Source organism: Heteronotia binoei, chromosome 15 (assembly GCF_032191835.1).
Source record: "Heteronotia binoei isolate CCM8104 ecotype False Entrance Well chromosome 15, APGP_CSIRO_Hbin_v1, whole genome shotgun sequence".
Lineage (NCBI taxonomy): Eukaryota > Metazoa > Chordata > Lepidosauria > Squamata > Gekkonidae > Heteronotia > Heteronotia binoei.
The window spans coordinates 64,572,356-64,701,580 of record NC_083237.1 but is presented as its reverse complement, the minus strand read 5'-3'; the positions used below and the strand labels follow the sequence as shown (position 1 = coordinate 64,701,580).

Sequence of the window (129,225 nt, the reverse complement as noted above, 5' to 3'; positions counted from 1 at the left end):
ACAGTTGATAAGCAATAAATGGGAGCTATTCACGGGAGGTGCCTCCTTTCCCTCCATCATCAAAGTTGCGGCATTCCTACATTTGCTACTCAAAGGTGGGAAAAGAAAAAGGGAGGTGAGAAAGTAGAGGGGGTTCTTAGCTTTGATATGCAGCTATGGGAAAAGAAGAGTTAAAGGGGTGGGACCTCAGCGAGGTAGAGTCTGACTGTCAAAGCAGCCATTTTCTCGATGGGAACTGATCGCTGTCATTTGGAAATCAGTTGTAATTCCAGGAAATCTTCAGGAACCATCATAGGGTTGCCAGCCTCCAGGTGGGACCTGGGGATCCCCTGGAGTTACAGCCCATCTTCCAACTACAGAGATATAGGCCCAAACTCCACCCTCCCTGGGCTCCATCCCCAAATCTCCAGGAATTTTCCAGTCTGGTGTTGGCAACCATACCCTTGGCACATGTTGCTGCATCCAAGGAAGTGGAGGAAACCCCCAGTGATCTCACTGCGTGGGCATGGCGGTGGGGTTCATGGACCCAGGCCAATGGGAGGGGCATCACAGTGTCCACAAGGGCATCTGCCAGGGCCGTAGCCAGGATTTCGTGTTTGGTGGGGCCCACAGAAGGACTTGTTGTTTGGGGAGGGGCCACCCAGTTTGGCAGCCCAGGGCTCATGGAACTGTAAGCTGACTTGAATTCCACAAGCTAATCCCCCTTCATGCCTGGGCAGTCACAGCAGCTCCGCTCCCCCCACCCCTTTCTTATGTGTCCCTCTCTCAGAAAGACAGAGACCTCTTGACTCTCCTCCCTTCCTTTTGCTCTGCAAGGTGTGTTAGGAAAGGGGAGAGAAGAAAGCGAAAAGGCCTGCAGCAAAGCTACTCCTTGTTCATAGTGGCAGTGAGCAAAGGGAACAGATTGGGGGGGGCACTCCAATGGAGGGGCCATAGCGTTGGAAGGGGGAGTGGAAAGGATGGGCCTGGCCCAGGCTTCCCAACACCCCCGCCCTGGCGGGGGACCCCCAAATTTGCAGCCTCCTCCCCTGCTCTCCAAAAATCAGGAAGTGGGGGGGGGGGGAAACGGCACCAATTTTGGTGCCACTCTCTCAAACAGAGACACTCTTTCCCCGCCTGCCTCCCTTGCAGGCTTCAGGCTCCTCCCTTCCTCCGGGTCACAAAGACCCGCCCACCGCCGGCCTGCTATTTGCTCCCTTCGCGAGGTGCACACTGGGACTCGTAGTCCTTGCGTCCTCTCCGGCTGCCGGGTGGTGTCTCCTCGAAGACTACATTTCCCGGCGTGTCCCGCGCGGCTCCTTCTGCGGCTGGGCAGCTGTGTGTGGCGGCCGAATGGCAGTGCGGGGCCGGCAGAGGCGATGCCGATGAGGGGAGCCAGGCCGTAGCCGGAGAGCGGAGGCGAGGCGATGCAGCCGCCGGTATGTTCAGGCGGTCGCGCAGCTGGGGCGGCAGGCACGGCAGCACCACCCGCAACGTCCGCTCCCTCGACAACCTCAAGTGAGTCTCCCGGGCGGGGGAGGCAGGAGGAAGGGGGCTCTAACACGGGTTCGGGACGGGGGCACGTGGCCTTGATCTTGGCTCCACCCCTAATGTCTCCTGGCCCCACCCCCAAAGTCTCCCGGCTCCGCCCCCAAAGTCCCCAGATATTTCTCGAATTGGACTTGGTAACCCTAGCCTGCTCCCCCCCCGGGCCCCACTGTAGCTACAGGCCGGGCGTCTGCTACAGTATTCCAAACATCCCAGTATGCTCAGATCTGTTTGTAGCTCAGGTGCCTCCTTAGCAATTGTTCTCCAGGTGTTCTCTCACTTTGGCTTCATTATCACCTCTGCTGGGGCGGGGAGGCAGGTGAAGATACCTGCCAGTGAAAAAGCTCACACCTTTAGATGCTCCAGATGCATTGTAGCATACCTTGCTGTTAGCAGTGAAAATACATCCCTGCTGAGATGTAAGTCCAGTGAGGAAACAGGGTAAATATAGACCCTCCTGGAAAGGCAGAGAGGAAACGGCTCACGTGAGCAAATGAAGTGTGTACCGGGGGAGGGGGGGGGTAAAGAACAGTAACAGTTAATTGCGTTTTAATTCTTGTTTGCGGTGAGCGTAGCTTTCAAAATCAATCAGCTGGACGGATTTATTTATGATGCAAATATCTTGCTTTTATCCTGTTAGAGAACTCACTGTGGTCAGATCTGGGAGAGCCGGGTTCATATGTCCACCCTGGTGTGGAAGCTCACTGGGCCAACCTTGCAGGGCTGTTGTGAGGATAAACTGAAGAAGGGAGGGACCAGGTACACCATCCAGAGCTTGAAGGAGGAGTGGGATAAAACGGGACTGGGTAGATTAACAGGTGTCGCTTCGAGGAAGGCAAAGACTCCTGTGTCTGATCTGCCTTAAATCCATTGCTTTGCCTTAGTCCATGGTTTGTTACTCCACATTCCCCCTCCATTGCCGGAGGCTACCTCTGGCTACCGACATTCTGCTCAGGTTGTCAGCATCCCGTGGGCATCGTTCTGTCCCCGACTGGAGACAGAATGCTGGGCTGGATGGTGGACCCCAGGTCGAATCCATCATAAGACCTCTGCATGTTATTGCCCTTGTACATAGGCAGGTGGGAGAGAAGGCAGCATGGTTTGGCCTGATCTCATCAGATCTTGGTAGCTAAGCAGGGTCAAGTCTTGGAAGGGAGACCACCAAGGAAGGCTCTGCAGAAGGAAGGCGGTGGCAAACCGCTTCTGCTTCTCACTTGCCTTGGACCACCAGAAGCACCTATCCTGGTTATCATGGGATCTGCACGCACAAGTCAGAGTTCAATCTTGCTTTGCTCTGTAGATTGTGAGGAATGCCACGACGTAAGTAAAGCAAAGTTGTCCCATTTGAATTTGCAAAGGAGCTGAAGCTTTGCAAAGAGCTCCAGTGGGGCTTCTAGAGCTTGCTAACCAACTGGTGTCAGCTGAGCTCAGGAAGAAGGGCCCCTTTCCCAGAGGGTACGACTGCCAAGCTGAACTGGGTCTGGCTCTGTTCTTGAAAAGCAGACATTCATTTCTACAGTCATTAACTTCTTACGTTCATTAATTTAGTAATAGAAGTGAACCACCAGAACTGTTAAGGGGATGTGCTGTTAATAGCCCTTCGCCCTTCTATGAGATCAGGGTATCAATAAGATGCAAGGAAATGCATAATTTTTAGAGCACCGGATCGCAACTGAACGGGACCGGATCTACATGCTTTTTGAGATAAACAATTTTTATTAGTAACATATGGTAGCAAAACTATATCTACAACTTATAGAAACTTAAAGAAAAAGAAAAAAAATTTCTACCCCATATCTTACTTTTCCCCCACCCCTCCCCCCATTACTTGACCCCCGTCAGTGTTATTTACTTAAAGGAAACAAATATTAAAGGTACCCTTAACTGTTAAAAAACCAAAAGTTATATTCTTATTTTAAAAACTTAATCATTATCAAAGATTGTCCAATGTCCTTTTATTTTCCACTCTTTTTCGACGTATCTTCTGAACTTCTTCCACTCCAACTTAAAGCGTTCCAAATCATAGTCTCTTAGTTTTCTTGTTAGTTTGTCCATTTCACTCCATGACATAACTTTTATAATCCAGTCCCATTTCTCTGGTATTTTTTCTTGCTTCCACAGCTGCACATACAATGTCCTAGCAGCTGAGAGCAAGTACCTGATTAAAGTTCTATCTTCTTTTGGAAGATCTACATGCTTTTTGAAGGGGGGGGAATTAAAAAACGACGCCCCCTTTTGGGCCATTCTGTCTTATGATCCCATAGACTACGATGGGCTTCATGTCCAATTTGGCGCCCCCCCCCCCCGTCGGCGCCCAGGGCAAGCACCCCCCCTCTGCCCCCCCCCCCCTAGATCCAGCCCTGCAACTGAATGAAGAAGGGGATTTACCAGTACTGCATATTGGAACCTAAGGAGAGCCCTGCTGGATCATAGAATGGAACGGCCAGGGGTGGCCAACGGTAGCTCTCTGGATGTTTTTTTGCCTACAACTCTCATCGGCCCCAGCCATTGGCCATGTTGGCTGGGGCTGATGGGAGTTGTAGGCAAAAAACATCTGGAGAGCTACTGCTGGCCACCCCTGGTCTAGTCCAACCCCTTGAACAATGCAGGGAATTCACAGACACCTTCCCCACACACACCCTCCCAGTGACACCCTGCCCCCCATTTCATGGCCCAAAGGTGGCCAGAAACCTCCAGGATCCTTGGCCAAAAAGGCCCAGAGAAAATTGCTTCCTGACCCCAAAGTGGCGAACAGCACCTCCCTGGGCATGTAAGAAGGGGCCACGAGAACTAAGTGCTGATGCAGCTCTTCCTGCTCTCCCTCTCATGACCGGCCCAATTCGCAGGATCTTCGTTGCTGTCAGATGGCCATCTAGCCTATGTGGAAAAACATCCAAGGAAGGAGAGCCCACCACCTCCCAAGGAGGAAGCCTCTTCCAATGAGGAACCACTCCAAACTCACAAACCCCTCCCCCTAAATTCACAGGATCCTCATTGCTGTCAGATGGCCATCTAGCCTCTGTTGAAAGACCTCCAAGGAAGGAGAGCCCACCACCTTCCAAGCCTGTTCCACTGAGGAACCACTCTAAACTCACAAACGCCTCCCCCTAAATTCACAGGATCCTCATTGCTGTCAGATGGCCATCTAGCCTCTCTTGAAAGACGTCCAAGGAAGGAGAGCCCACCACCTCCCAAGGAGGAAGCCTGTTCCACTGAGGAACCGCTCAGGATGGGCAGCCCCATTAGTCTGTATGTGGCAATAGAAAAGAGCCTGAGCCCAAGAGCGCCATAAGGTCTAACACAATTTGTGGCAGGGGAGGAGATTTTGTGAGTCATAGAACCATAGAGTTGGAAGGGACCTCCAGGGTCATCTAGTCCAACCCCCTGCACAATGCAGGAAACCCACAAACACCTCCCCCTAAATTCACAGGATCCATATTGTTGTCAGATGGCCATCCAGCCTCTGTTTAAAAACCTCCAAGGAAGGAGAGCCCACCACCTCCCCAGGAGGAAGCCTGTTTCGCTGAGGAACCGCTCTAATGGTCACGAATCCTAGAGTTGAAAGGGACCTCCAGGGTCATCTAGTCCAACCCCCTGCACAATGCAGGAAACTCACAAACACCTCCCCCTAAATTCACAGGATCCTCATTGCTGTCAGATGGCCATCTAGCCTCTGCTGAAAAACCTCCAAGGAAGGAGAGCCCACCACCTCCCAAGGAGGAAGCCTGTTCCACTGAGGAACCGCTCAGGATGGGCAGCCCCATTAGTCTGTATGTGGCAATAGAAAAGAGCCTGAGCCCAGGAGCGCCATAAGGTCTAACACAATTTGTGGCAGGGGAGGAGATTTTGTGAGTCATAGAACCATAGAGTTGGAAGGGACCTCCAGGGTCATCTAGTCCAACCCCCTGCACAATGCAGGAAACCCACAAACACCTCCCCCTAAATTCACAGGATCCATATTGTTGTCAGATGGCCATCCAGCCTCTGTTTAAAAACCTCCAAGGAAGAAGAGCCCACCACCTCCCCAGGAGGAAGCCTGTTTCGCTGAGGAACCGCTCTAATGGTCACGAATCCTAGAGTTGAAAGGGACCTCCAGGGTCATCTAGTCCAACCCCCTGCACAATGCGGGAAACTCACAAACACCTCCCCCTAAATTCATAGGATCTTCATTGCTGTCAGATGGGCATCTAGCCTCTGTTTCAAAACCTCCAAGGAAGGAGAGCCCACCACCTCCCGAGGAAGCCTCTTCCACTGAGGAATCGCTCTAATGGTCAGGAAGTTCTTCCTAACGTTTTAGCCAAAATTTATTTTGATTTAATTGCAACCTGTTGGTTCTGGTTCTCATTTCGAAGGGTAATTCTCCCCACTGGCCAGCTGATCTGTCGTGGAGAGGTGGGGCTTGGCAGTGGGGACCCCATCAGGGGGAGTGTGGCATCCTCAGGGGTGCTTTCACTCAACTTCACATGACTCAGTTTCGAAAATACGTGCAAGAATACATCTAGTAATAACACGTAATATATATTACGTAATATATATATATATATATATATATATATATATATATATATATATATATATATATATATATATATATATATATATATATATAAAGGTAAAGGTGACGTCACATCACAACGTTTTCACGGCAAACTTTTTATAGGGTGGTTTGCCATTGCCTTCCCCAGTCCTCTACACTTCCCCCCAGCAAGCTGGGGACTCATTTGACTGACCTTGGAAGGATGGAAGGCTGAGTCAACCTTGGGCCGGCTACCTGAACATATGAACATATGAAGCTGCCTTATACTGAATCAGGCCCTCGGTCCATCAAAGTCAGTATTGTCTTCTCAGACTGGCAGCGGCTCTCCAGGGTCTCAAGCTGAGGCTTTTCACACCTATTTGCCTGGACCCTTTTTTGGAGATGCCAGGGATTGAACCTGGGACCTTCTGCTTCCCAAGCAGATGCTCTACCACTGAGCCACCATCACTCCCCTTAGACATATGAACATATGAAGCTGCCTTATACTGAATCAGGCCCTCGGTCCATCAAAGTCAGTATTGTCTTCTCAGACTGGCAGCGGCTCTCCAGGGTCTCAAGCTGAGGTTTTTCACACCTATTTGCCTGCACCCTTTTTTGGAGATGCCAGGGATTGAACCTGCGACCTTCTGCTTACCAAGCAGATGCTCTACCACTGAGCCACTGTCCCTCCCCCTGAACTCAGCTTGAATTGCAGCGCTGCAGCTTTACCACTCTGTGCCACGGGGCTGTCTCTCTCTCTCTCTCCCCCCCCCCTCTCTCTGTGTGTGTATATACACACATACACAGATAACACACAAGAATATATAAGGAAATCCACAACCCAAATCTTCCAACATTATTATTGGCACAATAGACTCACCACTCAGAGTAGATCATATATGCTAATGAAACTTCAGTTCATAATACATCTGGCATCAGCTCTTCCGTGGTCATGGACTGAATTTTATCTCTTCTAAAACATGCAAAAATGCAATAGTGATGCTCAGAGGAATGTTTAAATGAATACACAGCCAAACTAATGCACAGATAACCTAAAATATCTAACAGCTTAATACACTTGCAGCTCGAAGGAAATGTTATGGAAATGTTATACAACATGCATAGTCAATTCTCGTATACAAATGTGTTGAATATCTGGCCACCTAGTACACTCACCACTCAGAGGAGGGACGCTACATCACTCTAAGGGTGTATAGGTGTTATCTTCTTGAATGGGATGCCTCTCTTTGTCTTACCCCCGGGAGCTGCCCTCTCACCCCTCCTCTCTCTCTCCTTTGTCCTCTCACACAGCTCCCATGGCCTTCCATGGAGACACAAGTCTCCGGGTCTCTCCTGTAAAGACAATGCACTCATATCCCTACACACATGATACTGGACAAGCTGGCCATTCGGGATAGGGGAAGTATTCTTTAGATTAGGCTTTTCGGAGAGCCAGTTTGGTGTAGTGGTTAAGTGCATGGACTCTTCTCTGGGAAAACCCACTCCTCCACTTGCACCTGCTGGAATGGCCTTGGGTCAGCCATAGCTTTTGTAAGAATTTCCTTGAAAGGGCAGCTGCTGTAAGAGCTCTGTCAGCCCCACCTACCTCACAGGATGTCTGTTCGTGGGGGGGGGGGGGAGGTAAAGGAGATTGTGACCATTCTGAGATTCAGAGTATAGGAAAGGAAAGGTTCCCTGTGCAAGCACCAGTCGTTTCCGACGCTGCTTTCACGTTTTCACGGCAGACATTTTACAGGGTGGTTTGCCATTGCCTTCCCCAGGTTTTTACACTTCCCCCCAGCAAGCTTTGACCGACCTCGGAAGAATAGAAGGCTGAGTCAACCTTGGGACGGCTACCTAATAATAATAATAATAATAATAATAAATTTTATTTATATCCCGCCCTCCCCACCTCGGCAGGCTCAGGGCGGCTAACAACATTTTATAAAAACAATAGTACAACAGTAGATAAAAGCCTTTAGATTTAACAATATAAAACATTAAACTTAATAACATTAAAACCTATCCAATAAGTACAGTTATTCAGCGGTATAGATCTTCAACCCGCATTGGCGGATCCTTAATTACCGATCTTCTTAGCAGTCCAAGTATGCAAGTTTAAAAAGGGCGGTCTTGCAGGCCCTGCGGAACTGATCAAGGTTCCGCAGGGCCCGCACCTCCTCAGGGAGTCGGTTCCATAGGGTAGGGACCGCGATTGAAAATGCCCGTGCTCTAGTATTCTGATATTTAATCTCCTTTGGCCCAGGGATGGTCGTTAGATTTTTCCCGACTGACCTCAGTGCTCTCTGGGGTTTATATGGGGAAAGACAGTCCCTCAGGTAGGCAGGTCCTCGGCCATATAAGGCTGAATCCAGCTTCCGCCAGAATCGAACTCAGGTCGTGAGCAGAGAGTTCAGACCACAGTACTGCAGTACTGCTGCTTTACCACTCTGCGCCATGGGGCCGTGTGTATGGAGCGTATAGAGCAGGATATAAATCCAATATCATCGACTTTTTCTCTCTTCCTTCGACTGGAACCTGAACGTGAACTGGATCTACCTGAATAAATGTATGTATACCTTTTTGTGCAAGATACTTCTTGAGAGATATATTTACTGCCTCAGGATCCTGCTTCTATGACTGAGCAAAACTCTGCTTTATTAATAGGGTTGCCAATCCCCAGGTGGGGGCAGGGGATCCCCCGATTTGGGCCCCCCCCCGCCGCTTCAGGGTCGTCAGAAAGCAGGGGGAGGGGAGGGAAATGTCTGCTGGGAGATTTATTCCCATAGAAAATCATGGAGAATTGATCCGCAGGTATCCGGGGCTCTGGGGGGGGTGCTGTTTTTTGGGGGTAGAGGCACCAAATTTTCAGTACAGCATCTAGTGCCTCTCTCCAAAATACCCCCCAAGTTTCAAAAAGATTGGACCAGGGGGTCCAATTCTATGAGCCCCCAAAGAAGGTGCCCCTATCCTTCATGATTTCCGATGGAAGGAAGGCATTGAAAAGGTGTGCCGTCCCTTTAAATGTGAGGGCCAGAACTCCCCTTTGGAGTTCAATGATGCTTGTCACAGCCTTGATCTTGGCTCCACCCCTAATGTCTCCTGGCTCCACCCCTGAAGTCTCCTGGCTCCACCCCCAAAGTCCCCAGATATTTCTTGAACTGGACTTGGCAACCCTATTTATTAAGCAACGATCCCAATAATGTGGCCGCAGTACAATGGCAAGGGTTGGTCAAGACCAGGGGCTAGCTGCTCTCTCAAATCCCAGCTGGACATGAGAACCACGGTGCTCCAGACAGCCTTTCAGGGGAGGGCAAAGGACAGTGCCAAATCGCTGTGGTGAGTCTCCTGTTTCTCCGCTGTTCTGCTCCGAAGCTGAGATGCCCTCCAGCGGGGCAGCTCTTGTGCAGGGCTGGCGTTAGCTGCCCTTTGCTCCCCCCTTCCGCTCCCCAATTGGCCTCTGGTCCTCCTTGTGCCCGGAGAACTGCATGGCTGCAGGAAGGACCTGTCAGGTCTGGTTAGGCATCAACGAGCCAGGGGAACAGAAGGGAATCAGGCAGGCGGATGGGTTTCCAGAGCTGCTGGTAAATGGCCCTGACAGGGCAAGGGAAGGGGGAGAGTGAGAAAGTGGAAGGGAGGGACAGGCAGAGGCTTCTTTCTCCTCTTGACAATGTGCAGCCCGGAGTGACAGAGAAGGGGGGAAGCAGAGGCGGCTGGGAGGATGCCAGGCCAAATCAAGGCCTGTCTTCCTGTCCCTTGGCGGTTATTCCTGGTCCCCGACTCATGCCAAACTAGGCAGAGTGTCTGAACCTCGTGCTTCCTACCTCCCCCAGCCTTTACTGCGCAAGGGGACGGGGAAAGTGTCGGGGAAGGAAGAGGAGGGCTGCCCGAGACCAACTGTTCTTTTTCTTTTTCTTAACAGATTTTATTTTTCAAAAGGTCGAGGAGGGAAGGGGAAAAAAAGGGGGGGAAAGAGAGAATTTTTAAAGTTTCTAGATGATTTGCATAGCTCACTTGGATTCTCATCATCCAACTCTACAGATATATAACGAAGATAATTGCAATAAAATAAGTACAGCGAGGTGTCTATGAGTAACACGCGCCACTATAGTCACCCTGCGTGTCGTTCCCATGGTGCAGAGCGGTAAAGCTGCAGTAACGCAGTCCAAGCTCTCTGCTCACGACCTGAGTTCGATCCTGGTGGAAGCTGGGTTCAGGTAGCTGGCTCAAGGTTGTCTCAACCTTCCGTCTTTCCAAGGTCGGTAAAATGAGTACCCAGCTTGCTGGGGGGGAAGTGTAGATGACTGGGGAAGGCGATGGCAAACGACCCCGTAAGAAGTCTGCCATGGAAACGTGAAAGCAACGTCACCCCAGAGTCGGAAATGAATGGTGCTTGCACAGGGGACCGCCTTTAGCTTTATAGTCATTCTGCGTGTCCATTCATTTATGGTGCAAGATTAGCATGTTGTTCAAGTTGGGATACCCATATTTATTTGAAACCAACTATAGAACGGTGACCAAATGTCTTTATTTCTCTGGGTATCCCTTCCACTCAGTACAGTTGAAAGAACATCCATTTCTGCTACTTCAAAATTTTTTTTCAAGTAATTCTTCTTTGGAGGGTATTTTGGTTGTTAAAACAATTTTATTGGTAACTTGTGGTAATAAATCTATATCTTACATCTTTAAAAACTTCTTTTATCTACCCCATATATTACTTTCTACCCACCCCTCCCCCTGTTACTTGACCCCCGCCGGTGTTATTTACTTAAAAAGCAAATATTTAAAGGTACCCTTAACTATTAAAACAAAAGTTTATATTCTTCTTCTTTTTAAAACTTAATCATTATCAAAAATTGTCCAATGTCCTTTTATTTTCCACTCTTTTTCTACATATCTTCTAAACTTTTTCCACTCCGTCTTAAAAACTTCTAAATCATAGTCTCTTAATATTCTTGTTAGTTTGTCCATTTCACTCCATGTCATAACTTTTATAATCCAATCCCATTTCTCTGGTATTTTTTCTTGCTTCCATAACTGCGCATACAATGTCCTTCTTTGGAGGGTATTTTAACATCCTTCCATAACTTCACCATAGCAATTCTCGCTGCTGTTATCACATGTATAATTAAATACTTAGTATTTTTATCAACATCATCTGGCATTATATTTAACGGTTCAGGATTAAATGGTATTGTCCCAGATAACATCTTCTGTAAGCATTCCTGTCTCATCTGCCAATATTTCTTTACAGACTCACACATCCTCCAAGCATGCATGATCATATGTTCCAATATGTTTTTTTACATTTCCAGCATTTGTTAGACATATTTGGATACATCTTAGCAAGCTTTTCAACTGTTCTAACTCCGCTCCACACAAGCACATGTGAAGTAGCAGGATGCTCTTCCACATGCAATTCTAATCTAGTCTAGACCCTGACCAGAGCCGGATTAACAATTAGGCCAAGTAGGCATTGGCCTATGGGCCCCCACACCTTTAGGGGCCCCAGGCCAACTCCCCCCCCCCAGTTTTCCCCCTGCTTGCAGCCCTCCCAGCCTGCACACGCAGCCAGCAAATGAGCCACTCTTTGCCTGACTTGCCTGGTGCGGCTGCTGCTGGCTTCATCACCAAGTTTGCCTCTCTCTGCCTCTCCCCCCGCAGCTTTGTCGAAGGGGCTTTTGAGAAGGTGCCTGCAGGCTGCAGTGGGGGCCATGGGCAGCGGGGTGGGTGCTCAAACTCTGAGATAATTTGCAAGGGGCCCCCCCAAGATTTTGACTGCCTAGGGACCTCCAAAGGGTTTAATCTGGCACTGCCCTGACTTGGGTTAGGACTGCCCAGTCCATCCTGGGATGGTACAGAAACAGCGGAACAGCTTCCTGGGGAGGGACGGTGGCTCAGCGATAGAGCATCTGCTTGGGAAGCAGAAGGTCCCAGGTTCAGTCCCCGGTATCTCCACTAAAAAAGGGTCCAGGCAAATAGGTGTGAAAAACCTCAGCTTGAGACCCTGGAGAGCCACTGCTGGTCAGGGGAGGGACGGTGGCTCAGTGATAGAGCATCTGCTTGGTAAGCAGAAGGTCCCAGGTTCAATCCCCGGCATCTCCGACTAAAAAGGGTCCAGGCAAGTAGGCATGAAAAACCTCAGCTTGAGACCCTGGAGAGCCACTGCTGGTCAGGGGAGGGACAGTGGCTCAGAGAAAGAGCATCTGCTTGGTAAGCAGAAGGTCCCAGGTTTAATCCCCGGCATCTCTAACTAAATAGGGTCCAGGCAAGTAGGCGTGAAAAACCTCAGCTTGAGACCCTGGAGAGCCGCTGCCGCTCAGGGGAGGGACGGTGGCTCAGTGATAGAGCATCTGCTTGGTAAGAAGAAGGTCCCAGGTTCAATCCCTGGCATCTCCAACTAAAAAGGGTCCAGGCAAGTAGGTGTGAAAAACCTCAGCTTGAGACCCTGGAGAGCCACTGCCGGTCAGGGGAGGGACGGTGGCTCAGTGATAGAGCATCTGCTTGGTAAGCAGAAGGTCCCAGGTTCAATCCCCGGCATCTCCAACTAAAAAGGGTCCAGGCAAAGTAGGTGTGAAAAACCTCAGCTTGAGACCCTGGAGAGCCACTGCCAGTCAGGGGAGGGATGGTGGCTCAGTGATACCGCATCTGCTTGGCAAGCAGAAGGTCCCAGGTTCAATCCCCGGCATCTCCAACTAAAAAGTGTCCAGGCAAGTAGGCGTGAAAAACCTCCGCTTGAGACCCTGGAGAGCCGCTGCCAGTCTGAGAAGACAAGACTGACTTTGATGGACCCAGGCGCTGATTCAGTAGAAGGCAGCTTCATATGTTCCTACCCCTATCTGATGAAGGGAGCTTTGAGTCTTAGAAGCCTGGACCTTGGGAAATGCCCTGGAGAGCCAGTGTGGTGCAGTGGTTAAGAGTGTTGGGCTAGGACCTGGGAGACCCAGGTTCAAATCCCCCTTGGCGCCATGGACACTCACTGGGTGACCTTGGACCTGTCACAGACTCTCAGCCTATTCCACCTCACAGGGTAGTTGTGAGGATAAAATGGAGGACAGGTGAGGATGCCAGCCACCTTGGGGAAAAGGTGGGGTATAAATGAATCAATCAATAAAATCTTGTTTGTCTGTAAGGTGCTGGTGGAGTGGAATCGAACTGATCTAGCAGCTCAGCGATTGCCTTGTGCAGAATGCCTCTCCGCCTGCCAAAGGAGAGTGTCAGCTGCACGTAGAGCAAAAACCATGTCAAGTGCACATATAAACAGAGCTGCCTGATGCCAGACATCCCAGGGACTGACAGCCTCCAGGGTTTTGTCCCAGAGCCAGCATCTGCCTCCGCAAAAGAGTGAAGCCAACATCTGTCGTTACTAAGCTGCCGCCGCCAAGCGCTGCACACATCCAGAGCTCAGGTGAGCAGCCTCTGGCCTTTGGTAAACGGCGCCGAAAAGTGAGCTGAAAACCGGGCCTCACTTCTTTGAAATCCAGAGAGAAGCTTGTGCCAGTTCCTTGGGGCTCCCCTTTTCTGCAGCTTCCCTGGTGTATGCGCTGTGGCAACGGTGCTAAAGAAAACTCCCTTTCAGCAAGAGGCGTTGCGGTCAAAGACTTGGAGCCAAAGATTTGGTTGACTGTTTCACCAAGCAGATATGTGAGATTCACCCTCCTTCTGCTCTTTGGTTCCCAGCTGCTTGCACCTCTCCTGTGAACTTGTCTTTTCCCTCAGAGAGGATTGTGAGGCACTCCAAAGGGATCTGTTAAGGCTGGGCGAGTGGGCGTCAACGTGGCAGATGAGGTTCAATGTGGCCAAGTGAAAAGTAATGCACATTGGGGCCAAGAATCCCAGCTACAAATACAAGTTGATGGGGTGTGAACTGGCAGAGACTGACCAAGAGAGAGATCTTGGGGTCGTGGTAGATAACTCACTGAAAATGTCGAGACAGTGTGCGTCTCAATAAAAAAGGCCAACGCTGTGCTTGGGATTATTAGGAAGGGAACTGAAAACAAATCAGCCAGTATCATAATGCCCCTGTATAAATCGATGGTGCGACCTCATTTGGAGTCCTGTGTACAGTTCTGGTCACCGCACCTCAAAAAAGACAGTATAGCATTGGAAAAAGTGCAGAAAGGGACAACTAGAATGATTAAAAGGTTGGAACACCTTCCCTATGAAGAAAGGTTAAGATGCTTGTGGCTCTTTAGCTTGGAGAAATGTCGAGTGCAGGGTGACATGATAGAGGTTTACAAGATTATGCATGGGCTAGAGAAGGTAGAGAAATAAGTACTTTTCTCCCTTTCTCACAATATGAGAACTCATGGACACTCAATGAAATTGCTGAGCAGTCAAGTTAGAATGCATTAAAGGAAGTCCTTCTTTACTCAAAGGGTGATTAACACATGGATTTCACTGCCACAGGAGGTGGTGGTGGCTGCCAGCATAGCCAGCTTCGAAAGAGGATTGAATAAACATCTGGATCACAGCTCCATCAGTGGCTATTAGCCACAATGTATTGTTGGAACTCTCTGTCTGGGGCAGTGATGCTCTGTATTCTTGGTGTTTGGGGGGGAGGGCACAGTGGGAGGGCTTCTAATGTCCTGGCCCCACTGGTTGACCTCCTGATGGCGCCTGGTTTTTTGGCCACTGTGTGACACAGAGTGTTGGACTGGATGGGCCATTGGCCTGATTCAGCATGGCTTCTTTTATGTTCTTGTGTGACACAGAGTGTTGGACTGGATGGGCCATTGGCCTGATCCAACATGGCTTCTCTTCTGTTCTTGTGTGACACAGAGTGTTGGACTGGATGGGCCATTGGCCTGATTCAGCATGGCTTCTTTTATGTTCTTATGGCCTGTCGTCTTCTTGAGACCTCAAAATTTGACCCAAAAGATTCAGGTTTTCAGCCATCTTCTCAGGGAAAGGAAAGGATGAAAATTCCAGGGGAAGAAAGAATCAAAATGAGCTCTTTTCTGTGTTGCTGGACAGCTTACGCTGTTCACACTCTGTTACACTCCAGCCATCTTTCTCCTGTCCTGTCCCTGAAATGGCAACCAAGGAACCATCTGCGCCATCCCTCTTTTGCTGGCAGCCCTGAGGGCTCCCAGCAGCTGTGAAGGAGCGAAAGAACAAAAGGCTGAGAGCCCTGCCACTTCCCTCTGTCGGAGGCCATAAAGAACTGCGTAATGTGGAAGCCAGGGCCAGGTTCCCACCAAGAACGATGTGCTAGGGTTGCCAAGTCCAATTCAAGAAATATCTGGGGACTTTGGGGGCGGAGCCAGGAGCAAGGGTGTGACAAGCATAATTAAACTCGAAGGGAGTTCTGGCCATCACATTTAAAGGGACAGCACACCTTTTAGAATGCCTTCCTTCCATAGAAAATAATGAAAGATAGGGGCACCTTTTGGGGCTCATAGAATTGGACCCCCTGGTCCAATCCTTTTGAAACTTGGGAGGTATTTTGGGGAGAGGCACTAGATGCTATACGGAAAATTTGGCACCTCTACCTCAAAAAACAGCCTTCCTAGAGCCCCTGACACCCGCGGATCAATTCCCCATCATTCCCTATGGGAATCGTTCCTGGAGGTGCATAATGGCTGTGGGGGTGGAGATTCCCCCGCCGGCCAGCTGGCTGGGGGAGGGGGGAAGCCTGTAAAACCAGGGGATCCCCCGCTGGGACCTGGGGATTGGGAAGCCTACGATGTGCCCATCTCTCCAGATTAGCCAGGTTCACCCCAAGCGAGGTACGCCCACCCCTCCAGATTAAGGGTGCCAACCACCAGAGGGGGACTGGAGAGCTCCTTGAATTACAGCTGTTGTCCAGGCTACAGAGATCAGTTCCCCCGGAGAAAGTGGCAGCTTTGGAGGTCCCTCCCCTCCCTAAACCCTGCCCCCACAAAATTCCCAAGGATTTCCCAACCTGGAGTCGGCAACCGTACTCCTGGGCCTGAGCCATTGCCAGCCAGGTCTCGGCCAAGCCTATGTGGCAACGCTGTGAAGGCTTGGTTGGGGAGTGGGTAGTGGTGGGGTGGGCCCAAGAGCAGGTGCCAGGAGGGCTGCAAAGTCCAACTCAAGAAATATCTGGGGACTTTGGGGATGGAGCCAGGAGACTTTGGGGATGGAACCAAGAGCAAAGATGTGACAAGCCTCATTGAACTCCAAAGGGAGTTCTGGCCAACATCACATCGAAAAAGACCGCACAGCTTTTAAAAAAGGGGTCCCCAATTCCGGTCCATGGACCAGTAGTGGTCCATGGCCTGTTAGCAACTGGGACGTGGAGCGAGGCAGAGGTGTTGCCCCGCCCCTTTCAGGACCTGGGCAGACAAAAGAGGCAGAAAGGCCTCGCTCCGAAGCACCACCTCTTTCATCCACCTGAGTCCCTGGCGGGCGGAAGGGGCAGTGTGGCAGCGACTTTCACCTACCCCTCATTTAAAGATCCTCACAGGGGGGGGCAGGGGTGTGTGGTCAGGGGGGCAGCCAGGGCTGGCAAAAACCACAGCACCCCCCTCCCCCGCACACACATTGGTCGATGGAAAAATGGTCTCCCATGAAACCAGTCCCTGGTGCCAAAAAGGTTGGGGACCACTGTTTTAAATGACTTCCCTCCATTGGAAATAATGGGTAGCGCACCTTCTTTTGGAGCCCATAGAATTGGACCCCCTGGTCCAATTTTCTTGAAACTTACCGGGTATTTTAAGGAGAGACATCGGATACTATGCTGCAAATTTGGTGCATCCACCTCAAAAAACAGCCCCCCCCCCAGACACCTGCAGAGCAATTCTCCATTATACCCTATGGGAATCAGTCTCCATAGCATAATATGGAGTACCCAACAGACGTTTCCTCCCCCACCTCTTTCTGATGACCCTGAAGTGCAGGGAGGGCCTTCAAACCGGGGATCCCCTGCCCCCACCTAGGGATTAGCAATGGTAGGTGCCGGTTACCTCCTGTGCTGCTGGTGGCAAGAATATTGCCAGCTCTTGAAAACCACCGATCTTGCCAGGGACGGAATGCCCTGGGGGTAGAGAAACCCTGTGCTCAGGGGAAGGAATAAGGAATAAAGGATCACCTACCAAAATTTATCTTTTCCTCTAATGGCCACAGTGATGCCATAGACTTACAAGTTACACCAAATAATACATCTGTGTTATGGCAAATGCTAATCCCTTAATCATATGCTGCAAAAGATGTGAGTAAGCTTGCCTAAGGTGTTTGCCCCTTTAGCTCTTGCTTGACGTTCTTGTCCGAAAGGATTTGTTGCAAGAGCGAAAAAGACCGTTTCCAAGAGCAAGGATTTCTGCGGCACCTTCAAGACAACCAAATCTCTGTTGGCATAGACCCACAGAGCAGTCCTCCCTTTTCCAGATGAGATCAGAGAGGGAAAAATAATGTAGCAGTGGAGGACGTAACACTGAATGCGGAAGGTCCCCATGTTCAGACACTGGCATGTCATAGAATCACAGAGTTGGAAGGGACCTCTGGGGTCACTGAGTCCAACCCCCGCACAATGCCAGAAATTCACAAATACCTCCACCAGACACCCCCAGTGACACCCAATCCATGCTCAGAAGATGGCCAAAAACCTCCAGGATCCCTAGCCAAACTGGAGAAATATTGCTTCTTGACCCCAAAGTGGTGAACAGCATTTCGCTGGAAGTGTAAGAGCGCAGTGTTTTAGTGCCGCCCTGTCACTTTACATAAGAACATAAGAGAAGCCATGTTGGATCAGGCCAATGGCCCATCCAGTCCAACACTCTGTGTCACATAAGAACATAAGAGAAGCCATGTTGGATCAGGCCAACGGCCCATCCAGTCCAACACTCTGTGTCACAGAAGAACATAGAGAAGCCATGTTGGATCAGGCCAATGGCCCATCCAGTCCAACACTCTGTGTCACATAAGAACATAAGAGAAGCCATGTTGGATCAGGCCAACGGCCCCTCCAGTCCAACACTCTGTGTCACAGAAGAACATAAGAGAAGCCATGGGGATCAGGCCAATGGCCCATCCAGTCGAACACTCTGTGTCACAGAAGAACATAGAGAAGCCATGTTGGATCAGGCCAATGGCCCATCCAGTCCAACACTCTGTGTCACATAAGAACATAAGAGAAGCCATGTTGGATCAGGCCAATGGCCCATCCAGTCCAACACTCTGTGTCACAGAAGAACATAAGAGAAGCCATGTTGGATCAGGCCAATGGCCCATCCAGTCCAACACTCTGTGTCACAGAAGAACATAGAGAAGCCATGTTGGATCAGGCCAATGGCCCATCCAGTCCAACACTCTGTGTCACATAAGAACATAAGAGAAGCCATGTTGGATCAGGCCAATGGCCCATCCAGTCCAACACTCTGTATCACACAGTGGCCAATAATTTCTACAGGAAAAGGCCCTGGGTGGAAGTCAGTTGGCATGGACACTAGCAGGTACCTCCCCTAAGAAACGACACATCTTGTATTTTCAGTTTTACTTCAGAATCATAAAGGGGCGGAAAGCTTTCTGGTGCGCCGCCAGTTTAAGCCTCTGCCTTTTAACGAGAGGAAAACGCAGCACGTGCTCAGAGCGGAAGGTGGGGTCAGGGGATGATTCTCATGGAGTCTGGGCTCAAATCCCCACCTGTTCTCTTTGCCCCTAGCTGCTGGGTGGTTAATCTCATGTTGTAGTTGTGAATGCCTGAGTGTTGCTGGCAAGTTACGGAGGCTTGTCAAATTGGCAGCGCCCGGCTGCGATGAAATTCTCCTGAGAGAGGCACAAAGCTTATTCTCCCCTCTTCTCACACTTGCCTGCTTCTGTCAGCAGTGGCTTTGCCTTGGATGGCGCAAGGGTTAGTTTGTGAAGGGAGTGGGCACTGGAATGAGTGCATCCGACACCCTTTCTTTGGCACAAAACTCAGAATATTGACTGTGCCACAGCCAGTGACTTCCGGGATCTATTCCTGGCAAGGCCAATCAGTTTGTTTCTTTCTTCGTTCAAAGATAAACACAGCGCCTTGTTGAGGAGATGAGCTGCCTTCCAACTGCTTGCCAAGGTGGGACCTCACTCTTTGGTCCTGGAGTAGCCATCTGATTTGGTCTTGGAGTTGCCATTTGATTTGCCATTCCCTATTATCGTAGTGCACTGGGTTCATCACCAAATGAAGAAAAAGGCAGGATCCTCCATGCCCAAGCAACTCGCCATCTGAGGGCGAATATAGCAGCTACCAATTCTTTGCTTCTTTGTGCTTTTAGAGTAGTAGAACCTTAGAGCTGGAAGGGGCCATAGAGGCCATCTAGTCCAACCCCCTGCTCAGTGCAGCACCAGCCTCTAGATCAGGGGTATGTCAAGACAGAGAGCTCCCGGGTATAGAGAGGCAAATGAATATAGAACACCCCGTTTTTACTAATGCATGTACCAAAACAATTTTTATACTAAACGATATTCAGTAGTATTCCAGATTTTTATTGACAAAAAATTGTATAATGTTCTTTGTTTGTAGAGCTACACAAGGTCCAAGGAATTCCAAAATAGATATGACTTGCTTCCCAAAACAGATGTGGCTGCAAACGGACTGCTGCTTCCGTCCTCTTTTCGGAATAGCCTTCTTCAGACAGCTCACCAAAGGGGTAAATTGTTTCCATTGGCTGCGCTCTGTGTTTCCAGTGGATCTGGCTGACGCTTCTATTTGCTCTAGGGGTGTCAAACTCATTTGTTATGAAGGCCAGATCTGACATAAATGAGACCTTGCTGGCCTGGGCCGGGCCATGTGTGTACCTATTTATTTAAGATTAGGTAGCAGAGATATAAGCTTTTTAAAGGACACAAACATGACTAAAGATTTTTTTTTTTTTAAAAACTTAAAATAAAACATGCTTAAAACATTTGCACTTGTTGGTTTTAAAGGTGCTTTCTTGGTAATTCTCTCATGGGATCCAGGGAACTGGGCAAAGGGAGCTCTGGCTCTTTCTCTCCCTCTCCAGGGGACCAGGAGAGGGAGGAGCCTCAGCCAATGGAGAAAATGAGGTTTTGCTTTGTTGCTCCTGTGCGATTGAGCAAGGCTTGCAAAGCTGAGGTGCAGAAGGAAGCGAGAGAGAGGGAGAAGGAAGCAGACAAGAGTCAGTTGCTCAGGGGCCTGATAGGAGCCCTCCGGGGGCCTAATTTGGCCCCCGGGCCGCATGTTTGGAACCCCTGCTCTAGAGCATCCCAGACAAGTGTTCGTCCAACTGCTGCTTAAAGACCGCCAATGAGGGGGAGCTCACCACCTCCCTACGGAGCTGATTCCACTGCTGAAGTACTCTTACTGTAAAAAAAAAAATCTTAATGAAGTGTGTTGCCTGCACAAAGACATGTTTCCCTCTCTCACATCTAAGGCCCTAACAAGCTCTGGGGCAGCTCTGGCTGGAGGCAAGCCAGGAATTAATCACCATGTTTTATTTTATTTGTTTAATCACATTCTACAGCAGATCTAATTTTTACTGCACTACTTAAGGTTGTCGCTCCAACTCTTGATAATACAGTCCCACTTTGAGAATGCACTTATCCTTATTTGTTCTTCTCCCCGCTCAGTGTTTCAATCAATTCAGTTTAAAAAAAAACACTGGCGTTCGTTTCTGAAGTGTTGGTGTCCTTTGCAGAAGTACAGAGAGCGCCTCCTGTCTCCAAGCCCAGTTCAGAGGAGGGGGAACAAACGTACCATTTCCAAGTGGTCTTGGCGGCTGCGGAGTTCTGTGTCCCTCCCACACCTCAAAGCCTGAATGTTTTACAGAAGGGCCAGACAGTGAGACTTTCCTGTCTGCGCTGCTTTTAAGCATCTAGATGGAAGCAGCCGTGGGAGAATTTAGTGGCATCTCTTGCCTTGAAGTCAAGACTTGATCACACAGACACACACACAAATTCCCACATTCTTATGAAACGACAGGATGGGAAATATACAAACTTAAAAATATATATATAAATGATAAACAGATTGCCAGCTGATTATTTTTATCCAATGGTGAAGGAAGACCAGTTGCTTTACCTAGAGCATCCGCATGATTCTAAAGGGGGAAGATTCTCTCTCCTCCTTGGTCAGAACTCCTGTGCCTTGAACAACTGCCCAGCAGGCAGCACTGTGGCAGATGCAGAGTTTCCTCACATAAAAATATTGCTAAACTTCTGTTTGCTGCTTCTTGAAAAGCACCTCTGATTTGTGCAGCGGATCCAGTTCTCCATCCGTGTGCCTTGTGTCTCCGTCCAGTAGCGAGGTGGGCCATGACTCGGTACCCAGAATTCTCTGCTCTTGTCCTCCTTTGCCCCCAAGTGTCCAATCACAGCTGGCCGGGTCCCCTTTTGGGAAGAATGTCTGGCAGCTGCACGCAACCTCTGGCAGATGGCAAAAGGCAGCTTGTCTGGTCAGCTTAAAATTGCTGCTGTCGGATGAATTACTGTCCCTTCTCCCGGTCATGTCAGACCCTCCGCTTCATTTGCATTTCTTCTCCCCAAAAATACTTTTTTGCAGATTTGCAGAGGTGTAGTTGGTAGAGCAGATGGATATATTTTCTCTCTAGGAAAATATACACAAGACCTGTAGTACAGAATTTGTATGAAATACATCACACAAACAAACAAAAAAACTCACGCAGAAGACCTCTCCCATCAACCAACCCTTGACCTCCAAAACTCCAGACCTTCTGTGCTCTATTCCCCCCACCCCACCTCCCTTTATTGGCCTTCCTACCTGAAAATGTTCACAGATTCACTTGAGGGATGGTTATGAGCGTTCCTGGGCACAAGTTTAGCCAACAAGGGAAATGAATATCCAGATTCTCATATACATTTCTATTGTGTTCATTATGAGTTTCCTTGGAGCCTGATAGCTGATGCAGACAATCAAAGTTGAGCTGTCTGCAATTAACTGCATTTTTAACGGAATTTTAAAAAAATTGCACAAAGTTTTAAAAGTTGCCAAAGTGGGGGGGGGGGGAGGTGGTCCAAAGCTGTCCCCCCCAGGTTTCTTGCGCCTCTATTTGATAAGCAAAAATTCGACTGAGAAATCATTTCCTACCTCTGCACTCCCTAGTGCAGAACTAGGGTTGCCAAGTCCAATTTAAGAAATATCTGGGGACTTTGGGGGTGGAGCCAGGAGACTTTGGGGGTGGAGCCAGGAGACATTAGGGGTGGAGCCAAGATCAAGGTTGTGACAAGCATAAATGAACTCCAAAGGGAGTTCTGGCCATCACACTTAAATGACGGCCCACCTTTTCAATGCCTTCCTTCCATAGGAAATAATGAAGGATAGGGGCACCTACTTTTGGGGCTCATAGAATTGGACCCCCTGGTCCAACCTTTTTGAAACTTGGAGGGTATTTTGGGGAGAGGCACTAGATGCTATACTGAAAATTTGGTGCCTCTACCCCAAAAGACAGCCCCCCCAGAACCCTAGATACCCATGGATCAATTCTCCATGATTTTCTATGGGAATAAATCTCCATAGGGAATAATAAGAGTTCCCAGCAGACATTTCCCTCCCCTCCCCACGCTTTCTGACGACCCTGAAGCGGGAGGAGGGCCTCCAAACCGGGGGATCCCCTGCCCCCACCTGGGAATTGGCAACCCTAACTGTTCCCACTGTATGGAGGGCCCCACCCAAATCTGTCTCCTTTGCTCACTGCCACTCTGAACAAGTAGCATCATTGCTGCTGGTCTTTTTGCTTTTCTCTCCCCTTCCCTAACACAGCATGAAGAGCAAGGGTGGGGTGGGGGAGTCACAAGGTCTCTCTTTGAGAGAGGGGCACATAAGAAGGGGGTGGGGGGAGCAGAGCTGCTGTGACTGTCCAGGCAAAGGGCGGTTAGCTTGTGGAACTCAGGGCAGCTTACAATGCTAAGAGCGCAGGGCCACTAAACCAGGTGGCTCCTCGCACCCCCCCCCCCAACAACAAATACTGCGGTGGGCCCACCAAACGTGAAATCCTGGCTACGGCCCTGCGCAGGACCAGGCCTCATTTTGGGCAGGAGCAAAGCTTCAGAACCTCCAAATATTATTGTGCTCGCTTTTTCTTACCCCCACCCCAACTATTAGCTCCTGGGCTCCATTGTTCAACCCACCCTGTGAGAATTCTGCTGAACGCTAAGATTTTGCAAACTTTCTAATATTTCCCCCCACCAAAAAAGGGGAAATAACCAAAACATATAAAGCAGACATCGTGGCTGCATAGGAGAAAGTAATTTTAAAACTGCATACTCAACATAGAGGGGTAATTTGCAGTTATCCTGTCTAGATCAAGGTTGTCAAACATGCAGTTTGGGGGCCGAATCAGGTCCCCAGAGGGCTCCTATCAGGCCCCTGAGCAACTGCCTGTCATCTGCTTCCTTCTCCCTCTCTCTTGCTTCCTTCTGCATCACAGCTTGCTTTGCCAGGCTTCCTCAATCACACAGGAGCTACAGAGCAAAACCTCTATTTCTCTCCATTGGCCGAGGCTCCTCCCTTGGGGAGGAAGGGGGGAGGAATAGCTTGTTTTGCCCGGCTCTCTCAATTGCACAGTAGAGCTGCTGAGCCAAGCCTTTCTTCCTTCTATTGGCTGAGGCTCCTTTCCCCCTGCCCAGTCCCCCGGGGAAGGAAAGAAAGAGCCAGAGCTTCTTTTGCCCAGTTCTCTGGATCCCATGGGAGAAATACAAAGAAAGCACCTTTAAGACCAATGAGTGCTAATGTTTTAAGCATTTTTTAAGTTTTTAAAAAACATTTGTGTTTTTTTGTGTTCTTTATAAAATTTATATCTTTGCTACCTAATCTTAAATAGTGTCTCGGCCTGACATGGCTTGGCCCAACCCAACATGGCCTGGCCCAACAAGGTCTCATCTATGTCAGATCCAGACCTTAAAACAAATGAGTTTGACAACCCTGGTTTAGATCATCAGTAGTAAATACAAAAAAAAATTGCTTGTCCATCATATTCCTAAGATAGGAAATAAACCACCTAATGGAAACACGGAAATCAGACTAGTAATGAAAATAACCACTGTGTAAACTGTACTAATAAACCTTCAAAACTCTGTATGCAACCAACAATGTATATAATCAGGGCTTTTTTTTGTAGCAGGAATTCCTTTGCGTATTAGACCACACACCCCTGATGTAGCCAGTCCTCCTTGGAGGACTGGCTACATAAGAGGGGCATGGCCTAATAGGCAGAGGAGTTCCTGCTACCAAAAAAGCCCTGTATATAATTATTTCTTTACATTTTTGTCATTATCAGTGATAATGATCATACTTATACCCCAAACCAACAGGTCTCAAACCTGCCTATGCGGGAAAAAAATCAGTCTCAATGAAGCCAAGACAGCCTCTACGATGTCATAATGCTCCATGTTGCTTAGGAAATCAGACAATTTCTATAAAAAGCCAGTATTTCTGGCCTATCCTCAGAGGCACCCTCCCCTCCGTGGCCTGCTGGACTGATTTCAGTCCTCTCCCATCCCCCTCTTGTTAGGAGAGGTTACCTGCCAAAGGTAGAAGATGGCAAAATGTGTAACATTCCCTTTCAGGATCCAGGTGCACCCTCATATTTGAAAGAGGCCACCTGACAAAGGTAAGTCAGGTAAGTAGATTTCTCTTCCAGCAGAACTATCCTCCCGTTTACGGGACGATTCTCCCAGATACAGGAGCCATTCATTATGAACCCTCAGAGAGAGCGACTGAAGACAGAAGATGCCACGGGCTTCTCTCTCGAAGCAACCTTGCCGAAGACACCCTCAGGATCCTGAAGACAATGGCTGTTCATGACAAGCTCCTTGTCCTCACTGCAGTGCCCACCTGCAGAAGGTAAGTCAGGTAGGTAACTTTCTCTTCCAGCAAAACTATCCTCCCGTTTACGGGACAATTCTCCCAGATACAGGAGCCATTCATTATGAACACTCTGAGAGAGCGGCTGAAGACAGAAGATGCCACGGGCTTCTCTCTCGAAGCAACCTTGCCGAAGACACCCTCAGGATCCCGAAGACAATGGTTGATCATGACAAGTTCCTTGTCCTCACTGCAGTGCCCACCTGCAGAAGGTAAGTCGGGTAACTTTCTCTTCCAGCAAAACTATCCTCTCGTTTCCGGGATGATTCTCCCAGATACGGGAGCCATTCATTATGAACCCTCAGAGAGAGCGGCTGAAGACAGAAGATGCCACGGGCTTCTCTCTCGAAGCAACCTTGCCGAAGACACCCTCAGGATCCCGAAGACAATGGCTGATCAAAGTTCCTTGTCCTCACTGCAGTGCCCACCTGCAGAAGGTAAGTCAGGTAACTTTCTCTTGCAGCAAAACTATCCTCCCGTTTACGGGACGATTCTCCCAGATACAGGAGCCATTCATTATGGACCCTCTGAGAGAGCGGCTGAAGACAGAAGATGCCACGGGCTTCTCTCTCGAAGCAACCTTGCCGAAGACACCCTCAGGATCCCGAAGACAATGGCTGTTCATGACAAGCTCCTTGTCCTCACTGCAGTGCCCACCTGCAGAAGGTAAGTCAGGTAACTTTCTCTTCCAGCAAAACTATCCTCCCGTTTACGGGACGATTCTCCCAGATACAGGAGCCATTCATTATGAACCCTCTGAGAGAGCGGCTGAAGACAGAAGATGCCACGGGCTTCTCTCTCGAAGCAACCTTGCCGAAGACACCCTCAGGATCCCGAAGACAATGGCTGTTCATGACAAGCTCCTTGTCCTCACTGCAGTGCCCACCTGCAGAAGGTAAGTCAGGTAGGTAACTTTCTCTTCCAGCAAAACTATCCTTCCGTTTACGGGACGATTCTCCCAGATACAGGAGCCATTCATTATGAACCCTCAGAGAGAGCGACTGAAGACAGAAGATGCCACGGGCTTCTCTCTCGAAGCAACCTTGCCGAAGACACCCTCAGGATCCCGAAGACAATGGCTGTTCATGACAAGCTCCTTGCCCTCACTGCAGTGCCCACCTGCAGAAGGTAAGTCAGGTAGGTAACTTTCTCTTCCAGCAAAACTATCCTCCCGTTTACGGGACGATTCTCCCAGATACAGGAGCCATTCATTATGAACACTCTGAGAGAGCAGCTGAAGACAGAAGATGCCACGGGCTTCTCTCTCGAAGCAACCTTGCCGAAGACACCCTCAGGATCCCGAAGACAATGGCTGATCATGACAAGTTCCTTGTCCTCACTGCAGTGCCCACCTGCAGAAGGTAAGTCAGGTAACTTTCTCTTCCAGCAAAACTATCCTCCCGTTTACGGGACGATTCTCCCAGATACGGGAGCCATTCATTATGAACTTTCAGAGAGAGCGGCTGAAGACAGAAGATGCCACGGGCTTCTCTCTCGAAGCAACCTTGCCAAAGACACCCTCAGGATCCCGAAGACAATTGCTGATCAAAGTTCCTTGTCCTCACTGCAGTGCCCACCTGCAGAAGGTAAGTCAGGTAACTTTCTCTTGCAGCAAAACTATCCTCCCGTTTACGGGACGATTCTCCCAGATACAGGAGCCATTCATTATGAACCCTCTGAGAGAGCGGCTGAAGACAGAAGATGCCATGGGCTTCTCTCTCGAAGCAACCTTGCCGAAGACACCCTCAGGATCCCGAAGACAATGGCTGTTCATGACAAGCTCCTTGTCCTCACTGCAGTGCCCACCTGCAGAAGGTAAGTCAGGTAGGTAACTTTCTCTTCCAGCAAAACTATCCTTCCGTTTACGGGACGATTCTCCCAGATACAGGAGCCATTCATTATGAACCCTCAGAGAGAGCGACTGAAGACAGAAGATGCCACGGGCTTCTCTCTCGAAGCAACCTTGCCGAAGACACCCTCAGGATCCCGAAGACAATGGCTGTTCATGACAAGCTCCTTGTCCTCACTGCAGTGCCCACCTGCAGAAGGTAAGTCAGGTAGGTAACTTTCTCTTCCAGCAAAACTATCCTCCCGTTTACGGGACGATTCTCCCAGATACGGGAGCCATTCATTATGAACCCTCAGAGAGAGCGGCTGAAGACAGAAGATGCCACGGGCTTCTCTCTCGAAGCAACCTTGCCAAAGACACCCTCAGGATCCCGAAGACAATGGCTGTTCATGACAAGCTCCTTGTCCTCACTGCAGTGCCCACCTGCAGAAGGTAAGTCAGGTAGGTAACTTTCTCTTCCAGCAAAACTATCCTCCCGTTTACGGGACGATTCTCCCAGATACAGGAGCCATTCATTATGAACCCTCAGAGAGAGCGGCTGAAGACAGAAGATGCCACGGGCTTCTCTCTCGAAGCAACCTTGCCGAAGACACCCTCAGGATCCCGAAGACAATGGCTGATCAAAGCTCCTTGTCCTCACTGCAGTGCCCACCTGCAGAAGGTAAGTCAGGTAACTTTCTCTTCCAGCAAAACTATCCTCCCGTTTACGGGACGATTCTCCCAGATACGGGAGCCATTCATTATGAACCCTCTGAGAGAGCAGCTGAAGACAGAAGATGCCACGGGCTTCTCTCTCGAAGCAACCTTGCCGAAGACACCCTCAGGATCCCGAAGACAATGGCTGATCAAAGTTCCTTGTCCTCACTGCAGTGCCCACCTGCAGAAGGTAAGTCAGGTAACTTTCTCTTCCAGCAAAACTATCCTCCCGTTTACGGGACGATTCTCCCAGATACGGGAGCCATTCATTATGAACCCTCTGAGAGAGCAGCTGAAGACAGAAGATGCCACGGGCTTCTCTCTCGCAGCCTTGCCGAAGACTCAACTTGCCGAAGACTCGGGATCCAGAAGACAATGACTGTTCATCACAATAAATTCCTTGTCACTGCAATGCTCACCATTTTAACCAGACAGTGCAGGATTGTTTTTCCAGTTGCCGCTATTTGGAGCTGAGAAGGAATTTTTCCCTGGTGGTCCTAGGTTTTTCGCCTTCTCTGCACTGCCTTCATTTGACAGATGGCCCATCTTGATGGCATCCGACAAATGAGTTAAACTGTGGGCAATAAAAATATTATCTAATAAATGTCATTATTCAACCATATCACCTTGGTCCTGTGTCTTTACTGCCTGGAATTGTCTCTTTTGTGACATTGTTGGGACAAAAGATCCCTTAGAAGAAGAAGAAGATATTGGATTTATATCCCGCCCTCCCCTCCGAAGAGTCTCAGAGCGGCTCACAATCTCCTTTACCTTCCTCCCCCACAACAGACACCCTGTGAGGTGGGTGGGGCTGGAGAGGGCTCTCCCAGCAGCTGCCCTTTCAAGGACAACCTCTGCCAGAGCTATGGCTGACCCAAGGCCATTCCAGCAGGTGCAAGTGGAGGAGTGGGGAATCAAACCCGGTTCTCCCAGATAAGAGTCCGCACACTTAACCACTACACCAAACTGGCTTAAAATGAAGCACCCCATGAGGAAAAAGTGGGACTTAGAGAGGCCTGTTTAGAAGAGAAGATCAGACTCAGGCCTGGGTTGTGTGTGAGGTATAGTGGTTAGAGTGCGGGACTGGCATCTGGGGGACCCTGTCAGATTCCTACTTGTGCAATGGAAGCTTGCTGGGTAGCCCCGGGCCAGTCACATGAGGGTTGCCAACCTCAAGGTAAAAATGGCTGCTTTGGAAGGTGAACTCTATGACGTTATACCTGCAGAGTCCCCTCCCTTCCCAAAACTCCACCTCTTCCAGGCTCCCCCCCTCCCCACCAACTCTCCCAAGTATTTCTTTATTACCTCCCCCCCGCAAATACTAACTTCAACTTGGCTCCATAGTTCAACCCCGCCCTGTGCTGTGAGAATTTTGCTGAACTCTTTAAGATTTGACAAACTTTCTAACATTTTTCTCCACCAAAGAAAAGGGGGGGGGGGCGGAATAACCAAAGCATAATAAAGCAGGCAGATGGAAATCTTCGTCGTGCCACTGTGGCCACTTAGGAAAGTTATTTTAAAAGTATGATGGGAGCAATGTAGGATTGCCAAGTCCAATTCAAGAAATATCTGGGGACTTTGGGGGTGGAGCCAGGAGACTTTGGGGGCGGAGCCAGGAGACATTAGGGGTGGAGCCAAGATCAAGGCTGTGACAAGCATAATTGAACTCCAAAGGGAGTTCTGGCCATCACATTTAAAGGGACGGCACACCTTTCCAATGTTATTAAGTTCATTGTTGATGTTTTATATTGTTAAACTTAAAGGTTTTATTATTATTATTGTATGTTTTTATAAAATGTTGTTAGCCGCCCTGAGCCTGCTGAGGTGGGGAGGGCGGGATAGAAATAAAATTTATTATTATTATTATTATTATTATTATTATTATTATTATTATTATTATTATTATTCCTTCCTTCCATAGGAAATAATGAAGGATAAGGGCACCTTCTTTGGGGGCTCATAGAATTGGACCCCCTGGTCCAATCTTTTTGAATCTTGGGGGGCATTTTGGGGGGAGGCACTAGATGCTGTACTGAAAATTTGGTGCCTCTACCCCAAAAGACAGCCCTCCCCAAAGCCCCAGATACTCACGGATCAATTCTCCATGATTTTCTATGGGAATAAATCTCCATAGGGAATAATAGAGTTCCCAGCAGACGTTTCCCTCCCCTCCCCCCGCTTTCTGACGACCCTGAAGCGGGGGGGGGGGAGGGGGGAGGGAGGGTCTTCAAACCTGGGGATCCCCTGCCCCCACCTGGGGATTGGCAACCCTAGAGCAATGTTCCCTCTAAACTGGGTTAGCATGAGCTAGCTCACAGATTTTTAGCCTCCAGTTTACACATTTTCGTCTTAGCTCAGGAAAGATGACCTCAGAGCACAATAATTTATGCAGCAGCTCACAGCTTTAACGTCAGTCACTCACAAACTTGGACATTTTTGCTCACAGGACTCTGCAGCTTAGAGGGAACAGTTGGGTGGGAATGCAAGGTTTAATAGTGACCATTATAATCAAAGAAGCATTTTAAGGTAGCTGCTGGCTGGGCTGATAGAATTCAGCACACCTTCTGGTGACGTCAAGGGGGTGTGGCATATGCAAATGAGGTGTGCAAATGAGCTCCAGCACCTCTTTTTCCTACAAAATAACCCCTGAATACGGCACAGTCGGTTATGGAGTCCCTACTATTGCGCTATTGAGTGTTAAAACTAAAGCCCCGATTGAAGACAATGATAAAAACTCGGTGGTCACAACACTGCACATGCCAACCGCCTCCTCTCGAGACGAGGACCGTTTAGCCAACCGGCGCTACGCAAAGCCTGCCGGGAAATCACGCCCCCCTCCTGCCATTCGCGCCTCAGCCACGCCTCCCAGCATGACGGGCAGCCCCGCCCTCATCCTGCCCCTTCCAATTACCCAAAATGCCCCGCGACTCAAAAGTGGTCGAGAAGAGTAATAGTCGTTCGCTATGACCCTCCCACACACACGCCTGCATCTTTTGGCTTCTCATAGGCTATCGGCAGCTGTCAATCACTTGAGGTTGGATGACTGGCACCGCCTCCGCCGTGGCTGCCGGGCGAATGAATGCAGCCCCTTCGAGAAATTAGTGCCGGTGGCGATTCAGGGCCGCGGAGGGTTATATGTTGTGATAGTGATTTGTAGGAGCCAATGTATAGAAATCTTTCCGCCTGCGTTGTTAACGAGTTCTCTCAGGCTTTCCCTCTGTTTTGTGTCCTGGTTTCGCTTTCTCATCTGTCAGCCTTAGTTTTCCTCTCAAGTTTCACCTGCTCTTTTTTTTAATAAAAATTCAAAAGAAATATACTCCAACTAGGGTTGCCAAGTCCAATTCAAGAACTATCTGGGGTCTTTGGGGGTGGAGCCAGGAGACATTAGGGGTGGAGCCAAGATCAAGGCTGTGACAAGCATCATTGAACTCCAAAGGGAGTTCTGGCCATCACATTTAAAGGGACAGCACACCTTTTCAATGCCTTCCTTCCATAGGAAATCATGAAGGATAGGGGCACCTTCTTTTGGGGCTCATAGAATTGGACCCCCTGGCCCAATCCTTTTGAAACTTGGGGGGTATTTTGGGGAGAGGCACTTGATGCTGAACTGAAAATTTGGTGCCTCTACCTCAAAAAACAGCCCCCCCAGAGCCCCAGATACCCGCAAATCAATTCTCCATGATTTTCTATGGGAATAAATCGCCATAGGGAATAACAGAGTTCCCAGCAGACATTTCCCTCCCCTCCCCCCGCTTTCTGATGACCCTGAAGCGGGGGAGGTCTCCAAACCGGGGGATCCCCTGGCCCCACCTGGGGATTGGCAACCCGATTAACGAGTTCTCTCAGACTTTTCCTCTGTTTTGTGTCCTGGTTCCGCTTTCTCATCTGTTAGCCTTAGTTTTCCTCTCAAATTTCACGTGCCCTTTTTTTTTAAATTTCAAAAGAAATATACTCCAACCATCACATAAAAAGAAGGAACACCTTATTTCACACGATGAATTACACAGTTTCTGCCTCAGAGATTTCGTCCAAGTAAACTCTGGCTTGGCCATACTTTTCGTCACTCAGCTTTATCAATCCAGACATTTCTGTGCGCATGACTGCATGGAATTCGATTGAATGCAAGAATTTCATAATAAAGCTTGAGTCCAGACTCTCAACACTTCTTCTGGGTATCTGCTTTCATGTGCAGAAACTGGTTGATCTTAAAGAGGCACATCAAGGCAGATACCTAAAATAAAACGTGCTGGTTTTAAAGGTATAGGGTTGTTACGTCCAATTCAAGAAATATCTGGGGACTTTGGGGGTGGAGCCAGGAGACATTAGGGGTGGAGCCAAGATCAAGGCTGTGACAAGCATAATTGAACTCCAAAGGGAGTTCTGGCCATCACATTTAAAGGGACGGCACACCTTTTCAATGTCTTCCTTCCATAGGCAATAATGAAGGATAGGGGCACCTTCTTTTGGGGCTCATAGAATTGGACCCCCTGGTCCAATCTTTTTGAAACTTGGGGGATATTTTGGGGAGAGGCACTAGATGCTGTACTAAAAATGTGGTGGCTCTACCTCAAAAAACAGCCCCCAGAGCCCCAGATACCCGCGGATCACTTCTCCATTATTTTCTATGGGAATAAATCTCCATAGGGAATAACAGAGTTCCCTGCAGACATTTCCCTCCCCTCCCCCTGCTTTCTGACGACCCTGAAGCGGGGGGAGGGCCTCTAACCCGGGGGATCCCCTGCCCCCACCTGGGGATTGGCAACCCTAGGTGCAAGGTTGTGACAAGCATAATTGAAATCTAAAGGGAGTTCTGGGACGGCACACCTTTTCAATGCGTTCCTTCCATAGGCAATAATGAAGGATAGGGGCACCTTCTTTGGGGGCTCATAGAATTGAACCCCCTGTTCCAATCTTTTTTGAAACTTGGCGGGTATTTTGGGAAGGCGTCGAATGCTATGCTGCAAACCTGGTGCCTCAGCCCCACCAGAGCCCCAGATACCTGCAGATCAATTCTCCATTATGCCCTATGGGAATCAGTCTCCTTCGGGTATAATGGAGTGGCCAGTAGATATTTTCCTCCACTCCCCACTTTCTGATGACCCTGAAGGGACGGTGGCTCAGTGGTAGAGCATCTGCTGGGAAGCAGAAGGTCCCAGGTTCAATCCCCGGCATCTCCAAAAAGGGTCCAGGCAAGTAGGCGTGAAAAACCTCCGCTTGAGACCCTGGAGAGCCGCTGCCAGTCTGAGTAGACAAGACTGACTTTGATGGACCAAGGGTCTGATTCAGTATAAGGCAGCTTCATATGTTCATATATGAAGCAGGGGGAAGGCTTCCAACCTGGGGGATCCCCTGCCCCTGGGGGATCCCCTGCCTCCATCACCACTGGACTCACTTTGTTCTTCAATCCAATGTTACAACCAGAAAGGAGAATTCTCAAAAATGTTTATGAGGGGCATCCATGTGTTTCTCCTTCATCTCTCTCTTAAGAGTTCCAGCACCTCCTTTTCCAGGGAGGGGGTGGAACCCTCACTGCGGCCCATGAAAAATTTCATGTAATCTTAGCAGCATGGATTAGGTCACAACTACGAATCAGGCCAGTCAAGAGAGAACCATTAACTCAACAGGTGCATTTAAATATTGGACTGCAGCAATGGTGTCAAAATCAGATTTGTTGTACATGGGGTACAGAATTAAAACAAAAGAGACAATTTCTGAGGAAGCAGGGAGGAGGAGGAAGGAGAGATTATATTAGGGTTGCTATTCCCCATGGGGGGGGATCCCCTGGTTTGGAGGCCCTCCCCTCCAGGGTAATTAGAAAGCAGGGAGGGGGGAGGGAAATGTCTGCTGGGCACTCCAGTATCTCCTATTCCCATAGAGTATAATGGAGAATCAATCCACAGGTATCTGGGGCTTTGGGGGGGAGACTGCTTTTTGAGGCAGAGGCACCAAATTTTCAGCACAGCATCCAGTGCCTCTCCTCAAATTACCCTCCAAGTTTCAAAAAGATTGGACCAGGAGGTCCAATTCTATGAGTCCCAAAAGAAGGTGCCCCTGTCCTTCATTATTTCCAGTGGAGGGAAGGCATTTACATGGTGTGCAGTGCTTTTAAATGTGGTGACCAGAACTCCCTTTGGAGTTCAGTTATGCTTGTCACAACCTTGCTCCTGGCTCCACCCCCAAAGTCCCCAGATATTTCTTGAATTGGACTTGGCAACCCTGTATTATATACAAATAAAAATGTTATGTAGGGCAAACAGGTTGCAAATGGGGTTAAAGCTGGGTCCTCCTCAGCATGGAGATCGCATCAGCAATGGGAATGGATCAATATTCTATGGTTCTATGAATATGGGTACCTCACTTGAGGCTTTTAAGCATCCTTGATCAGTGTGGACTGTATCCGTGGGGTATTTCTGCATTCGGAACACATTATGGCCGCGGCAGAAGAGGTTTTTGGCAACACAGACGCACAACCTTTTCTACTTGACGGATTCTGAAGCAGAAATTTGGTTGTTTATTGATAGTCTGCCTTTCTCACATGGACTCAAGGAAGATTACGCAGAGTGAGTCAATACATTCGACAGGATGGGACATTCAATGAACACTGCGATAGGATTAGGATTGTAGAACCGGAGCTTTAAAAACGGAACTGAAACAAAGCGTAAGTATTAACCTGACATATTAAACGATGCAAAAATTACACAGTAGGGTCCCAGTTTCAGCAAGCTATGCAGTAGTATAGATCACAGTCCCTAATAATTTACCCAAGTAACTTTGTGAAGGCTTTTAGTACAGTTTGGCTCTATTGTAGATGTTTTCTTTAAATATGACCGATTTAGTTAATTTGAGATTCTCTTTCCAAATTTTTTCCCATTCCACTAATTCTATGTTATCACCAAAGTCCTGCACCCATCTTACCCAGGTTTCTTTAACTACTTCATCCTGCATTCTTACCTCTAAAAGCCAAATGTAGAGGGCTGAAAGGCAGAAGAATAAATGATCAAAAATAAACGCAATGTGCCGCATGGACTAAATCTCAAAGAGCTGTTTTTTTCAGAAAACCTGCAGCAGCACAATATGGAAATTCTATAGTGAAGGAGCCGGTCCTGTGTGTAGCCAGAGGAGGGACTTCTATGTCCCACAGGGAACTGGGGGTTCCCTGGAATTACACCTCATGTCAAACCTACAGAGATTGGTTTTCCTGGAGAAAATGGATGCTTTGGAGGTGGATTGTATGGCATCGCACTCCACTAAGGTCCCTGTCCACCCCAGGCTCCATCCCTAAACTCTACCTCCCATACTCCGCTAGTGACCAAGGAGGACCTGGCAAACCTAGCCTGGGGAGACTAGTGTTCTCAGCTCCTGTTTGGGGAATACCTGGATATTTGGGGAGGTGAAGTCTGGGGAGGGTGTGGTTTGAGGAGGGGAGGGACCTGAGTAGGGTACAATGCCATAGAGCAGGGGTGGCCAACGGTAGCTCTCCAGATGTTTTTTTGCCTACAACTCCCATCAGCCCCTGCCATTGGCCATGCTGGCTGGGGCTGATGGGAGTTGTAGGCAAAAAAAAAAAAATCTGGAGAGCTACCCCTGCCATAGAGGCAACCCTTCAAAGCAGCCATGTTCTCCAGGAGAGGCGGGGAGCTGATCTCTGCAGTCTGGAGAGATCCGTTGTAATTCTACGAGAACCTGGGGATTGGCAACCCTATAAGAGAACCAAAGCTCTATTTGGACACAGAGCTCCAGGGCTCTCCAGAGGGCCAGGTGGGCACACCTGAGCAGCCTCTGATGACAGAGATCAGGTCCCACAGAGAAAATGGCTGCTTTGGAGGGTGGACTCTACGGCATGATCACCTGCTGAGGTCCTTCCCCAGGCTCCATCCCCCAAATCTCCAGGTAACCTGGAAGTCTACCAGCCGATCTGCCGCAGTTAGCAACAGAACCAGCACCAGGGTTTCCTCTTTCCAGCGTGAACAGCCGAGCAAGGCTGGGCTTTGAAAAGTCAGAGAGAGATTTTAAAAAGGTTTCATGTTTTCTTTTTGGGGGGTGGGGGTGGGGGCAATAGGCATCGTTTTCTGTGTGTTTTTTAAACATCTCTTTTTATTCAACTTCCCGCAGCAGCTAACAGAAGGATTCAGGGCTGACAGGAGGAGAGGGGGGGCAAAGGCATCCTCAGAGAACTGTCTCCCCTCTTTCCCAGTTTCCTCAGGCTATCCAGCCCTACCCTAAACCAGCCCTCTCCAGCTCCCCAGCTCCAATGACTATAAACAAGGGAAGATGAAGGAAAAATAAAGAACCTAAGAAGAGCCCTGCTGGGTCAGAGCAGTGGTCCATCTAGTCCAGCATCCTTTCTCACACAGTCGCGAACACAGTCGTTCCTCAGGTGGGCTGACAGGAATCGGGGCCGACTGCCTCTGAATGCTTCCTTTAGTCACCATGGCCAGTATCCACGGGCAGACCTCTCCTCCATGAATCTGTCTAACCCCCTTTTAAATCCATCTATCCCTGAGGCCATCATTACAGCTTCTGCCATTGCATTCCGCATTTTAATCACTCACTGTGGAAAGAAGTTTATTTATTTCATTTAATTCATATCCCGCCCTCCCCACCAAAGGCAGGCTCAGGGCGGCTCACAGGTTGGGGGTCAAACAATGACCAAACAAGATAAAACAGCAATAAAACATAAAAACAATTATTAAAAGTGTTTCCTTTGGTCTGTCCTGAATCTTTTGCCCATCAGCTTCAGTAGATACCCTTAGATATTGGGGGGGGGGGGGGGGAGAGTCTATCTCTCTCGGCTTAACTTCGCGAACGAAGATTTAAGAAAGGTGCAGTAGTCCACGTCTGCTGCAGGCTCGCTGGTGGCTGACAAGACCAATGCGGGACAGGCAGGTCCGGCCACAGTGGCTGCAGGGAAAAGTCTGATTTGGGGTTGGTGCTGTAGCAGTGCGATTCTTCCTCAATCTCCTTTTGTCCTCAAGACCAGCTCTGCGTGCGTTCTCAAAGGAAGAGACAGCCTGGTGGATGGTGTGCCTCCATGCTTTGCGATCTGAGGCTAGGTCAGACCACTGGTGATGGTTGATGCGACAGGTGCCAAGGGATTTCTTCAAGGAGTCCTTGTATCTCTTCTTTGGTGCCCCTCTATTTTGATGGCCGGTAGGAAGTTCGCCATACAGGGCAATCTTGTGAAGGCGGTGGTTTTCCATCCTGGAAATGTGCCCTGCCCAGCGCAGCTGCGTCTTCAACAGCAGTGCCTTGATGCTTATAACCTCCGCCCGCTTGAGGACTTCAGTGTTGGTCACAAAGTCACTCTAGTGGATGTTGAGGATGGTGCGAAGGCAGCGCTGATGAAGGCGCTCAAGGAGTCGCAGGTGATGACGGTATAAAACCCATGATTCGGAGCTGTAGAATTCGGGGGGGGGGGAGTACTTTAAGTGTTTTTAATTTGGGGACTTAATACAGTGAGAAAAATGTCACACAACAGTAACACAGCTAGGGATCACGAACACAAAGGTCAATGCGAGGTGGAACTGTCAGGAGAAATGCAACCTTCGTGATGTGCTCGATTCATTCTGGTCCTCTCTCCTTAGCCGTATAGCGCTTGGAGCTTTCTTTCAGCCCTCTGTCCTGCCTCCCTTCTGCAGATTCCACCCTTCTCCCCCGCAACAGCCTCAAACACCACAGGGGTAACTGTGTCGTCTGCTGCAGCAAACTGAGCAAAAAAGGTGTCCGTGGACAGCGTGGGATAGTGGTGAGAGTGCCAGGCTGGGAAGTGAGAGGGGGTGCCCCCTGACTGACTGTGCCTACTAGCAATTTGTCTTTCATTATTCTGATGTGTTCCCAGACAGTTACTGGAGTGGCAGCGGGTGATGGACGCAGAAGGGCTGTCATGGCACCCGTCTCCCCCCCCTACCCATCTTGCTTGCAGCCAACGGAAGGATTCACCAGTAGCTTGTGTGTGTGTGTGTGTGTAAATATTTGTAGTAAAAGAGGCAGGCACATTAGCACTGTTCATTGCCCCCTTTCGGAGAAATCATAAGTAGCGGGTGATTTCATTGTGGGCCAAACGATAAAGGCAACGTAAGGCCCATGGAATGAATATTCATTTTAATTTACTGTTTTCTCGACCGTATTGTTTGAACCACTTTGTGCTATTACAGGGATTATTTAATGCAGATTCATAATTATTAATACATAGTGCTTAGGCTGCAATTCATTGCACACTTAAGAATGTCCCTTTTAATTCAACAGAGCTTGCTTTCCCAATAAAAGTGTAAAATTGGTCCTGGGATGTGGAACAGCCAGTTACTGGAGCGGCAGCTGTTGCTGGATGCAGAAGGGTTGTCATGGCACCCGTCTCCCCCCTAGAATCATGGAATCATAGAGTTGGAAGGGACCTCCAGGGTCATCTAGTCCAACCCTCTGCACAATGAAGGAAACCTACAAATAGCTACCCCAAATTTACAGGATCTTCATCGCTGTCAGATGGCCATCTGGCCTCTGTTTAAAAACCAAGGAAGGAGAGCCCACCACCTCTCAAGGAAGTCTGTTCCACTGAGGAACTGCTCTAACGGTCAGGAAATTCTTCGTAATGTTGAGCCGGAAACTCTTTTGATTTAATTTCAACCTGTTGGTTCTGCTCCGACATTCTGCGGCAATAGAAAACAAATCCACACCATCCTCTAAATGACAGCCCTTCAAGGACTTGAAGATGGTGATCATATCACCTCTCAGCCGCCTCCTCTCCAGGCTAAACATTCCCAGCTCCTTCAACCTTTCCTCATAGGACTTGGTCTCCAGACCCGTTATCCCCTCTAGCCATACAGCCCTGTCTCCTCAGATCTCGAAAGGTAAGCAGGGCTGTTACTTGGATGGGAGACCACCAAGGAAGATTCTGCAAAGGAAGGCTACGGCAACCCACCTCTGCTTCTCATTTGTCTTGTAGGTCACCATAAGTCAGTTGTGACGATGGTACTTTAAACATACACACAAGATCGGTCTGAGAGTTCTTTCCCCCCAGTGCATCCAATGGATTTGTAATTTAAGGACATAAGAGAAGCCATTTTGGATCAGGCCAATGACCCATCCAGTCCAACACTCTGTGTCACACAGTGGCCAAAAAACCCAGGTGCCATCAGGAGGTCCATCAATGGGGCCAGAACACTAGAAGCCCTCCCACTGTTGCCCCTCCCAAGCACCAAGAATACAGAGCATCAAAGAATACAGAGCATCAAATTTAAGAGGGATTTCAGATTTCAGATGCATGACATATGTATTGTGTGTGTGTGAAGAGGGGTTAAGTTGCTTCTGACTTATGGCCACCCTACGAATCAGTGACTACCAGTATCCTATCATTAACAGTGTTATGGAAGGGACGGTGGCTCAGTGGCAGAGCATCTGCTTGGGAAGCAGAAGGTCCCAGGTTCAGTCCCCTGCATCTCCAACTAAAAAAGGTCCAGGCAAATAGGTGTGAAAAACCTCAGCTGGAGACCCTGGAGAGCCATGAATGGGGCTGTGGCTCAGTGGTGGAGCATCTGCTTGGGAAGCAAGAGGTCCCAGGTTCAATCCCTGGCATCTCCAACTAAAAAAGGTCCAGGCAAATAGGTGTGAAAAACCTCAGCTGGAGACCCTGAAAAGCCATGAATGGGGCTGTGGCTCAGTGGTAGAGCATCTGCTTGGGAAGCAGCAGGTCCCAGGTTCAGTCCTCTGCATCTCCAACTAAAAAAGGGTCCAGGCAAGTAGGTGTGAAAAACCTCAGCTTGAGACCCTGGAGTGCCACTGCCAGTGTGAGTAGACAATACAGATTTTGATGGACCCAGGGTCTGATTCAGTAGAAGGGAGCTTCATATGTTGCTCAGGTCTTGCAAATTGTGGGCCACGTCTTCCCTTATAGGGAATTTATCTCTTATAAATTTATCTCTTTATCTTATAGGGAATTTATCTGAGGTTGGGTCTCCCTCTTTTCCTGATGCCTTCCACTCTTTCTAGCTTTATTGTCTTTTCCAGTGACTTTTGTCTTCTCGTCATGCATTCAGGCTTGATTTGATGTAGAATCCACTTATTTGTCTCCTCCAACGCCATGTTTCAAATGAGTCAGCTTTCTTTCTGTCAGCTTTCTTCATTGTCCAGCTCTCACACGCCCATCCATAGTAATGGGGAATACTGTGACATGAATTATCTTGATCTTATCAAAGATTTCAGGTTTTCACGGCTGGTAACATCATTAGGGTTTGTAGAGTCTTTCGGGATCTTCCTTATCTTCAAACCCCTTCCAACCCTCCCAGCAATTAACACAGAACAGTGGTCACATTCAACAGCCAGTTTCCTTATCACTACCCTTCCAGGAAGCCCCACCAAACAATGGGCACATCCACAAACCAATTGCCTTTTCATCACACCCCCTCCAGCCTAGAAATAGCAGCTCTCCAGCAGCCCTGGCCCCACTCAATGCACAGCAGCCAAGAAGGTCTGAGCGCCTGCTCCGGCTGCAACGCCACTGAGGATGTTCTCCGCAGCTGAGAACGAAACGTCTGGAAGGAAAACTTTCTCCAGTAGAACACGGCACTTGATCCCGAAAGACTCTACAAACCCTAAATATCTTGATCTTGGTTGCCAGTGACACATCCTGACACTGAAGAAGGTTTTCTAGCTCCTTCAATGCTGCCGTTCTCAGCTGCAGTCTCCTGATTTCTTGGTTGCAGTCTAGGGTTGCCAAATCCAACTCAAGAAATATCTGGGGACTTTGTGGGTGGAGCCAGGAGACCTTGGGGTGGAGCCAGAAGCAAGCATAATTGAACTCCAAATGGAGTTCTGGCTGTCACATTTAAAGGGACAGCACACCTTTTAAATGCCTTTCATCCACTGGAAATAATGGATAGGGGCACCTACTCCCAGGGCTCATAGAACTGGACCCCTTGGTCCAATCCCTTGGTCCAATCCAAAAGGGAAAGGCGAATTTATGTTGGTTACTTAAGGGGTCCAGTTCCCTTGGTCCAATCCTTTTGAAACTTGGAGGGTGTTTTGAGGAGAAGCATTGAATGTCTCACCCCTTTGCCAACTGCAAACCATTCCGTTTCTCCATATTCTGTCCTAACAGGAATCTCTTGTCCAGAGTATAGGTTGCACATCAAAACAATCAGATGTTGTGGACATCCACTTCTTTTAAAACCAGCCATCGCTTTTCATGATCCACACAGTCAAAAGCTTTGCTGTAGTCTTTGAAGCTGATTTTCTTCTGAAATGCTCTCGTATGCTTCAGTAACCAACACAAATTTGCCTTTTCCTTTTCTTCATCCAGCTTGAACATCTGGCGTTTCTCATTCCATGGTAACAGTGTTTGTTAAGATTCTGAATATCACTCATGTGAGAAATTAATGCAATGGTCTGATAGTTGCTGCAGTCTTTGACGTCTCCTTTTTTGAGGAATTGGAATGTAAATTGAACATTTCTAGTCTGTGGACTATTGTTTGTTTTCCATTTATTATTAGAGGGTCTGCTAAATCAGTCTCTGCCTACCCACAGTTTGTAAAGGGGAGGGACATGTCCAGAGCCTGGTAGACAGAAATAAACATCCTGAACATTCTTTTGAAGAAGAAGATGATGAAGAAGATATTGGATTTCTATCCCGCCCTCCACTCCGAAGAGTCTCAGAGCGGCTCACAATCTCCTTTACCTTCCTCCCCCACAACAGACACCCTGTGAGGTAGATGAAGATATTGGATTTATATCCCACCCTCCTCTCCAAAGAGTCTCAGAGCGGCTCACAATCTCCTTTACCTTCCTCCCCCACAACAGACACCCTGTGAGGTAGATGAAGATATTGGATTTCTATCCTGCCCTCCACTCCGAAGAGTCTCAGAGCGGCTCACAATCTCCTTTCCCTTCCTCCCCCACAACAGACACCCTGTGAGGTGGGTGGGGCTGGAGAGGGCTCTCACAGCAGCTGCCCTTTCAAGGACAACCTCTGCCAGAGCTATGGCTGACCCAAGGCCATCTCAGCAGGTGCAAGTGGAGGAGTGGGGAATCAAACCCGGTTCTCCCAGATAAGAGTCCGCACACTTAACCACTACACCAAACTGGCTCTCCAGTTTTTTGGGCCTCACCAGTAGCTGAAACCACCAACCTTTGGAGCCAAAAGGGAAACACAGCTACAAAACACAGAAGCCATGCTATACCTTTTATTTCAACCAACCAAAATCACACAAAGCAGTGTGCAAGGTAAGCTTTCCAGTTCTTTCAAACTCTTCATGAGATTGGATGTTAAAGGTGAGGGGGTTGAAATGCTTCAGGTAAAGCTGTTTGGAAACCAGGCAGGTTTTGAATAGATAAAATGGTTCTCTGTGAATGTCCACAGTGGATATATTCACTGGTTAAACTCTCTGACACTGTCAAATGCACAGTTCCCTGTGGGGATATGACCTCACAAGAAGATGTGGGTTTTGTGGGGAGTGCCCCAGAAGTGACATCAAAAGGGAAGCAGGTCTGGGGAGTGACCTGGAAGTGACACGATGCGCTGCTACTTGACCTTTCACTGGAAGTGACATCATAGGAAGTGACACAGGATGTGATGTCACGTCTTTGCTAGGCATCCCCCCCCCTCCCAATCTCCAGGCAACACTACGGCTGAAAGAAGGGAGAAGTTCAGGTTAGCTCTGTCAGCCATCACCCGTGCCACCTCCAGGGTTTTGGAGGCTTTGGGGGAAGGTACCCTCACAGGGCCATTGTGACCTGGGCCCTCAGTGCCAGTGTAGATTGGGGTTAAAGTGCTGAACTAGGACAGAGTTCCCCAACATGGTGCTTCTGGCGACTATGGTGCCCTCAGGGCTACTGTAACTCAGGGCTTGTTATTAGCTGCTCTCATGCAAACGAAAGAGCTTTTAATGGCTACTCGAGCAGCTGCAGCCACAGGAGGAGGAAGGGAAAGGTCAGCCCCACAGTTTCCCTTGGGTCAACATGTGGGTCTGTCCCCTCTTTATGCTTTCCTCCTTTTTTATTACCCAGCCTCTTTCTCCCTTCTCCTTCAAGCTTCCCTTCATTCTATTTTATCCCTCTTTCTCTTCGTCCACCTCTTGGAGTAGCCATTTTGGGTTTGGTTCCATCTCCGGTGGCAGCTCAGAAGTCCAAAACGGTGAGTGTAAGCTCCAAAAGGCTGGGGAAAGGTTGCCAGCTTCCTGCTTGGGGTGGGGGATCCCCTATCCCAAACTCAAATTGGATTTGGCAACCCTAGACGGCAACCAAGAAATCAGATGGAAAAATGGTAGGAGTGTGTGTGTGCGCTTTGTAAGTTTCATTTGTAAGCTCTGAGTTTCTGCAAGAAAAGAGGGGCCAAAATGCCTATAGATAAATCAATGCCCATGCATGTGAACATATGAGAACATATGAAGCTGCCTTATACTGAATCAGACCCTTGGTCCATCAAAGTCAGTATTGTCTTTGTGGGAGGGACGGTGGCTCAGTGGTAGAGCATCTGCTTGGGAAGCGGAAGGTCCCAGGTTCAATCCCTGGCATCTCCAAAAAAGGGTCCAGGCAAATAGGCATGAAAAACCTCAGCTGGAGACCCTGGAGAGCCGCTGCCAGTCTGAGAAGACAATACTGACTTTGATGGACCAAGGGTCTGATTCAGTAGAAGGCAGCTTCATATGTTCATATGTCTAAGGGGAGCGATGGTGGCTCAGTGGTAGAGCATCTGCTTGGGAAGCAGAAGGTCCCAGGTTCAATCCCCGGCATCTCCAAAAAAAGGGTCCAGGCAAATAGGTGTGAAAAACCTCAGCTGGAGACCTTGAGAGCTGCTGCCAGTCTGAGAAGACAATACTGACTTTGATGGACCAAAGGTCTGATTCAGTATAAGGCAGCTCCATATGTTCCATATGTCTTCTCAGACTGGCAGCAGATCTCCAGGGTCTCAAGCTGAGGTTTTTCACACCTATTTGCCTGGACCCTTTTTAAGTTGGAGATGCCGGGGATTGAACCTGGGACCTTCTGCTTCCAAAGCAGATGCTCTACCGCTGAGCCACCGTCCCTCCCTGTGCAACCATTCTGAATGGAACTGTGCTGGAAAAGGCAAGGGGGAGGGCAACCTGAGAGGAACTCGTCAAGGGACCCCCTTGGGGCTGAAAAGGGGCAATCCTAGCAGAAGAAAGGTACCTCTGGGGAGGGAGCAGGTGTGGGGCAAAGCCGGCACATGAAACAAAGCAATGGGTTACTAATAATGGAGGAGGAGAGGGAGACTGATGCCTATGGTGAGAGGAGGGATACCAGCCTCCAGGTGGGACCTGGAGATCCCCCAGAATTACAGCTCACCTCCAGACTTCAGAGATCAGTTCCTCTGGAGTAAAATGGTGGATTTGTAGGGTGGAATCTGTGGCCTTGTACCCCCCTGAGGTCCCTGTCCTCCCCAGGCTCCATCCCCAAATCTCCAGGTTTTCCCCAAGCTCTGTCTGGCAACCCTGACTCCCACATTTCCCTGCTGGTGGCAACTCTAGGTGTGGGTCAGCCTCCTCAAATTGATACGAGCTGCCAAACAAGGAGGGGCATGGCCTGTCCAGTGCTTCGCCAGCCTCCCTGTTAGAAGAACAAATTGGCCATGTCTCTTACTCAGTCCTCCAAGACTACAAACGCCATAGAGCAAGCTCCAGATAGGTTCATATCAGTCTCCTTCCTGTCTGTTCTGCTTTCACTCACCCTCTCTAACCAGTAGAATGTATCTCAGGGAACTCCCTTCCTGTTTGTTTTCCTCCTCGTCCTTCTTCTTCCCTGCATACATCAAGAGGGATAGCATGGTGTCTCTCCTCCTGAACCGAACTAAGCAGATGGCCAACTACAATCCAAAGCCATCCAGTTAGCTAGAATAAGTTTAGACACTCTTTCTCTCCACTACATTATACGTCATGTTTCATTGAATAAATCCACCAGTATTGGTTTCTTAACTTAAAGCAAAGGCTCTCTGTGTAGTTTGTGAGAGAGTGTGGTAACCATGATTAGACTAGGCCACACTGTTGCGCTGAAGCTCAGAAGGAAGAAGAAGATGAAGAAGATATTGGATTTATATCCCGCCCTCCACTCCGAAGAGTCTCAGAGCGGCTCACAATCTCCTTTCCCTTCCTCCCCCACAACAGACACCCTGTGAGGTGGGTGGGGCTGGAGAGGGCTCTCACAGCAGCTGCCCTTTCCAGGACAACCTCTGCCAGAGCTATGGCTGACCCAAGGCCATTCCAGCAGGTGCAAGTGGAGGAGTGGGGACTCAGACCCGGTTCTCCCAGACAAGAGTCCGCACACTTAACCACCTCACCAGGAGCACTCTGCTAAGGATGGCTGCCTGACCAGTCCAGCCATCCTAAACCCAACCCAACACTCGCATGCTGCTTCCCCTGGGCATACTGCATAAGGTTGCCAAGTCTCCCGTGGCCTCCAGTACCATGGGTACCATAGAGGTTTCCCTTCCCCAAATGCTAGAGCATCTGGGAAAACCATAGAGTGTTCCTGGAAATGCCTAGAGCGGTTGGTGTGCGACGCCGGCACGATGACATCACTTGCAATGTGCGACACCACATTAGGCCGGCGGGTTGGGAACCTCCTGGGTGGGAGATCCCCTGCCCGGCCCGGGGGATTTAACAACCCTAATACTGCACAAGGAGGTGGTTTTCTGAACTCACAATGGGCCATTGGCCACACCTGAGGCAGGTGAAGCAACCCATGAAAGAAACAAGCCCCCCTCTCCAAAAAACAGACGTAGGATCTGAGAAACAGAAAACATTCTGAATGTGCAAACCGTGCCATCCATTAACGCACTATGATCAACGCAGTGAACAACATTGACGAAACCAAACATGCCAAACCATGAAGTGAAATATACTGAAGATCAAAATGCAGGGGAAAGGTGAGCCGGATCAACACGGAAGCTCCAAGGTCCTTCAGTGTCTTTCCTATCCCCAGCTGTTACAATTAAATCGCGACGGCAAACCAATCCATTGGTGTGGGTGGTCTTTCTTATTCACTGGGAAGGCGCTGGGATGGAGAAATTTCTCGGCAGGAAGGCATCAAACTTCAGTCGCCTGACAAGACTGCGGAAATCCAGAAAAGGCTTTGTATGGACCAATTATGAGGGACAGAAAGAAGCAATGTTGCCTCTCCGCCGTGAAATGTAGTCTGTCATTCAGTCATGCAGGTCACACTTGCCAACTTTATAAAATTAACTCTTAACAGAGCGCCCAGAGAGCCCCGGAGTTACTTATTTGACTGTCAAGAATTTTATGCCTTTGTTTATAGGCTCTCCTTGGAACAAGATGGATTCTTTTCGTTAATAGGCACCCTCTAGAGTTCAAATGGATTTTCTCATTGACTGCAAAGAAGCGGCAGCATCAAGAGTTTGCCGTGGATGTTTTTGCAGCTTCTGTGGCTGGCATTTATCAGGAAAGCATTTGTTTTGTTGAGCCGAAGGATTCTGCAGCATCTCTTCTGATGGGCTTCAGTGAACACTGGCCCTCCTGCTAGACAGGAGGGCTCTTCCAGGATTCTGGAGCGAGGGAGAAGCGATGTTCTACCTCCTGGCTCTACCCCCCATGGCGCAGAGTGGTAAAGCTGCAGTGCTGCAGTCCAAGCCCTCTGCTCATGACCTGAGTTCGATCCCGGCAGAAGCTGGGTTCAGGTAGCCAGCTCGAGGTTGACTCAGCCTTCCATCCTTACGAGGTCAGTCAAATGATTACCCAGATTGCTGGGGGGGAAAGCGTAGATGACTGGGGAAGGCAATGGCAAACCATCCCATAAAAAGTCTGCCATGAAAACGTCAGGATGCGATGTCATGGGCTTGCACAGGGGACTTCCTTTACCTTTAAAGGAACCCCGTGGCGCAGAGAGGGAAAGCTGCAGTACTGCAGTCGGAGCCCTCTGCTCACGACCTGAGTTTGATCCTGGTGGAAGCTGGGTTCAGGTAGCCGGCTTGAGGTTGACTCAGCCTTCCATCCTAATGAGGTCGGTCAAATGAGTCCCCAGCTTTTTTGGGGGAAGCGTAAAAGACTGGGGAAGGGAATGGCAAACCACCCCGTAAAAAGTCTGCCGTGAAAATGTCGTGATGCGACATCACCCCAGAGTCGGAAACGACTGGTGCTTGCACAGGAGACTGCCTTTACCTTTTTATCTCCTGGTTAGAGCTCCAGAAGCATCATCCCACCACCGTCCTTGGGCATAAGCTGAAATATAAATTGTATTTTAAAATATAAATTGTATTTTAATTCTGTAGATTGTGAGCCCTTTGGGAAGAGAAATGCATCTGGAATAACCGCTGTCAGCTGGCCTGAGCCTCCCGGAACAGAGGAAGGTATAAATCAAAGGAATAAACACAGGAGTGAAAGTATATTTTTGAATTGCCAGGTGCTTTTAGAAATGGAGTCTGCTTCCCTCTTGTATGGCTTCGGCGCGGAGATAAGGTGCTGTCAGTTTTCATCCATCATCCAGTCAAGACGGTGTGAAGCCTTTTGGATTTTCACAGGGTCCTGTGGAGAGATGTGATTTGGAAGCCTTTCTTTAAATAGGTTGATGCCTTTCCGGTGATCATGCAAATTGTGCTGATACAGCAGCTTTCTTTTAGGATTCGATATAGTAACGGAGGTGGGGGGAGGACATGCCTGTAAGGTCCTTAGAGTTCCACGCTTATATTCACCTGGTTCGGTTTGGTTTTTGGATTTCGACTTTTGGCATGTTTTGATTTATATAGTATGTGCAGGGTTTGCCTGCTCTGAGTTGGGAAATATCCATAAGTTTGAGGGGTGGAGCCAAGAGAGGGTTGGGTTTGGAGAGGGTCTTCAGCAGAATACAAAGCCACAGAGTCCACCCTCCAAAACAGCCATCTTCTCCAGGGGAACTGATCTTTGTTTACCGGAGCACAATTGTAATAGCGGGAGATCTCCGGGTGCTGATATTGGATTTATAACCCACCCTCCGCTAAATCTCAGAGTCTCAGAGCGGCTCACAATCTCCTTTATCTTCCTCCCCCACAACAGACACCCAGTGAGGTGGGTGGGGCTGAGAGGGCTCTCCCAAAAGCTGCCCTTTCAAGGACAACTATGTGAGAAGCTATGGCTGACCCAAGGCCATGCCAGCAGGTGCAAGTGGAGGAGTGGGGAATCGAACCTGGTTCTCCCAGATAAGAGTCCGCGAACTTAACCACCACACCAAAATAAAGTGCACAATTGTATCATCCGGAAACCATCGCCCTCCCCACCCCCGTTCATGGAAAATTTGCCTTCTACAAAACCAGTCCTTGGTACCAAAAAGGTTGGGGACCACTATAATATATATGCCTGATTGTATCGTTATCACTTATTATGTACAAATGTGTTATAATAACAGACGACCTTGTTTGCACATTCAGAGGGACTTTTTCAAATTAAATTTTGTTTCTCAGTGTATTTACTACTACTCAGTTTGTTTGTCTTCTTCTCCGGGAAATGCTTTTGTTTCATTTCTGGGCTCGTGAGCAGCGGCTGTTCAGGATTGCTTAAGCCCAAGCACAACTAAGATTTTTGTACTTTCTGAATGTAGGATGAGCTTTCCAGCGAGAAAACCTGGAAATGGAACTCTTCACTGGGATGGGTGATGGATTAGAGGCTGGGGTTCAATTCAAGAGAAAGGGTGTTATATATGTGATCAGTAGTGTGTCTGTTTTATGGAGTTCTTGCCTGGCTCATTGGAGCCTGTAGGACCGAGCTTGGGGACTCGGGAGCAATGGGCGATAGAATCCGAATCCCTGCTGCCCTGCTCCAATCACATGCCTCCTGCTGGTTTGAATGGTCCGAAAAGACGCTAGCGTGGGGAACCTGGAATGTATATATAGTTGACCCAGTAGTTAGTCTTTGAGTGCAGCCCTATAAGATGCTGCATTGCAGGGATGGCCCACAGTTGCTCTCTAGGGAGGGACGGTGGCTCAGTGGTAGAGCATCTGCTTGGGAAGCAGAAGGTCCCAGGTTCAGTCCCCAGCATCTCCAAAAAAGGGTCCAGGCAAATAGGTGTGAAAGACCTCAGCTTGAGACCCTGGAGAGCCATGAATGGGGCTGTGGCTCAGTGGTAGAGCATCTGCTTGGGAAGCAGAAGGTCCCAGGTTCAATCCTCGGCATCTCCAAAAAAGGGTCCAGGCAAATAGGTGTGAAAGACCTCAGCTTGAGACTCTGGAGAGCCGCTGCCAGTCTGAGAAGACAATACTGACTTTGATGGACCAAAGGTCTGATTCAGTATAAGGCAGCTTCATACGTTCGTATGTTCATAGATGTTTTTTGCCTACAACTCCCATCAGCCCCAGCCAGCATGGCCAATGGCTGGGGCTGCTGGGAGTGGTAGGCAAAAAAACATCTGGAGAACTACTGTTGGCCACCCCTGCTGTATTGAATAAAGAGCTATGTTCGCTACCACCTCGCCTCATCATTGCGTGGAACCCACTATATTATAAAGGGGATGGGGGGGTCTGTCTGTAGCTCTGAATCCCCTTGGCCTCTTTTGCCCAAAGCCCTGATGTGTGAAAACGTTTCTCTGACTTGATCCAAGCCCAGGTGAGCCCCAGCAGCACAAATGTTTCGCCCTGCGGTCTGCGCAAGGAACTGCCAGTCCAGATTCACACTTCATCTCAGATTTCCCCCACAGTGGGGTGAGCGCCAGCTCTGACAATGTAGTGGTGCATTCATGGGAAACATTTGCTCGGTGAGGTTTCCATGCCCAAGCCATTCAAAGCAGCAGCTTTGCGCAGGTCGGTGTGGCGTGCCCAGTATCGTCAAAGGACACCCAAACCGACAAAAATAGTACATGATTGTTTCTTTTGTTTCCTAAAAGGTCCAAACCACGTTATGGTTTTGTAGCTCAGGGTGTCTGAGTCTTTCAGACCTAACTTTGCCTCGCAGACGCATTCCAGGGGCAAGAGAACTTGTTTGCCAAGCATATGGGACCCCAATGCCTATTGGAGCCACAGTGCAGGAGGAGGAGAAGATGAAGATGATATTGGATTTATATCCCGCCCTCCACTCTGAAGAGTCTCAGAGCGGCTCACAATCTCCTTTCCCTTCCCCCGCCCCCACAACAGACACCCTGTGAGGTAGATGAAGATATTGGATTCATATCCCGCCCTCCACTCTGAAGAGTCTCAGAGCGGCTCACAATCTCCTTTCCCTTCCTCCCCCACAACAGACACCCTGTGAGGTGGGTGGGGCTGGAGAGGGCTCTCACAGCAGCTGCCCTTTCAAGGACAGAGTCTCAGAGCGGCCTACAATCTCCTTTCCCTTCCTCCCTCACAACAGACACCCTGTGAGGTGGGTGGGGCTGGAGAGGGCTCTCACAGCAGCTGCCCTTTCAAGGACAACCTCTGCCAGAGCTATGGCTGACCCAAGGCCATCCTAGCAGGTGCAAGTGGAGGAGTGGGGAATCAAACCCGGTTCTCCCAGATAAGAGTCCGCACACTTAATCACGACACCAAACTGGCTCTCCACTACACCAAACTGTGCTGTGAGGAGAGGTTTCAGACTCTCCCCAGCAGCACTTCCCCAATCCGAAACAGCCAGAGGAGTGCTAGTTTTCCTCCCATGCAGGGCCGGCTTGCCCACTAGGCACACTAGGTGCTTGCCTAGGGCTCTGGGAGGGTGGGGGTGCCGAATTGGGCTCCCCCGCTCCCGGTGCCCTTGGCAAGTGCCTAGTTTGCCTCCTCCTCTGCCCACCCACCACCACAGCTGCCAGCAGCCCCTCCTTCCCTTCCTGTCACCTCCTTCCCCACACGATCAGAGTGCTCTGTGCCTGGGCCCTGCCGGTTGCAATGCAGCAGGTACGACCAGGTGCATCACGTTCTGATCGCGCGGGCGGGGGGAGGTGACAGGAAGGGAAGGAAAGGAGCGACCCCTTGGGCGTGCTCAATACCAGTGGCGGAGTAGCGGCGGTGAGCCAGCTGGTGAAAAGAACAGCAGCACCGCTGCCTCCTCCCCACTTCCTTCCTATGCAACCCAGGAAGGAAGTGGGGAGGAGAAAGCAGCGCGGCCGCTCTTTCAGCGGCTGGCTCGCCGCTGCTGCCCCGGCGCTGATCTTGAGCACACCCAAGGGGCGGTATAGGAGCCACCAGTGGTTTTACCCGCTGATCAGCAAAGGGGTCACCCTTTAGAGAGCCTGGGAGCGTGCGCTTCATCGCTATTCCTGGGCATTAAAATTTCGATGGAGGGACGAGGGCAGGAGGAGGCGGTGCAGGGGGGGGGGTTGTGCTGTGAGGTTGCCTGGGCACTGTGCGCCCGAGGGTCAGCTCTGCTGCTATGCACCAATGGGCTACAAGTGCAGCCCCCAATAGGGTTGCCAAGTCCAATTCAAGAAATATCTGGGGGCTTTGGGGGTGGAGCCAGGAGACTTTGGGGGTGGAGCCAGGAGACATTAGGGGTGGAGCCAAGATCAAGGCTGTGACAAGCATAATTGAACTCCAAAGAGAGTTCTGGCCATCACATTTAAAGGGACGGCACACCTTTTCAATGCCTTCCTTCCATAGGAAATAATGGATAGGAGCACCTTCTTTTGGGGCACATAGAATTGGACCCCTTGGTCCAATTGTTTTGAAACTTGGGGGATATTTTGGGGAGAGGCACTAGATGCTATACTGAAAATTTGGTGCCTCTACCTCAAAACACAGCCCCCCCCCCAGAGCCCCAGATACCCGCGGATCAATTCTGCATTATTTTCTATGGGAATAAATCTCCATAGGGAATAACAGAGTTCCCAGCAGACACTTCCCTCCCCTCCCCCCCGCTTTCTGATGACCCTGAAGCAGGGGGGGGGGGCCCTCCAAACCGGGGGATCCCCTGCCCCCACCTGGGGATTGGCAACCCTAGCCCCCAATGAGGCAAACAATGTCCCCCAGAGTCATGTTGGGTCAGGAAAATGGCATGGGAAGGGAGGCCAAAACTGCTTTTCCCCAAAACGCTTGGGAAACAAATTCACTCACCACTGATATATGACTGTTTTAGTCAAAATCACACCAGGAAATGCAGAGACTAACTGTTCAAAAATATAACTTGTAGCATGGCCCTTTAATATTGACCTATTTTAAACCATGGTGATAGTGTAGTCATTCGCAAGGGAAAAATTAGGGTCAAAAGGGGGATTTCCTTGATGTGAATCTGAAGAGTGTGTGTACATGAATCCTCTTCCCATCTCTTCCTGCTTTTGTGGGACAGAAATAGGACGAAAGGACCCATTGCCCACTGGAAAGAAGCCAGGGCCCCCCCCAGTAACATGGGATTGACTTGTGGAAGAAAAGACAGAGACTCAAGGGAATTGATAGTTCTTTTTAAGATCCATGGATTTTGCTTGGACATTGGTAATAAAAATTAGTCCCCTCTCTGTAGCCCTCAGGTCTCCCCACCGGAAACCTAGCAAAACTGTCCCACTGCTGGATGCTAAGTTAGGATGGGAGAAAAACCGAGGATGGTTATGCCACGGGCACAGACAGGGTGGACGCTGTGCCATTGGCTTCAATCATGATGAAAATGTAATAATTCCTGTTATCGGGACCTAGAATGAAGAATATACAGGTATATACTATACATATATACACAGCAGAATGGTTGGGAGAGTATAGGGATCCATCTCTCAGTGGAGGAGGGGATAACCGTGGTTGACATGGTGGGGGCTGAGTGCACTCCAGAAGATTATTTTTTTTGGGGGGGGGATGTTTGGAGTCACAGAAGATCTTAGATCAACACTCCTTTGACCAACTGTAATCTGGTGGGTGCCCTTTTTGAGGGGGAAGTGTGGTTTCCAGGACCCTTTAAGAAACAACAAAAATTTGCACAGGTAAACAGGTGGAAAGGCTTCATTCTCATGCTCTAAGGCAGGGGTGGCCAACGGTAGCTCTCCAGATGTTTTTTGCCTACAACTCCCATCAGCCCCAGCCATTGGCCATGCTGGCTGGAGCTGATGGGAGTTGTAGGCAAAAAACATCTGGAGAGCTACCGTTGGCCACCCCTGCTCTAAGGTGTCACCTAGATTTAGAATGAGTCACGAAGTTGGTGAGGGGTCTGGAGACCAAGTCCTATGATGAAAGGCTGAAGGAGCTGGGCCTGTTTAGCCTGGAAAGGAGTGGGCTGAGAGGTGATATGATCACCATCTTCAAGTACCTGAAGGGCTGTCATAGAGAGGATGGTGTGGAATTGTTTTCTGTGGCCCCAGAAGGTAGGACCAGAACCAATGGGTTGAAATTAAATCAAAAGAGTTTCCGACTCAATATTAGGAAGAACTTCCTGACCATTACAGCGGTTCCTCAGTGGAACAGGCTTCCTCCTCGGGAGGTGGTGGGCTCTCCTTCCTTGGAGGTTTTTAAACAGAAGCTGGATGACCATCTGACAGCAATGAAGTTCCTGTGAATTTAGGGGGAGGTGTTTGTGTGTTTCCTGCATTGTGCAGGGGGTTGGACTAGATGACCCTGGAGGTCCCTTCCAACTCTATGATGCTATGATTCTACAAGTGGGGGACAAACAGAGTCCTGGGATAACTGCATGCTGTGTTCTTTTGGTTGGTCCTCTCTGTGTTGATGTTGTTATGGCCAATGAGGCAACCCACAGATTCAGGGATTATTAAGGGACTGCTGATTTCTCCAGCGGCTTCTGAAACATTTTGCAGCCCCCACAAAGGGAAATCGAACCAAACCCAAAATTTCACAGCACTTTGCAATGGTTGGGATGTCAACATTTTTTTTAAAAAAATCCAACATGTAGATATTAATTGCATTTCAGAAGATGAGATTCCCATATTTGAAATAAAGATGACAACCCCCACCCCCCACCCCCGAATCTAAGCATCAGGGTGTGTAACAGCACACAGACATGGAAATCTGTCCCAAATTCTGGCCTGAACTCCCAAGTCTGAAATTTTGGTGCTTTTGATGTGCACGTTTAGGGACCTGAATGAAAATGTCCTGCTTTAGTTCCCCTTCAAGTATCAACAAGTCCCATGGGATAGAGAGGAAGGTATGTTTTAATGCAATGACTGATTCTTCAGATTCCACCCCCACCTCTCCCCGCCCCCCTCCCCGCCCTGGTCCTTTGAGCAAGGCCGTGGCTCCCTTCAGCCCTCTTCCTCTAAGCAAACGCCCTTCTGAAAGGCTCCATGGCCAGTGTTGCCGCAGCAGATGTCTGGGGAGACCTGTTGTTCGTCTGCTGTGGCCCCCGAGGGGGGGATCAAGACAAGAGGCGCCCAATAACCATGTCTCCTGCCCCCTGGTGGAGGAGTCCAGCCATGCCCCCAAGATGTTATGGGGGAGAGGGGGCTAGAGGATTCCTCAGCCATCTTTGCCTTGTATAGAAATCCACCGGAGACTGTGCAGCCCTCAGTCCGAGTAGATGATGAAACCAGAAAAGGTGCTATATTTGTTATTGTTGCCTCCGTGGGCTTTGCCTCCGTCCAGCTTGATGAACACCTCGTCCCCCGCGTCCAGGTGCAGGATGACGCTGTTGCTGGCGTAGTCGTAGTTCTGGTCGGCATCTTGAGCAATGGCGCTGGCCCTCACCTGGAGTGGGAGAGGGCAGAGGAGCAAAACAGAAGAGGCAGGGGGAGGGAGAAGAAGACCAACAGGGAAAGGACAAAGCTGTTAGTGGCTGGGACACAAGACAAGCCACCTTTATCCTTTTCCAGGTTCTGCAAAGTTTTCGTATTCATAGTAATAATGCCATGACTCTTTGGATCCCGCCCCCATTATTTGACCTTCAAGACGGGCCCTGACGGCACCTTGCTTTGAACTCCAACCTCTACAGCCCACAGAAAGGGTGCTGTGGAAGCTGCCCCCCCCCCAAAGCAGATTCCTAAGGGGCACATTTTTTTACTTAAATTGAATCAGAGAACCAGTTTGGTGTAGTGGTTAAGTGCACTGCTCCTCCACTTGTATCTGCTGGAATGGACTTGGGTCAGCCAAGCTTTCATGGGAGTTGTCCTTGAAAGGGCAGCTGCTGTAAAAAGCTCTCTCAGTCTCACCTACCTCACAGGATGTCTGTTGTGGTGGGGGGTGGGGAGGTAAAGGAAATGATGACTATTCTGAGATTCAGAGTATAGGGCAGGGTATAAATCCAATATCCAGTTTGGTGTAGTGGTTTGATCCCCCACTCCTCCACTTGCAGCTGCTGGAATGGCCTTACCCAAGCCATAGCTCTCGCAGAGGTGTCCTTGAAAGAGCAGCTTCTATGAGAGCTCTCTCAGCCCCACCTACCTCACAGGGTGTCTGTTGTGTGTGTGTGGGGGGGGGGAGGAAGGTAAAGGAAATGGTAAACTGCTCTGAGACTCTGAGATTTGGAGTGGAGGGTGGAATATAAATCCAGTATCTTCTTCTACTACTCATTCGACCTAATAGCCTCGAGCAGTATCACATAAGTAAAGTGAAAAACAACCCTAATATTCCAACTCCAGACTCAGAAGCATTTATTTACTCATATTCTGATATCTTCCTCTAAAGGTAAAAGTAGTTGCCTATGCAAGCATCGGGTCATTACCAACCCATGAAGTGACATCACATGGGGTGGTTTGCCATTGCCTTCCCCAGTCAGCTACACTTTACCCCCATTTTATTTTGCTCTAGCTTGGGGCAAAAAACTTTGCAAGGGCCAAAGTGTTCAATACCCACTAAGAGCTCTCTCCGTTTCTCTCCAATAGCTATATTTGCCCTCCCTTGAAGCAGCAGCAAAATCTGTAATCCTCTTATATCAGAATAAAAAAACTCACTCTGAAAGATAATGCTCCCGATTCACCCTGATTGGCACAAACATCTGTTCAAATAAGGAAGCTTCTGATAGCAACAGCCATTACTTGAGAGGGTATCACATTGAATCTAGCTAATGTAAACGCTCTTCTATACTGAAGGACAGTTAGATATTTTAAATATTCAAGAATGGCCCTTGGATATGACAAACCTAAATAAAGGGGCTCAAGAAAGAGCTCAAGAAATCCAGTTCATAAAAACACCTCCAAATCAACATTCGACCATCTCCCATCGCTGATGGCCTCAGGTCCTTGATCTGATTTCCTCCAAAGGGGAGTTTAGATTCAGTCAGTTGTATCCAAGGACTTAGGAGCATATCTTCCTGACCAGCTTTCTGGTTCTACCCACCAAGTGTCTGTTAATATGGGCCTTGGCCCACAAGTTGAACATATGAACATATGAAGCTGCCTTATATACTGAATCAGACCCTCGGTCCATCAAAGTCAGTATCATCTTCTCAGACTGGCAACAGCTCTCCAGGGTCTCAAGCTGAGGATTTTCACACCTATTTGCCTGGACCCTTTTTTGGAGATGCCGGGGATTGAACCTTGGACCTTCTGCTTACCAAGCAGATGCTCTACCACTGAGCCACCGTCCCTCCCCTTCTTAGTGTTCTTAGTGTTCTTCAGCCCATTTATGTTCCATCCATCTTCTAAGGATGAAATCTCAGTTATTACCAAGCTAACTGCTACATTCTGTCCACAGGCTATCAAAGCAATAAATCTCAGTCCTGCCCTTTTGAGCCTTGACTTAGATTTCATCATGAGGGTCTACAAAGGGGTGTCAAATATGCGGCCCAGGGCCGGATCAGGCCCCCGAGGGTTCCTATCAGGCCTGTGAGCAAGTCTGCTTTCTTCTCCCTCTCTCTTGCTTCCTTCTGTGTTACAGTTTGCTTTGCCGGGCTTGCTCAATTGCACAGGAGCTACAGAGGAAAGCCTCTATTTTTTCCATTGGCTAACGCTCTTCCCTTGGGGAGGAAAGGAAGGAGGGAGAGCTTGCTTTCCAGGCTCTCTCAATCGCACAGCAGAGCTACTGAGCCAAGCCTCTCTTCCTTCTATTGGCTGAGGCTCCTCCCTCTCCTCATCCCCTAGGAGGATGAAATTCCTTTGCCCAGTTCCCTCGATCACACAGGAGAGATACAAAATCTTTAATTGTGTTTGTCTGTGTCCTTTATAAAGTTTATCTCTCTGCTACCTGGCATTACATTTTATGACACACATTGCCCGGCCCGACAAGGTCTCATTTATGTCAGATCCAGCCTGTCAAGCACAGGTAGTTCAAGAATAGACTCCTTTGTTTTGAATTAAAGTTCTTTATTGAAACTCCATGTTGCAGATAAGATGTTGTCTTTGAGAAGACTAAAGAAAATACAGTTACAGCCAGCTATATAGATACAAACAGACACGTTTGGAATTCTGAGGGAGAGCCAGTTTGGTGTAGTGGTTAAGTGTGCAGACTCTTATCTGGGAGAACTGGGTTTGATTCCCCACTCCTCCACTTGCACCTGCTGGAATGGCCTTGGGTCAGCCATAGCTCTCGCAGGAGTTGTCCTTGAAAGGGCAGCTGCTGTGAGAGCCCTCTCCAGCCCCACCCACCTCACAGGGTGTCTGTTGTGGGGGAGGAAGGGAAAGGAGATTGTGAGCCGCTCTGAGACTCTTCGGAGTGGAGGGCAGGATATAAATCCAATATCTTCTTCTTCTTCTGAGTTCAAAGGGCAAAGCAGTAATTTTCCTTTACCTAGCAATAACCTTCTAATGCCAACTCGTGACCAAAATAAGACCCACAGAGGCCTGGGATATTTAGGGGGAGTGTTGGTACTAAAACAAAGCGAGACAATTCCATTAGGTAAACCTCCTCTGCCAGATGGCTACAGGGACGTGAGAAAAGGGGGGTTGTAAATGGATGATACCCAGAGCCATGATTTGACCATACAGCCATTTTCCTCTCTATGAAAACAGAGTGCTTGACATGGCCGTCATAATAAATGAGTTTGACATTCCGGTCTACGAGATAGTTCTTGTTCTTTACATTCCTAGGTTCCAGTTTTAAATATGGTTTTCTCTAATGTTGTTTTATGTATTTTATTTCTCTTTCTATGACATAATCTTATTTTACATTTTTTGTTAAATTTTCTTTTTTATTTTTACTGGAGCTTAACATGAATACCTGTATACCTGATCAGGTTGTGGAATGAACTTAATTGAACACTACACGGGTAAAATAAAACTGGAGACTCACCTGGCGCACAAAAAAAAGAAAAGGAAAGAAAAAAGATGTAGATGGGCTCAGAGGGAAAAAAATTCTTGCCACCCATTTGTAAAAAAGCCTTTGTTTCAGGTTTAAGGATCCATTTATTAAACAAACTCCACACGATGAAACAGCTTCAAACAACACCTCCCTACATCTGCCTGCCCTCTCTACTTCTTACATCCTGGCTTATATCCACCTCCTTCGCCAGCAACAAGTTCTCATAAAGCAACACATTTAAACACCATGCATACCGAAAGTACAAATTCTATCCCTCAAATAAACGTTCGACCAGTGCTGATAGCATAACTACAATGACTGCAATACACTTCAAATCGAGTTCCTTCCCCCAATTTCATCTTGAAGGTATCCAAAGGCAAAAGTGTCTGCAAAACCTGCTACAAAAATCTGTTTGCATCCATGCCTACAGAAATATGAAATGTTGTGTCTGCTGGTCATGCAAATGGAGGTGTGGGGACAAGCACCCCATTACCACTCCCCCATTTCCGGCAACCTTCCCCCAGAGGATGTCACCATGGCTCCGTGGGTACTCAGCCAGGTGCATTCTTGCTGTACTACCCAGCTGGGAGTTCCTCTCTGCCAGGCTTCTGACCAGAGAGTCAAACCATTATGTAAAAACTGGATTCAGTTTCAGTTCGCTGGCAAAGAAAATTGTCCCCATTTTGGGAGGTCGTACACTTATCAAAGACAGACAAGAAATCCTTCCCCAAGGGGCTGGGGAAACAAATGACACTTAGCTGGTGTGGACAACAGAATATCTGAAACTCAGCCTAATATCTGAAACAAAGTAATATTTGTGTACTTGTGAGCAGTGTCCCCTCTAAGCTGAGTTAGTGCAAGCTAGCTCAAAAGATTTTTAACCTCCATCTCACACATTTGTCTTAGCTCAGGAAGGATGACACTCAGCTGGTGTGGACAACAGGCTATCTGAAACTCAGCCTAATTTCTGAAACAAAGTAATATTTGTGTACTAGTGAGCAGTGTCCCTTCTAAGCTGAGATAGTGCAAGCTAGCTCACAGATTTTTAACCTCCAGCTCACACATTTTTGTCTTAGCTCACGAAGGATAACCCCAGAGTACACTAATTTATGCAGTAGCTCACAACTTTAATGCCAGTAGCTCATAACTTTAATGCCAGTAGCTCACAAAGTAGAATTTTTGCTCACAAGATTCTGCAGCTTAGAGGGAACATTGCTACTGAGATGGCTTTACAAACTTAGGCTTGTCCCCCATAATGAAGATAAAGAATAGAATCTTGTTACTTAAAAACAAGAACATTAAGCTAAGAGGATTTTTAGAGGGTTGTGGTGAATTCCGGGCACGTCCTTCAGCCTGCAGCCCAGCCACTGCCAGAAAGATTTTGAGTCTTGTAGACAAAAGTTAAGCCCTCTGCATTTCTTTCTACGGAGCCCGTGCCTCTGTCAGCAACGGCTGTTTTGTTGTTATTTTTAAACCGCTGAGATCTTCCCCCTTGTTGATCTCCTACCAAAATAGGCAGAGACACTGTGGCCGAGCAGCTTTCTGCCACGACAGATATGCTACACAAGGAGCCGTCTGCTTTTAATTGCAGACGAATTCCGCCACGCACCCCATAAATGGGGATCATGCCTTCTCTCCCACAGGTATCCAGTCGTAATTAAAAGCAAACAGTTCAATGTCATTGCAGTACAACTTATAGAAAAAGGAGGACCTTCCTTCATATCCACTTCAGGAGGTGCTGGCCGTGGGGAAATAAAGCCCTTTTGTCATGGCTCCTAGCCCGTAGCCATGCAGCCCAATGTCACTGTCTAGAGGTAGATGGTCGGGGGGGGGGGGTGCAGTCCAGTAGCAGCTCAGTTTATGCCTGAATAACATGGATCAGAGCTGGGAGGACCCACGTCAGGGACAGCAGCTTTATAGAAGCAGGGAGAAACTTAGGCTGAGAACAGACGTACATTCTGGGGCGGCTGGCGAAGGCGCCCTAGAAGCCAGATTCTTTTTTTCCCCTCCCCTTTGGGGGCAAGTGCTGATGCATACAAATGCTCCAGTGCTCTGATTGGTTTAAGTAAAAAAAAAAAAACCCTGGGAACAGCTTCAGGCAGCTGGGCAGTTCCACACGGCCAAGTCGCCTCACGTGCGCCCTTCCCTGTCCAGATGGCAATCTGGCAACTGATGGCTGGCTCAAATATTTGTGACCACTTTCAAAGTGGTAGCTATTTGAGCCGGGTGGAGCGGCCGGAAGGACGGGGTGAGTGCGGGATGGGGACGCCCGGCAGATGTTTGCGTGCGGAGAGGTTTTTTGGGCCGACTTCAGAGGCGTCTCTAAGTCGGTCCAAAGTGCCGATCTGTAATCAGCCTCTGAGAGCCAGTTTGGTATAGTGGTTAAGTGCGCAGACTCTGTCTGGGAGAATTGGTTTTGATTCCCCACTCCTCCACTTGCAGCTGCTGGAATGGCCTAGGGTCGGTCATAGCTCTTGTAGGAGTTGTCCTTGAAAGGGCAGCTTCTGGGAGAGCTCTCTCAGCCCCACTCACTTCACAGGGTGTCTGTTGTGGGCAGGGGGAAAGTAAAGGAGATTGTGACCACTCTGAGACTCCGAGATCCAGAGTATAGGGCGGGATATAAATCTAATATCATATCATCATCATCTTCTTCGCTGCTTCTGGTGCCAGCAGAACATATAGAATCACCCTCTGGTCGGATTGTCCCGCCAAGGTCCCCCTAGCTACTGGTGGGGCATGAGGGGTTAGGGTTGCCAGAACCAGGCTGGGAAACTCCTGGAGATTTGGGGGTGGAACCTGGGGAGGACGGGGACCTCAATGGGGTGCAAGGCCACAGAGCCCATCCTCCAAAGCAGTCATGTTCTCCAGGGGAACCCATCTCTGTAATCTGGAGATCCCCAGGTCTCACCTGGAGGCTGACATCCCTAACCTCTGGCCAGCTGTTGTAGTGGCACTGTGGGCCACAGCAGTGCCCTTTTCTTGTCTACCACTGCAGTAGCGGAGCGAGTGCGGGGCTTCTAAGACCCAACAAAGGGCGTTTTCTCACTGACCTTACTCGGAGTGACGTCCCTCTTCACCGCGCAGCGTCTGCGCGGATTTCGCACTAATTGCTCCGCAGAACCCAGAAGAGCCGCAAAGTCCCACGGCTTTTGCGTCGCAAATGTAAACTGGTTTTTGGCCAGTTTACATTTGCGACGCAAAAGCTGCGGGACTTTGCGGCTCTTCCGGGTTCTGCGGAGCAATTAGTGCGAACTCCGCGCAGACGCTGCGCGGTGAAGAGGGACGTCACTCCGAGTAAGGTCAGTGCGAAAACGCTCCAATTCTCCCTCTAAGCTGTGGGGTCTTGTGAACAAAAATTCTATTTTGTGAGCGCCTGGCATTAAAGTTGTGAGCTATTGCATAAATTGGTTTGCTCCAGGGCCATTTTTCCTGAGCCAGGGCTTTTCTTTTTTTTAGCAGGAACGCAGTTCTGGCTAACTTGGCATCAGGAGTGTGGCCTAATGCGCCAATGAGCTCCTGCTGGGCTTTTTCTCCAAAGAAAGCCCTGTCCTGAACTAAGACAAAAAAATGTGTGAGCTGGAGGCTAAAAACTGTGAGCTAGCTCACAGTAGCTTAGAGGGAACACTGGCCCGGGAATCTTTCTACCAGTATTCACCATTGAGAGCCAGTTTGGTGTAGTGGTTAAGTGTGCGGACTCTTATCTGGGAGAACTGGGTTTGATTCCCCACTCCTCCACTTGCACCTGCTGGGATGGCCTTGGGTCAGCCATAGCTCTCTTATCTGGGAAAACCGGGTTTGATTCCCCACTCCTCCACTTGCACCTGCTAGCATGGCCTTGGGTCAGCCAGAGCTCTGGCAGAGGTTGTCCTTGAAGGGGCAGCTGCTGTGAGAGCCCTCTCAGCCCCACCCACCTCACAGGGTGTCTGTTGTGGGGGAGGAAGGTAAAGGAGATTGTGAGCCGCTCTTCTTCTTCTTCTTATTGCACGTAGGACTGTAGCTTCCCACCACCACGAGTAAAGCAGACAATAATACTTTCCATGATGGCACTTTCAAATGTTCCAAACACTTCGCTTATGTTATCTCAATGTTGTTATTCAGTCGCATAGTTGAGTCTGACTCTAGTTCCTCGCCCTCTCCGAAACCCAGCTTGAACTTCTGGTAGTTCCCAGTCTACATACTGCTGAAGCCTGGCTTATAGGATCCTTAACATGACCTTGCTGGCATGTGAAATGAGTGCAATGGTGCGATAGTTTGAACATTCCTCGGCATTACCCTTCTTTGGGATTGGAATATAAGCTGACCTTTTCCAATTTTGTGGCCACTGCTGCGTTTTCCAAATTTGTCAACATAATGTGTGCATCACTTTAACAGCATCATCTTTTAGAACTTTAAATAGCTCAACTGGGATACCGGCAGCTCTGCTCGCTTTGTTGCTTTCTAAGGCCCATTTGACTTCACACTCCAGAATGTCTGGCTCAAGGTCAGCGATTCCACTGTCATGGTTGTCAAGGACATTGAGATCCTTCTTGTATAATTCTTCTGTGTATTCTTGCCACCTCTTCCTGATCTCTTCTGCTTCAGTTAGGTCCCTACCGTTTTTGTCCTTTATCATGGCCGTCTTTGAACAAAACGTACCCTTGATTTCTCCAGTTTTCTTGAAGAGATCTGTTGTCCTTTCCATTCTATTATTTTCCTCTATTGCTTTGCATTGTTCCTTTAGGAAGGCCTCCTTATCTCTCCTTGCTGTTCTCTGAAAATCTGCATTCAGTTGAGTGAATTTTTCCTCTTCACCTTTGCCTTGCTCTCCTTCTTTCCTCAGCTTTTTGTAAAGCCTCATCAGACAACCACTTTGCTTTCTTGCATTTCTTTTTCTTTGGGATGGTGCTGATTGCTGCCTTCTGTACAATGTCACGAACCTCCATCCGTAGTTCTTCAGGCACTCTGTCTATCAACTCTAGTTCTTTAAACCTATTCTTCACCTTGTAGCCCTCACAAAACCCTTGTAGTCAGTATGACTGGACTTCTGTTGGGGCTGAACATGAGGACCTCACCTATTGATTTCATGGGCAAGGCAAGAGTCATCCATTGTGGTTAGTCTCTCTCTAGCTCAGCTGCTGCATTGTGACAGTCTGTCTGAAATTCTTCCTTACCATGACCCCCTTCCCTTCCTCCTGGCCTACAGACACTGCAAAATGCACTCTGGAATGTCTGAGTGGTCTGCCTCTCATCTTTATCATGAGCAGGATGTCTGTTATAGTGATGGGTGGTCAGAGGTGCTGAGAGAGAACCCAGAGAATTCTGCAAATGCGGGCACACACATGTGAACACCATGGCTGGATCCAGGGGTGGAATTCTAGCAGGAGCTCCTTTACTTATTAGGCCACGTCCCCCACAATGTAGCCAATCCTCTAAGAGCTTACCAAAAAGAGCCTTGTAAACTCTTGGAGGATTGGCTACATCAGGGGTGTGTGGCCTAATATGCAAAGGAGCTCCTGCTAGAATTCCACCCCTAGCTGGATCCTTTGCAGGGTGAGGTAAATGCTAGTGAAGGTGTGTTTTACACCTGACAGAGTCTGTGATGCCTAGTATCTGGGGAGGCTGGATGGGTTGGTCTTGTCAGAGGCCAACAGTTTGCTTCTCCCCACATGTGTGGGAAAAAGTCAAGGACTAGAAGGGCTTGTGTTTAAGCAATTTGTGTCAGAGTGAGTCACTCAGCGATCTTGGACATTGGAGGGGCGCTACACCACCCTTCGTATTTGGAGAGCCAGTTTAGTGTCGTGGTTAAGTGTGCAGACTCTTATCTGGGAGAACCCAGTTTGATTCCCCACTCCTCCACTTGCACCTGCTGGGATGGCCTTGGGTCAGCCAGAGCTCTCTTATCTGGGAGAACCAGGTTTGATTCCCCACTCCTCCACTTGCACCTGCTGGGATGGCCTTGGGTCAGCCATAGCCCTGGCAGAGGTTGTCCTTGAAAGGGCAGCTGCTGTGAGAGCCCTCTCCAGCCCCACCCACCTTACAGGGTGTCTGTTGTTGGGGAGAAAGGGAAAGGAGATTGTGAGCCGCTCTGAGACTCTTCGGAGTGGAAGGCGGGATATAAATCCAATATCTTCTTCATCTTCTTCACCCTAAGTGTGTATAGGTGTTATCTACATGAATGGAATGCCGCTTAATCTGGGAGCTGCCCTCTGACTCCTCCCCCTCCCTCTCTCTGTCCCTTTGTCCTCTCCCTTTCTGCACATGGCCTTCCAAGGCGACGCGTGTCTCTGCAGGTCTCTCTTGTAGGAACAATGCCCTCCTATTCCCGCACACGATTTGCAACACACCCCACTGCTGGGCAGACAGGTCTCCCCCTGCCACTGTTTCAGCTTGGGGGAAATGACATGGGAAGGCCTGACCCCACTTAGCTTCTGAGATCTGATGAGATCGGGCGTGTTCAGGGTGGTATGGCCATAGCGGTGATAGCAACATACTTTTTCTCCCTTAGTGATCCATATACCCGCAGAGCTTACATGTTAGCATGTTTCAATCTGTTGCCCTCTGCAGTTCTTCATAGGAGGTTTCTGAAGATCCTTTACATGCAGAGGCTACATGAATGTGGAAGAAAGGAAGTAGAAACTACTGAGCATGTTCTTCTGTATTGCGATCATTACTCTGACCTTTGTGTTAAGTATTTGGATCAGTTAGTGGATTTAATAGGCCAATCTGATAACGATAAGTCCCCTTTTCGTCTTTCCTCAGAAACCGGCGTAACTATTGAAATGGTGGCAATTTTTTTGTATCTGGCTTCAAAAAGGCATGTAACAGCCCCGCGGCGTGTAAGAGCTGTGGTAAAGCTCTGCTCACGACCTGAGCTCGATCTCAGTGGAAGCTGGGTTCAGGTTGCTGGCTTGAGGTTGACTCAGCCTTCCATCCTTCTGAGGTCGGTCAAATGAGTCCCCAGCTTGCTGGGGGGAAGCGTAGACGACTGGGGAAGGCAATGGCAAACCACCCTGTAAAAAGTTTGCCGTGAAAACGTTGTGAAAGCAACGTCACCCCAGAGTTGGAAATGACTGGTGCTTGCACAGGGGACCTTTCCTTTTTCTCTACAATAAGAGCCCCGGGGCGGAGAGTGGTAAAGCTGCAGTACTGCAGTCACGGCCCTCTGCTCACACAACCTGAGTTTGATCCCAGCGGAAGCTGGTTCAGGTAGCTGATGACTCCAGGTTGACTCAGCCTTCCATCCTTCCGAGGTCGATCAAAGGAGTCCACAGCTTGCTGGGGGGAAGGTGTAATGACTGGGGAAGGCAATGGCAAACCACCCCGTAAAAAGTCTGCTGTGAAAACGTTGTGAAAGCAACGTCACCCCAGAGTCGGAAACGACTGGTGCTTGCACAGGGGGCCTTTCCTTTTTCTCTACAATAAGAGCCCTGTGGTGCAGAGTGGTAAAGCTGCAGTACTGCAGTCAGAGCCCTCTGCTCACAATCTGAGTTCAATCTCAGTGGAAGCTGGGTTCAGGTTGCTGGCTTGAGGTTGACTCAGCCTTCCATCCTTCTGAGGTCGGTCAAATGAGTCCCCAGCTTGCTGGGGGGAAGCGTAGATGACTGGGGAAGGCAATGGCAAACCACCCCGTAAAAAGTTTGCCGTGAAAACGTTGTCCTGAAAATGTTGTGAAAGCCACGTCACCCCGGAGTCGGAAACGACTGGTGCTTGCACAGGGGACTACCTTTACCTTTGCGTTAATTGTGTTAAGTACTCCTTATCTCCTGTATACTTCTTAGTGTATAATGCCAATAAAGGTTGTTGTTGGCCCCAACCTGACATTTCACATTGTCTTGCCTCATGCATGGGCCAGATCCCCTCCTCTCCTCTGGATTCTTCAGTGGAGAGCACCTCCTCGCTCCTTGTCAGAGGAAAGAGTCACCGCTGAACCGGCTTCTGCCTCTGCTTCCGTTTCTAAATCTACACCCGTTGCATGGCGTAGCCTGCTCTAGCTGTCATGTTCCCACGCCTTCCGGGGTGTAAATCGAGGGTGCAGCGGCTTGTGTGTCAAAAGCAGCTCTCTCCTTTTACACGCTCCTCTCCGGTGCTGGCCTCCCCAGTGGGTGTTAGACAGCGAGAAGGCAGGCGTCTTTGCCACTCAGGAACTGAGGCCCATGTGACCGGCTTCGCTCTCAAGAGAGCTCTTAATTAGGACTCCGTGTCTCCTGCTGAGACACACTTATTGGGTCTTTGCGAGCCCCAGGTGAAGGAGGGCTTCATTATTCGCATGAGCTTGAAAAGTGTGCCCCTGGCTCCCATCTCAGGCTTCACAGTATGGCTGTTCTCTGGCCACTACCAGGGTTGACATGGAGGAGGCAGAAGCCTGGTCCCTCGTCAGGAAGGACTGTAGCTCCGAGCCGACGTGCCTTCGGAAAGGCCCAGGAACAACCCCTGGCACTGCCAATTAAAATGGACTGGGCCAAAAGATAGACAAAGACACTGCTCAGAGACGGTGGAGAGGTGCTCATTGGAACAGACCATTGCGGGCATTATAGGGGGTAGGCAAACTTTTTGGTCTTGGTACCACCTTTGCAAGAGGATGTGGCTCAGTGATGGAGCATCTGCTTGGCATACAGAAGGTTGCAGTTTCAATGCCCAGAATCTCCAGTTAAGGTGATGGGAAAGACCTCTGCCTGAGACCCTGGAAAGCAGCCTCGATGGACCAGCGGTCTGAGCCAGTATAAAGCAGCTTCATGAGTTCACACCTGCAAAGATGTCATTTTGCCAAAAGACAGAAGGAGGAGAAGAGAGAAGGCAAAAGACAGAAGGAGGAGAAGAGAGAAGGGCTACACCCAGGTATTTTTTTGAGCAGGAATGCACAGGAACGCAGTTCTGGCTATACCTGACCAAAAAAGCCCTGGCTATACCTGACCAAACATGAGAGGGGGGGAACAAGTGGGTGATGCCAGTGCCTCACTGGGTTGTCCCCGATCCAGATGGTGGCTATGCAAGTCGAGGAGCCAACGATGGGCACTAACTTTCCCCCACGACACTGACCCAGGGGTACTTAGGGATGGATGTGAACAGGCTCTTTAGTTTGTGATGAATTGTGACTGATTTGTGCTTCATGAAGACAAGTTTGTGGCGGGTCAGCCGGCGTGACCTATCCGCAAACGTTCCACAAACTTCCAAGCTGTTCATGGAAGTTCTTGCTGGTTTGAGAGGAGACATTTCCAGACAGACTGTCTCTGCTCAATCAAAATGTACACATAACTTCAAAGGAACAACTCAGAGGACATGCAGAGGAGCATCTGGGGGAGGGCCCCTGAATGTTGGTGTCTCTAGCTCGCACAGGATCAGTTCTGTACACTCCTGAACCTTGGTCATTTTGACAGGTGCAGGTTCAGGAGGCTCAGGAGTAAATAGAACTGATCGTGTGCAAGCTAAAGACACCAAACTCAATGCAGACCTCCCCCAGAGCTCCTCTACATGCCCTCCACGTTTGGTGTCTCTCACTTGCACAAGATCCATTCTGTACACTCCTGAACCTCCTGAACCCCACATGTCACCTGTCAAAATGACCTCTGTTGTCATTTTGACAGGCATAGCTTCAGGGGTGCATAGAATGGATCTTGTGCAAACTAGAGGCACTAAACTCACAGGGGATCTCTGGCCAACTCTCCGCTACCCGCCCTCCAAGTTTGGTGAGGATTGGATTTATGCAGCCTGAGTTAGAGCCCCACAAAGAAGGTGGCCCCAGCCTTCCTTGCACGAAGGCTACTCCATTCAGTAGACACTCTCTAGGGCCTAGGTGGGGTGGGCCACCACATAGAACCTTGTGCTTGAGTCTGCTGCTCTTCTTTTCCCTTCTGTGCGGGGTGCCCCCTCACAGGGCCCGAGGCGGGTTCCCTGGTTGCCTATTGGCTAAGACCATCTCTGCCAACAAGGAAGATGAGCAAAAACCTCACAAAGGGGCAAGCCCGGGGGGAGGTGTGTGTTTGCTGGCGGGGAATTTGCCTGCTGATCCGGAACGGCTACTTAAATCTTTGGCTGCCTGGCATTTAAGAATTAAAATAAAAATGGTTAAAATTCCCCGGCAAGAACTGTCATTGCGAGATGCTTGACTGCTGATACAGGACGGATCCAGACATTTCCCCCCGTGCCGCAGCCAGCGCTATTTCTGTCCTTCCCATCAGAACGATTCCTCCTCCGCCCCTCCCCAACATTCTGCCTCTCCCCAACGCATGGTTTGCTAGTTCAACACCAGTGGCGGAGAGAGGCAGTTCTGGGGGCTGTCACCGGGGCCATTTATCTCCCCTCGTTAAGGAACTGCCTTGTCACAGCACACACAGCCCGTTATGACATTATCCTCTAACTAGTGAAGATAAATTGCTACTCCAGAACAGGCCTCCTACCGGGTTGATTTCTTGCCAAGGTGAATGTCAGGGAAATGGGCTTCAGGGCGAGTTGTAGCAAGCAGCTGATTGGATTCGAACCTGTGGAGCGGTGTCCGGATGGTGCTAGAAAACGGATCCAGGTGGGCGGCCGTGTTGGTCCAAAGCAACAATGAAAAGTTAGAGTCCAGGGGGGGGGGCATTTTGAAGACCAACCGAGTTTTATTCTGGGTCTGAGCTTCCATGTGCACGCACGCTTCCTCAGAAGGGGCACTTTCCCAATAGGACCCCTGAAACAAACCATTAAATAAGCTAGCCCCCCAGTCCAGTCTATCTTGGTGGGGCTGCCTGTCTTGCCTCTCACTAGCCAGGAACAAAGCTCAGTTCCTCCCACCCACAGTAGCCCTGCCGCTGCCAGACTTCCAGACGGTCTAAGACAGGGGTGACGAAGTCATTTGCTATGAGGGACGGATCTTGACCTTGTTGGGCCGGGCCATGTGTTTCATAAAATGTAATGCCGGGTCAAGGCGATATAAACTTTATAAAGGACACAGACAAACATACAAACACTCAGCCTAATCCACCTCACTGGCTTGCTGAGCCTCAGCCAACAGAAGGAAGAGAGGCTCGGCTCGGTAGCTCTGCTGTGCAATTGAGAGAGCCTGGCAAAGCTAGCTCTCCTTCCCCCACTTCCTCCCCAAGGGAGGAGATTTGCTCTGTAGCTCCTGTGCGATTGAGAGAGCCTGGCAAAGCTAGCTCTCCTTCCCCCACTTCCTCCCCAAGGGAGGAGCTTTGCTCTGTAGCTCCTGTGCGATTGAGCGAGCCTGGCAAAGCAAGTGGGGATGCAGAAGGAAGCAAGAGGGATAAGGAAGAAGATGACAGTGAATTGCCCACGGGCCTGATAGGAGCTCTCAGGGCCCTGATTCGTCCCCGGGCTGTATGTTTGAAACCCCTGGTCTAAGTGAAGAGTTTCTCTCTGTTCTCTGCAGGGCATGATGGCTGGTTGGTGCTGCCTACTGACTCTGTGGGGCCATCAGGAGACCAGCTACACCCCCCTGAACCTCTCTTGCCCCACTTTTCTGTCAGCAGATCCATCTCCACTGCTTGATTAGATTGAGAGCCAGTTTGCTGCAGTGGTTAAGTGTGTGGACTCTTATCTGGGAGAACCGGGTTTGATTCCCCACTCCTCCACTTGCACCTGCTGGAATGGCCTTGGGTCAGCCATGGGTCTCTTATCTGGGAGAACCAGGTTTGATTCCCCACTCCTCCACTTGCAGCTGCTGGAATGGCCTTGGGTCAGCCACAGCTCTCTTATCTAGGAGAACCGGGTTGGATTCCCCACTCCTCCGATTGCAGCTGCTGGAATGGCCTTGGGTCAGCCAGAGCTCTCTTATCTGGGAGAACCGGGTTGGATTCCCCACTCCTCCACTTGCAGCTGCTGGAATGGCCTTGGGTCAGCCAGAGCTCTCTTATCTGGGAGAACTGGGTTTGATTCCCCCACTCCTGCACCTGCAGCTGCTGGAATGGCCTTGGGTCAGCCATGGGTCTCTTATCTGGGAGAACCAGGTTTGATTCCCCACTCCTCCACTTGCAGCTGCTGGAATGGCCTTGGGTCAGCCACAGCTCTCTTATCTAGGAGAACCGGGTTGGATTCCCCACTCCTCCGATTGCAGCTGCTGGAATGGCCTTGGGTCAGCCACAGCTCTCTTATCTGGGAGAACCGAGTTGGATTCCCCACTCCTCCACTTGCACCTGCTGGAATGGCCTTGGGTCAGCCAGAGCTCTCTTATCTGGGAGAACTGGGTTTGATTCCCCCACTCCTGCACCTGCAGCTGCAGCTGCTGGAATGGCCTTGGGTCAGCCATGGGTCTCTTATCTGGGAGAACCAGGTTTGATTCCCCACTCCTCCACTTGCAGCTTCTGGAATGGCCTTGGGTCAGCCATGGGTCTCTTATCTAGGAGAACCGGGTTGGATTCCCCACTTCTCCGATTGCAGCTGCTGGAATGGCCTTGGGTCAGCCACAGCTCTCTTATCTGGGAGAACCGAGTTGGATTCCCCACTCCTCCACTTGCAGCTGCTGGAATGGCCTTGGGTCAGCCACAGCTCTCTTATCTGGGAGAACCGAGTTGGATTCCCCACTCCTCCACTTGCACCTGCTGGAATGGCCTTGGGTCAGCCAGAGCTCTCTTATCTGGGAGAACTGGGTTTGATTCCCCCACTCCTGCACCTGCAGCTGCAGCTGCTGGAATGGCCTTGGGTCAGCCATGGGTCTCTTATCTGGGAGAACCAGGTTTGATTCCCCACTCCTCCACTTGCAGCTTCTGGAATGGCCTTGGGTCAGCCATGGGTCTCTTATCTAGGAGAACCGGGTTGGATTCCCCACTTCTCCGATTGCAGCTGCTGGAATGGCCTTGGGTCAGCCACAGCTCTCTTATCTGGGAGAACCGAGTTGGATTCCCCACTCCTCCACTTGCAGCTGCTGGAATGGCCTTGGGTCAGCCACAGCTCTCTTATCTAGGAGAACCGGGTTGGATTCCCCACTCCTCCGATTGCAGCTGCTGGAATGGCCTTGGGTCAGCCAGAGCTCTCTTATCTGGGAGAACTGGGTTTGATTCCCCCACTCCTGCACCTGCTGGAATGGCCTTGGGTCAGCCATGGGTCTCTTATCTGGGAGAACCAGGTTTGATTCCCCACTCCTCCACTTGCAGCTGCTGGAATGGCCTTGGGTCAGCCAGAGCTCTCTTATCTGGGAGAACTGGGTTTGATTCCCCCACTCCTGCACCTGCAGCTGCTGGAATGGCCTTGGGTCAGCCACAGCTCTCTTATCTGGGAGAACCGAGTTGGATTCCCCACTCCTCCACTTGCACCTGCTGGAATGGCCTTGGGTCAGCCAGAGCTCTCTTATCTGGGAGAACTGGGTTTGATTCCCCCACTCCTGCACCTGCAGCTGCTGGAATGGCCTTGGGTCAGCCATGGGTCTCTTATCTGGGAGAACCAGGTTTGATTCCCCACTCCTCCACTTGCAGCTGCTGGAATGGCCTTGGGTCAGCCAGAGCTCTCTTACCTGGGAGAACCGGGTTGGATTCCCCACTCCTCCACTTGGAAATATTGGAACACTTCATAATCATTGATGTATTCAAAGTAATATGTGCATTCCATACTCTACCCTAAACCTTTTTTGGCTGAATAACTTACTGCACCACTTCGCTTCTCCCAAGTAATATTGTGTTGCGTTCTGTTTAACATCAATGAAGCTTGAAAATTGGGGGTGGGGTGGGGGTGGAATGGGGAACCAGGTGCAGAAATGACAAAACTGCAGCTCAGGAGCCCCATGTGCTCTTTCACACATATTATGTGGCTCTTGAAGCCCCCACCACCCCATCAGCCAGCTTGGAGAAGGCATTTCTCTCCTTTAATTACTGCATTTAAAGTTAAAGTTGCTTTCTTTTCACCTCTCCTTCCTTCCTTCCTTCCTTCCTTCCTTCCTTCCTTCCTTCCTTCCTTCCTTCCTTCCTTCCTTCCTTCCTTCCTTCCTTCCTTCCTTCCTTCCTTCCTTCCTTCCTTCCTTCCTTCCTTCCTTCCTCCCTCCCTTCCTTCCTTCCTTCCTTCCTTCCTTTCTTCCTTCCTTCCCTCCTTCCTTCCTGTGTTGTGGCTCTCAAACATCTGACATTCATGTCTTGCGGCACTCAAACATCTGACATTTATTCTATGCGGCTCTTACATGAAGCAAGTTTGGCCACCACAGGTCTGAAGCCACAGAACAAAGCTTGAGTCCAGTAGTCCCTTTAAACCGAAAATAGTTTAATTTTGGGTAGAAGCATTTGTGTGTGCGCACTGAAGAAGTGTGCATGTACCCAGCAGCTTATACCCAGAGTTAAACGTTGTGGGTCTTAAGTTGAAGCCAGATACGCTGTCTTGAATTTGGAGATCAGAGAGCTGAGCTGCAGTTCAGGCAGGCTAAGTGCAGCCTTGGGAAGACTTGCAGCAGCCGCCCTCTGGAATGTGGCGCAGGGATAGCAGCTTTGCCGCCGGTGGAAAGAGCAGACGTGATTCTACTGTGCTCTACTTCTGTGTTTGTAAATAAAGCAAATCTAACAGAGATCCTCATAAGTCTTGGTGCTTTTTCATCCACGAGACACTGAATCTTGCAGCGTTGCCTAAAGGGCTTGTCATTGCTTGGGGAAATGCAGAGAGCAACAAAGCAAGTTCACTGTTTGGGCAAATCCCTGATTCTCAGCCTCACCAGGGTGGCTTGGAGAATTAAAATGTGTGTGTGGGGGGGGGTGGTGGTGGTGGGGGGAGATTGTTCATGCTGAATGCCAAAAGGAGCTATATAAAGGCATCATAAATACACCCTGCAAATAACATAGGAATGAAATAAACGTTTTCAAAAAGAAAAAGCCAAATGGAACTACGTTGTTATTTATTGAAAAGGAATTCCAAGTTGCAACTCTGAAAACTTACGTTCCCCCCCCTAAAATCAACATCTAGTACAAATTTGGGGTCGTGTTGGCTTTGGAACCTTTGAATCCGAACGTTCTGGATAAATCCAGAGATTTCCCCCCAAGGAGTTTCACCAGCTTTAAAGCCTCCCATATTTACCGTTGGGCAGTTCTGAAATATGAAAAAAAAAAGTAGTGCATTTTTAATACCTGCTGCTTTTGAACAAAGTTTGAGGTCCGTAACGAAAGCTGCTACCCAGAATTAAACTTTGTTGGTGTTAAAGGTGCCACTGGACCAACACGGCAGCCCCACCTGACTCTATCTACGTGCTGGTTTTGTTATGATCAGGACAGGGGTAGTGAGGTTCTGAATGTGGCATGTCTGACCCGCCTCTCGGAAGCACACGCAAACCGTTGGGGGCAAACTATCTTGCCCAGGTGGGAGTATAACAGAATTCCTAAAATTCTGGCTTTGAAGAAGAAGAAGAAGAAGATATTGGATTTATATCCCGCCCTCCACTCCGAAGAGTCTCAGAGCGGCTCACAATCTCCTTTCCCTTCCTCCCCCACAACAGACACCCTGTGAGGTAGATGAAGATATTGGATTTATATCCTGCCCTCCACTCCGAAGAGTCTCAGAGGGGCTCACAATCTCCTTTCCCTTCCTCCCCCACAACAGACACCCTGTGAGGTAGATGAAGATATTGGATTTATATCCCGCCCTCCACTTTGAAGAGTCTCAGAGGGGCTCACAATCTCCTTTCCCTTCCTCCCCCACAACAGACACCCTGTGAGGTAGATGAAGATATTGGATTTATATCCCGCCCTCCACTCTGAAGAGTCTCAGAGTGGCTCACAATCTCATTTCCCTTCCTCCCCCACAACAGACACCCTGTGAGGTAGATGAAGATATTGGATTTATATCCCGCCCTCCACTCCGAAGAGTCTCAGAGCGGCTCACAATCTCCTTTCCCTTCCTCCCCCACAACAGACACCCTGTGAGGTAGATGAAGATATTGGATTTATATCCCGCCCTCCACTCCGAAGAGTCTCAGAGCGGCTCACAATCTCCTTTCCTTTCCTCCCCCCCACAACAGACACCCTGTGAGGTAGATGAAGATATTGGATTTATATCCCGCCCTCTACTCCGAAGAGTCTCAGAGCGGCTCACAATCTCCTTTCCCTTCCTCCCCACAACAGACACCCTGTGAGGTAGATGAAGATATTGGATTTATATCCCGCCCTCCCCTCCGAAGAGCCTCAGAGCGGCTCACAATCTCCTTTCCCTTCCTCCCCCACAACAGACACCCTGTGAGGTAGATTAAGATATTGGATTTATATCCCGCCCTCCCCTCCGAAGAGCCTCAGAGCGGCTCACAATCTCCTTTCCCTTCCTCCCCCACAACAGACACCCTGTGAGGTAGATGAAGATATTGGATTTATATCCCGCCCTCCCCTCCGAAGAGCCTCAGAGCGGCTCACAATCTCCTTTCCCTTCCTCCCCCACAAACAGACACCCTGTGAGGTAGATGAAGATATTGGATTTATATCCCGCCCTCCCCTCCGAAGAGCCTCAGAGCGGCTCACAATCTCCTTTCCTTTCCTCCCCCCCACAACAGACACCCTGTGAGGTAGATGAAGATATTGGATTTATATCCCGCCCTCCACTCCGAAGAGTCTCAGAGCGGCTCACAATCTCCTTTCCCTTCCTCCCCCACAACAGTCACCCTGTGAGGTGGGTGGGGCTGGAGAGGGCTCTCACAGCAGCTGCCCTTTCAAGGACAACCTCTGCCAGAGCTATGGCTGACCCAAGGCCATTCCAGCAGCTGCAAGTGGAGGAGTGGGGAATCAAACCTGGCTCTCCCAGATAAGAGTCCGCACACTTAACCACTACACCAAACTGGCTCTCTCTTTGGCACTGAAAAAAACCCCATCTAAATTGTAAAACAAGTTGCAGTCCATGAATTTAATACCTCCGAAAGCCGACGGCATGCATTTGGGAATTGAAATGTCAGCTTTGCTGATGATCTTTTGGCTACTGTCAAGACCCATCGTTAGCTAACGGGGAATCTAGCCTGCCTTAGCAAGTTTCAGAAGGGTGCCTGGCGGCTCCGGATTAATTAACGCAGAGTACAGGAGTAAAAAGAACAGTGGAAGACTTCTGTCGCTCGAAAGGCGACCAAATGTACTGTGGCGTGCGTTTGCGGGATTTGTTCGAAGCCCTCCTCTGTGTTAGCAAATTCACACAGTCAGAGAAACAGCCCAAGTAAACCATCTTATTAAAAAACGACGCCAGGCCAGAGGCTCTCCCTTCCGCAAGCCTGCTAGATACTCGGCCACAAATAAGGCTGGTGACCTAGAAACGCTGGGCAGGCTCTGTCTCGCTGTCACCGTTTCGATCCTCCGCCAGCGCTGGCTGCTGCTCCTATACAGTTCCTCAGGAGAGATAGATTTGTTGCTGGAGGTGGCAAATTATTGTCAAACAAGCACAATAGACTCAAAGTGATATTGACAGTTGGAGGGCCAAATCCTTACTCCACCAGCATGCGCGCTTCTCCGGGCATCATCAGAAGAGAATACTAATGGCCCCCAGCCTGTCTCCAAGTATTGTGCATGGGGGAGTGGGGTGGGGGGGCTAGGCCCAGGTGGAAATCAAATTGCTAAAGCCAGCGGCTCCTCAGGGGGGTGGGGAACGACACTTTCTAGGGGCCAATAAAGCAGGGGGCCAATCAAGAACAGTGCCGCATTAAACCCTGTGGAGAGCCCTAGGCAGTCAAAATCTCATGAGCCCCCTCACAAATTACCTCAGTCTGAGTCCCCGCCCCACTGCCTATGGGCCCTCCTACAGCCTTCTTAAAAGCCCCTTTTACTAAGCTGCAGGGGAGAGGCAAATTTGGCAACGATGCCAGCAGCAGCCACACCAGGCAAGTCGGGCAAAGAGCGGCTCAGTTGCCGGCTGCGTGTGCAGGCTGGGAGGGCTGGGAGAGCCAGTTTGGTGTAGTGGTTAAGTGTACGGACTCTTATCTGGGAGAACCGGGTTTGATTCCCCACTCCTCCACTTGCACCTGCTGGAATGGCCTTGGGTCAGCCAGAGCTCTGGCAGAGGTTGTCCTTGAAAGGGCAGCTGCTGTGAGAGCCCTCTCCAGCCCCACCCACCTCACAGGGTGTCTGTTGGGGAGGAAGGTAAAGGAGATTGTGAGCCGCTCTGAGACTCTGTCCTTGAAAGGGCAGCTGCTGTGAGAGCCCTCTCCAGCCCCACCCACCTCACAGGGTGTCTGTTGTGGGGGAGGAAGGGAAAGGAGATTGTGAGCTGCTCTGAGACTCTTCGGAGCGGAGGGCGGGATATATATCCAATATCTTCATCTACCTCACAGGGTGTCTGTTGTGGGGGAGGAAGATAAAGGAGATTGTGAGCCGCTCTGAGACTCTTCGGAGCGGAGGGCGGGATATATATCCAATATCTTCATCTACCTCACAGGGTGTCTGTTGTGGGGGAGGAAGGCAAAGGAGATTGTGAGCCGCTCTGAGACTCTTCAGAGTGGAGGGCGGGATATAAATCCAATATCATCATCATCATCATCATCATCATCATCATCTTCTTCTTCTTCTTCTTCTTCTTCTTCTTCTTCTTCTTCTTCTTCTTCTTCTTCTTCTTCTTCTTCTTCTTCTTCTTCTTCTTCTTCTTCTTCTTCTTCTTCTTCTTCTTCTTCTTCTTCTTCTTCTTCTTCTTCTTCTTCTTCTTCTTCTTCTGGGGAAGCTGGCCTAGGGCCCCTAAATTTGCCTAATTGTTAATCTGGCTCTGATCAAGAAGTGTGCCCCCCCCCACCCCCGTGATTTCCTTATAGCATTGCAGAGGATGTTGGGTGGGGGGAGGCTGACTGCTCAGATTAGCAGAGCAGTAAAAAGCCTCAAGCCAATTCTACAAGGCTGCTTGCCAGCCAAAATCTTATGGGGCAGTTAGGGTTTTTTTTTTGTATTTTTAATGTGTGTGTATGTGTGCACCTGGATGCCATGGTGACCTCTGGTGACTGACCCCTCCTGGGGGCCTGGAGGATTTTTAGGGAGGTGGCTAGATAAAGCCTGCCCCTGCCCTCCTGACAGTGTATTCCAAGGCAGTCTCCCACCCAGGGCTTTTTTGGTAGAAAACCCCCAGCAGAAATTTATGTGCATATTAGGCCACACCCCCAGACACCAAGCCAGCCGCAACTGTATTCCTGTGAATTCCTGCTCAAAAAAAGCCCTGCTCCCACCCAAGTACTTGCCAGAGTCAACCTTACCTAGCTTATGAGAGCTAATGAGATCGGGCTTGCCTGAGCTATCCTGGTCAGGGGGGGCAGTTAGTATTTTAACTAGGGTTGCCAATCCCCAGGTGGGGGCAGGGGATCCCCCCGATTTGGAGGCCCTCCCCCCGCTTCAGGGTCGTCAGAAAGCGGGGGGAGGGGAGGGAAATGTCTGCTGGGAACTCTATTATTCCCTAGGGAGATTTATTCCCATAGAAAATAATGGAGAATTGATCCACGGGAATCTGGGGCTCAGGGCGGGGCTGTTTTTTGAGGCAGAGGCACCAAATTTTCAGTACAGCATCGAGTGCCTCTCCCCAAAATACCCCCCCCCAAGTTTCAAAAAGATTGGACCAGGGGGTCCAATTCTAGGAGCCCCAAAAGAAGGTGCCCCCTAACCTTCATTATTTTCTATGGAAGGAAGGCATTGAAAAGGTGTGCTGTCCCTTTAAATGTGATGGTCAGAACTCCCTTTGGAGTTCAATTATGCTTGTCACAGCCTTGATCTTGGCTCCACCCCTAATGTCTCCTGGCCCCACCCCCAAAGTCTCCTGGCTCCACCCCCAAAGTCCCCAGATATTTCTTAAATTGGACTCGGCAACCCTAATTTTAACCTCCCAGTCAGTTGGCAGAAACTACCAGGGGTGCCAGCCTCCAGGTGGGGCCTGGGGATCCCCTGGAATTTCAGCTCACCTCCAGACTACAGAGATATGTTCCCTTGGAGAAGAGGGAAGCTTTGGAGGATGGACTCTGTGGCATTGCACCCCATTGGACATATGGACATATGAAGCTGCCTTATACTGAATCAGACCCTCGGTCCATCAAAGTCAGTATCGTCTACTCAGACTGGCAGCGGCTCTCCAGGGTCTCCAGTGGAGGTTTTTCACACCTCTTTGCCTGGACCCTTTTTTGGAGATGCCGGGGATTGAACCTGGGACCTTCTGCTTCCCAAGCAGATGCTCTACCACTGAGCCACCGTCCCTCCCCATTGAGTATCCTCTCCAGGCTCCACCCCCAAATCTCCAGGTGTTTCCAACCTGGAGGTTGCAACCCCAACCCCAGCCACTGGAAAAAAAAATCCCCAGATGCACAGTTCTGGATGCAAAATGCACATGGACTGCAGCGAGCTCCTAAGAGCAACGGCTGCCTTTTGGGTGATGTATACACACTAGGTGCCTGCACACTGCCGTATCCCTGGGGACACTGTCCCTTAATGGGGACAGGTGGGTGCATTTGCCTAGACTACACATGAGTTGCTTGCATGGGAACTCTACTCTGCCCCCCAAGCCCTTCCTTCCTCCACAGTCAAGGAACTGCCTGAAGCCCACCAGCTGGGAGGGCCAGGGCTGGTTCACTGGAAGTGACTTAGGGGAGGAGGCCAAAGAAGCCAGGGGCATTTCCAGATGACAGCTTCTTTCTCGCCCACCAGTCCTGCAATTGTTTCTCATCTGCTAGAGGAGATCTCAGCTTGGTTCCTTGAGACAGAACTTCTGCTGTCCGGGGAAGCGTGACATACCTGGACGCACCCTACCGATTTCTATTCACAGAATGGTTATTTCTTTCCCTTAAGAAACCTGGGGACTGCAAATCTGTGCTCCATATACCTTCCCCAAAGAGCAATTCCCGGCATCTTGAAGGAAGGGAGCCGTAAGAGTTATAAAATCAATATTCATCTGTAGCGTAATTTGTCCCAGTCGCAGCACTTTGTCATGGGGGAAATGCTGCAAGAGGTATCCCAATAAAATGATACTCCTGTGGGTTTTTTTTTAAGGCACGAGACTTAAACGCAGGTGGCTGGAGCCCATGACCAGCGTTGTGTCCACCGCATAGGCTAGGGAGAAAATCCTCTTGAACTCAGTGGAGTTTATTTCTGAATATTTGTGCCTGCTGCTCGCCTGAATTGGCCTTCCTCACACCTGCCAGCAGAACCCTTCAAGCAGCAGAGAGTTGCCAAAAGAGTTCAAGAGAAGGATCACAGTCCCCAAGAGGTGAGTTCCCCCCCCCCCCCCCCCGAGATGGAAATAGCTCTGATCACCGGTAGACAGCAATTACATGGGACGTTGGCAGTCCTGGACTGCCACTGCTGATTTACGACCATAACGACGGTGCATCTTTCATCCAGGGTGACCAGGGAGAGACGGCTTCCCTGATCTTGGAAGATGCACAGCCACTGTAAGGGGCTCTAACGATTGAGGGGAGGCGATGCCATGGGAGACCTGACTCTCCCTCCACACACCTTTTGCCCTCCAATAAGGTTGAACTCTAAGGAACACTGTGGGGGGGGGGGAGGGAATGCTTTTGTTACATCCTCAGAATCCTTGACGTGCATCGCATTAGTGAGCTTCAACATATATGAACATATGAAGCTGCCTTATACTGAATCAGACCTTTGGTCCATCAAAGTCAGTATTGTCTTCTCAGACTGGCAGCGGCTCTCCAGGGTCTCAAGCTGAGGCTTTTCACACCTATTTGCCTGGACCCTTTTTTGGAGATGCCAGGGATTGAACCTGGGACCTTCTGCTTCCCAAGCAGATGCTCTACCACTGAGCAACCGTCCCTCCCCAACATATGAAGCTGCCTTATACTAAATCAGACCCTTGGTCCATCAAAGTCAGTATTGTCTTCTCAGACTGGCAGCGGCTCTCCAGGGTCTCAAGCTGAGGCTTTTCACACCTATTTGCCTGGACCCTTTTTTGGAGATGCCGGGGATTGAACCTGGGACCTTCTGCTTCCCAAGCAGATGCTCTACCACTGAGCCACAGCCCCATTCATGGCTCTCCAGCTGAGGTTTTTCACACCTATTTGCTTGGACCCTTTTTTGGAGATGCCAGGGATTGAACCTGGGACCTTCTGCTTCCCAAGCAGATGCTCTACCACTGAGCCACCGTCCCTCCAACATAAAGGTTTTTCTCAGCATTGGTTTCCATACTGGAGCAGCATCTGAACACGATGCTCCAGTTGTCCTTTCCTTGTCCTCTGTACATTCTCTCTCCCCCCCCCCCAATCTTTTTGGGAAGAACACAACTCAAGCGCAGTATAGTTTGGGCAGGAAGCTGCACGTTTTCAAAAGGCTCTCCTGCATTGACACCATTTCCCTTCACTAGCCCCTTGGCACACACCATTTCCCACACCGCACAACGGGAGGGCTCTCTGAGCGACTGAAAAACAAACTGGTAATTCCTCCGCATCATCAACCAAAAGGGAGACCGCAAGCAAGAAATCAGGAGGCAGCTGGGGCTGGGAAAGGCAGCCACGAAAGAGCTAGAAAGGATCCTTAAGTGTATAGATGTGTCGCTGGTGACCAAGATTAGATTAATTCATGCCATAGTATTCCTCGTCACTATGTACTGGTGTGAAAGCTGGACAATGAGGAAAGCCAACAGGAAGAAAGTATTTATTTGGGCTAAAACAGATAAAATGAATTTTAACCGGGATCAATGTCAAGTTCTGCATTTAGGGAAGAAGAATCCAATGATCCTTTTAGCCGGAGGTTCCAGGGACGAGGCCTTCACGTGACGATTCCTACTTGATCCTTTTAGCTGGAGGTGCTGGGGACGAGACCTGGTGCATGCAAGAAAGATGCTCTACCGCTGAGCTGTGGCTCCCACCCCAGGGCTCTGCTCAAGTAGAGTAGGAAGGATGAGTGGCAGCTTCAACAGGAGCCAATTTTTAGAAACTAATTGACTCTTCTTCAGCTTTTACAATTGGTTAATTTATCCCTGCCGGCCTCCAAGAAGTGCACTCCAAGGGGAAGGACGGTGGCTCGGTGGTAGAGCATCTGCTTGGTAAGCAGAGGAGGTCCCAGGTTCAATCCCTGGCATCTCCAAAAAAGGGTCCAGGCAAATAGGTGTGAAAAACCTCAGCTTGAGAACTGGAGAGCCATGAATGGGGCTGTGGCTCAGTGGTAGAGCATCTGCTTGGGAAGCAGAAGGTCCCAGGTTCAATCCCCGGCATCTCCAAAAAAGGGTCCAGGCAAATAGGTGTGAAAAACCTCAGCTTGAGACCCTGGAGAGCCATGAATGGGGCTGTGGCTCAGTGGTAGAGCATCTGCTTGGGAAGCGGAAGGTCCCAGGTTCAATCCCTGGCATCTCCAACTAAAAAGGATCCAGGCAAATAGGTGTGAAAAACCTCAGCTTGAGACCCTGGAGAGCCATGAATGGGGCTGTGGCTCAGTGGTAGAGCATCTGCTTGGGAAGCAGAAGGTCCCAGGTTCAATCCCCGGCATCTCCAAAAAAGGGTCCAGGCAAATAGGTGTGAAAAACCTCAGCTTGAGACCCTGGAGAGCCATGAATGGGGCTGTGGCTCAGTGGTAGAGCATCTGCTTGGGAAGCGGAAGGTCCCAGGTTCAATCCCTGGCATCTCCAACTAAAAAGGATCCAGGCAAATAGGTGTGAAAAACCTCAGCTTGAGACCCTGGAGAGCCATGAATGGGGCTGTGGCTCAGTGGTAGAGCATCTGCTTGGGAAGCAGAAGGTCCCAGGTTCAATCCCCGGCATCTCCAAAAAAGGGTCCAGGCAAATAGGTGTGAAAAACCTCAGCTTGAGACCCTGGAGAGCCATGAATGGGGCTGTGGCTCAGTGGTAGAGCATCTGCTTGGGAAGCGGAAGGTCCCAGGTTCAATCCCTGGCATCTCCAACTAAAAAGGATCCAGGCAAATAGGTGTGAAAAACCTCAGCTTGAGACCCTGGAGAGCCATGAATGGGGCTGTGGCTCAGTGGTAGAGCATCTGCTTGGGAAGCAGAAGGTCCCAGGTTCAATCCCCGGCATCTCCAAAAAAGGGTCCAGGCAAATAGGTGTGAAAAACCTCAGCTGGAGACCCTGGAGAGCCATGAATGGGGCTGTGGCTCAGTGGTAGAGCATCTGCTTGGGAAGCGGAAGGTCCCAGGTTCAATCCCGGCATCTCCAACTAAAAAGGATCCAGGCAAATAGGTGTGAAAAACCTCAGCTTGAGACCCTGGAGAGCCATGAATGGGGCTGTGGCTCAGTGGTAGAGCATCTGCTTGGTAAGCAGAAGGTCCCAGGTTCAATCCCTGGCATCTCCAACTAAAAGGGTCCAGGCAAGTAGGTGTGAAAAACCTCAGCTTGAGACCCTGGAGAGCTGCTGCCAGTCTGAGGAGACAATACTGACTTTGATGGACCGAAGGTCTGATTCAGTATAAGGCAGCTTCATATGTCCACTTCTGCATTTCCCACATCTCTAACAGACCCGGGAACACAAAACCAGCCAGGCAGCATCTGCGGCCCATGGATCCTGCTTTCCGTTGGGGAAGGCAGGCTCCAAGAAGCACACACACTGTGCGTGGAGAGAGGGGGAGCCTGGCAGTGCCTCCCTAAACCAGAAGGCCTCCTAGGCAGCCACCTACTTGGCCTGCTCCCACACGCCGGCCGTGCTGGAGTGGCAAGAGGAGAATATTGTTTGCTGAGCCACATTTTTGGACCAGTTGGATTTCTATCTGTTAAGAGCGACCTGCGATTGTATTGTGTTCCTGCACTGTGTTATACTACAAATTGTATTACTTTGGCAACTGTGAATGTCACTGGTATAGTGTACTTTGAAACTTCACACGTCGTTCCTAATTATAGAAGTTAAATACCTAAGAGTTTTGTCACCCTGGGGTATCCCTTTAATTCTGTAGCTTCGGACTAACATGGCTGCTCCCCCGAAGACCCCGAGAAGGGGACAGAAATGTGCTACATTGGATCCACATTGGCCAAATGCTACACTGGGAATATTCCTGGGAATAACAGGGAGAGAACTAACCCATGGGGGGGACGGACGGAGATGAGGCATCAAATTCCTTTTGACAAGGAGGATGAGGTGATCTCATCTGGGGATAACTTGGAGGAAGAAGCCCCGGCGGGTGGGCTCCATCTCAATGGCTGCCATTGCCTTGTGGAGCTGACAAAAGGCAGCCAGCGCAGAGAGCGACTACAATCCTCTCCCTCTCTCTGTATTCATCTGGCAGCCGGGAGGAGGATATTACTAGCATGTCTGTTTCAGCAAGGATCTTTCTTTTATTTAACTTGGTTAAGGCTACCGCCTAGCTTGCAATACAATGGAGTGACACTACAAATAATATATTTTAATTTCAGATCTAAGCCTGGGTGCAACTCTGCAGGCTTCAGGCGCAGGAGCCAGGGGGAAAAAAACACCTCACCTCCCTACATGCTGGAAACTTCTGTATGCCCTGAATTGGTGCTATGTGGCACAAATGGGGCAGGGAAGAACAGCTGGAATGGGGTCAGCTCTCCAGCCAAGCCACCCAAACAGCGACACAAAGCGCTTGACACTACCGCTCCTCCGTTTGGGGAGGGACGGTGGCTCAGTGGTAGAGCATCTGCTTGGTAAGCAGAAGGTCCCAGGTTCAATCCCCGGCATCTCCAAAAAGGGGTCCAGGCAAAATGGTGTGAAAAACCTCAGCTGGAGACCCTGGAGAGCCGCTGCCAGTCTGAGAAGACAAGACTGACTTTGATGGACCAAGGATCTGATTCAGTATAAGGCAGCTTCTTATGTTCATATGTTCAAGGATTCACTCATTACCAAACACTGGTGGTCTTCCCAGATCATGTCAGATCCAGGTTTGGAACTCCTGGAGATTTTGGGGTGGAGCCTGGGGAAGACAGGGATAGCAGGTGCGGTACAAGGCCACAGAGCAGCCCTGTGGCACAGAGTGATAAAGCTGCAGTGCTACAGTCTGAGCTCTCTGCTCACGACCTGAGTTCGATCCCAGCAGCAGCTGGGTTCAGGTAGCCGGCTCCAGGTTGACTCAGCCTTCCATCCTTCCAAAGTCGGTAAAATAAGTACCCAGGTTGCCGGGGGGAAAGTGTAGATGACTGGGGAAGGCAATGGCAAACCACCCTGTAAAAAAAATCTGCCATGAAAACATCATGATGCAACGTCACCCCAGAGTTGGGAACGATTGGTGCTTGCACAGGGGACTACCTTTACCTTTTTTACAAGGCCACAGAGCCCAGCTTCCAAAGCAGCCATCTTCTCCAGGGGACCTCTCTGTAATCTGGAAATGAGCTGTAATCCCAGGGGATCCTCAGGTCTCACCTGGAGGCTGGCATCCGCACAATGACTATGGGTGACAGGGATTCCCTCTAAGCTGAGTTAGTGTGAGCTAGCTCACAATTTTTTAGCTTTCAGCTCACACGTTTTTGTCCTAGCTCAGGAAAAAAGGCCCCAGTGCAAGCTAATTGATGCAGCAGCTCACCACTTTAATGCCAGTAACTCACAAAGCAGAATTTTTGCTCCCAGGACTCCACAGAGGGAGCATTGGTGAGAGGCATGCCCTCCTGGGCCTGTGCTAGTGTTGGCACCAGTGTTCCCTCTACGCTGAGTTGGTGCAAGCTAGCTCACGGCTTTTTAGCCTCCAGCTCACACATTTCTGTCTTAGCTCAGGAAGGATGGCCCCAGAGCCAACTCACAGCTCCTGAAGTAGAATTTTTGCTCACAAAACTCCACAGCTTAGAGGGAGCATTGGTTGGCAATGGACCCATGAAGGGAAGGGGATACTTTGGCTGGGAAAACAAACTTCCTTGACTAGTTCCTAAGATTAAATATACAATCCTGGTCTGAATTGGGGCCACACACTCCAGCAGTTTTAAAGGGGAGAAGAACTTCCTGGAAAATGTATACATTTAAAGCCCTATATGGCCGAGGACCTGCCTACCTGAGGGACCGTCTTTCCCATATGAACCCCAGAGAGCACTGAGGTCAGCAGGGAAGAACCTGCTGACTATCCCCGGGCCGAAAGAGGTAAAACTACAGAGTACCCGCATGCGGGCCTTCTCTGTGGTGGCTCCACACCTATGGAACCAGCTCCCGGAAGAAATGCGGGCCCTGCGGGATTTTGAACAATTCCGCAGGGCCTGCAAGACCATCCTCTTCAGGATGGCCTTCACCGATTAAAAAGAGAGACTGCTAAGTAAATTTACCATCTGCTGAAATAGCAGCAGGATGTTAATTTTATTGAGTTTATTAATTTTAGAGTCTTAATTAAATTGTTAAACCAGTTATTGTTTTAAACATGGTTGACTTTTGACATTATTAAGTTAATGTATTGACGTGATGTTGTTAGCCGCCCTGAGCCTGCTTCGGCGGGGAGGGCGGGATACAAATAAAATGATGATGATGATGATGATGATGATGATGATGATGATGATGATGATGATGATGATGATGATGATACATGAGCTTCCAATGTTTTATATGGCTTTGCCCTTTATTTGAAAATAGCATACTCCAGGTATTTACCAATAACATTGCTTATGCCACCTGGCGAATGAGCACCCTGTGGGACTTCTTATAGTTCTGCAGGGCCTGTAAGGTGGAGCTCTTCTGCCAGAACTTCCATTGGCAGTACAACATACAAAGAGTATCACGGCAGAAAAGGGAGGGACAGTGGCTCAGTGGTAGAGCATCTGCTTGGGAAGCAGAAGGTCCCAGGTTCAATCCCTGGCATCTCCAAAAAAGGGTCCAGGCAAAGAGGTGTGAAAAACCTCAGCTGGAGACCCTGGAGAGCCATGAATGGGGCTGTGGCTCAGTGGTAGAGCAGCTGCTTGGGAAGCAGAAGGTCCCAGGTTCAATCCCTGGCATCTCCAAAAAAGGGTCCAGGCAAATAGGTGTGAAAAACCTCAGCTTGAGACCCTGGAGAGCCGCTGCCATTCTGAGTGGACAAGACTGACTTTGATGGACCGAGGGTCTGATTCAGTATAAGGCAGCTTCATATGTTCGGGGAGGGATGGTGGCTCAGTGGCAGAGCATCTGCTTGGTAAGCAGGAGGTCCCAGGTTCAGTCCCCGGCATCTCCAACTAAAAAAGGTCCAGGCAAATAGGTGTGAAAAGCCTCAGCTGGAGACCCTGGAGAGCCGCTGCCAGTCTGAGAAGACAATACTGACTTTGATGGACCGAGGGTCTGATTCAGTATAAGGCAGCTTCATATGTTCATATGTTCAAAAGAACAAGGAAACAAAAAGCAAAAAGCCCCACGTGAAACGAGCTTCTATATCCAATTACATAACAAGAAAAACCATTCGTATATAAATAATTGTATTTAACCCACATATATTGCTTTCATCAAAACAACCGTAATACTCAGTGCTTTGAACAAAAGGAAGCATTTGCACTAGGGTTGCCAAGTCCAATTTAAGAAATATCTGGGGACTTTGGGGGTGGAGCCAGGAGACTTTGGGGGTGGAGCCAGGAGACATTAGGAGTGGAGCCAAGATCAAGGCTGTGACAAGCATCATTGAACTCCAAAGGGAGTGCTGGCTGTCACATTTAAAGGGATGGCACACCTTTTCAATGCCTTCCTTCCATAGGAAATAATGAAGGATGGGGCACCTTCTTTGGGGGCTCATAGAATTGGACCCCCTGGTCCAATCGTTTTGAAACTTGGGGGATATTTTGGGGGGAGGCACTAGATGCTGTACTGAAAATGTGGTGCCTCTACCTCAAAAAACAGACCCCCCCAGAGCCCCAGATACCTGCGGATCAATTCTCCATGATTTTCTAGGGGAATAAATCTCCCTAGGGAATAACAGAGTTCCCAGTAGACATTTCCCTCCCCTCCCCCCGTTTTCTGACAACCCTGAAGCGGGGGGAGGGCCTCCAAACCGGGGGATCCCCTGCCCCCACCTGAGGATTGGCAACCGTAATTTGCACCAAGAGTTCTTTTCCTTTATATGGTAAAATTGTCCAGCTTTTCCATGTAATCCTGGTGTGATATTCCAAATGATGAATGTCTCTCAGTGGATGCAGCCAAACTTTCAAAGAGGAAAGGACAAGGTTGTACCAATACCCTTGTTTCGCAAAAGCTTTTTCAAGCTATAAAGGACCTCTTAGCGCAGACTTCTTCAAGCTGCAATAAACCTCTTGGTGGAGAGCATATTCAAGCTGGAATAGACATCTTCGCCAAGAGCTTCTTCAAGCTGCAATACACCTCTTAGCAAATTCTTAAAGCAAAGGCAATCATAGCCCAGATGTTTTCTAACTGAACACCCAAAGAGGTGTATTGCAGCTTGAAGACAATTTTACCACATAAAGTGTAATGTACTGGGAGACGAGACGTGGTGAAGGCATAGGTCTTTATTGGCTAGTACATCACACGCAACTGAGAACACGCGGCCGGGTCCGCTAATATATACATGCCTCCCGGAACATCCCCTTCGCTGGCCAGCCCAATCCTGGCCAGTCAAACTTCCCGCCCTTGGTCAGGATTGGCAGTGGCTTTTCCCGCGCTGCGCACGGCGACCCGAGGGTGGCTCGGGTCGCGCGGCGCTTGCGCTGAGTCCGATACACTACACTCCTCCCCTCCTAGTTTAAACTACATAGTCCTGTAGGTACGCTGGCGTCCTGCGTTCCCGTGTTGATCTCCTCGGGGTTGCCGTTGGTGTGGGGCCCGATCCCAACGTGGGTGGCGCCGTTTCTGGCTGTTGCCGGCCCGGGTCGGGTGCTGGCTCCGGTTCTGGTCCCGCGGCTGCCGGGGCCTCGTACGTGGGTAGCTCCTGTATTGGCGGGGCCCCTTCTGGCGGTTCCGTTGCTGGCGGTTCCCTACTCTCTGCCTCTTCTGCCTCCTCGGGTAGGGTGCGGCGGCGCAGCTGGTCGATGTGCCGCCTCAGCACCTGGCCTCCGGCGGTGGTTACCTCGTATGACCGGGAGCCTGTTACCCTCAGAACCCTTCCCGCCAACCACTCGGGGCCGCTTGCGAAGTTTTTCGCATACACTGGGTCGCCCGGAAAGAATCCTCTCACTGCTTCCCGGACCTCGGGGGACCCGCGGACATCCGGCGCCCGGTCCGGGTGTAGCCTATCAAGACGAGTGGTCAGTTTCCTCCCCATGAGCAGTTCTGCGGGGCTGAAACCGGTTACAGGGTTTGGGGTGATCCTGTTGTGGAACAGGAATGCTGAGAGGCGGTGGTCCCAATCCCCATGTACTATACGGCCAAGGGCCTCTTTGGTGGTCCGCACCATGCGCTCCGCCTGGCCGTTGGTGGCTGGATGGAATGGGGCGGACCTTATGTGCCTTATGAGGTACCGGTCGGTGAACTCCCGGAATTCCCGGGAGGTGAATGCCGTGCCGTTGTCCGTCACCAGGGTGTCAGGGATCCCGTGTGTGCAGAGGACCCTTCTGAGCGCCCTGACTGCTGCTGCGGTGGAGGTCGAGGCCACCGGGATTACCTCTAGCCATTTTGTATATGCGTCCACAAGTATAAAGAAGATCTGGCCCTGATACGGCCCCGCGAAATCCACATGGAGGCGGGACCACGGCCGCCCGTTCGACTCCCACCTGTGGACCGGGGCGGACGGCGGATTGGGTCTGGACTCCTGGCATGGTTGGCACCTTCTTACCCACCCCTCTATTTCCTCATCCATGCCCGGCCACCACACGTAGCTCCGGGCCAGGGCTTTCATTCTCACGATGCCCGGGTGGGTCTCGTGGAGATCCTCCAATACCTGTCTGCGCAGGGGGGGGGGCACCACCACCCGGCTCCCCCAGAGTATGCACCCCTTGTGTGTCGATAGCTCGTCCTTCCTGGACGCGAACGGCCGAAATGCTTCTTCCACCTTGCCCGAGGGCCACCCCCTTCCCACCCAGTCCCTGACCCGTGCGAGGATGCGGTCTCTCCCAGTCGCCCGAGCCACCTCGTCCGCGTGCAGTGGGCGCTCGGGGAGCGACTCAATGAGCATCACCCCGTGTGCCGGGGCGGGATCTGGGTCCGTTGTGGGTAGCGGCAGGCGGCTGAGGGCATCTGCGTGACCCATTGCTTTACCGGGGCGGTGTATCAGAGCGTAAGTGTATGAATTCAGGAACTGGTTCCACCTTAAAACCCTCTGAGACAGAATCTGGGGGGTCTGACGATCGGGGGCTAGGAGGCCGAGGAGCGGCTTGTGGTCAGTGGCGATGGTGAAACGCCTACCGTAGAGGTAGTCATTGAACTTTTGCACCCCCGCCACGATCGCCAGGGCCTCCTTATCGATCTGGGCGTAGTTCCGCTCGGCAGGGGACAGAGTCCGGGAGTAGTAAGCGATCGGCGCCTCTCTCCCGTCCGGGAGTTGGTGCCCTAAGACCGCTCCTACTCCGTAGGGGGAGGCGTCGCAAGCCAGGATCAGGGGTAGGTTTTCATCGTAGTGATGAAGTACCGCGTTAGAGACCAAGAGGTCTTTCACTGCCTGGAACGCCGCGGCTTGGCGTTTACCCCAGACCCACGGGGCCTGTTTATCTAACAAGCGGTGCAACGGTTCCGCCACGGCGGCTTTGTGTGGCAGGAATGCATGATAAAAGTTCAATAATCCTAAAAAACTCTGTAGTTCTGCCTTGCATTTGGGGGCAGGGGCCTGGACTATGGCCCTGGTCTTGTCCGCCGTCGGGTGAATTCCAGCCGTGTCCACGGCGAACCCCAGGAACTCCACTCGCGGAACACCCAACAAACATTTCTCCTTTTTGACTCGCAGCCCCGCCGCTTGGAACCGTCTGAGGACCTCTCGCAGGCGGCAGCTGAACTCTCCTTCGGTGGGGGCGGCGATTAAAACGTCGTCAAAGAAGGGTTGAACTCCGGGGATCCCTTTCAAGAGAGAGTCCATTATGCTCTGGAATATCCCCGGAGCTACACTGACCCCGAACTGCAGCCGTTTAACCCTGAACGCGCCCCTGTGGGTCACGATCGTCTGCGCCTCCGCTGTCTTAGCGTCGACCGGCAGTTGCTGGTATGCTTGTGCTAAGTCCAGCTTTCCAAAAACCCTCGCCCCGGCTAGTGCTGCTAGGACGTGGCTAACCACCGGGACTGGGTAGGGGTTGTCTTGCAGCGCCTTATTGATCGTGCACTTGTAGTCGGCGCAGATCCTAACCTCCCCGTTGGGTTTGACTGGCGTTACTATGGGGGTCTCCCATTCCGCATACGTTACAGGTTCTAGGACGCCCTGGGCTGTTAGGCGGTCCAGTTCTGCCTCTATTTTAGGCTTAAGGGCGAACGGGACGCGCCTCGCTTTAAGCCTTATGGGCCTGACCATTGGGTCTATCGGTAAGGTGATGGGCGGACCCTTGTAGCTCCCCAAGGACCCGTCGAAGACCTCGGGGAACTCCCGGCAGACCCCGTCGAAATTGCTGGCCTGCAATTGGTCCACCCCCACCAGCTGGATCCCCAGTGGATTGAACCACGCCAACCCGAGAAGTGTGGTCAGTTGGCGCTTGACCACTAGGATGTCTAGGGGCCCCCTAAAACCCCCTCTTTCTACATGCACCCGGGCCCACCCCACGATGTGTACTGGGTTCTTCTGAAAGTCCCTCAGTACGAAGTCCGCTGGCCTCGTTTGGATGCGGCGGCGGAGACATAGTTTCTTGAGGGTTTCCTCCGAAATGATAGAGATGGAGGAACCCGAGTCTACTTCCATGATGCAGGGGGCGCCCTCGATTAGGACCGACATTTTGACCTTGTCTGGGGCCGAGAGGGGCAAGTTCAATACCTGCAGACTGGTGGATGCCGTCGTGTGTGTGTCCAGGGAGTCGTGATGCGCTGACGGTTGGCGGCGGCTGTTCTTGGCCCGGCAAGCCCGGGCGATGTGGCCTGTCTTTCCGCAGCTGCGGCAGTCCAGGTTGCGGTACGGGCAGTCCCGTCGCTCGTGGGGGTCGCCGCAGCTGGCGCACCTGGAACCGGTGGTGGCGGTGGCCCTCTCCGTCGCTCGTTGTCTCGCGGGGGCCCGTGTGTCCGTTCTCTGAGGCCGCCGGAGCTGAAACGCTTCTTCCTCTGCTCGGTCTTCCAGCTCTGTTTCCCCTTGGTGGACTGCTTCGCCGCGTGGCTGGCCGAACGCCTTGGTGGCCCTCTCGAACGCCGTCGCCTCGTTGAAGGCTTGTTGTAGCGTGAGCTCCTCCTTAGCGAAGAGCTTCTGCTGCAGTCGTTCGTCTCGGAGGCCCCAGACGAAACGGTCCCTCAGGGCTTCGTCCCTTTTGTCAAAATTGCAGTTCCCGGCGATCTGTCGCAGGGCCGCCAGGTAGACCGCCGCTGTCTCCCCCGACTTTTGGTCCCTCTTGTGGAAGAGGAATCGGCGGGCGACGATGGACGGTTGGGGCGAAAAGTGGCCCGTGAGGAGTCTCACGACTTCCCGGTAGGTCCTCTCGGTCAGCTTAGCTGGAGCGGAGAGGCCTCTTGCGATCTCGAAAGTTTCTTCTCCACAGACGCTCAGCAGGACGTCTCTCTTCCTGTCGTCATCGTCGATCAGGTTCGCCCGCAGGTAGCACTCGACCCTTTCTGTGTAGGTCTCCCATCTCTCGGGGTGCTCCGGGTTGAATTCCGCAAGATGGCCCGTCGTTACTGTAGAGTTCGCCATGGTGGCGGCGGGCTGTGCGATCCTGCGGTCTCACGCCTTCCTCGTCTCCGGCCCGGTCAGGTTCCCCTCGGGGCGGCCGGACCTATCTAGATCCCACCTTCGTCGCCAGTGTAATGTACTGGGAGACGAGACGTGGTGAAGGCATAGGTCTTTATTGGCTAGTACATCACACGCAACTGAGAACACGCGGCCGGGTCCGCTAATATATACATGCCTCCCGGAACATCCCCTTCGCTGGCCAGCCCAATCCTGGCCAGTCAAACTTCCCGCCCTTGGTCAGGATTGGCAGTGGCTTTTCCCGCGCTGCGCACGGCGACCCGAGGGTGGCTCGGGTCGCGCGGCGCTTGCGCTGAGTCCGATACACTACATAAAGGAAAAGAACTCTTGGTGCAAATGCTTCCTTTTGTTCAAAGGACTGAGTATAACGGTTGTTTTGATGAAAGCAATATATGTGGGTTAAATACAATTATTTCTATTTGAATGGTTTTCCTTGTTATGTAATTGGATATAGAAGCTGGTTCACGTAGGGCGTTTTGCTTTTTGTTTCCTTAGACCTTCCATTGGGGCAGTGGGTGTTCACTTATGTCTGGCCTCCATTCCAGTGACCTTAGGTCCGAGCGACCACTTGGACCCAATTGGGTGGATATCTGTCGAGGCACAGTTTAGTTTTAACCAGGGCTTTTTTGGGTGTGGAAAAAGCCCAGCAGGAACTCCTTTGCATATTAGGCCACACCCCTTGAAGCCAAGCCAGCCGGAACGGCATTCCTGTGTGCTCCTGCTAAAAAAAAAAAAAACAACAACCCTGGTTTTAATGTCGATGTTCTAATTTTTAACTGTATTTTAATTATTTAATGGATTTTATTGTGTGGTTTTTTATGATGGAGCCTGCCCTGAGCTTGCTTATGGGGAGTGCAGGATTTAAATGGAATTAAATAAATAGGACTACTGAGCTAAATTAGTGGACAGCATTCAAACCCTGTTTTATTGTTATGGTTCCCAACCGAGGACATCTTGTACCATGGATGTTTCTCTGTCACTGAAACAGCTGCATATTCATCTGCTAATATCTATCTTATTGTTAAAGGCAGCTCAAAAACTGGCAATTCTAGCTAGAAATGTCATTTGAGCTAGTTTGGCGTCGTGGTTAAGAGCGTGGACTCCAATCAGGGAGAGCTGAGTTTGATTCCCCCACAGCTCCACATGCATCTGCTGGAGTGGCCGTGAATGAGTTACAAATTCTCACAGAACTGTTCTCTCAAGAGAAGTCCTTGAAAAAGCTCTCTCAGTCCTAACTCCTTCACAAGGGAGGGGAGGGGAAGGAGACTGTAAACTGCTCTGAGACTCTGTGAAGGGCAGAGTAGAACTCCAATCTCTTCTTCTTCTCTTCCTTGACCGTTTCCACATTAGGCATTTTGTTTTGAATAGCCATCATTTCTTCGTATGGATGAAGTTTGAGTCCAGTGGCACCATTAAGACCAACAAAATTTTATTCTGGGTATAAACTTTTGCGGGTACACACACATCGCGTATACACAAAAACTTTCACCCAGAATTAAACTCTGTTGGTCTTCAAGGTGTCACTGGACAGAAACTGTTCTTCTGCTTCAACTTGGGGACCCATCTGAATTTGTTCACATGGTTATTACAGATTCTTCAGTCATCGGGTGGCAAACCTTTGGGGACTCTGTGGTCCTCCTGTTATTTTTCAGACTCGGTCCGTGGCAATTTTTTTTGCTTAGAACAATATTTCTTGTTCAGTTTGTTTCAAGATGGCTTGCCAAGCTTTATTGATATAGCAATCAGGCGGGGCGGCTGGGTCAGTGATGTGTTGGGAAACCCTGATTATTTTTAAACCCTCCTGGCTTGCAAAGAGGAAATGAACTCAGGAAACATATAATTGAAGGGCCAATTACACTAATGAGGGGCAAACAGGAACAAAAGCTCCTCTCTCTCTCTTTTTTTGGTGTTTGTAAGTGGGATATTTTTTTGTTTACGATTCCGTCGCTGCACAAAACCGACCCCCTTAAAGCTAACGAAATCTCATTTCACCATGAGCTCTCTAATCTTCTTCTTCAGATGGTATCAGTGGATCTGTGTTTACTACGTATGAACTCATGTAGAAGGTTTTTTTTTGGGGGGGGGGACCTAATTAGCAAGGTCAAAAGGTCTTGCGACGCAGCAGCCCAGGGTGAAAATGGAATGACATGAAATTCGTATCCAATCACAAAAAGTGCAGACCATTCGCTAGTAATATTCAGCCAGTTAACCCCCTAGTCATACATTTTCATGAGCCAGTTATCATGAGCTAGTTTGGTGTAGTGGAGAAGTGTGCGGACTCTTATCTGGGAGAACCGGGTTTGATTCCCCACTCCTCCACTTGCACCTGCTGGAATGGCCTTGGGTCAGCCATAGCTCTGGCAGAGGTTGTCCTTGAAAGGGCAGCTGCTGTGAGAGCCCTCTCAGCCCCACCCACCTCACAGGGTGTCTGTTATGGGGGAGGAAGGTAAAGGAGATTGTGAGCCGCTCTGAGACTCTTCGGAGTGGAGGGCGGGATATAAATCCAATATCTTCATCTACCTCACAGGGTGACTGTTGTGGGGGAGGAAGGTAAAGGAGCTTGTGAGCCGCTCTGAGACTCTTCGGAGTGGAGGGCGGGATATAAATCCAATATCTTCTTCTTCTTCTCTCAGCCACACCCACCTCACAGAGTGTCTGTTGTGGGGGAGGAAGGGAAAGGAGATTGTGAGCCGCTCTGAGATTCTTCGGAGTGGAGGGCGGGATATAAATCCAATATCTTCATCTACCTCACAGGGTGTCTGTTGTGGGGGAGGAAGGGAAAGGAGATTGCGAGCCGCTCTGAGACTCTTCTGAGTGGAGGGCGGGATATAAATCCAATATCTTCATCTACCTCACAGGGTGTCTGTTGTGGGGGAGGAAGGGAAAAGAGATTGTGAGCCGCTCTGAGACTCTTCGGAGTGGAGGGCAGGATATAAATCCAATATCTTCTTCTTCATCTTCTTCTAAAAATGCTCTACCTGCTTACTGGGTTGAACTGCAATTTGGGGGGGGGGTTTAATCTCATGATAATTGCGACCCTGCTCTTGGTTTGCTTTCCAGACCTCCTGCGTAAAACGGCTGCACAGTACAGATCCACTCAAAGCCCCCAAAGAAGTCCAGAAAAGCTTCAGCTAGAGTCAAATTCTGTTAGTCTTTAAGGTCCTTATTTTACTGCAGCACTAGACCTCTGGGAGAATGGAACAGTGCCAGAGAGCTCCACCAGGTCTCTTGGACCAGAATTACAGAGCTTGGTAGAGCTACCTGAAATTCACTAGAATGTTGCCCTTTCCATGTGTGAGGAGGAGAGAAATAACTGATTTCGGAAGCTTTCCTTAAGACTTTCTGTTTTAATAAAATACGTGATGAAACCTTCCTGGCGTCAGTGGAACAGGTTTCCTCGGGAGGTGGTGGGCCCTCTTTCTTTGGAGGCTTTTCAACAGAGGCTAGAGGGCCATCTGACAGCAATGAGGATCCTGTGAATTTAGGGGGAGGTATTTGTGAGTTTAGAATGGTTCCTCAGTGGGACAGGTTTCCCCGGGAGGTGGTGGGCTCTCCTTCCTTGGAGGTTTTTAAACAGAGGCTAGATGGCCATCTGACAGCAATGAGGATCCTGTGAATTTAGGGGGAGGTATTTGTGAGTTTAGAATGGTTCCTCAGTGGAACAGGCTTCCTCGGGAGGTGACGGGCTCTCCTTCCTTGGAGGTTTTTAAACAGAGGCTAGACGGCCATCTGACAGCAATGAGGATCCTGTGAATTTAGGGGGAGGTATTTGTGAGTTTAGAGTAGTTCTTCAGTGGAACAGGCTTCCTCGGGAGGTGGTGGGCTCTCCTTCCTTGGAGGTTTATAAACAGAGGCTAGATGGCCATCTGACAACAATGAGGATCCTGTGAATTTAGGGGGAGGTGTTTGTGAGTTTCCTGCATTGTGCAGGGGGTTGGACTAGATGACCCTGGAGGTCCCTTCCAATGCTATGATTCCTCCCCCCCTCCCCCCAAAAGGCCTTGCTTCTAAGCTCCATTGTTCAAACCCCCTGTGAAAATTTTGCTGAACTCTAAGATTTGACTCTTGAGCTTACTAAAGAGCCTTTGATGAGGAACTTTATCAAAAGCTTTCTGGAAGTCAAGGTAAACAACATCTATTGGATCCCCTTTGTCCAATCTTTTTGAAACTTGGGACATGTTTTGAGGAGAGGCACCAGGTGCTATGCTGAGAATGAGGCGCCTCTGCCCCCAAAAACAGACCCTCCAGACCCCCAGATACCTCTGGATCAGTTCTCTATGGAGAACAGGGTATAGTGGAATGCTCAGAGGACACCCCCCCCCCATTGCTTTCTGCTCCACCCGTTCCCAAAGCCTTTCAAATCGCAATAAATGCAAACTTTTCTGATAGGAGGGTCTGGGCAGTTTTTTCAAGACGTTAAATGTTCTCACAAGAGTCCAACGCTCCACCTTGAAGAATTTCCAACACAGCTTGGCAAAAATGATAGGTGTGACGAGGTTATACGTGAACCCTTGTTTCACTTCCTCCAGCTCCCAACCAATTTCAGATAAGAGACTGATGCTTCAAAATTCATCCGTACGCCGTGCGGCTTTTATAGCTTCGATCCCCAGTCCCGCCTGGGGAGTGGCAACCTACCAGTGCCCTTAGCAGCTGCTTCACTGCAGACCTTAAGCAGGGAGCCACGTGGGTCGGGGGGGGGGGGAGCACAGCCCGGTGAATGAAGCAGCTGCAAAGGAGCAGGCAGGACTGGAGGGGGGGGGGGGTGATGGTCATGCCTGGTGGGGTGTCGACTCTGTGGCTAAGATGAAACTTGATAAATAAGAAACGGGACGTGCTTGGCCAGGAGCTGACCCTTCTTTGCCCTGGCGGGCTCCGCCCGATCAGAGAGCCGGTTTGGTGTAGTGGTTAAGTGCGGGGACTCTTATCTGGGAGAACCGGGTCCCCCCCCCCCGCTCCTCCACTTGCAGCTGCTGGAATGGCCTTGAGTCAGCCAGAGCTCTCGCAGAGGTTGTCCTTGAAAGGGTTGTTTCTGTGAGAGCTCTCTCAGCCCCACCCACCTCACAGGGTGTCTGTTGTGGGGGGAGAAGATATAGGAGATTGTGAGCCGCTCTGAGTCTCTGATCCAGGGAGAAGGGCAGGGTATAAATCTGCCCCCACCTCACAGGGTGTCTGTTGTGAGGGAAGAAAATGTAGGAGATTGTAAGCCGCTCTGAGTCTCTGATCCAGGGAGAAGGGCAGGGTATAAATCTGCAGCCTTCTAGCTTTCTTCTTCTAAACCAGGGGTGTCGAATTCATTTGTTATGAGGGATGGATCTGACATAAGCGAGACCTTGTCGGGCCAGGCCATGTTTCTTAAAAATAAACCATGCTTAAAACATTAGCACTCATTGGCCTTAAAGGTGCTCTCTTTTTATTTCTCCCAGGGGATCCAGGGAACTGGACAAAGGAAGCTCTGGCTCTTTCCCTCCCTCCCCAGGAGTAGGGAGTAGCTTCAGCTAATAGAAGGAAGAGAGGCGCTCAGTAGCTCTGCTGTGCAATTGAGAGAACCTGGCGAAGCAAGCTCTGCCTCCCTCCCTTCCTCCCCAAGGGAGGAGCCTCATCCAATGGAGAAAATAGAGGCTTTGCTCCATAGCTCCTGTGCGATTGAGCAAGCCTTGCAAAGCAAGCTGTGATGCAGAAGGAATCAAGAGAGAGGGAGAAGGAAGCAGATGTCAGCCAGTTGCTCGGGGGTGGGGCTGATAGAAGCCCTCTGGGGGCCTGATTCGGCCCTCGGGCCGCATGTTTGACACCCCTGGTCTAAACAAGCGGGGTGGTAGTGGTTCTAATTGAAGAACTATCTGTGTACTAGGAACCCTGGCCCACGAAATCCAGAGTAAGGAAGCCGGGCTTTGCTTCCAAGGATACGCAGCTGAGCCCTCCAAAATGAAAAATGGACAAAGGAGAAACGGCAGGCAGGAGACAAATCTATTTGCCAATTGGGGAGTTATTAAATATTTAAAGTCGCGGAACTTTCTGGCCTTCGAGATTTTCCATCTCTACCAAATGAGCCACAAAGATATATCTTTAACTAACTCTCTCTCCCTCTCTTTCTCTCACACCTGAAGGAAATTCAGGTGTGACATTCAAGGTGACAAGAGCGTCTCCATTAAAAGTTGACAAGCCGTGCTTTAAATCACACGCTGGCTGTTTCTTTCAAGGGAAAGGTTGGAGGGAGGTGTGGCTGGATATGCGCGAACAGAGAAGTTTGTCGTTAGGGTTTCCGATAACTGCCTTTGCGTATTGGGTGCAATCGGGGTTCTTAAGGCATTTCTACAGCACTTCCCCGAGTGGAGTGAGCTGTAATGAAAGAAAGAGGAGGGCATTTGCAGCTGGGTCTACTCTGTCCTCACCCCTCTTTCCCACTCACTTCTCCTGCCGTCACTGCCCATGGCCTTCACTCTCTTGGCCAGCACAACTGGGAGTACAAACGGTGATCTTTAGTTGTCAGTAAACTGGAGGGTTGCCAATCCCCAGGTGGCAGCAGGGGATCCCCCACTGTGGAGGCTCTCCCCCCGCTTCAGGGTCATCAGAAAGCGGGGCTGAGGGAAATGTCTGCTGGGCACTCCATTATTCCCTATGGAGACCGATTTGCATACAATATAATGGAGAATTGATCTGGGGGTATCTGGGGCTTGGGGGCCCCCTGTTTTTTGAGGTAGAGTCACCAAAGTTTTGGCATAGCATCCAATGCCTCTCCTTAAAGCACCCTCCAGGTTTCAAAAAGTTTGGACTTGGGGGTCCAATTCTATGATCCCCAAAAGAAGGTGCCCCTATCCTTCATTATTTCCAGTGGAGGGATGACATTTAAAAGGTGTGCAGTCCCTTTGGTATAGTGGTTAAGTGTGTAGACGTTTATCTGGGATAGGCGAGTTTGATTCCTCACTTCTCCACGTGCAGTTGCTGGAATGACCTTGGGTCAGCCATAGCTCTCGCAGAGTTGTCCTTGAAAGGGCAGCTTCTGGGAGAGCTCTCTCAGCCCCACCCACCTCACAGGGTGTCTGTTGTGGGGGAGGAAGGGAAAGGAGATTGTAAACTGCTCTGAGACTGATTCAGAGAGAAGGGCGAGGTATAAATCTACAGTCTTCTTCTTCTTCTAAATACGATGGCCCGAACTCCCTTTGGAGTTCAATTATGCTCATTACAACCTTGATCTTGGCTCCACCCCAAAGTCCCCAGATATTTCTTGAACCCTGTGCACTTCCTCCTCTTCCGAAACAGAGCCTAAGGATCCTCTTCAAGGACAGGCTGGGAGATTTATGAATGAGTCTTCAAAGCCCTTCAAAAAAGTAAATAGGAGACACAGGGAGGGGGAAAAAACCCCAAATAAGGAAGGTTAACCCTTTCTCAGGCATGCAGGTTTGCAGACTGAACCCAACCTATTGACCCAGGCTGGGTTCTTGTTAGAGCTGCGCGAGAAACAAAATAAGCAGGCCAAGGGAGAACTGAGCTGTGAATTGTGAAGTCCCCTCCCTTCCAAATCTGCCCCTGCCAAGGACTAATTGGGCAATCTTGGGCCATCTCTACTCTCAGCCCCACCTACAGCAACTACCTGTTGGGGAAGAGGAAGGGAAGGCAACTGGAAGCCACCGTGGGACTCCTTAAGGCAGGGGTGTCAAACATGTGGCCTGAGAGCAGAATCAGACCCCTATCAGCCCCCTGAGCAACTGGCTGTCATCTGCTTCCTTCTTCCTCTCTCTTGCTTCCTTCTGCATCACAGCTTGCTTTGCCAGGCTTGCTCAACTGCACAGGAGCTACAGAGCAAAGCCTCTGTTTTCTCCATTGGCTGAATCTCCCCCCCTTGGGGAAGAAAGGAGGAGGAAGAGCTTGCTTTGCCAGGCTCTCTCAATTGCACAGCGGAGCTACTGAGCAAAGCCTCTCTTCCTTCTATTGGCTGAGGCTCTTCCCCCTCCTGGTCTCCTGGGGAAGGGAGGAAAGAGCCAGAGCTTCCTTTGCCCAGTTCCCTGGATCCCATGGGAGAGATACGAAGAAAGCACCTTTAACGCCAATGAGTGCTAATGTTTCAAGCATGTTTTTTTAAAAATATATTTAATTGTGTTTGTCTGTATCCTTTATAAAGTTTATGTCTCTGCTACCTAATTTTAAATAGGAACGCACATGGCCTGCTCTGACAAGGTTGCATTCATGTCAGATCCATCCCTCGTAACAACACCCCTGACTTAAGGGAAAGAAAAGTGGGGCATAAAACTCTTCTTCTTCCGAATAAGGACTCCAGCTTTCCTTCCCCCAAACCCAGCAGACCCAGTGTCTCCTCGCGAGTAGGTCCAGTGCACAGCAAACAAAGATACAGAGAACCCTGTACAAATCCCTCAGAACGGCCGAGGAGGAATTCAATGTGAAACGGTTGGGTTTCCTGCCCTTCTTTGTCTTTGTGGCTGGGAGTTTCTGTTGGGTTTCCGATGCAATTTCACTTCCTGTTGTCATGAGTTAATTAAGTGTTTGTGTATGCATGCTGATGTTTAGCCAGTGAGTAGGTAGAGCCAATGAGAATGTGTGCATGTACTTCCCGCCAAGGCTAGGTGTCAATATGCGTAGTGACCATTGAGGGAGAGCCCTAATAGGCTAATCCATATATTTGGGTGGTGGTCTAGGGGGAAAACATTTGGTCAGTTTTATTGCCCTTTGTGTTAAGCCCTAGATCTCCAGGCAGTTGAAGTTAAGACTCGAGAGAGTCAAGATGTAGCCTAGAAGCTAGACAGGATATTGAATCCTTCTTTGTTTTCTAGAAATCCCAGTCATACCTTTTCCTCATTAGTAAAGTAAACTACTTTGTTTCTTAAGCTAAACCGTGTGCCTGGCTGTTATTCGCGGTTCTCTCCATGTTACTCTGCTAATTGTATATCTAAACCCCAATAGTTTCCCAGAAGCTTACTGGGGTTTCCTCATTAAGAAGCACAGAAAGATCAGTGGGGAGAATGTAGGGCGTTCAAGGGTGCTCTTGCTGTCCATGGGGCACAGGTCAGGCTGGTGAAAGCCAAGACGCTCGGCTGAGTGTGCCTGCGCCTTTCCTCCAGCCCCACAATCTTGTGCAAATCATGGAAGCTCCACAACAGACATCCAGCATTCCTTAGGCTGCTGCAGGAAGGATCCACTAGAAGGAGGAAGGAAATCACTGCTTGAGCTGACCTCTGGTCTCTGCTTGCCAGCAGACCTGGAGGGAAATGCCCTGCCCATGAATCGAGAGAGGCTCGATGTGTAGAAAGGGGCAGCTGAAGCCAGGCTGATCCTGCCACTAGGCAAATGACCTAGGGGAGGGGTCCCCAACCCCCGGGCCATGGACTGGTATCCGTCTGTGGTCCGTTAGCAATTGGCCCGTGGAGAGAGGCGGAGGCACCACACCGCCCCGTCCCCTGCCCAGGACCCGGATGGATGAAAGAGGCAGCGTGGCCTTGCTCCAAAGCACCGCCTCTTTCATCCGCCTGGGTTCTGGGCAGGTGGAAGGGGCAGCCAGTAGTGACCTTCACCTACCAGAGAGCCAATTTGGTGTAGCGGTTGAGTGTGTGGACTCTTATCGGGGAGAGCCAGTTTGGTGTAGCGGTTAAGTGTGCAGACTCTTCTCTGGGAGAGCCAGTTTGGTGCAGCGGTTAAGTGCGTGGACTCTTCTCTGGCAGAGCCAGTTTGGTGTAGCAGTTAAGTGTGTGGACTCTTCTCTGGGAGAGCCAGTTTGGTGTAGCGGTTGAGTGTGTGGACTCTTCTCTGGGAGAGCCAGTTTGGTGTAGCGGTTGAGTGTGTGGACTCTTATCGGGGAGAGCCAGTTTGGTGTAGCGGTTGAGTGTGTGGACTCTTATCTGGGAGAGCCAGTTTGGTGTAGCGGTTGAGTGTGTGGACTCTTCTCTGGGAGAGCCAGTTTGGTGTAGCGGTTGAGTGTGTGGACTCTTCTCTGGGAGAGCCAGTTTGGTGTAGCGGTTGAGTGTGTGGACTCTTATCGGGGAGAGCCAGTTTGGTGTAGCGGTTGAGTGTGTGGACTCTTATCGGGGAGAGCCAGTTTGGTGTAGCGGTTGAGTGTGTGGACTCTTCTCTGGGAGAGCCAGTTTGGCGTAGCGGTTAAGTGCGCGGACTCTTCTCTGGAAGAGCCAGTTTGGTGTAGCGGTTAAGTGCGTGGACTCTTCTCTGGGAGAGCCAGTTTGGTGTAGCGGTTAAGTGCGCGGACTCTTCTCTGGGAGAGCCAGTTTGGTGTAGCGGTTAAGTGTGCGGACACTTCTCTGGGAGAGCCAGTTTGGTGTAGCGGTTAAGTGTGTGGACACTTCTCTGGGAGAGCCAGTTTGGTGTAGCGGTTGAGTGTGTGGACTCTTATCTGGGAGAGCCAGTTTGGTGTAGCGGTTAAGTGTGCAGACTCTTCTCTGGGAGAGCCAGTTTGGTGTAGCGGTTAAGTGTGTGGACACTTCTCTGGGAGAGCCAGTTTGGTGTAGCGGTTGAGTGTGTGGACTCTTCTCTGGGAGAGCCAGTTTGGTGTAGCGGTTAAGTGCGCAGACTCTTCTCTGGGAGAGCCAGTTTGGTGTAGCGGTTAAGTGCGTGGACTCTTCTCTGGGAGAGCCAGTTTGGTGTAGCGGTTGAGTGTGTGGACTCTTCTCTGGGAGAGCCAGTTTGGTGTAGCGGTTAAGTGTGTGGACACTTCTCTGGGAGAGCCAGTTTGGTGTAGCGGTTAAGTGTGTGGACACTGCTCTGGGAGAGCCAGTTTGGTGTAGCGGTTGAGTGTGTGGACTCTTATCTGGGAGAGGCAGTTTGGTGTAGCGGTTGAGTGTGTGGACTCTTCTCTGGGAGAGCCAGTTTGGTGTAGCGGTTGAGTGCGCGGACACTTCTCTGGGAGAGCCAGTTTGGTGTAGCGGTTAAGTGCGTGGATTCTTCTCTGGGAGAGCCAGTTTGGTGTAGCGGTTAAGTGCGCGGACTCTTTTCTGGGAGAGCCAGTTTGGTGTAGCGGTTAAGTGCGCGGACTCTTCTCTGGGAGAGCCAGTTTGGTATAGTGGTTAAGTGCGTGGACTTTCTCTGAGAGAGCCAGTTTGGTGTAGCGGTTAAGTGTGCAGACTCTTCTCTGGGAGAGCCAGTTTGGTGTAGCAGTTAAGTGCGCAGACTCTTCTCTGGGAGAGCCAGTTTGGTGTAGCGGTTAAGTGCGTGGACTCTTCTCTGGGAGAGACAGTTTGGTGTAGCGGTTAAGTGCGTGGACTCTTCTCTGGGATAGCCAGTTTGGTGTAGCGGTTAAGTGCGTGGATTCTTCTCTGGGAGAGCCAGTTTGGTGTAGCGGTTAAGTGCGCGGACTCTTTTCTGGGAGAGCCAGTTTGGTGTAGCAGTTAAGTGCGCGGACTCTTCTCTGGGAGAGCCAGTTTGGTATAGTGGTTAAGTGCGTGGACTTTCTCTGAGAGAGCCAGTTTGGTGTAGCGGTTAAGTGTGCAGACTCTTCTCTGGGAGAGCCAGTTTGGTGTAGCAGTTAAGTGCGCAGACTCTTCTCTGGGAGAGCCAGTTTGGTGTAGCGGTTAAGTGCGCGGACTCTTCTCTGGGAGAGACAGTTTGGTGTAGCGGTTAAGTGCGTGGACTCTTCTCTGGGATAGCCAGTTTGGTGTAGCGGTTAAGTGCGTGGATTCTTCTCTGGGAGAGCCAGTTTGGTGTAGCGGTTAAGTGCGTGGACTCTTCTCTGGGAGAGCCAGTTTGCTGTAGTGGTTAAGTGCGTGGACTCTTCTCTGGAAGAGCCAGTTTGGTGTAGCGGTTAAGTGTGTGGACTCTTCTCTGGGAGAGCCAGTTTGGTGTAGCGGTTAAGTGTGCGGACTCTTATCTGGGAGAGCCAGTTTTGTGTAGTGGTTAAGTGTGTGGACTCTTATCTGGGAGAGCCAGTTTGGTGTAGCGGTTAAGTGTGTGGACTCTTATCTGGGAGAACCATTTTTTGGTTTCTTGCTCCTCCACTTGCAGCTGCTGGAATGGCCTTGGGCGAGCCATAGCTCTGGCAGGAGTTGTCCTCGAAAGGGCAGCTGCTGTAAGAGCTCTCTCAGCCCCACCCACCTCACAGGGTGTCTGTGGTGGGGGAAGAAAATATAGGCGATTGTAAGCCGCTCTGAGTCTCTGATCCAGAGAGAAGGGCGGGGTGTAAATCTGCAATTCTTCTTCTTCTGCCCCTCATTTAAAGACCCCCATGGGGGAGCATGGATGGGACATGGCCGCCCCCCGGGGTGGCAAAAAAACCAGCACCCCTTCTCCCACTGGTCCGTGGAAAAACTGTCTTCCACAAAACCGGTCCCTGGTGCCAAAAAGGGTTGGGAGCCTAGGGCATTGGTCTTCTGGGGGTGCTGAATAGGGTGCCCCCCCATGTGACTCAGTGCGGGGTGGGGGGCGCCAGAAGTTAGCTTTGCCCAGGTGCCAGACAGTCTCAGGCCAGCCCTGACAGAAGCTTTTCAAGGGCTGGAGATAAATAAAATCCCATTCACTTTCTATGAAGGGGGGGGGGTTGTTTCCTGTCAAGGAAGTCTTCGCTTTCAGCTTTAGAGGGGCTACAAGCGATGCACAGTCAAAGCGGTCCCACTGTAAGCAAATGCCGCATGTGGTTGGCAAGCGACCGTGCGCTTCGTTTTCTTTTTGCACTCCTAGAACACAAGGTTTTAGCATCAGTGTAACGAAGGAAGATCCAAGTAGGTAGCTGTGTTGGTCTGAAGTAGCAGAACAAAATAGGAGTAAATTGCACCTTTAAGACCAACTTAGTTTTATTCAGAAGCTTTCGTGTGCTCTAAGCACACTTCATCAGATGAGGAATCCGGCACTGTGAGCAGAGCCGTACATAGCTGGTAGGCGGTGGCCCAGAATGCAAAATGGTACAGATTTAAGAACCGATGACAGAATAGTAAAATTACCTGGTAGGCAGTGGTTTAGAATGTAAAATGGTACAATGACAGAATGGTAAAATTAACAAATTGAGCAAACCTTTGATCTGAGTAGCATGAGCACGCGAAAGCAACAAAACAGTAATATGTCAAAATGTGACCGTGTCTGTCAATGACTCTTAAGAGCACACGAAAGCTTACGTTCTGAATAAAACGAAGATGGTCTTAAAGGTGCAATCGACTCCTATTTTGTAACGAAGGAAGTCTTGGATGGAAACTAAAACTTTATCTGTGTGTGTGTGGGGGGGAAACAGGCTCAGTGAAAAGAATTATTCAGGTGGGAGCTGCATTGGTCTGTAGCAGCAGAACCAAATTTGAATTGAGTGTCACCTTTAAGACCAACGTTCTGGGTCTAAACTTTTGAGTGCACACACAGGAACAAAATTTTGTTGATCGTAGAATCATAGCGTTGGAAGGAACCTCCAGGGTCATCTAGTCCAACCCCCTGCACAATGGAGGAAACTCACAAACACCTCCCCCTAAATTCACAAGATCTTCATTGCTGTCAGATGGCCATCTAGTCTCTGTTTAAAAACCTCCAAGGAAGGAGAGCCCACCACCTCCTGAGGAAGCATGTTCCACTGAAGAACCACTCTAACGGTCAGGAAGTTCTTCCTAATGTTGAACCAGAAACTCTTTTGATTTAATTTCAACCCATTGGTTCTGGTCCTACCTTCGGGGGGCCACAGAAAGCAATTCCATCATCCTTGAAGATGACAGCCCTTCAAGTACTTGAAGATGGTGATCATATCACCGCTCAGCCACCTTCTCTCCAGGCTAAACATCCCCAGCTCCTTCAACCTTTCTTCATAGGACTTGGTCTCCAGACCCCTCACCATCTTCGTTGCCCTCCTCTGTTCCTGTTCTAGCTTGTCTATATCCTTCTTAAAATGTGGTGCCCAAAAGACCTCACCAGAGCAGAGTAAAGCGATACCATCACTTCACATGATCTTAAAGGTGACACCAGACTCAAGCCTTATTCAGTAAAAAGAAGGCATTCTCCACATGTGCTGGAGGAGGACACCCCAAGCCTTCACTCCAGCAAAGTTCAGCCCTGAAACCTGTATTGAAACCACCCCGCAAGATGTTCTGCAACAGTCAAAGAGTGACTTGAAGAGGCATGAGTGGCTCTCTGTCACCCCTGAGCAGCCACATTTATGCTTCACGTCTCTGGGATTTGAGACCAGCTCGAGCTCCTGCTGTTCTCCTTTGTGAAATTGTGGTTTGCAAAGCTTCCAAAATGGGGCTGAAATCTGAAACATAATAGCGGGGTGTTGGAGGAAAACCAGACAGAAGGGAAGGCATCCTAGTGGGGAAAAAGCTTTCGAGGCCTGCCCAAACCTGGCTTTTAAGAAGAGAATTGGCAGGAAAGGAGGAGTCTTCTCTTTACTCACTGTCTTCCTTGACATTAGGAAAGAAAAAAGCCCTTCAGCTTTAGTACACAGGCCGGAGAGACAGCCACGAACCATATTCCTGGTATGGGATGCAGAGCAACCAGCTAAGTCCTCTTTGTGGCTGGCCAGTTGTTAGCCCGGCAGCTGTGTGACAGACAGAAGTTCAGTCCCTCTCCAGACACCTGCAGTCTTCCAGGAAAGACAAAGGGCACTTGTGGCTTATTTGCTTTTCATGGAGTCGTTAAAGGGCTGAAGGTCTTCCAGATAGATGAAGAAGAGAGAGAAGAGACTGGATTTCTACCCCACCCTCCACCTGGAGTCTCAGAGCAGCTTACAATCACCTCTCCTCACAACAGACACTCTGTGAGGGAGGTGGGGCTGAGAGAGCTCTCGGAGAAGAGCTCTCAGAGAACTGTGACCGACCCAAGATCATACCAGCAGGTGCATGTCGAGGAAGAGTGGGGAATCAAATCCTAGATTACAGTCTGCTGCTCGGAACGGGGCTACAGTTGCCTCCGGAAGGCTGCCGTGGAGGAAAGAGCTGGAGGTATGGCCAAGGGAATGAAGGCCCCTGCCATGCTACTAAGAATTCATGCGAGAACTTCCGAGAAGATGCTGAAACCAGGCTGTGACTTTGCAAGGGCGGATCACTCCATGGTAAAAACTTAACGACAAAAAGCAGCTGAAGATGCCCAAGAAAGATCTCGTCTGTAATACCGGACCTGAGTACACACCATATCCTCCCTGCGTCCTTAATGACTCTGCCATGAGGACTTTGAATCAGACATGCCTTGCCTGGAGCTGAATCCCTAAGCCCTTGTGGGCCCACTCCAGGCCGGGGCACCCGGGGAAATGGGACTCCAGCCTCTCCTCCCTGTGTCGTTTTTCTGAGCTGAAACAGCCCCCTCCCCACCCAGCCACTTCTTAGGAAACTGGGGGAAGTATTGTGAGACGAACCCTTCAAGGTTAACTATCGAGGCATGTCTGCTCAACAGAATGCAGCACTGAGAACCCAATCCCAGGCTCCCAGGGGTTGCACGTAGGGCAGGCCCTCCACTAGGCAAACTAGGTGATCGCCTAGGACGCTGGCCTTCTGGGGGTGCCAAATAGGGTACCCCCCCATGTGACTCGGTGATGTTATCAGCGCAGGGAGGGGCCAAGAAGTTAGCCCTGATTGCACAAGAGACTGAAGACTCTACCGGTGTTGATATCTCGCTAGTAATTGTACCAGCACAGTCCCTGGCAGCACTTTACTCATTGACTTCATCTATACACCACAGTCCCTGCCCCCCCTCTCCGTGAGGACCATAGACAGAAGAAGATGAAGAAGATAGAAGATATTGGATTTATATCCCGCCCTCAGAGCGGCTCACAATCTCCTTTCCCTTCCTCCTTCACAACAGACACCCTGTGAGGTGGGTGGGGCTGGAGAGGGCTCTCACAGCAGCTGCCCTTTCAAGGACAGAGACTCAGAGCGGCTCACCATCTCCTTTCCCTTCCTCCCCCACAACAGACACCCTGTGAGGTGGGTGGGGCTGGAGAGGGCTCTCACAGCAGCTGCCCTTTCAAGGACAGAGACTCAGAGTGGCTCACCATCTCCTTTCCCTTCCTCCCCCACAAAAGACACCCTGTGAGGTGGGTGGGGCTGGAGAGGGCTCTCACAGCAGCTGCCCTTTCAAGGACAGAGACTCAGAGCGGCTCACAATCTCCTTTCCTTTCCTCCCCCACAACAGACACCCTGTGAGGTGGGTGGGGCTGAGAGGGCTCTCACAGCAGCTGCCCTTTCAAGAACAGAGCCTCAGAGAGGACTACAATCTCCTTTCCCTTCCTCCCCCACAACAGACACCCTGTGAGGTGGGTGGGGCTGGAGAGGGCTCTCACAGCAGCTGCCCTTTCAAGGACAGAGACTCAGAGCGGCTCACAATCTCCTTTCCTTTCCTCCCCCACAACAGACACCCTGTGAGGTGGGTGGGGCTGAGAGGGCTCTCACAGCAGCTGCCCTTTCAAGAACAGAGCCTCAGAGAGGCCTACAATCTCCTTTCCCTTCCTCCCCCACAACAGACACCCTGTAAGGTGGGTGGGGCTGGAGAGGGCTCTCACAGCAGCTGCCCTTTCAAGGACAGAGACTCAGAGCAGCTCACAATCTCCTTCCCCTTCCTCCCCCACAACAGACACCCTGTGAGGTGGGTGGGGCTGAGAGGGCTCTCACAGCAGCTGCCCTTTCAAGAACAGAGCCTCAGAGAGGCCTACAATCTCCTTTCCCTTCCTCCCCCACAACAGACACCCTGTGAGGTGGGTGGGGCTGAGAGGGCTCTCCCAGAAGCTGCCCTTTCAAGGACAACCTCTGCCAGAGCTCTCGCTGACCCAAGGCCATGCCAGCAGGTGCAAGTGGAGGAGTGGGGAATCAAACCCGGTTCTCCCAGATAAGAGTCCGCGCACTTAACCACTACACCAAACTGACAGCTGGCATCGTTCTCTCTTCCTCAACTTTATCTTCAGAACAACCCCATGAGGTAGATGAGACGGTGAGAGTGTAACTTGCCCAAGGGCACCTAGCAAGCTTCCACGGCAGATTGGGGATTCGAACTTGGGTCTTCCAGATCCTCGTCTAACCATTGCGCCACGCTGGCTCTCTCAGTGAGTTCCCAACTCAATGGATGTTTCCAGCAGGGGAAGACGGCAGTTGAATGTAAGAAGAGAGAGGCCAGAACTGCTACGAAGCTGCTTCTGTTGTGCTGCAGAAATCCAGGGTGTTCAAATGGGATGCGCATGTTCAGAGGCACTCTTGTTCCTTCGCACAGTCAGAGGCTGAGCACTACAGTTCAAACGAGGTCTCCCAGCGTAGCAAACCGGATGGCACCCATTTCTCTTTCTCCCCCGCTCCCACTTTTATGTGACCTTTGGTTATGGATATTGAAGATACGCTTGTGAAATCCATCAGATCATTTCTGGTCACTTTTGCACATTTCTAAGAGGGAAATCATCTGGGAGCCGGCACACCAAATGCCACGCAGTGGTAGGCAAAAGGAAACATGACCTTCAAAGAAAGATATTCTCTCCCCCCCGCCCCTTTCTTGAACACTTTTGTGCTCTTAAACCCTGAAAAGACTCCCCTCGCCCCTCCAGTAAATGGAAATAATATACTTTTCTATTTGTGGACGATAGCACTTGAAGTATCTGGCCAGAAGGAATTGTTCCCGGCTGTTTCTGTGGAAACTTGAAAGCAGGGTAAACAGCACAAGGCCCCGAAAGACGCATGTGCTCCCTCCCAACCGGTACACATGTCCTTTACTTTACACTTAGGATCATGCCATACAGATGAATCATCCTTGGATGTACCAGCACCCTGCTGCACTCATGGGGTGGGGGGGTGGGGGTGAGAATTCTCACCCTTTCAGTGCAGACCTCTGACTGAAACGGGGCTTCTAAGAAGCAGCGTTGGGGGCAGGTCCAGGGGCCTGGTCTTCAGCGTTAATTCGGAGCACAAAGGTGTGAGCCTTCCGTTTGTGGGAGCATCTCGGGTTTTCAGCAGAGCCGAGCGATGGCTGAAGGGAAGCGCACGGACCAAAGAAGACAGAGATGGATCTGCGAGGGGATCCAACATGAAAAGCAAGTCTGTGGAGGCCGGGCTTAATTATGAAATTCAATTAGAAAGCATCAAGACTCCTTTGCCGGCCCCCCTCTGGAAGGATTAACCGGTGCTATCGCAAAGGGGCAGTTTGATTAAGAAGAAAACAGCGGGGCTGGCAGGAACATATGAAGCTGCCTTCTACTGAATCAGACCCTCGGTCCATCAAAGTCAGTATTGTCTACTCAGACTGGCAGTGGCTCTCCAGGGTCTCAAGCTGAGGTTTTTCACCCCTACTTGCCTGGACCCGTTTTGGAGATGCCAGGGATTGAACCTGGGACCTTCTGCTTCCCAAGCAGATGCTCTACCACTGAGCCACCGTCCCTCCCCAGAATTCCAGGCCCTCCAGAATTCGCCCAGTCCTTTCCTTCTCCCACTCCCCCCCCCTTTTGTTTTTAAATGACCTGAAACGATTTCTAGTTTGGAAAACTCTCCTTGACCGATGCCCGCCTGCTTCAAAGTGCCAAAAGATTTATAAACAAAACAGCTCCCAAAGATTTTAAAATAGTTTTTTAACATCCTGGACACCGCATCTGCTCAGTCATGTCTCCAGCTTTATTTTCCCGCATTTTGATTAAAGAATCCTGTACAGGACATGGAAGGAAAACGCAATGGGATGGCAGAAGAAATTTCCGCAGAAGAGTGGTAGAGAAAGAGGGGCTATAAATGGGATTCTCGATGTAAAAGGCCCTGCCCTGGAAGACCTACCCAGGCTAGCCTGATCTCATCACATCTCAGAATCTAAGCAGGAGAGTATTGGATGGGAAACAACCGGGGTCGCTATGCAGAGGCAGGCAATGGCAAGCCACCTCTGAACATCTCTTGCCTTGGAAACCCCACAAGGTCTTCATAAGTCATAAGAACATCAGAGAAGCCTTGTTGGATCAGGCCAGTGGCCCATCCAGTCCAACACTTTGTGTCACATAAGAGAAGCCCTGTTGGATCAGGCCAGTGGCCCATCCAGTCCAACACTTTGTGTCACATAAGAGAAGCCATGTTGGATCAGGCCAGTGGCCCATCCAGTCCAACACTCTGTGTCACATAAGAACATAAGAGAAGCCTTGTTGGATTAGGCCAGTGGCCCATCCAGTCCAACACTTTGTGTCACATAAGAGAAGCCCTGTTGGATCAGGCCAGTGGCCCATCCAGTCCAACACTTTGTGTCACATAAGAGAAGCCCTGTTGGATCAGGCCAGTGGCCCATCCAGTCCAACACTTTGTGTCACATAAGAGAAGCCCTGTTGGATCAGGCCAGTGGCCCATCCAGTCCAACACTTTGTGTCACATAAGAGAAGCCATGTTGGATCAGGCCAGCGGCCCATCCAGTCCAACACTCTGTGTCACATAAGAGAAGCCTTGTTGGATTAGGCCAGTGGCCCATCCAGTCCAACACTCTGTGTCACAGAAGAACATAAGAGAAGCCTTGTTGGATTAGGCCAATGGCCCATCCAGTCCAACACTCTGTGTCACATAAGAACAAAAGAGAAGCTATGTTGGATCAGGCCAGTGGCCCATCCAGTCCAACACTCTGTGTCACAGAAGAACATAAGAGAAGCCATGTTGGATCAGGCCAGTGGCCCATCCAGTCCAACATTCTGTGTCACATAAGAACAAAAGAGAAGCCATGTTGGATCAGGCCAGTGGCCCATCCAGTCCAACACTCTGTGTCACAGAAGAACATAAGAGAAGCCCTGTTGGATCAGGCCAAGGGCCCACCCAGTCCAACACTCTGTGTCACATAAGAACATAAGAGAAGCCATGTTGGATCAGCCAATGGCCCTCCAGTCCAACACTCTGTGTTACAGAAGAACATAAGAGAAGCCATGTTGGATCAGGCCAATGGCCCATCCAGTCCAAGACTCTGTGTCACACAGTGGCCAAAAAACCCAAGTGCCATCAGGAGGTCCATCAGTTGGGCCAGACACTAGAAGCCCTCCCACTGTGGCCCCCATCAAGCACCAAGAATACTGAGCATCACTGCCCCAGACAGAGAGTTCCAACAACACGCTGTGGCTAATAGCCCCTGATAGACCTCTGCTCCAGATGTTTATCCAATCCCCTCTTGAAGCTGGCTATGCTTGCAGCCACCACTCCTCCTGTGGCAGTGAATTCCACGTGTGAATCACCCTTTGAGTGAAGTAGGACTTCCTTTGATCCGTTCTAACCTGACTGCTCAGCAATTTCATGGAGTGTCCATGAGTTCTTGTATTGTGAGAAAAGGAGAAAAGGAATTCTTTCTCTACCCTATCAGTGGCAACTTGATGGCCCTCTCCTCCCAGACCAGATACCCCAGGAAGTGGAAGGGCTCTTGCTGACAACCCCCTTCCCCAGAGCGTGGAGCCAGAGGGGAACCCGTCCCCCAGGAGAGGAGCTGGAAGCGGCTCCTTGATGGGGGAGGACACTGCACCCGCCTCCCCCCCCGTAGGTCCCTGCTCTCCGCAGCTGGGTGTTCTAGATAACAGTTGCCAATCTTCATTCTTAATTAATGGGGAAGGAGGGAGGGAGGGAGGGAGGGAAGGAAGGAAGGAGGAAGGAAGGAAGGAAGGAAGGAAGGAAGGAAGGAAGGAAGGAAGGAGAGGAGGGAGGGAGGGAGAGAAGGAAGGGAAGGAGGAGGAGGAGGGAGAGGAGGAAAGAAGGAAGAAGGGAGGGAAGGAAAGAAGGAAGAAAAGAAGGAAGGAGGGAGGAGAGAGAGATGGAGGGAGGGAGGGAAGGAAGGAAGGAGGAAGGGAGGGAAGGAAGGAGGGAGGGAGGGAGAGAGGGAAGGAAGAAGGGGGGAAAGAAGGAGGGAGGAAGAGAAGGGAGGAAGGATGGAAGGAGGGAGGGAAGGAAGGAAGGAAGGAAGGAAGGAGGAAGGAAGAGAAGGAAGGAAGGAAAGAGGAGAGAAGGAGGGAGGGAAAGAAGGAGGGAGGAAGAGAAGGATGGAAGGAGGGAGGGAGGGAAGGAAGGAAGGAGGAGGGAAGGAGGGAGGGAGGGAGGGAAAGAAGGAGGGAGGAAGAGAAGGAGGGAAGGAAGGAAAGAAGGAGGGAGGGAGAGAAGGAAGGAAGGAAGGAAGGAGGGAGGAAGAGAAGGAAGGAAGGATGGAAGGAGGGAGGGAGGGAAGGAAGGAAGGAAGGAGGGAAGGAAGGAGGGAGGAAGAGAAGGAAGCAAGGAAGGAGGGGGGGAGGAAAAGAAGGAGGGAGGAAGAGAAGGAAGGAAGGATGGAAGGAGGGAGGGAAGGAAGGAGGGAGGGAGGGAAGGAAGGAAGGAAGGAAGGAAGGAAGGAAGGAAGGAAGGAAGGGAAGGAGGGAGGAAGAGAAGGAAGGAAGGAAGGAAGGAAGGAAGGAAGGAAGGAGGGAGGGAGGGAGGGAGGGAGGGAGGGAGAGAAGGAAGGAAGGAAGGAGGAAGGAAAGAGAGAAAGAAGGAGGGAAGAATGGAAGGAAGGATTCTTGCAGCTCTGCCACTTGCAACTACGACCTAAACCTGTCAAACCTTTTTCCTCTCTCTTGACTGCCCCCCCCCCGCGTTTACTTTTCCCCCACCGGCCAAGAGTTCTGTCGGGCTCGCAAGCCGGCCCCGGTTGCGGGCGATTGCGCTGGGCGCGGGTGAAAGCGTCCGGTTCCGTGTGCCTGCCGTGCGGGGCTTCCGCGCAGCGTCCTACCTGCCCGTTCTTGCAGAGGTCTGCCCACATGGAGGTGCCGTCGCCGCCGCGCATGAGGACGTGGTAGGTGAAGAAGTAGGTGCGGGGACGTTGCAGGTGAACTTGCCGGTGGCGGCCTCGTAGTTGTTGCCCAGGTTGGTGACGACGTCGTCGAACTTGAGCACCTCGTAGCCCTCGTGCGGGTTCTTGAGGCCGGCGTAGAAGGCCACGCGGGGCACGGTGCTGTAGGTGGCCGCGCTGATGGCGCCGCTGGCGAGGGCGGGCCCGGGCGGGCCGGGGGGTCCCGCTTGCCCGGGGGGCCCCTTCTCGCCGGGGGGTCCTGCGGGGCCTGGGGGTCCGGGCTCGCCGGGGGGTCCGGGCTTGCCGGGGCGTCCGGGCTTGCCCTGGGGCCCGTGCAGGAGGGTGGAGGGGGGCGCGGGGGCGGCGCTGGCGCTGGGGGGGGCGGCGTAGGGCTGGCAGACCATGCGGCAGGCGCCGAGCATCTCGTAGTGCGCGCCCTCCAGGCCGGCCGAGCTCACGAGCACGGGGATGAGCACCACCAGCAGCAGCAGCATCACCACCCCCGCCGCCGCCGCCGCCAAAGTTTTCTTGCCCGGGCTCAGCCGCGGCGGCAGGGCCTGCTGGACGCGCTGCCTCCCCGCGCCGGGAATGGTGGCGGCGGACGGAGCGGAGGCACCAGGAGAACCAGCCCGAGCCTCGAGGGGGCGGACGGACGGCCCGGGAGCTCGCAGCCGCCCGGAGGGGCGTTCCGAGGTGGGCGCGCTTGGAGACAAGCGGCGCGGGAGGCCACTGGACGGGGCTCCGAAGGCACCGGCGAAGGGGAAGCCGCCCGACCGAGGGGAGCCGGCGCCGGGCTGCTGCGGTGTGCGCGCTCCTCGCTCTGCCTGCGCTCAGCGCCTCTCCGCCAGAGCCTCGCATCGATTCTCTCCCGCCCCTTCGAGGGGAGGCCGTCTGGCAGGCGGGGAGGGGGGAGGAGGAGAGGGAGGGAGGGAGGGAGGGAGGGAGAGAGGGGACGGCGCCCCCCCCCCCAGACAGCCGCTTGGGCTTCCCCGGGGGCGCCCACGCCGGGCGGAGCCTCCCAGCCCCGACGGCTCCCGAGCGACTGCCTGCCTGGCTGGCCCGGCGGGGGATTCCCGGGAGCTGTCCGCCCAAGGGGGGTGCTGAAGGGAACCCGCCGGCGTCTCCTGGGCCAGGCTGGGTTCGCCTCTCTGGAGCCGGGCCCCACGCCTGGGACGCCCCGTCTTCCTTAGGGCAGCACGACTAGGTGGGCGCTTGCGGGCTCGTGAAGGGCTTGAAACGCACTTGCGCGGGTCGGTTGGCTCTGCTGCTCGTCGGGTGACTTTGGGGAAAGAGGAACCCGGGCTCCAAACGGGTCTAGACGGCGCTGTGCCGTCTCCGCGCCGACGGACCCTTTGCTTCTTCAGTCACTGGCACCGGTATCTTCCTCCCCACAGCAGACACCCTGTGAGGTGGGTGGGACTGAGAGGGCTCTCACAGCAGCTGCCCTGGTCCAGAAGGAAACCCTCTCCGGAGACCTCCCGATGAGCTCCTTGGGCAGAGTCCAGGACCTCAGACCTGAAGACAGACCGACTTGCAGGGCTGAGTCCTGGAACAGAACCAGCCAGTCTCCTGGAAGACCTCGGAGGGAACCACGGCTGGATGACATTACCGTTCAGGGGTCTTTTATCTGGCAGAAACCCTAGACAGAAAGGCGGCTTAACCATCAGTGGCTATTAGGCACAGTGTGTGTGTGTATTATATATATATAATTATATATAAATGTTTTGCCACTGTGTGACACAGACTGTTGGACTGGATGGGCCATTGACCTGATCTAACATGGCTTCTCTTATGTTCTTTATCCCAACCAATGTTCCCTCTTAGCTGCAGAGTCTTGTGAGCGGTGCTCCCTCGAAGCTGAGTTAGTGTGAACTAGCTCACAATTTTTAAGCTCAGGAGAAATGGCCCCAGAGCAAACTAATGGATGCAGGAGCTCACAACTGTAATGCCAGGAGCTCACAAAGTAGAGTTTTTGCTCACAGGACTCCGCGGCTTAGAGGGAGTATCGCTTGTGAGCAAAAATTCTACTTTGTGAGCTCCTGGCTTTAAAGCTGTGAGCTATTGCATAAATTATAGTGCTCTGGGGCCATTCTTCCTGAGCTAAGACAAAAATGTGTGAGCTGGAGGCTAAAAATCTGTGAGCTAGCTCATGCTGACTCATCTTAGAGGGAAAACTGATCCCAGCTTCTAATACCCCAAGCGGTCACCAGGGCAAACAAACCAGAAATTGGGTAAATTAATTTTGCAGATCTTTCTCTCCTCTTTCCAGACTATTGATTAGATTTTTCTCACTTTGTCAGTTGGGATTTTTTTTTTTTTTTTTAAGTGTAATGTAAGGAAGAAGAAGGAGAAGGAGAATTGCAGATTTATACCCTGCCCTTCTCTCTGAATCAGAGACTCAGAGCAGCTTACAATCTCCTTTATCTTCCTCCCCCACAGCAGACACCTGTGAGGTGGGTGGGGCTGAGAGGGCTCTCACAACAGCTGCCCTTTCAAGGACAACTCCTACGAGAGCTTTGGCTGACCCAAGGCCATTCCAGCAGGTGCAAGTGGAGGAGTGAGGAATCAAACCTGGTTCTCCCAGATAAGAGTCTGCACACTTAACCACTACACCAAACTGGCTCTCTTGTGGTGGGACTGAGAGACCTCTCACAGTAGCTGCCCTTTCAAGGATAACCTCTGCCAGAACTATGGCTGACCCAAGGCCATTCTAGCAGGTGCATGTGGAGGAGTGGGGAATCAAACCTAATTCTCCCAGATAAGAGTCCGTACACTTAACCACTACACCAAACTGGCTCTCTTGTGGTAGGGCTGAGGGAGCTCTCACAGCAGCTGCCCTTTCAAGGACAACCTCTGTCAAAGCTATGGCTGACCCATCCCAGCAGGTGCAAGTGGAGGAGTGGGAATCAAACCTGGTTCTCCCAGATAAGAGTCCACACACTTAACCACTACACCAAAGTGGCTCTCACAGGAATTAGCTGTCATTGGGTAGTTTCATGCTGAATTGGACTGCTTTTGGGGGGGGAGGACTAAGCAAAACCACAGTGGATAAGTTGTACAGTTATCATTGGTGTCGACAGCTAGCAATGAAGCCTCCGTGGACAAAGGCCGGATACCTCTTACGCCCAGAAGATGAGGGTGGATAACAGAGGCTCCCTGTCTCCCTTTATGGGTTTCTTGCGGCTCAGAATGCTGGAGTCTCTCGATCCCTGGAGTCTGCCCGATCCAACAAGAGCTGGGGCTATTTGGGAGAGATGGGTGCCATCAGAAAGCGCCACTTTGCAGCAAAAGAGAAGGGAAAACGGTCTTCTGTTATTCTGATAGGAAGGAATATTTCACGGGGAGACCTCTCCAGGGAGGGAAGACAGCAGCGCTGAAGCTAGCACTCCTTTATGCCTTGGGGCAGAGGCCAGCTTTTGCAGGCTAAGGGATTCTTTCTTGGGGTGGGGGCGGCAGGCAGGACTCCTGGTCCATGTTAGGGGCAGGGTGCTGGGTTGCTCTCCAGCAGGGGGAGAAGAGAAGGGGAGGGAAGAGAGAGAGAGAGAGAAGTTCCAACATATTTCTGCTATCCTACGGAATATGATCCAGTGATGTCTGCAGCTCCTGCCTTGCTTTCATCTCTGATCTCTTGCCTTCATTTGTTGATCTCTCATGACTGGTCTGTCAACTCACAAGGACTCCTCAACCCTCCAAGCTTCCTCCCCTTCCCCCACATTCTGGCATTCTTTGCTGGCTGGGGGAGAGCAGCTTGAATTATATGAGAAAGGATGGCTTGAAGGGGACAACGTTAGGGAGAGAGTCGATCTGGCAACCTAATGGTTAAATCTCTCTCTCCTCCTCTCCCCGCGCCCCCCCCCCCACAGAGTCTTCCAGGGTTTTTTTTTTCTTCCTCCTTTCATGTGACCTCTTCACTTTCTTTTGTCAGGATTCTCTAGTTTCACTTGCAGAAAGTGTCTTCATTTGCACACACTGACACAAATCTCAATCAATTTGTCAAACAGTTTGCTACAAACCTGAATTTAAAGAATCCCTTAGGAACCTTTGGGGGGGGGGCAGGGAGAGGGCAACACAATGTGTGTTTGCTCTGAAGGAAGCGTCCTGATTCTTCCCAAGTCAGGCTGCATAAGATTGCAGCCTTTTTCCAGCCTCCTAACAACAGAGGTGTGCTTTAAAACCATTTTTGGAGGTGGATGTTTGTCCAGTCTTTCGACTTCAGTGAGAGACATTTTTTTTTACTTTTAATTTTCGGGAGAAATGGCTATATTTGTGTGTATGTTTAGGAAGGGCATCTCCTCCACACTTGGCATTAGAAAAGAGCAAGAGTCCTGTGGCACCCTAAAGACTAACAAAATTCGTGGCAGTAGATGAGCTTTTGTGACCCTAAAGACTAACAACATTTGTGGCAGGAGATGAGCTTTTGTGAGTCAAGGCCAATTCTCCCAATTCTCCAGTATCTGAAGATGTGAGCAGCGGCTCACGAAAGTTCCTCCCCAGCCACAAAAGTTGTTAGTCTTTAAGGTTCTCTTGCACTCTTGATCTTTTCTACTGCCCCAGGCAGATGAATGCGGCTACCCATCTTGATCAGACTATCCACATTTATCATGATGTTGTAAACTTGGTGGAATGAGGAGAATCAGTGGGACACGGTGATTCCTGGATATAAGTTATATCAGAAGGATAGGGAGGGAAGGGTTGGAGGTGGGGTGGCTCTGTACGTCAGAGAGGGTATACAGTCCAGTAAGACTGAGGTCAAAGAATTAGATTCCCTTCGAGAAATGCTTTGGGTCAAAATAGAGGGCCCAAAAGGAAATTTAACTATGGGAGTTTGTTATCGCCCACCAAATCAAAAGATAGAGGATGATTATAATATGATGGAAGGCTTAAAGATAGCGGCTAAACGTAAAAACTGTGTCGTAATAGGTGATTTTAACTACCCGCAGATTGATTGGGTCAATATGTGTTCTGGTAGAGAGAAAGAGATTGAGTTTCTAGATGCTCTCAATGACTGTGCTATGGAGCAGATGGTCACAGAACCTACCAGGGGTGGAGCGATCCTGGATTTGGTCCTAAGTAATGCCCAAGACTTGGTGAGAGATGTAAAAGTGATTGCACCGCTTGGGAGCAGTGACCATAACGTTATTGATTTCACCATTTGTATAAATAGGGAGATGTCCCAAAAGACCGGCACAATCACATTTAACTTTAAAAGGGGTAAATTCTCTGAGATGAGGAGGCATGTGAAGAGGAAACTGAAAGGAAAGGTAAATACAGTCAAAACCCTTGGGGAAGCTTGGTGGCTATTTAAAACTACAGTCATAGAAGCTCAGATAAAATATATACCACAAGTTAGGAAGGCACAAACAGGTATAAGAAAAGGCCTGCATGGTTAACAAACAAAGTAATGGAAACTGTAAAAGATAAGAAGGACTCCTTTAAGTGGTGGAAAGCTAGTCCAAGGGAGATTAATAAAAGGGAACACAGGCTGTGGCAAATCAAATGCAAGACTGTGATCAGGCAGGCAAAAAGGGACTATGAGGAGCATATTGCAGAAAACAAAGACCAATAATAAAAATTTCTTCAAATATATTAGAAGCAGGAAACCAGCCAGGGAGGCAGTGGGGCCCTTGTATGACCAAGGAGTAAAAAGATTTCTGAAGGAGGATAGAGAAATGGCTGAGAAGCTGAATGCATTTTTTGCCTCCGTCTTCACTGTGGAAGATGAAAAGTATTTGCCCACTCCAGAACCACTAATTTTGGAAGGGGTGTTGAAAGACCTGAGTTAAATTGAGGTGACAAGAGAGGAGGTCCTACAACTGATTTGACAAATTAAAAACTAATGTCACCAGGTCCGGATGGCATATATCCAAGAGTCTGAAAAAACTCAAAGCTGAACTTGTGAATCTCCTGACAAAAATATGTAATCTTTCATTGAAATCTGCCTCCGTTCCTGAGGACTGGAAGGTAGCAAATGTCACCCCGATCTTTAAAAAGGGTTCCAAAGGAGATCCGGGAAATTACAGGCCAGTCAGTCTGACTTCAATATCGGGAAAGTTGATAGAAAGCATTATCAAGGACAGAATGAGTAGGCACACTGATGAACACAAGTTACTGAGGAATACTCAGCATGGATTCTGTAAGGGAAGATCTTGCCTCACTAACCTGTTACAGTTCTTTGAGGTGGTGAACAAATATGTGGACCAAGGGAACCAATAGATGTTGTTTACCATGACTTCCAGGAAGCTTTGATAAAGTTCCTCATCAAAGACTCCTTAGTAAGCTTGAGAATCATGGAATAAAAAGACAGGTCCTCTTGTGGATCAAAACTGGCTATTTAATAGGAAGCAGAGAGTGAGTATAAATGGGCAGTCTTTGCAGTGGAGGACGGTAAGCAGTGGGGTGCCGCAGGGCTCAGTACTAGGTCCCATGCTCTTTAATTTGTTCATTAATGATCTGGAGTTGGGAGTAAGCAGTGAAGTGGCCAAGTTTGCAGATGACACTAAATTGTTCAGGGTGGTGAGAACCAGAGAGGATTGTGAAGCACTCCAAAGGGATCTGTTGAGGCTGGGTGAGTGGGCATTAACGTGGCAGATGAGGTTCAATGTGGCCAATCCAGCTACAAATACAAGTTGATGGGTTGTGAACTGGCAGAGACTGACCAAGAGAGAGATCTTAGGGTTGTGGTAGATAACTCACTGAAAATGTCATGACAGTGTGCGATTTCAATAAAAAAGGCCAGCGCCATGCTGGGAATTATTAGGAAGGGAAATGAAAACAAATCAGCCAGTATCATAATGCCCCTGTATAAATAGATGCTGCGGTCTCATTTGGAATACTGTGTACAATTCTGGTCACCGCACCTCAAAAAGGATATTATAGCATTGGAAAAAGTGCAGAAAAGGTCAACTAGAATGATTAAAGGTTTGGAACACTTTCCCTATGAAGAAAGGTTAAAACGCTCGAGGCTCTTTAGCTTGGAGAAATGTCGACTGCGGGGTGACATGATAGAGGCTTACAAGATTATGCATGGGATGGAGACGGTAGAGAAAGAAGTCCTTTTCTCCCTTTCTCACAATACAAGAACTCATGGGCATTCAATGCAATTGCTGAGCAGTCAGGTTAAAATGGATAAAAGGAAGTACTTCTTCACCCAAAGGGTGATTAACATGTGGAATTCACTGCCACAGGAGGTGGTGGCGACTACAAGCATAGCCAACTTCAAGAGGGGATTGGATAAAAATATGGAGCAGAGGTCCATCAACCGCTATTAGCCACAGTATGTATATATGTGTACACACACACATATATTGGCCACTGCGTGACACAGAGTGTTCGACTTGATGGGCCATTGGCCTGATCCAACATGGCTTCTCTTATGTTTTTATGTTTTTAACTTCTGTGCTGAAGACTATTGTGAGAAGAGACACAACTGCTTTTGACTTTCACCACATCTGCATGGTGGCACCACACCAATCAAACCGCAGAGTTCTTTGCAATAGTGATCCCCAACCTTTTCGGCACCAGGGACTGGTTTTTTGTAAGACAATTTTTCCATGGGTGTGCGCGCGTGTGATGATTTCGGGATGATACAATTGTACGCTTTATTTCTATTAGTTTGGTGTGGTGGTTAAGTGTGTGGACTCTTATCTGGGAGAACCGGGTTTGAGTCCCCACTCCTCCACTCGCAGCTGCTGGAATGGCCTTGGATTAGCCATAGTTGTCCCTTTGGAAGAGTTGTCCTTGGAAGGGCAGCTGCTGTGAGAGCTCTCTCAGCCCCACCCACCTCACAGGGTGTCTGTTGTTAGGGAGAAAGATAAAGGAGATTGTGAGCCGCTCCGAGACTCTGAAATTCAGAGTGGAGGGCAGGATATAAATCTGACGTCGTCTTCTTATTATTACTACATTGTAATATATAACGAAATAATTATACAACTCATGGCCCGGTTGCTAACAGGCCACGAACTGGTATCAGTCCACGGCCCGGGGTTTAGGGACCCCTGCTTTGCAACATCCCCCCTTTCCCTGCCATATAGACACTGGCTAGCCTGATCTTGTCAGATCTCAGAAGCTAAGCAGAGCAAGCCCTGCTTAGAACTTGGATGAGAGACCACCAAGGAAGTCCAGGGTTCCTTTGCAGAGATAGGCACTGACAGACTACCTCTGTTTGTCTCTTGCCTTGAAAACCACACGGAGTTGCTATAAGTCAGCTGTGACGTCTTCACAGGGGGTGGCGGGAGGTAGGGGACAGACACCAGTTATTTTTGCTGTCACTAAAGATCAGCAGCGGGAGGTCTTTGGCCCACATTTGGTCTCCTCAGTGAGATAGCAGGTCCTCGTACAGATGTCACTGCGGCAACAGAACTTCCAGCCAAAGCCCTGGGCAGCAAAGTGGGGATAACGTGCCGCACACTCATTGCTCCCTTGTCTAAACAGCCTCAAAACCCTCCAATTGCTGGCCAGTATCTTACAGAGTTTTGAGAGCCCCGTGGCGCAGAGTGGTAAAGCTGCAGTACTGCAGTCGGAGCCCTCTGCTCACAACCTGAGTTCGATCCCAGCAGAAGCTGATTCAGGTAGCCGGCTCCAGGTTGACTCAGCCTTCCATCCTTCCGAGGTCGGTCAAATGAGTCCCCAGCTTGCTGGGGGGAAAGTGTAGAGGACTGGGGAAGGCAATGGCAAACCACCCCGTAAAAAGTCTGCCGTGAAAACGTTGTGAAAGCAACGTCACTCCAGAGTCGAAACGACTGGTGCTTTACCTTTTTATCTTAGAGTTGCCTTACCCAAGTTTCCTGTCTTTTAATCCATCTTTAGCATTAGTGAGAAAGGCAGACCATAAATGAAGTAAATAATAATTCAATAATAAACCATTTTCCGTCCCTGGGTTTGTACTTAGGAATGTGCCACAGAGATGCAAATGCACACAATTAGTGCAGTTTAAAAACACACAACAATGGCAGCTCGGATTTGAAAAGAGCAGACGTGCCATTGTATGAGGCAAAGGTCCATGAAAGCATGAGCTGGGGCATGATCAACGATGTGGCCACATCACGAAATCCCTAGAATTATTCCTGTAGCAAGTGCGTTGGGGACCGGCACATCAATGAATTTCTTTTCATTCTTGATCCCTGTCTGGATAAAGTCAGGTGAGACCGAGTGACTGAAGGACAAATCCATCTGCAGAAGTCGTCAAAGGCTGCTTCCACATCATGGACTCCCATGACCACTGCAAATACATCCACATCGTGTCAATCCCCAGGGCTGGATTAACAATTAGGTCAAGCCCTTTATGGTCAGGGGTCTGCCTATCTACGGGACCACCTTTCTCCACATGTTCCCCAGAGAGCACGACGTTCAGGGACACAAAACCAACTGGCCATCCCTGGACCAAAGGAGGCCAGGCTGTGTTCTATACAGGCTGGGGCCTTCTCGGTGGCAGCACTAGGGTTGCCAAGTCCAAAGCAAGAAATATCTGGGGACTTTGGGGGTGGAGCCAGGAGACATTAGGGGTGGAGCCAAGATCAAGGCTGTGACAAGCATCATTGAACTCCAAAGGGAGTTCTGGCCGTCACATTTAAAGGGGACGGCACACCTTTTCAATGCCTTCCTTCCATAGGAAATGATGAAGGATAGGAGCACCTTCTTTTGGGGCTCATAGAATTGGACCCCCTGGTCCAATCGCTTTGAAACTTGGTGGGTATTTTGGGGAGAAACACTAGATGCTATACTGAAAATTTGGTGCCTCTACCTCAAAAAACAGCCCCCCCCCAGAGCCCCAGATACCCGTGGATCAATTCTCCATGATTTTCTATGGGAATGAATCTCCATAGGGAAGAACAGAGTTCCCAGCAGACATTTCCCTTCCCTCCCCCCGCTTTCTGACGACCCTGAAGCAGGGGGAGGGCCTCCAAACCGGGGGATCCCCTGCCCCCACCTGGGGATTGGCAACCCTAACATGTTCCAGTCCACACAGTGCGCAAAGGTGCATTGACTGTGATCTTCCCCAAAAACTGTATCAGACCAGTTTGGGCAACGATCGCCACGAGACAGAGGGCAACCTGGAAAGTGGGCTCCTGAAGCAGAAAACCCAGACGGCGAAAATTAGTTCTGTATGCTTTGTGTTCTGATTTCTGTAATCCTCGTTCTATTGCTTTGAACATCGTGTGTCTTATTCTGTTGACGGCATGACCTTATAATATCTCCTCTGCCTCAAATCGTACTGAGAAAGGTGGGTTATAAGTCATATCAATGCAAACCAATTTTGAAATTGTCGACAACACGCCACTCTTTCATGGTACACTCCCCCCCCCCTCCGAAATCTGCCATTGTTCTTCACCTAACAGCTGGCCCACCAAGATCACTGAAATAATAATGGACAGCCGGGGGCTCACATTCTCGTTCACCCTGCAACACAGATGGAAACGGACAAGCTCGCCTTGTCCTGGGAAGTATGGGTAGGAGGGAGGCAGGGTTGCATCTGATGCCTCGGGGGGGGGCACAGCTCTGTGTAGATCTCTTTGGCACACACACACACACCAGTCCAAGTGGCAGAAGCTGTCACTGGGTGCACCTCCAGCACTGGATATCGGGGCTTGAAAGCTGCACCCATTCAGCCCAGTCAGAAGAAGAAGACTGCGGATTTATACCCTGCCCTTCTCTCTGAATCAGAGACTCAGAGCGGCTTACAATCTCCCATATCTTCTCCCCTCACAACAGACACCCTGTGAGGTGGGTGAGGCTGAGAGGGCTCTCACAGCAGCTGCCCTTTCAAGGACAACCTCTGCCAGAGCTCTGGCTGACCCAAGGCCATTCCAGCAGCTGCAAGTGGAGGAGTGGGGAATCAAACCCGGTTCTCCCAGATAAGAGAGCTCTGGCTGACCCAAGGCCATTCCAGCAGCTGCAAGTGGAGGAGTGGGGAATCAAACGTGGTTCTCCCAGATAAGAGTCCGCACACTTAACCACTACACCAGACTGGCTCTCTATTAGAGCTATGGCTGACCCAAGGCCATTTCAGGAGATGCAAGTGGAGGAGTGGGGAATCGAACCCAGTTCTCCCAGATAAGAGTCCGCACACTTAATCACTACACCAGACTGGCTCTCTATTAGAGCTATGGCTGACCCAAGGCCATTCCAGCAGCTGCAAGTGGAGGAGTGGGGAATCAAACCCGATTCTCCCAGATAAGAGTCCAAGCACTTCACCACTACACCAAACTGGCTCTCAGGCCTACCCAGAAGTAACTCTCATCCCGTTCAATGGGATTTCTTAAACAGCAAGAGTTATAAGATTGCAGGCTTAGGCCCATCCCCTAGTTCCATAAGCTCAGGGCTGGTGCCAGGCTTTTTGGCACCCTAGCTAAGGCCCACCCCACCCCACCCCACTGGCCTCCCCCTCCACTGACCTCCCCTGACTTCCTGCCCCATCCACCCACTGGGCTGAGCCTTCCTCCCCCCACCATGGTCAAAAACAGGCTGGGGCCCCACTGCTGCCACCCCTCTCCCACACGGCGGCTCCTGGCACCTCCTCCCCCTGCTGCATTTGCCACCGCTGCCACACCAGCGAAGGTGCCAAACAGGGCTGGGTGGGTGCATTGGCTGGCCGCGTGTTCAGCGCACTCCAGCAGGGCCGGACGGCCGGTGCTGCGCTGCACTATGCCACCCCAACCCACCACCGCAAATCACACGGGGACACCCAATTACGTGCCCCCCAAGGGCCACGGCCCCGGGCAACAGCCTAAGGTTGCCTAGCAAGCACATTGGCCCTGCATATGCTTGGGGCCCGTTCCTGTTGGTAGTGAACAGAAAGGAAACTCTGCAAGAAGAAGAAGAAGAAGAAGAAGAAGATATTGGATTTATATCCCGCCCTCCACTCCGAAGAGTCTCAGAGCGGCTCACAATCTCCTTTCCCTTCCTCCCGCACAACAGACACCCTGTGAGGTGGGTGGGGCTGGAGAGGGCTCTCCCAGCAGCTGCCCTTTCAAGGACAACCTTTGCCAGAGCTATGGCTGACCCAAGGCCATTTCAGCAGGTGCAAGTGGAGGAGTGGGGAATCAAACCCGGTTCTCCCAGATAAGAGAGCTCTGGCTGACCCAAGGCTATGCCAGCAGGTGCAAGTGGAGGAGTGGGGAATCAAACCCGGTTCTCCCAGATAAGAGTCTGCACACTACACATGTTTGGTGTAGTGGTTAATTGTGCGGACTCTTATCTGGGAGAACCAGGTTTGATTCCCCACTCCTCCACTTGCACCTGCTAGCATGGCCTTGGGTCAGCCATAGCTCTGGCAGAGGTTGTCCTTGAAAGGGCAGCTGCTGTGAGAGCCCTCTCCAGCCCCGCCCACCTCACAGGGTGTCTGTTGTGGGGGAGGAAGGGAAAGGAGATGGTGAGCCGCTCTGAGACTCTTCGGAGTGGAGGGTGGGATATAAATCCAGTATCTTCATCTACCTCACAGGGTGTCTGTTGTGGGGGAGGAAGGGAAAGGAGATTGTGAGCCGCTCTGAGACTCTTCAGAGTGGAGGGTGGGATATAAATCCAATATCTTCATCTACCTCACAGGGTGTCTGTTGTGGGGGAGGAAGGGAAAGGAGATTGTGAGCTGCTCTGAGACTCTTCGGAGTGGAGCGTGGGATATAAATCCAATATCTTCATCTACCTCACAGGGTGTCTGTTGTGGGGGAGGAAGGGAAAGGAGATGGTGAGCCGCTCTGAGACTCTTCGGAGTGGAGGGCGGGATATAAATCCAGTATCTTCATCTACCTCACAGGGTGTCTGTTGTGGGGGAGGAAGGTAAAGGAGATTGTGAGCCGCTCTGAGACTCTTCGGAGTGGAGGGCGGGATATAAATCCAATATCTTCTTCTTCTTCTTCTTAACCACTACACCAAACATGCCTTCTCCTGTCAGCTTTTAAAAGGGGATTAGATAGAGGATGAGTCTTTCAATGGCTGCTAGCCCTGGTGATTGAAGGGGACCTCTGCATTCAGAGGCACTCAGTCCAGGGGTTTCAACTCAGATTAAGCCCCTTTCCTGTCCTCCCCCCCCCCACCTCCAGTTTTGACGTTCAGAATTCAGGTCAACCTGTCCCCCCCCCCCCCCCAAAAAATGTCCCTTTTGCCACCATCCTTTTTAAAGGATTCTGATTCACAAGGAAATAGTTTTATTCCAGAAGATCCCAGCCCAGCCCAGAGGCATTAAGCTCCTGCATCCCAGAGCTATGAGGCAATATCAGGGGAAGGCCTCGGCCTCTCTGCCCTGTTGTTGGCCTTCCAGAGTAAATGGCCTTCCACTGTGTGAGACAGGATGCTAAGCCACTGGTCTGATCCAGCAGAGCTCTTCTTTTGCTCTTATGAAGGGCTCGGCCTCTCTGCCCTGTTGTCGGCCCTCCAGAGGAACTGGTTGGCCACTTTATGAGACAGGATGCTGGACTAGATGGACCTTCACTGGTCTGATCCAGCAGGGCTCTTCTTATGTCCATAGGGTTGCCAAGTCCAATTCAGGAAATATCTGGGGACTTTGGGGATGGAGCCAGGAGACTTTGGGGGTGGAGCCAGGAAACATTAGGGGTGGAGCAAAGATCAAGGCTGTGACAAGCATAATTGAACTCCAAAGGGAGTTCTGGCCATCACATTTAAAGGGATGGTACACCATTTCAATTCCTTCCTTCCATAGGAAATCATGAAGGATAGGGGCACCTTCTTTTGGGGCTCATAGAATTGGACCCCCTGGTCCAATCTTTTTGAAACTTGGGGGATATTTTGAGAAGAGGCACTAGATGTTATACTGAACATTTGGTGCCTCTCCCCAAAAAAACAGGCCTCTCCAGAGCCCCAGATACCCGCAGATCAATTCTCCATGATTTTCTATGGGAATAAATCTCCATAGGGAATAATAGAGTTCCCAGCAGACAATTCCCTCCCCTCCCCCCGCTTTCTGATGACCCTGAAGTGGGGGGAGGGCCTCCAAACCAGGGGATCCCCTGCCCCCACCTGGGGATTGGCAACCCTATATGTCCAGCTTGAAGGGTCCATACATGCTGAGCCCCAGAGATGGCAGGTGTATTCCAGAATCCCACACCAGCCTCTGGAATGGATTCTGGGAGGGTTGGAGGAGGCATTTTTCACCTTTCTCTAGAATCATAGAGTTGGAAGGGACCTCCAGGGTCATCTAGTCCAACCCCCTGCAAAATGCAGGAAATTCACCAATACCTTCACCCCACCCATACATCTCCAGTGAGCCCTGCTCCATGCCCAGATGGTGGCAAAAACCTCCAGGATCCCTGGCCTGGAGAAAAATTGCTGACTGTCTCCGAAATGACAATCAACATTTCCCTGGGCATGTAAGAAATGGCCATGAGAACTAAACACAGACGCAGCCCTTCCTGCCCTCCTTCTCATGATCTGCCCAATTCACAGGATCTGCATTGCTGTCAGGTGGCCCTCTAGCCTCTGCTTAAAAACCTCCAAGGAAGGAGAGCCTGAATAAAGATTGCGAAGAAAAAGTGATGTGAGAAACATGACTTAGAATTCATACGTCAAAAGCTCTGCCAAAATCACAAAGCCACCTGCGACAGAACTAGCCAGACTGTGGCGATTGTATCCAGCCAAGCCCTTCCAGCGAAGAAGGACCTGTTCTCTTTCGAGGCACGTGGTGATGCTGGGGTTTTAGCGCGAATATCCTGCCTCTCAGGTTGAGCCCCTAAATCTACAACAGGTTTCAGCTCGGATTAAGCCCCTTTCCCAACCCTTTGCCCCCAACCAGTTCTGAGGTTCGGAATTCAGGTCAACCTGCCCCCCCTCCCCCCAATGTCCCTTCTTACTTGCCGTTTGTCACCGTCCATTTGAAAGGATCCTGATTTGCAAGGAAATCGTTTTATTCCGGTAGATCCCAGCCCAGCCCTGAAGAGCTTCTTTTCCTAAGCGCAGGCCCTGTCTGCCCCAGACGGATTTTCTGTGCTTCGGTGGACTGGAAAATAATGCCTTCAAACTTCTGCAGAGAAGCAAAGGTGCTTTAATTACCAGCCATGTTGTTACTCTCGCTGTTGCTGGCTGTGACTTTAGAGAGAGGCAAGGATAAGATGAGATTTTTCTGGCTTCCGTCTTTCTTTCTCCCTTTCCCTTTCCCCCCATAATTAAAAGTTCATTGGCTGGGTGTCTCCAGCTGAGAGCACGCGACCTGAAGGACGCTGGGAACCGTAGCGAACTGCCAGGTGGGTGGGCACGGCAGCACCTCTCTGGACTCTTCCCTGGGGCAGAAGGTGTTCTGCGCAAGCTCATTTCACAATCCACCAAGCAACCCAGGTTTTGTGCTGAGGAAATATTGAATTCTGCAACCTGGCCAGGATTCTGAAATCCAAGCAGGTTTGCAAAACTTATCTCTTGCGACGTGTATTCTGAAGTCTAGGTGTTTTGCATTATTTGAGGGAGGTCAGAATATAATACCACATTTCTCATCCACACTGGCCTATGGGCCCCCATGCCTTTAAGGGCCGCAGGCCAGCTCTCTCCTTCCCCAGTTTCCCACCGCTTGCAGCCCTCCCAGCCTGCACACGCAGCCAGCAACTGAGCCACTCTGTGCTCGACTTGCCTGGTGCGGCTGCTGCTGACGCTGTCACCAAATTTACCTCTCTTTACCTCTCCCCTACGGCTTTGTCAAAAGGGCTTTGGAGAAGGGGCCTGCAGGCTGCAGTGGGGGCTGTGGGTGGCAGGGTGTGTGCTCCAACTAAGGTAATTTGCAAGCGCAAACCCCCCGTCCCGAGATTTTGACTGCCTAGCGGCCTTCACAGGGTTTAATCTGGCACTGCATCCACAGAACCTGGCTGGCACCTGTGATTCAAGCAAACGATATCTTTAGAGCCATAACGACTTGGAACTTGCATTTTAGAAATGAAAACAAAGATATCTGGGGGCCAAAGATTCTTGAGAGCCGGTTTGGTGTAGTGGTTAAGTGCACGGACTCTTACCTGGGAGAACCGGGTTTGATTCCCCACTCCTCCACTTGCACCTGCTGGAATGGCCTTGGGTCAGCCATCGCTCTCTTATCTGGGAGAACCAGGTTTGATTCCCCACTCCTCCACTTGCACCTGCTGGAATGGCCTTGGGTCAGCCATAGCTATCACAGAGTTTGTCCTTGAAAGGGCAGCTGCTGTGAGAGCCCTCTCAGCCTCACCCACCTCACAGGGTGGATCCCATAGAATCCCATCTTCGTCGCCACTGTATTGTACTGAGTGACGAGACGTGTTGAAGGCAACATGCTTTATTGGCGAGTACATCACAAGAGGGAGAAACGCGGGCCGGGTCCCGATTGTATACATGCCCCGGAACAACCCTCCGTCTGGCCAGGTCCAATCCTGGCCAGTTAAACTTCCCGCCACAGATCTTGATTGGCAGAGCGTATTAGCGAGCTACATTAAATGCAAGACATAACAGGGAGGAAGATAAAGGAGATGGTGAGCCACTCTGAGACTCTAAGTGGAGGGCAGAACATAAATCCAATGTCATCGTCGTCATCTTCTTCTTCTTCAAACCAGGTGATTTTTATTGGTAAATTGCAGCCAGCTCAGGGAGGGGGTGAATTGGGGCTGTGCCACGGTGGAAGTGGAAGGGAAAATTAATCCTTTCCTGTGCCATTTTCTTAGGTTTAGTGGTATCCTGGGAGTATTGTTTGCCTCACTGAGGAATACATGCAAGTTACCTAACAAGTTTCCTTTAACAGGGCAAACAGCTGCATGCAGGGCCCTTTGAAGGAAAATGAGGAGGGAGGAAGCCCTATTCTCCCCATCAGGGCCCCT

At 50.4% G+C, this 129,225-nt stretch overlaps 1 protein-coding gene and 2 non-coding genes across 3 annotated transcripts; 1 reads left to right on the top strand and 2 right to left on the bottom strand.

The window, feature by feature from the left end:
• Positions 1-43,313: 43,313 nt before the first annotated feature.
• TRNAP-UGG (transfer RNA proline (anticodon UGG)) lies at positions 43,314-43,380 on the bottom strand. The gene has a single exon. It is a non-coding gene; the product is annotated as a tRNA-Pro (tRNA).
• A 10,310-nt stretch (positions 43,381-53,690) lies between these two features.
• LOC132583994 (C1q-related factor-like) lies at positions 53,691-112,950 on the bottom strand. Its single transcript, XM_060255758.1, is given in 3 exon segments — positions 53,691-53,875; positions 112,397-112,479; positions 112,482-112,950. Coding segments are annotated over 3 exon segments (732 nt in total). The 3' UTR covers positions 53,691-53,695.
• TRNAT-GGU (transfer RNA threonine (anticodon GGU)) lies at positions 81,407-81,478 on the top strand. Its single transcript has one exon. It is a non-coding gene; the product is annotated as a tRNA-Thr (tRNA).
• Positions 112,951-129,225: the final 16,275 nt, after the last annotated feature.